This window comes from Heloderma suspectum, chromosome 2, assembly GCF_057233095.1.
Source record: "Heloderma suspectum isolate Gila_16-S chromosome 2, 16-S_ref, whole genome shotgun sequence".
In the NCBI taxonomy this organism is placed as follows: domain Eukaryota; kingdom Metazoa; phylum Chordata; class Lepidosauria; order Squamata; family Helodermatidae; genus Heloderma; species Heloderma suspectum.
The window spans coordinates 256088197-256216813 of record NC_139459.1 but is presented as its reverse complement, the minus strand read 5'-3'; the positions used below and the strand labels follow the sequence as shown (position 1 = coordinate 256216813).

The 128617-nt window shown below is 44.3% G+C and overlaps 1 protein-coding gene and 1 pseudogene across 8 annotated transcripts; one reads left to right on the top strand and one right to left on the bottom strand.

Annotated features, from left to right (window-relative positions):
* Positions 1–26583: 26583 nt before the first annotated feature.
* On the bottom strand, positions 26584–96714 carry P4HA2 (prolyl 4-hydroxylase subunit alpha 2). Of its 8 annotated transcripts, none has more exons than XM_084838853.1 (16): positions 96346–96714; positions 93764–93929; positions 67450–67549; positions 65188–65284; positions 62601–62752; positions 57288–57425; positions 53392–53631; positions 48557–48756; positions 46418–46594; positions 39153–39223; positions 38528–38627; positions 36219–36272; positions 30906–30965; positions 28707–28775; positions 28320–28416; positions 26584–27070 (listed from the first exon to the last, which is right to left on the bottom strand). In XM_084838853.1, exons 3-16 carry the CDS (start codon positions 67529–67531, stop codon positions 27000–27002), a joined length of 1608 nt encoding a protein of 535 aa, XP_084694979.1. In that variant the 5' UTR covers positions 67532–67549; positions 93764–93929; positions 96346–96714; the 3' UTR covers positions 26584–26999. The 8 variants fall into 8 exon arrangements, with proteins under 8 accessions (XP_084694979.1, XP_084694975.1, XP_084694978.1 ...); XM_084838849.1 differs by lacking the exon at positions 30906–30965 and adding an exon at positions 30774–30839; XM_084838852.1 differs by lacking the exon at positions 93764–93929 and adding an exon at positions 72170–72270.
* LOC146354431 (uncharacterized) lies at positions 64023–65025 on the top strand (annotated as a pseudogene).
* Positions 96715–128617: the final 31903 nt, after the last annotated feature.

The following is a 128617-nucleotide window of genomic DNA, read 5'->3' as shown; positions in this document are numbered from 1 at the left end:
GACTACCATTCAAGACCCACCCAGGGTAGGGTGGCCAGCTACACATCATCCCAAAAGAGGACAAAACAAAACACATATTTGCATTAATTTTGCATGTGCTAATTTATATGTATAGATGCAAATTTGCAAATAATTCCTATAATTTAAATAGATTTTGTGTGTCTGCTCAGTCTGCTGTCCAGGTGCTAATGGTTCGTGGATAATTTCTTTAAGCTTGTTCTCCCATTTTACAGGGTGTTTTTTTTAAAATCTTGAACTGAACAGTCCTTCAAATAGAGGACTGTCCTCTGTAAAGTAGAACATCTGGCTGCGGTCACTGGAGGGAAACACTATTTTTGCCAGCAGAAAAAGTGATGGGCAAGTACATGCAACAACAGGAAGTCATAGACACACATTGACCACAATGGTCTCCAGTGATTCACTGCATAGGGCCCAGTTTGGGAACCAAGAAATAGTTCAAGCCCCACCAGAGGGAAGGGGCAAATATGGCCCTGCTCACCTTTTGTATGTTTACACACACGCACACACGCGCGCGCTGTCAGGGGCAAAAGAAAGGGAGTATTCATGACTAGAACCCAGATTATAAGCTGGACAGAACAGTTCCTTCTGGCCTCAGCCTCAACACCCAGTCGTAGATGCCAGTGCCTGCAGGAGGAATCCTAGCCAGGTGGAATAGTTCATGTTTTACAGGGTGGGAGGGGCTCAGATTCAAATGACACCAGGAAAGGAGGGGCAGTTCCCCCCCCCCGCACCCCAGGCACAATGAGCCAATGAGAAAGAGTGCTGTATGGACCAATAGCCTGGCTTCTGCATGGACCTACTGGCCCTTTTATCCCACTCCTGGCAAGCAACCAATGTGACAGCAAAACATACACACACACGCTATTTTTCCCAGTAGGCCAACTCTGCGGGGTACCATCCCAGAATGCCTCACTGCTTCTCTCTCCCTGATCACCCTTCCATCTTAACCTATCATCTACCCCACTCTCAATGGACTGCCGGTACACCCTGGCAACAGGAGCCTGTGAACCCTGAGTTGAAATTCCAAGGGTTAATTGTTTTTCTTACAACAGCGAAACTAAAGGTGATGTAATGCTCCTTTAGTAGGGTTTTTTCTTTCTCAGTTAGTTGTAGCAACAGAAAATTATGCTGTTTGTTTAAATCTGATTTAAAAAAATAAGAAAAAGACGGCAAATCTCCAGGATCCTCATTTCAGAGAAGCTATTATGCCGGCATTGTAATCGCCGGAGAGACCTCCCCACTGCTCCCTCGCAGTACGTGGTACTAAGAGAGCAGAAAGTGGAAGGGCCCATGGCCCTGAGCCCATTAAGCTTCCTGCTGACCCCCCTCAGAGTCCCATCCTGTGGCCAGCTGAAGCCAGACCATAGTAGGGTGGGGAAAAGGAACCCTATCTACACCCCCTAGCAACAACTAAAAAGTACATGTTGCGAAGTCTTCATTGAACAGCATCCAGAGTAGAGTGGACCCTGAAAAGAAAAGACACGTGTGGGGTTGCCAACCAGTTACCCCAGCAGGGCTCCTGTGCCCTTGACAGTGGCTTGACAGACAGAGTAGCAGGTACAGAATTCCTTATAGCCCCAATTCTATGTGGCATAACTGTCAGGAGCCTGCCTAGAGCAGGTAGGTTATCCACCTGGTCATTGCTGCTGGCCGTGAGGTGGGCCTCCGTCCTGGCCTTAACAAAATGGGGTAGGAGATGGATCTTGTACTTGTGGGAAAGCAGAGATCAAGGGGAGATAGAGAGAGAGGAACGAGCAATAGTCAGTAGCTAGCGCGCATAGTCCCTGAACCTGGTTGCACAATAGGGGTTAGATCCAAGGTCTGCGTTCCACAAGAGGAAGGTCTCTGCTTGTGGAAGGTCCCTTTGCCTGATTTTGGGGGATTCCTCGCTCCCCTCCCTACCAACCACAGCTCATCCCATCCAGCAGGGTCTCCTGACTTGCTGTGTAGCATTTCCAGGGGGCTGGAGGGACTGCTGTGACTCCACAGCAGTTTGGATCCAATCCTAGGTGTTTGTGAGGGAAAAGAATGAGTGGAGCCACATGAATGGATTTTACCCTTAAAGGCATATAAAAACACTGGCTTAGCCAGTGTTTAAGCCTCAGCCTCCCCACCCCATAGAGGAGACACGGAGACTGCAGTGACTGTGAGTGTATGTACCCTTTTCCCCTTGGGGGTTGCAGTGGAACTCTGTAACCTGGTTCACATGTAATGGCAACTCTGAGTACGGGTTTAGTATGGGTTGTCATTGAATTGTGGGTTGTCATTATGTGTGAACCCTGCACTGTGGTTTAACTATTGTTAATCATGAAAATCCAGAGTTCACAACCCAACAACAAACCATGGGTTCTCTTCCTGGGTTGTTTATGGCTAACAACCCATAGTTCAACCCCTACTCAACCTATACTCTGGGTTGTCATTACGTGTGAACCAGGCCTGTGTGTGCAGTGACAGCTTGTTCAACTCCATGTCATGAACCTCTAAGGCAAAAGTGTTCATGAGCATTTGGCTAGCAGTTGCAGTGGTTGGAGTGGTATGGTGTTTCTGTCTGACACCCCAAGGCAAGGTATCTGTTAGGGTTCTAGGTGAGATGTTAGCAATAGGCTCAAGTTACCATGTGTGTTGTGTGAGGCCCAGGTGTTTTGTGCAAAGTGCTTTTTCTGGGTGCAGAGTGCCCCTTTTCCTTGTTTTCTATCGCCAAAGTTCTTGCTTGTGTGCTCTAAATGTGTTCAGCCTGAGACCAGAGAGATATAGCCTCTATCATCTGACTTATGGTCTTCCTGTGTGGGGTTTATATACTGGTGGTGGTGTGCTCTGATTGGGTCCGGAGTTGCACCACACCCTATGCTGCGTTGTGGTGATGTGGGCGGGGCAGTCATTGACACAGGCGTACCTATTTTCATTTTTTCTCCTCCCCAGTGTATTCAGTGAAAGAATAGCATAGCCATTGTCTGGAAGATTATAGGGTGTGTGCCATTCTGTCCTGCCCACAACTCTGCCCCATTTTAGTGTAACTGTCATGATGGTGACATATCTTATGTTTCTTCAGCATAGCTAGGCTTCTACCAGATCTTACTTTAAAAAACACCCAAATCGCTCAAACTTTGCTTTATGAATAAAATTAGAGCATTAGGAATAAAATGTGAATCAACATTGTCATTGAATGGGAATTTCCATAATTACACAGACACTTCAGAAACCTTTGCATGTCACAGAAGTAAGCGTGGCTGGTTTGAATAATTGCCACACCTGTTAGACTGAGAAGAGTCTGAGCATCAAAACCAGGTTCGGTTGCCGAATAAAAAATAACAAGCCCATGGCCCTGTTGCATGGTGCTCTGAATTGGAGCCAACATTTTTTATTTAGTGAGTTTATTATTACATTTATATCCCACTTTTTCCCCTCTTGCAAGGAACCCAAGGCAGCTTACATGGTCCTCCCCTTCTCCATTTTATCCTCACAACAACCCTGTGAGGTAGGTTGGGCTAGGAGTCAGTGAGCTTCATGGCCGAGTGGGGACTAGAACCCAAATCTCCTGAGTCCTAGTCCAACACTCTAACCATTACACCACACTGGCTCTCATGCTTAGAATGTGGGTGGAAATTATCGATGCATATTCCCTGTCAGACACATAAGAGGGGGGAAAAACATTGATAGGCAGCTTCAATGGCCCTCCTCTTTCTTCTTAAAGTTCTTTATCTTCAAACTGGATTTGGACTGGACAGCCCTTCAAATTTGAGGATATCTCCAAATTGAAGACTATCCTCAGCGCCCCATCTACATGGCACCGCTTTCACCCCCCACCCCATCGCAACTGTGCAGCATTGCAGCTTCGAATTAGCTTCTGCTGCAATACACTCGCGATTTATTGTGCACTTCCCTAACAGACTCCGCCGTATCCCCCCTTTTTTTGCCACTGTACTTTAATGCCCAGCTGTGCAGTCCCATGAGCATAGGGGTGCGACACTGCAGTAGCTGTTTTTCTATGTTATGGGTTCTGTTGTGTCTTTCCATCTCTCGTTAGGTAAAAAGCGGGTGTTCTCTGTCCCTTCATTTCCATGCCATTTATTTGTCAGTTCCCCAGCCTGACACTCTTGTGATGGAGTGTCATGTGAGCTTCATGTGAGTGGTACATGCCTACCCATCACTCTGAAATGGTGGCCGGAGTGAAGTTGGTCCTCCCCCAAGACCCCCACTCCCCAACCCTTGGGCACTGAGTCCAAAATAACCATTGCGAAGATACAAAGCTGCAAAAATGTGCAAAAGTGAAAATGCCTCGCTGTGCCTCTGAAACAGCACAGCTGCAAAGGGATGAGGGGGGAGTAAAGGGGCGTCACCAAGTGACGCTAGCACTATCCACGCCTACAACATGCCCACTGCAAAATGCGAAGTTGGTTTGGGGAAGGGACAGATGGCTCACAAGCCTGGGAAACCCGCTGCAAATGAAAAACATCACAGCAAAACGCCTCCTTGGAAATCCACATTTTCTGAGAGAAAACCATGGATGGCTGCGAAGTGGTGACTATGTCATCTGTCCCAAGGGACCTCAACTCGCAGCAGCCCCAGAGTAAAAGGCTCATCTAGATGGGCCCAGTAAAGTAGGATATTTGCCCACCCCAATAGATTACCTGTATTTATGCTTGGGCAGCTTCTGCAGTGATTCTCCACCCATTTTGGCCTCCTTGCCACAATAATTTTGACTACCAGCCTGTTCAGATTTGAGTTATGGCTTTTGATAAACCAGAAGCTTAATAGGATCAACCATCTAAACATACATGCCAAGAACCACTTGATTAATACTGGTCATCCCAGGGGAAAACAAAACTAAATATGGAACACCATTGCATGTCAACTAATCTCTAAATCAGGAGAAGGCAGCCTGGTGCCCTCCAGATGTTTTGGACTACAACTCCTATACTCCATGACCATCAGCCATGCTAACTGGGGCTTATGGTAGGTGTAGTCCAAAACACCTGGAGGGCACCAAGTTGCCTTGGCCAGTTCTAAATGGATCAGTACTTGAATTACAGGGGGAGGGGGGAGGTGACCCTTACCTTCCCCCCCCCCTTAGCTATTGTTCTTAAAAGATGATGCAGGAGACATGATTTCACTAAAATTGGGGAGAGTCAGAGATTATGTATGTATCTTATTAAGGAATCTTATTTGCCCTACCTGCCCATGACAGCGTAATGGCCATTAACAGGCAATTGCTTTCAGCACTCCAGTAACTGTCTAAATTAAACTCCATTCTTTGTTTAGTGGGGCCAAGCAATACTACTGTATGTATGTCACTCATATTCACCTCCTGTCACAACCAGGTCATGCAAGAATCCCCTTTCTACACAGTCATTTCATATTCCACTCTCTACATAGAAAAACCGCACAGTATGTATGGGAATTTTTTGTTGTTGTAAGACGTCATCTCAACACAGAGTATGACCACACTCACAGTTATGGTACAGATCTTTTATTTTTTGCCCTAATTGCCCTGGACCTAACCTTAGTATTTCCCCCATACATACATACACCTTCCTCCTGGAACTGCATGCCTCCTGAATAAGCACTGAATTTGCATGATTATATCCACGCAGCAATATCCACCCCACTAAATTTGATATAGAATGTAAAAACAACAAAACTAAAAACTAAAGAGGATGTCCAGAGAAGGATACTATAAGCAGCATTGTGAAGAAGGTGGTTTTTAGTTTCTGCTAGTAGACAAAGTTGCATTGTGTCTGGGTGAATGGGTGAAATGGGTCAGTCAGTCGGTCTCTTTTTCTCTCTCGCACACACACACGCACACACATTTTAAAAGGAAAAAGGCTCTGACAGTCAACTACAACTTTCATTGATTAATTGAAGGAAGACAATTCTATAGCTCAATCCTTAATTGACAATGACACATTTCAATTAGTAGGACTCAGATTTAATGGCACACTTATATATGGGACTGGTATAAAGGTCTGATAAGCCCAACTACCTCTCCCCTGCAAACGGGAGGTGAAATTCAGCTATACTATGGCCTGAACACTTGGAAAGCAAGTAATTTGTTTAGATATAAAGATTTGATAAAAGACTGAAATATGATTCAGTTTTTGGCTGTTAAAAACATATTAAGCCTTGAAAGACTGCAATGGTATGAATATTTTCAAGTTAGAAACATAATTTTAACATTTGTAAGGTAGAATGAAACACTAAAGATGCAATCCTATGCATGTTTAGACAGAAAGGAAGTCCTACATCTCCCAGCTGACTGGGGAATGCTGGGAGTTGTAGGACTTTTTTTCTGTCTAAATATGCATAGGAGTGCACCCTAAGAGAGTTAACAGAATTTGAAAATGTATTTTACCAAAAGATGGTATCACTTAGATTGTTGATGTTTATCTTTCTTTATGATTATATTTTCAAATTCTGTTAGCTCTCTTAGGGTGCAATCCTATGCATGTTTAGACAGAAAAAAAGTCCTACAACTCCCAGCATTCCCCAGTCAGCTGGGAGATGTAGGACTTCCTTTCAGTCTAAACATGCATAAGATTGTACCCTAAGAGAGTTAACAGAATTTGAAAATATAATCATAAAGAAAGATAAACATCAACAATCTAAATGATACCATCTTTTGGTAAAATACAACTGTGAACCAGAACAGGTGAAGAAATACATTTAAAGTGGGTACAAGCCTTTGTTTTTGTTTTTTTGAAAATACTTTTTATTCTATTTTTATCTTTATAAATGAAATAAACAGTACCAACAACCTAATCAGTATCTACAGTTTCCCAACAATACAGTATTCTTATGAGGACACAGCATGAACGAAAAAGAGGGGGGGGGGAATGGAAAAAAAAAACCAGAAGAAGGAAGAAGAAAGCAAGAAAGAAAATGAAAAAATATTTAAAAGTTATTTAAAAGGATTAAATTTAAACTCCATTACACACAAACTTCAAATACCATTCTACTTAAAGGTTATACCTATAACATTGGCAATATTACAATTCAGTACATTTCAATATCATATCATCAGTCTTAAAGCAAGGAAGCAGTCCTACAGTAAAGCTTAACAATTTAACCAGCCTAAAATATTACTAACCAGTCTCATAATAGTGATAGTAATAATAATAAAAATGAAGAAAATTAGAAAGGATAAATAATAATAGCAAGTCACTAATAAATTTTATATTGTTGTAAATAATAAAGCTTAAAATCAACCTTACAACAATCACTAATGTATTTTGTACTAGATGTATAAATGAGTGTGCACCCTCAAACAGTAAATTTAAGTACAGTATATCATAGCCATTTAAAGAGAAAGGATTTAAAGAAAAGGAAAAAAATGAGAGAGAAAAGACGAATATATATGAGCAATCATCTCTGGCCTAGCCTGGATCTTACAGACTAAACATAGCCAGTTGACAAAACATGTTTATAAATTCCAAGTTCATGGGGCTGGAACACAAGTCTCATGAGTTTTTCCGATTAGCCACGCCTCCACCATTTCATGATTTAGAAACTTCTTCATCTGACCTTCAGAAACAATGCAAAATGTAGCAGGATATTTTAAATTATATTGTAAGTTCATTTGTTTTGCCAGGTTTTTTGCCTTGGTAAATTGCCTCCTTTTATCAGCAATTTCTTTGGTGTAACCCGGAAATAACATGACTTTTTCTTGTTTTGATCCCCAAACAAGACTTCCGCCCCCTCTTGCCAGACGCAGGATATAATTTTTTTGTAGAAATCCTTGCAAATTGGACTATAATCATATAACCAGTCCCTTTGGCATTTGGCAAACGGAATGCCTGCTCAATATCAAGTAAATAATCAGATGACACAGGGAGTATCTCATGCAGAAGCTTATCTACAAAAGTAGACAAATTTACATCAGTAGGTAGATCTTTAATACCAATAATAGGTACATTTGTCCTGCGCATGAGAGCCTCAGGTTGGGAGATTCTGGCAAAAAAATTGTTGTTAAAAGCTTGGCAGTCTTGTTGGCTGCCACCCGATCTTGCAGCTCGGTAACCTTTGCCTCCATTTTTTGCCAAGAAGTATTAATTAAATCCACAGCCCCTTGCAGGGCGGTGATGGAATTTTGAATTGTATCCAGCTTCTTAGCCTGTTCAGTAAATTGCAAGGACAAAGTTTTTATCAGAGCAAGTAACTCCTCTCTATTTTCACTTCTCAGAGCCTTTGCCACAGGAGGTATGGGGGGGGTAGATGGAGATCCTGCTCCTTTTTTCCTCCTTGATGTAGCAATCCTTCTCTTCAAACAGATCTTCTGGGTCCTCAAATATTGTTGGTTTTTCTTAATCCATAAACTACATTGGAGCACGTCAGCCCTGATTTCTCCTAATTAGATAGGAGTCTCAAAACAAGTGATGATTAAGCTCTGGGTGGCAGGCTAGCCCCAGAGCCCAGCCCACCTGCTGCTTCGCAGAAAGGGCTATTCTTCCAAGACTTCATCCAGATGCTTCTCTTGCCTCCCCTTTTCATTCCAGGGGAAGATAAAAAGGTTTTTCAACCTTTTAAAAGCTGTTTGAGATAGCATCCTGCGGAGGCTCCGCGGAATGCTGCCAGGGCAACATTTGCTCCGACTGGAAGTAGGGAAGATTTTGGAAATAATATATCACTGGAGGTATGGGAGAAACTCTGGAGAAAAGATCATACATTTTCCTTAAATGTGAATATAATGGAGAACTGCTGTAAAGTTATGTCAAGATGGTATTTAACTCCTGCAGTCACTGGTACAATAAACAAGACATATTCTAAAATCTGTTAGAGATGCAAAACGCAGAACATATTTTCATATGTGGTGGACATGCAGTTACGTGCAAAAATACTGGAGTAAGATAATCAAAATACTAACTAGAATCCTGAAATATGATGTACCATTAGACCTTGTGCTGATATTGCTGAATTATATATCACCCCCTATATAGAAGGAACACAAGGAACGTGTTTTGTATTTGTTAACAGCTGCACGAATATTATTTGCCCCGAAGCAGGAAGTTCCAGTACTCCCTCATTGGAAAGGGTAGTTTAACAAAGTATGGGATTTTGCTATAATGGCAAAACTAACAGTTTATTTAAGAGCAAGTGTATCAGATGACTATAGGAACAAATTCTGGGAAAGTTAGTCCCTCTTTACACAATTTTGCCAAGAGAACTACTACCCCCCACAATCTCAAATTGGTTTTGACTTTTTTTTAGTTGTACTTATTAACTATATTATTTGATTATATTTTATTGAGATAACTTGGATAAAAGATTGATTGAAACAATATTATAAGTGTATAAGATTTGTTAGAATTTTTTCCAAGTCTTCTTTTTCATGATGGATGTTGTTAAAATTAACTGTAAACGAAATTAATAAAATATATTTGAAAAACACACACACCAAAGAATACAGTTCCGATTGCTCAAAAAGGATATTATGGAGCTGAAAAGGCTACAGAAAAAGGCAACCAAAATTATCGAGGCGTTGGAGCACCTTCCCTTCACCCAATCAGTGAAAATGATGGTGACTTTTCAGTTTAGGGAAAAAAAGCCTAAATTGTGGGGATGTGATAGAGGTTTAGGGAGCAATCCTATGGCCACTAGACACTGTCTAGAGGATATGCTCTTTCCCAGGAACCGATCTTGGAGCCCGCACTCCGAGATCAGTTCCCGGAAAACCAACCTCCCCCCACATCCGCGCTGCTTCCAAGGCAGCGCGGAGAAGCTCTGTTCTCCACGCTCGGAAGAGGCGCGTGGAGCGACTGAAATGGGGGTAGGGCTGGGGGCGTTCTGGAGCAGGGAGAGCGGAGCTGCGTGTACGACACATCCTATGTGTCATACATGCAGCCTTCTCTCCCGGTTGGCCCCCCGCTACTAGACAGCTTAAAATGGCTGCCTAGTGGAAAATAGCAGGGCAGGAGAGGCGCAGAGGGAATGATCCCCCCATGCCTCTCCTGCCTTGCTTTGGATAGGTGGTCGCCCCTGAGTTCAGAGGTGGCCGCCAATCTTGATAGGATTTCACCCTTAGAAAAGTATATTTGGTGTGGAGAAAGTAGATCTTTCCCCCAAAATACTAGAACACAGAGTTATCCAATTAAACTGATGGGCAGTAGATTCCAGATGAAAAAAAAAGAAAAAAGCTTCTTCACAAAACTCATAATTGATTTATGGAATTCACTTCCACAAGATGTGGTAATGGTCATTGGCTTAGATGACTTTACAGTGGGAGTAGACAAATTCATGGAGGATAGGTCAATCAATGGCTACTATTCAAGATGGCTAAATAGACCCTCCAGGTTACAGAGGTACCAAATGCTGAAGACATTTTTATTCAAACAAGACTTCTTTGACTGACCAGCTATATAGGGATAATTTGATTTTAAATATTTTAATTCTGTATTTTGGTTCCTTTCTTCTTATTGTTCACCACTTGGGAATCTTATTAGATACAGAGCAGCACATAAATTCTACCAACAAAGGAATAAATAAAGAAATACCAGTTGCAAGGTGGCCATGTCTCCTAGTAAGCATTTTCCCTTTGTCAATCACCACTGGGATCAACCTTTCCACCCCTAAATAATCAACCGTTTCAAGGTAGAGTTTCTACAGATCTTATTCTGCTTTTTTTAAAAACAGCACTTTTCTCAGATCATGAAAACTGACAAGATTGACTGCTGGAAAAGTGAGGCATCTCAACTGATTCCGCGATGTCCAGAATATTTTGCTGAAAAGGAGATGAGCGTATGCTGTTGTTGCCGTTCCAAAGAGGCACACAGCTCCCCTTGCTTGCAAATAGGTGGGAGGGTCCACAGGAATCCGCCCCTCCCGTCCGTCCAGCCGCTAGCCTGCAAAAACCTTTTTACTGAGCCAGGGATTACACAGGACTCTCTGCTCCTGGTCAAGCGTTGGGCCAAGACACCTTGCTGCTCGAGGCAGAGCAGCAATTGCTGTCCTGCTCCCACCCCCATCCAAAGTCAGTATGCATAGTAAACTGGACCGGCTAAGTTATTTTGGCACCTGAGGCAGAAGTTTCACGAGTGCTTGTCCTCCTTCCTGGGAGTAAAAATACAAACATAATAAATTAAATAACTGTTTCTTCCCTTCCAGGACGCCTGCTGCCTGAAGGGGCTGCCTCACTCTGCCTGTCTAGTGCTGTCTAGTCCAACATTCTGTTCACACAGTGGCCAACCAGCTATCGACTGGGAACCCACAGGCAGGGAATGAGCGCAGCAGCACCCTCCTGCCCATGTTCCCCAGCAACTGGTGTACATAGGCTCACTGTCTCTGGTACTGGAGGCAGCACATAGCCATCAGGACTAGTAACCATTGATTCTCCTCCATGAATTTGCTCAACCCCTTTTTAAAGCCATCCAAAGTGGTGGCCATCACTACATCTTGTGGCAGCGAATTCCATAGTTTGACTACGCACTGTGTGAAGAAGTAATTCCTTTTATGCATCCTGAATCTCCCACCAGTCAGCCTCATGCGATGACCCTGGGTTCTAGTATTTTGAGATAGGGAGAAAAATGTCTTGCTATCCACATTCTCCACACCATGCATAGTTTTGTAGACCTCTATCATGTCTTCCCTTACCCTCCTTTTCCCCCCAAGCTAAACAATCCCAGCAATAATGGAATATTATCAGGATATCATGAGACTTTGAATAGCTTCAGTGAGTTCTGATAAAAGATGTGAGCAAATAGGTCATTCTCAAAATTCTCCACTTTATTTGTGGACAGAGAAATTGGGGGGGAACATTTCACCAAATTTCTTCAGGGGGAGGAAAAATTCTCCAACAGTCTTGGGGGTGGGTTCATTACTACCAACGGTAATAGCACAGCTTCATCCCCCATCCCACCCCAAGTTATTTTCTTTCTTTTGCTGCCGCTGTTAAGTAGTAGGAGCAGGAACTATGTGGGCAGCCCAGCCACTGTTTTACAGCCTCCACAATGCCGTGGACCTACCTAGCCTCATTCTGGGCACTGGGGGACAGGGGGAGGAGGCAGTCACCACCACAACAAAATGTTGTAGAATATTGGAAAAAAATTCTGCTAAGTGGGGGTGAGAAAAAGAAAAATCTCAGAAATGTTCACAGAAAAATGTCTTCTGAGAAATTTTGGCTGAGCTCTAGGAAAGTGACTTACATAGGAAAACGAGGAAACAGCTACAGTTTTACTTTTTGACAGAGTTGGATGAAAGTTGCACACTTGGTAGCCCTTTCTGAGTGATGAAGCCTGCCAAATGTAGGACAAATAGGTGAAGATGTTTCTGTACAAGGTGCCTGTACAGTGTTTGTTTGTTTTAAAGGGGATGCCTATAATTATTTTATTTTTTGGCCAGATTGGATTAACTTTGCAGGCACAATTGTCCCTTCTGAGGGGATGAAGCCTGCCAAATTTCTGACGGATAGGCACGAGGGCTTTGGTGCAAAGAAAGTCTTTAAAGTTTGGAGGGGGAAAGGGGGATTCACTGTGGAATTTTGGGCAATTTGTATGAAAATGGCATAAATCGTATGTAAGTAACCGGCACAATTTCAGAAAGATAGGGGCAGGGGTTAAGGAGTTATGATGAATGAAAATCAGTTTGAGGCTTTTTGTTCTCTGCTCAGCTGACACCAGCTGATATGTGCATCACACAGTGCACACAGTAATTAGAACTAAAAAGGAAAGCCCTGGTAAAGTTATTCCCCTAGAGCTGTCAGTCACAAATGTAACAATTTTTAACAGACAATCTCACTCTGTCTGGGTCATCTGAAGCTCTGAGGCAGACCCAAGGCGTCAGGAGCAGCCAAAATCACAATGAATGGCTTTGGAAAAGCCCTGCTTCGCAGTTGGCAAAATCCAAATCACTCCAAAGCAGCCTGCTTCACTCCCAAGCAGTTCTGGAGTTTGTGTCATTCAAACTGGATGCGCACCCCTACCCACCATCTCAAACAGTAAGTAACGAGCCTCCATCAACAGGGACTTTGTGTGGTGAGCACACTTTCAGGCCTTCCTCACAGAGGACATCACAGACATGTACAGGAGTGCACTGTTAATGCTTTGTCTTTGTGTGCCTCCTCAGTTCTGTCTCATTTGTACAAAAGCAGTGCATAACAACAGCGAAGGAATTCCCTTGGTTGAAGGAATTTCTCCAGCTACCATCTAGAGCAGGGGTGTGTAACTTGTGGCCCTCCAGTTGTTTTAGCCTACAACTCCCACCAGCCCTAACCAATGGTGAGGGGTCATGGGAGTTGCGGCCCTCCAAACAAGTTTTGGTCTACAAGTTGCCCAACCCAATCTAGAGACTGGTATCATTTGCACTAATTCACAGAGTTGTTGTTCCCATGAATTCAATCTTCTAAAACCAACTGAATTTGCAAACAAGGTTATTGGTGAAATACATATTTCTGGAGTGATAATTTTAGCATGTGGCATTTCGTTTTAGCAATGGCTGTATCTCTTTACGAATTGAAATCCTCTGACATCATCCCCTACATTCACTAATTGAAAGCAGCACATTGTCCCCTAATCTGAGATGCATGAGAAGGCTAGAAAGAGCAAAGAAAGAAAATGCAGCATTATAAAACCTCATGATGGGTAAAGCTCACCACACACCAGAGAGAAATTATTTTTCTTCCTTTAATTTAAAAGCTTTGTTAACCAGCCATAGTGTGAATCAAGCAGGATTTGTGAATGCTGTAATAGGAACCAGACTTCTGACTGATGCGCTTCGAAAGCTTTATGTTATATGCGTACAGCTTGTCATCATAACATGCATGAGAAGGATCCTGTTGGAGACTGCTCAAGTCAGAAGTATAAGCCCGGGCATGTCATCTTTGGTGCAGCCCTTGGGGCACAACCAACATAGTCTTGATGTCTCAGAACACAGCGTGTAGAAATAAGGAAGGGGTTATTGGGAAACTAGGATTCCAGGTAGATGAGGTATGGAGACACCCAGTGATTTCAGCTTGAGTTTCTCATCTGTGCTCTGGACAAGAAGGGCATTTTGATCAGGAGAGCATGTGAAGTTGTCTCAGAGAAAATCAGACCACTGGCCCATCTGCACTGGTACTACCTACTCTGACTGGCAGTGGCTTTTCACGATCTCAGGAAGAGGTCTTTCCCAGCCCCGCTGCCTGAGACAGGCTGGCCCTGTCATTAGGCAGAGTGAGGGGGCTGCCTCAGGCAGCAGATGCTTGTGAAGTGGTGGTGAGGTGTGCTTAGGGATGTACAAAAGTGACTTACCTTTCGCGGATTATGTTGATGGTGGGGGGGGGAGGTGTTCCGTCCTTCCCCCCGGAATCCTGGCCGGGGGGGAGGCGCTCCGTTCCTCCCCCCGGAATCCTCGAACGGCCGGCTGTGCTCCGTGGCAGCTCCACGGAGCAGCCGGCCAGGCCCGGCCAGGCCAGAGCTGTCGGCGGTCAGATTTCCGGCCACAGAGGGCTATGGGTAAAAAACAACAACAACCGCGTACGCAAATGGCGGTGGCTACGGCCGCCGCCATTTGCATTCCTTCTTTTTGGCCATCTTAATCTACATAAATATTTACGTAGACTATGACGGCGAAAATCAAGGGGAACGCAAATAGCGTAGCGGGCGCTATTTGCGTCCCTTTTTCATTCACCGTTTTAGCCAATGTAAATCTTTACGTAGGCTAAAACAGCGACTCAAAAGGGGATACAAATAGCGCCCGCTACGCTATTTGCATTCCCCTTGATTTTTGCCATCATAGTCTACATAAATATTTACGTAGATTAAGAAGGGAAAAAGAAGGAATGCAAATGGCAGCGGCCGTAGCTGCTGCCATTTGCGTACGCGTTTGTTTTTTTTTAAAACCCACCCCCAACTATGATAGGCTACATAAAGATTTACGTAGCCTATCACGTCTTTTTTTCTTTTTTTAAAAACCTAGCCATGATAGGCTACGTAAATCTTTACGTAGCTGAGCACGTCTTTTTTTTTCTTTTTTTCACAAGCCTGGAAAGGCGGCGGCAGCAGCCGGTCGGAAGACCGCCAGCTGCCGCTGCCGCCGCCGCCAGAGCCACCGCCGGAGCTGCCGCCACCCAGAAGATCCGCCCCAGGTAAGTCTCGTCCCGGGGGGGGGTCTGCGGGGGGGCAGGGGGGTGGCAGGCCGTTCCGCCACAGATTTCGGGGGGCCGAATGCACTGGCATTCGGCCTCACCGAGATCCGTGACGGAATTCTCTGACATCCCTAGGTGTGCTCATGTCCTGCTTGTGGCTTTTCCATGGGCAGCTGGCTGGTCACTGTGTGAACAGAGTGCTGGACTAGATGGGCCCTTGATCTGTTCCAGCAGGGCTCTTCTTATGCTCTTATGACAGAGCTGTGTGTGCTACTTGGCCTGTCCTGTGACTGCTAAGCTTGCTTGCTCCTTCAGGTGTGGTGTAGGATGCTGTCCCATGACTAGTGTTGTTGAATAGTGTCCCGTTGCCAATGTTGAAATAAAATTCAGCCGCCACTCTGGTCCGCTTCTGTTTGTGCAATTGGGGGTGGGGGAAGGCATTTTGTCTTTTGCCTCAGGCAGCAAAATGTCTTGGGCCAGCCTGGATCTGGAGATTGGCCCTTGAGCCTTTTGCGTGCAAAGCATGTGTTTCACCACTGAGTTGTGGTCCCCCCTCCTTGGGGGTGTGGACCTGGCAACCCTGTAAATGGTGCATTGATGTGATAGAACTGGTTATGGTGGGCATGTGGGTCTTCTTGTCCAAGCCAGATTTGGGGGACTTTGGTGAGGAATCAGACCCTAAGAACTTTTTTAAATAGTTAACTATGAAGCAAACAATAATAATTCCAAGAGAAGACAGAGCCTGGTACGGAGAGACTCCAATCCACTATAAAATGTAAATCAGAATTTGAATGTTTCTTGCTAGAAAAGCATGGTCTTGCTTTTCCAAACGATGAACAGAAAAGTGTTTTACATGCCAAACTATTTATTATCCGAAATGATGTATGGAAGTGTTTTAATACTGTGTTTCTTTAGGGGATTTGTGTTCCATTTCCTATGTGCTCTCAAAATGGCACATATGTGTAAAAATGCACTAAATAATAATCTAAGAACAAAACACTATTAAAATCAAGGAAAACAACCTCACGGTACTAAAAGGCCTAGTGTTTCACTTTTTCAGGTCAAATCAGAGAGGGAAAAGACTTTCCTAAATATAATAGGCTTTACCATCCTGGAGTTGACACGAGAAGCTTTTCTGGGAGGGGAATTCCAAAAGTATAGTGCAGTTCCGATCCCTGTGTTTCATACCTCTGGCAGTATTATTACCTTCATTTCATGAGAAGATATACAGTCACAGGGAAGCATATATGGAAGAAGGTGTTCCTTTAGATAATTGGAGGCCAGGTTGTTAGAGCTTTAAAGATAGAGACCAGCGCTTAGAATTGTGCTCAGAAAGTAACTGATCCATCAGTGCATATTGCAGTGTGATTCTACTATGTCCTCTCTGATCTATAACGGGAAAGGACCTGGCTACGCTCCATTCTGGATTACGTTGATGGTTTTATTGCACTTTATTAAATATTTGTGATTTTAGCATTATGATTTTAATGTTGTTTATGTGTTATTGTAGCGAGTTTGTTGGGATGCAACAAAGTGGACTTCGCAGCATTCCTATATGCTATTGGTAGCCAGCTAGAGACCTGTGTAGTGTGGCATAACCGGCAGCTTTACAGTTAATTAAGGAAGCAATCTTATGCAGATAGGTGGCCTCCCCCAAACGTGGAGGCAACCGCCTGTTCAATGCACGGTGGGAGGAGCGCGGAGGGGATCTTCTCCGCCGCGCTCCAGCTACCCTGCATTCGTTGCTAGACTGTCGATTTCGGCTGTCTAGCTGCGGGACGTCGGAGCGCAGGGTGGGGAGGCTGGACAACACATAGGAAGTGTTGTACCAGCACTTCCGCACTCCCCACCCTGCCCCTGGGTATGCCCCCTTTTGCCCCACTTCGCGCTGCTCTTACGAGCATAGCGGCAGGAGCAGGGGCGAGGAGGTGGTTCTCTGGGAACCAACCTCAGAGCGCGGGCTCAGAGGGCAGTTCCTGGAAACTGACCAATCCGATGGCTGTCTAGCCGCTAGCTAGAGGCCATAGGATTGCGCCCTAAGTAGGCCTTTCACACGTCTGAATTAGTACCGGGCAAGTACAGCTACATGTGTTTGGCCTATGCCAAGCTACTGCATCCTTCTTCAGATAAGGGTGTTGTGTTTTGATTCTCATGGAAGAGCTGAATAACTCCCCCTCCCATGTTGGGATGTTGGGGCCCTGTTCTCAGGGAAAGGGTGCTTGATTTCCTAGCCTGCAATGCTTTGAGCACCTTCAGGAAAGAAAGCCTCCCCCCCCCCCCCGCCCAGTCTCCTGAGAAGGGAGTATGTTTCATATAACAGGCTCCTGAGCTTAGAAAGAGAATCCTATAAAATCCAACCTGCAGGCTTTGTCCTTTGGTCTCGATCCAAGGGAAATACGCATTCAACCATCCTGGAGAACATTTGCCGGTCCTAGGGGAATGACGTCTCATTTATCTTGGGGACTCAGATAGACACTCAGCTGTGATAGCTTCATTGGCTGATGTGAGCTTTCTTTACATATTTATTCTGCATCCATTTTCTATCAAACTGTCATTCCTTTCACAAGTGGTCTAGTTTGAGCTTGGTAATCAAAAGAATGTAATTTGACTGGGACCTGACAGAATCAGGATGCCAAATCAATACAGTTGTACTGTGTTTTATGTATGCTGATTAGGGATGTATGGACTGCATAAAAATCTGCTCCATCTGTGTTTCGCGGATTGTCAGGTGCCTTTTTGTTGGGGAAGGCTGGCTTAGAGGGGTTGATCTGACCCAGAAAAAGGAGCTACATTTTCTTCCAGATGCACAGCTGACAAAGGGCCTAAGACCCAAAGGCAAAACCTTGGCTGCCGCTCTAGGAGGTCAGTCATTAGGGTGCATCTAGACATGGTGATTTAGCAGTGCCCATTTTTTGCTGTTTCCGTCAAGCTTCAAGTGGAATAGCAATTCTGCTTCCAGGCCATCCAGAATCGTAATGAAACTCTGTAGCCCGCTGGGTGGTCGTCCTTTCCCCAGCCCCAAATATGTGGGTGGGGCATCAGGGCAATGGCATGGGGGGGGGGAGATTTAAACATCCCCTCCCTTGTTGCTGCAGTCCAAGTCATCATTGCCCATCTAGCAGCTACAAGGGGGGGGGGGGAGAAATGGATATAAAGACAATACTATTTGGAAGTGAAAGAGTTAAAAACATTACAGTTGATTTCAAGAGAGGAGGGACAGGCCATAGAGAAGGGAATTTCTAGAGCAATCTATATAGGCCATAACAGGGCCCCAGAATTTTCTGAGCCCTGGGGGAAAAAAGCAAGTTGAAGTGTGAAAATATAGGAGGAGGTTTTGCTCTTGATTCATGCAGACACCCCTTAAAAAGCAAGTGGGTGAAGTGTGGTGGCTGTTCCATAATAAAATGCCTAGTGTGCGGGAAGCAGCGTCGACCTTGTCTGAGAAACACACCATAATCTCGCTTATATCATGGTCTGTTTTTTTTAGGATGCATGTTGAGTTCTTAAAGTTTTAGTATTTGGTAGGTTGGATACAGTATGAGAATCAAAATGCAGATATATATTACATCTGAATGTGAGGAGGGGAATGTACTTTCATGCCAGTAGAAAAACATACATTCAATGTCAATGTTATTATTATTGTTACTACTACTACCACTACTACTGTGGAATTTATTTATTAAGCACACAATCCTATGTATGTTTAGACAGAAAAATCCTATGAATGTTTAGACAACATGACCAGCTGGGGAATGCGGGGGGTTGTAGGGTTCTTTTTTTCTGTCTAAGCATGCATAGGATTGCACCCCCATATATTTATAGGCCTCCCCATCACCAATGTTCTCTAGGGAGATTACTTTGCTACCATGCTCCATGAAACAGACTTGCTCATTTTGTGATACTCCCACCTGTGGTGCAAATAGGTTTAATTTTTCCAAAAACGTTTTGAGTTAAACCCAAATGCAAAGGCCAATGTGTGGAAACAGATTCCATCACTGTGCAACAAACCTATTAGTTCTTCCAGTTTAGGAAATTACCTAAAATTAAAATGTACTTTAAGCAAGACTAGTGTACTTTTAAAAAAATGCATGCAAAATTATTTTTATCAAGTAATTGACCCAGTTACTAGAGAACAGGATGTGAAAAGCCACCATTCTCATTGTGGATATTAATAGCTCTAACTTCAAATGATGGAAAAGAGTCGTGTGAGCAGAAACAGTAAGAGATGGCAGGTAATCTGTAATAATGCTAGCTACAAACTTGGTGACCACTTGCAGTTTGCACAGACAGCAAGTACAGTTGAAATCATGTCACTTAGGATCTGATTGCTGAGATGGGTGCCTACACTGCGTATTCAGGATGCTTTCTTTTCTTATAAGTCTATGCATTTGCTTTCCATTATTTACTCATATAAGGTTGCTTCCTACATCCTAAACCAGAACACTACACAATGGGGCTGTTCACACAACGTGCTAATCTACATTCAGGGGTTGAGTGTGGGTTGCTGTTGAACCATGGGTTATCATGTTGTCTGAACACAGCACGTCTTCCACAGGGTGGCTTGCTAACCATGCAGTGTGGCTTGTTAACCACCCTGAATAACCCAACAGCAAACCATGAGTTCTCAAGGTGCCTTGTTCGAGAAAAATAAGCTACACTACATGGTTAACAGGCCACCCTGCAGAAAATGTCCTGGGTTCAGACAACATGCTAACCCACAGTTCAACAAACAGCCCACACTTAACCACTGAGCATGGGTTAGCACGTTGTGCAAATCCAAGCACTGACTGGTTTCACATGACATGACAACCCATCATGGGCAGCTAGCCACGGTGGGTTGTTGTGTCATCCAAACCCACTGCATTCTCTACAGGGTGGCTTAATTTTCACAGACAAGCCACCCTGAGAATCTGATAGGGATCTATGAATCCCTTACCTGGCTCCGTGCCGGGGCATCCGCGGTGGGGGGGAGGCGCTCCGTCCCTCCCCCCGGAATCCTCCCTGGCCGGCTCCGCTCCGCAGCGGCTCTGCCCACAGCCGGAGTTCCGGCTGTGGCTGGGCTGCTGCGGCCGCAAATGGCGTCCTTTGCGTCCTTGCAAGCAGCCATGATAGGCTACGCAAGTGTTTATGTAGCCTATCACGGCAAAGAGCTGGGACGCAAATGGCGGCTGCTACGCTATTTGCGCCCCTGCTGTTTTCTGTGATAGGCTATGTAAGTATTTACATAGCCTATCACAGTAAAGGCAGTGAAAAATTATTTTTTAAAAGCCAGGGAATTAATATAGAAATCGGAGTGGGGTGGGGGGCAGGATGAGGAGGCAAGATGGGTTCTACTGCAAAAGCGCTTGGGATACGTGCTAGAGCCGACTGGGGGACTGCGGAGGAGGCAGGGGAGAACAAGCCATGGCAAGCCAAATTGTCTCTTGGGCGTACTGTGGCTTGTTCAGAGAACCAAACCACTGTGGCTTATTCGCTGACATGTGAACCCGCCCAACACTTTTTCTGCAGCAGCCACTTCTCATGCCCTGTGTTTTAAAAAGCAGTCAGAAGGCCAGCCACCAATGTAGAGAAGGAAGTGAGATAATGTGAAGAAATGTACTGCTCTCCCCACTCACCCACCCCTCCGGAGGAAGCAGCTTTGGGAAGTGGGAAACAATGCCAGAGTTGCAGGGGCAAGGCCAGTGCATTTCCAGTGCTTTCTCCCAGGGAAAAGCAAGCAAAGCATTCTTCATGACCACCTCCTTCCTAGAACACTCCCATCCCATCTGTGAAATTTCACAGACCTTTAGTACGGCTTTTTACATTTAATTTTTCATTTGGTGATCTTTTCAATTTTTTATTTATTTAGACTAAAATGTTACAGCATTCAACAAACACAATGCATCGTTACTGTTGTTTTCCCCCCATCACAGGTTATGAACTTAAGAGAGTCACCAGTGTTGAATCCTTTCGTTATACAACTACCTACTCCCCTGTATCTCAGGAGTCTCTCCATAAAACTGTACATGATGCTGGTGGTCAGACTCCAGCATCACACCAAGAACCTGAAACCAAGAATACATGGGATTGGGAAGTGCAAGATCGTGACTGGCTCTGTTCTCAGCAGCTCTCATTTCATTCAGTGGTAGATGGGCTGCTATCTGGCATAGGGAGAAGGGGCAAAACCTCAATCCAGACACTGCTCCTGGTCCTGGAAAGATACAACAGAGGCAGAAGACTTTGATGTTATTGGTTCCAGGCTGAGTGAAATGAGAGCTGGCATGTTATAATCTTGAAGAGCAGAGAATGAAATAAATAGGCCTAACTATTATGAATCCGGCTTAGGTGCAGGGCAATGGTCTAGAGAGATTACTTTCTGCCTTTTGCTCTATAGTTTGTTTGTTAAATAAAAGCAGATTAAACATTTGTCTGTCATCGGAAACAAATGTAATGATACGCATGGAACAGAAAACCTTGCAAATTTTTGTATCCTGCCCATTTCCCATGTGCTCTGAGTAGTTTCTAGCTGTCAAGCCGTGTAAAATGGTGGAACCTTCCATTGATCGTTACTCTTGATCATCAGCCTGAACAATTGTAGGTGCTTGGGGAATCTAAAAAGATAATGGATATGCCTTTGGCTTTTCCACCAGGACATTCCAGGAACTTTCAATCTGAAGCTGTGGTTTTGGAGCCATCTCAACTTCATCCCAATGTTTGCACGATAGCCATATGGTGCACACATTGCTATAAAGCACAAACACATTATTCCATGTGCTGTTGTGAGCCTAGAGATCTTTGTGAATGTAACTACAACACAACAAAGGAGTTTTGTGGATAGTCAGAGACCACAAAATTACATAGCAGCCCATGGCAGCATCCTGTACACATGGCAGCATCTTATGGTTGCACTGCAGATCCATGGCCCCCTAAGCACGCCTTAGGCCAGCCTTCCCCAGCTTGGCGCCTTCCAGTTGTTTTGGACTACAATTTTCAGCATTCCTGACCATTGGCCTACTGGCTGGGGCTAATGGGAGTTGCAGTCCAAAACATCTGGAGGAAGGCTGCCTTACGCTGACACATAAAGAGCCAGTGCTCTTTGCAGTCCCACACTGCTCAAAGCTGGAGCTAGATGGAACAAAGGGTTAAATCTAATGTTACGCTAGCAGAAATCTACTTGTGCAAAGGGACTTTCTGCCTCTTTCGTCCCCCTTGTGCTGTCCAATCATTTTCTCTGGAGGGTTTGCAGATGAGACTGGAGGACAGCCTGCAGAGGAAGAATCACAGGGGAACCTGCATGAGAGTGAGCAAGAGGCTAAAGGTCAGTCAAACAGAGGCGATGAAACCCAGGCCTACAAGAAGAAGAAGAGAAGAGTGGTAGTAGTGGGAGACTCCTTGCTGCGTGGGATCGAGACCCAAGTATGTCGTGAAGACCCATGGACTCGACAGGTATGTTGTCTCCCGGGAGTACAGATTAGAGACGTGACTGAAAGGTTGCCTGCACTCATAAAGCCCACTGACAGGTATCCCTTTCTTCTCATCCATGTGGGAACAAATGATACCGCCAAGCGGAGCTACAAAGAGATCACGTCAGACTTTGAAGCTTTGGGAAGGAAACTCAAGAACTTTGGGGCCCAGATAGTTTTCTCATCCATCCTTCCAGTAGTTAGAAGAGGGATAGAAAGGGAACGAAAAATACTCCGGGTGAATGACTGGCTACGAAGGTGGTGCCGACGAGAGAGATTTGGATTCTGGGACCACGGCCTATACTTCCTGGAAGATGGGCTGTTGGCTAGGGATGGGTTGCACCTCACAAAGGCTGGGAAGAATGTGTTTGGCCACAGCATGAAGAACTTCATCAGGAGGGCTTTAAACTGAATCCTACGGGGAAGGGAGATGTAATGTTGGGGGTAACGATGGACATAGGCGCATGCACTGCAATGGAGAGAACAGCTCTGATAGCGCCCAGTAATAGTCTTCAGACATATGTAGGAAGAAAGCCAGACTATGAAGCACATGGTCTTCGATGTCTATATACTAATGCCCAGAGTATGGGAAACAAACAGAACGAACTTGAACTCTTAATACAGGAGGGAAATTATGACTTGATAGGTATAACTGAGACTTGGTGGGATGACTCTCATGACTGGAATACAGCAGTTGAAGGATATAACTTGTTCAAAAAGAACAGGAGGAACAGAAAGGGAGGTGGGGTTGCACTGTATGTGAAAAATACATATCTCTGCACAGAAATACAGGAGGAGGAGCTTGGTAGCCCCATCGAGAGCATCTGGGTTGAAATAAATGGAGCAAAGAATAAAAGGAACCTGGTGGTCGGAGTCTACTACCGGCCACCCAATCAAGGAGAAGACAAGGATGAAACTTTTGAAAAGCAAATAGCCAATGTTTTAAGGAAGCATGATGTAGTAGTAATGGGGGACTTCAATTTCCCCGATATTTGTTGGGAGACAAATTCTGCAAAACATGGCCCCTCCAGGAAATTCCTGACTTGTGTGGCGGATAACTTCCTCCTACAGAAAGTAGAGGAAGGAACTAGAGGATCGGCTATCCTTGACTTGATCCTAACCAACAGAGATGACTTAGTGGATAAAGTAGCAGTTACAGGAACTCTGGGGGAAAGCGACCATGTTGTACTTGAGTTCTTGGTTCTAAGGGAAGCAAAAGCCAAGTGTAGTCAAACGCGTACCCTGGATTTTAGGAAAGCTGATTTTAATAAACTCAGAACAATGATCAGTAAGGTCCCATGGCAAGCGACGCTAACGAGAAAAGGAGTCCAAGATGGGTGGGAACTTTTAAAAAAGGAAATTCTCAAAGCACAATCACAAACAATTCCAACAAGAAGAAAAGGTGGAAGACAACAGAAGAAGCCAATGTGGCTTCACAAAAAGCTTAGGGATGACCTGAAAACAAAAAAGGACACATATAGGAAGTGGAAAGAAGGCCAAGTAACAAAGGAAGAGTACAGGCAGGTAGCACAGAATTGCAGGGATGGCGTCAGGAAGGCTAAAGCGGAGAACGAGCTGAGGTTAGCGAGGGATGCTAAAAACAACAAAAAGGCTTTCTTCAGCTACGTGCATTGTAAAAGGCAGAGGAAAGAAATGGTTGTTCAGCTATTAAATAAGGATGGCAAAATGATAACAGATGACAAAGAAAAGGCAGAGGTGCTCAATTCCTACTTTGGCTCAGTCTTCTCCCAAAAGAGGGTCTATGACCCCCCTGGCAAAGGTGAAGTACAGGCTGAAGGGGCAGGATTGCAGCTTGAGATCGACAGGCATATGGTCAAGGAACACCTCATTACTTTGAATGAGTTCAAATCTCCAGGGCCAGATGAACTGCATCCTAGAGTAATAAAGGAACTGGCAGAAGAACTCTCAGAACCGCTGTCTATTCTCTTTGAGAAATCATGGAGGACGGGGGAAGTGCCAAATGACTGGAGGAGGGCTAACGTTGTCCCTATCTTCAAAAAGGGTAAAAAGGAGGAACCTGGGAACTACAGACCAGTCAGTCTGACATCAATCCCTGGGAAAATTCTGGAGCAGATCATAAAGCAATCCATCTGGAAGCACCTTGACAACAATGCCGTGATTACTCGAAGCCAACATGGATTTGTCAAAAACAAGTCCTGCCAGACAAATCTGATCTCATTTTTTGATCAAGTCACCTCCCTTGTAGACCGTGGGAATGCTGTAGACATCATATACCTCGACTTCAGCAAAGCTTTCGACAAAGTGCCCCATGATATCCTGATGAGCAAACTAGCTCAAAGTGGGCTAGATGAAACAACGATCCGGTGGATCCACAGTTGGCTACAGAATCGGACTCAAAGAGTGCTTATCAATGGGACCTTCTCAAGCTGGGGAGAGGTAACGAGTGGGGTACCGCAGGGCTCAGTCCTGGGCCCAGTGCTCTTCAACATTTTTATTAATGACTTGGAGGAGGAGGTGCAGGGAATGCTGATCAAATTTGCAGATGACACAAAATTGGGAGGGATAGCTAATACTTTGGAAGACAGAAACAAAATTCAAAGTGATCTGGATAGACTGGAGTGCTGGGCAGAAAACAACAGAATGGCATTTAATAGGGACAAATGCCAAGTTCTGCACCTAGGAAAAAGAAACCAAATGCACAGTTTCAAGAGGTGGGATACGTGGCTCAACCACACTACGAACAAGAAGGATCTTGGAATTGTTGTCGATCACAAGCTGAATATGAGCCAACAATGTGATGTGGCTGCAAAAAAGGCAAATGCTATTTTGGGCTGCATTCATAGAAGCATCGCTTCCAAATCCCGGGAAGTACTAGTTCCCCTCTACTCAGCACTGGTTAGGCCTCATCTTGAGTACTGTGTCCATTTCTGGGCACCACACTTTAAGAAGGATGCAGACAAACTGGAGAGGGTTCAAAGGAGGGCAACAAAGATGATCAGGGGACTGGAAACAAAGCCCTATGAAGAGAGACTGAAAGAACTGGGCATGTTTAGCCTTGAGAAGAGAAGACTGAGGGGAGATATGATAGCATTCTTCAAGTACTTGAAAGGTTGTCACAGAGAAGGCCAGGATCTCTTCTTGATCATCCCAGAGTGCAGGACACGGAATAATGGGCTCAAGTTACAGGAAGCCAGATTCCGCCTGAACATCAGAAAAACCTCCTGAGTGTCAGAGCAATACGACAATGGAACCAATTACCTGGGGAGGTAGTGGGCTCCCCCACACTGGAGGCCTTCAAGACGAGGTTGGACAGCCATCTGTCAGGGATGCTCTGACTTGGATTCCTGCATTGAGCAGGGGGTTGGACTCGATGGCCTTGTAGGCCCCTTCCAACCCTACTATTCTATGATTCTCAGACTTCGGCAAAGATTTTGAGGGCATATGAGGGGCTGCAGGGGGAGGGGTAATCGCCTCCTCCCAGTTCCGCTTGAAGGAACTGCTTCCGTCAGCAGAATGACACAATTGGATTCAACCCCAAACCTCCAAAGCTGGGGAGCTGGGTCCTTGCATTGGTGTTAGTGGACTTTTTGTCAGCACTGGGAACTAAGATTAGCCAAAGGGGGAGAAATCAACAACTCGCACAACTCGGTCTCTGTCTCTCACTCATATATATATATTTATATTTTTTTATATATATATATATATATATATATATATATATATATATATATATATATATATATATATAATTAAAATTATTGGCTGTAGTGTATTGTCTTAATTTTTTGCTTGACACATTTTTTTTAGCAAATGCTTCTCACACCCTGTGATTTGAAGTCTGCTGAACATGTTGCATTGCACAAGGAACTGAAGCCTAGGACTTTGAGACGTTCACACACACACACACACACACACACACACACAGACAGTTCCTATTTCCTATCTCTGTAGCAGAGGAAAGTCCGATTTCTACAACTGCTACAATGCCTAGTCCTTGTCTTCCTTCTCCTTCTTCACAGCTAGTGTTATGGGAATGATAAATAGAGAACACAGACAACCTTGGCCATTAATGAAATGAACACTACAAATGCCAGTTCTTTTAAAATAATATTTTATGTTGTTTGTTAAAAGTTGCACACCCTAGAAAATACAATAAAATTAAAAATTGTGCATTTGAAAAATTGACTGATTGACAAATCTTTAATGTTTAAAAGTGCTCGATGTTCAGGAGGCACAAGACCAAAGTGCCTGCAGCCTGACAGTTTTTGTGGTTGTTGCAGAGACTGGAGAGGGCAGAGAAATGTAGATAACATCAGAAGAAATAACCATGTAGCACCAACTGTAGGAAGAGCTCTCTACTTTCATTGACAGACACTGCCTTATCTTTAAATAAATAGTGCCATCATTTATTTATAGTAGAGTAGGAGTCATTTCTTAGAAATGAACTGGACCATGCACAAAGATGTGGGCAGATGGAAAAAAGGAAGCTAACACGTAGGCTGGTTTCAGTCGACTTCTGTTGTCCCGCATGGTCTTAAGAACTCATTTCCTCTCTCGTGAAACCACTTGTTCGATACTGTGAATGATAAATCATTTTGTTAGGACAGTAACATTAGGCCTATATGCAACATTTTCATGTTGGGCTTTACTAAGGCAACAACACATTTGTGGACACATACCCCCCCCCCCCAATAATAATGAGAGTTGCATCGAGATGCAACTGTACTGGAACCAGTACAAAATCTAAATTTTACACACACGCATGCACACTTCAATGTTTACAAAGAACAAATGTCAAAATTATGGACAGGGCCCTTCTCACCTGACCCCGGTACGTGTAGATGTGCATGCAGAAGGGAATACAGCTCACAGGCGCTCTCTTCTCTCCCTTTCCCTTCCTGTCTGGCCTTTGGCCACATGAACATGTGGCCTTGCAAGTCTGGGTCCATGGGGTGGGGAGGGACAGCTGGGTGTCCCTATAGGCCTCCTGCAGCACATAAATGCTGGCTAGATTCATCTGGGTGGGAGGAGGCAGGGGACACAGCTCCTATGCCCATCCCTCCTGTGAGTACAGCTGTGCCTGCTGGGGTGGATCATGATGCTGCCCACATTTTTTTAGCTTTAGACGCTTCCACTGGACACTAACATTTCACATGCATAATTCAGCACTCAAAATTTCACTGGAACGTGACGTTCTTCCTGGCCGTTCACGTCCCGTTGTTACCCCGCAGATTATAGCAGCCCATATTTTGTACTTTTTTCTTTAAAAACGATCTACGAACTGAACATCAGAGTCATAGGCCCAGTCTGCATGATCACAGGGTGATTAACGAGCCATGCTGGTTTGTAAACCACCTTGTGTGTGCTGGTCACATGCCGGCTGTTTTGCATAATTATCCTCCCTGTGCGTGGCTTCTTGTATTGTCCAAACCTGGCGAGGGTGGCTGGCTGGGGTGGTTAACAAAACACCCAGAACCCATGGCCTATTGGTAGGATGGTTTGTTCACCACCACAACAAACCACCCTTGTCGGGCTCAGATGACACGAGAAGCTGCAGCAGCAGGGGCTTGGGTTGGCAACTGGCATCCATGGGCCCTGCAACCCGCCATGGCTAATATGCCACGGGAGACTGTGGTGATCATGCGAACCAGGTCACTGACACACACCAAACAGCAGAGTAGTCTTAATGTGATGTAGGATCATCAAAGAATGTCTCACAGCAATGCCCACATCCTAGGCCATAAGTGATCCAGTACTTCATCCCTTAACTGCTTATTGAACTTGTAATATTGACTCCTAAAACCAAAGAGACATATTTTACTTACCCCACTTACAGCCTACTAATACTGGGCATGCTGCATGTCTTGTTCGATAATCACCTTCTCCACTTCTGAAGAGGTTATACCAAAATACTGCAGTCCCCTGAAAATGGAAGAAAAGCCTTCACTGATTCAATGAAATTTAGTATATATATACATGTGTGTGTGTTCTCATCTACAGTCTGTTTTACTTAAGAGATCCCTAATCTGCATCTCTTCCTAATACAGGGATTCCACATAGGCCATTTTACATCTGGTTACATCCCTGATACATGTGATTATATATTTCTACATGGTGCAAAATAGAAAGAATACTAGGAATCTTTAGAGTGAACACAGTGTTCATGGAAGTTTTAGTGGGAAAACATTAGTTATAGAAAACTCAGCTGTTACCTTTTTGGGCCAAATTGCAGCTCCAAAGTCTGGGAAAACTGTGGCGCCTCCAGCTTCTACATCACTCATCTGGAAGAACAATAGGAAATACCAGTAAAAGCCATTGATATTTATTTATTTAATTTATTTATTAAATTTATTAATGACCCATCTGGCTGGTCACCCAGCCACTGTGGGCGATGTACAACAGTAAAAACAGTTCATACAATAAAATTCAACATTAAAAACATCACATTTCTAAAATTACCCTAGCCCACCCCAAATGCTGATATCCATCATCACGGTGTTGATATCCAGCATCTCAGCCAACAACAGCTACAAGACTCTTCACAGGTCAGAAATATTGCTCTTTTACTCTATAGTGACGTTAATCAGAGCAAAGGATTCACTGGATTACAGAATGTAGATTTATCAGGATAAAAATACAGGTAGCATCTGAAGTAATTTTAAAAACTGATTAGTCAGTGATGGTAGTCATTCATATTTACAGGGTTTTAAATGTCAGGAGCAATAACTGACAGGATTTGGTATAAAAGTAATTATGGTGCCTGACCTCACTTGAGATTAACAGCACAAGCCTATGCATTTTGTGAGTTGCACTGTATTCAGCTGGACTTACTCCCTAGTATATGGGTTTAGGATTGCAGCCTAAATCCCTTCCAGAGATGTTGTTTTATGGTACTTGCCAGGAGAAAAAGCTACATGGCCATTTAGCCACACATTTCCTTAGCAAATTGGAAGCACAATTTGGCACTGACAACACTGCTTAATTACATGCGTCTCTGAAAGATCCATTTATTGGCCTGACATATGGTTATGAAACTGACACAGCTCTACCTCTGCACTAAGGAATGATTTCAGACCAGGGAACAGCGAATTCTATTAACACATTATGACTACCTCAGTCATACTGTAGAGAGTGGCATTTCCACGTAATGGTTTGGATCCTAAGCTGCTCTTCCATTCATGCAAGTGGGGTGGGAGGGAGAGCAATTCCCATCAGCTCCTCCTCCACCTGCAGCTCCCTGTAGCATAACTGACACCACCCCCAAGGGGACCACCCCAAGCCCCAAAGGCAGCTCCCGAGGGAAGGGGGAGGCAGGAAACCCCCATTCCAGGAACTTGAATTCTGTTCACTTGACAGAAGGGAAGGGAAGGGAAGGTCCAACCCACTGCGTTTAAGTTCAGGGGTCTCTAAAGAGGTGGCACTGCTATACGAGGTATCCAATTTAGCCAATTTCAGAGACAAATTCCAAGCCAGAAAGGGTAGCCAGAAGTGAAATAGTGTGGCTCAACCTGTTCCTGTTATAATTGTTTTAGGTCTCAGGTGAGAAATTCTGAACTAACAGGTTTGGGGCTTTGGGGCAAGTATGCTGTTTAACACTACTGGCAATATAAATGCCATTGTGCTAGTGTTAAGCGGCCTCTGCACCAACACCGTTTCCGGATGTGGCGGGTTCTCCTGACTATTGGCATTGAGCTAGAGGTCACTTACACTAGCACAATACAGTTTACATTACCAGTAGTGTTGCATAGCATTCTGCCCTCAGAATCCCCTTTAGATACGACTACGTTGCTATATAATGGTCATTTTGACATGCATGCCCTGCAAAATCAAAGGGCAGTGGCAACATGACAGTGCATTTGTTGGTTGCAGCAAGCATGGGGGAAGAAATCAGAAATACCCCTCCCTAAGCCAAATGTCTTCAAAACTGAATATATGCCCATTGATTTCATTGGATGTGACATATTTCCTAGATTGCATACCAGACAATAGCTTTAGTAAAAAAAATTAGCCATTTTGTAAAATGTTTGCTACAACGTTCTCATTGTGGAGCGGGTTTTAAAGCAAGTGAAAGACCCACAACATTAGCTGTTATCAGCTGCAAACAAGGAGAAGAAAAATGAATTCTCCTTCACAGACACTGTGACTGAATGTGATGCTAAGAGGAGTAGGGGATCCCCACATTCAGGATTTACAATGTCTAGTAAGTTTCATGCAAGTTTTATGCTGGCCATATGAAAAAGAAAGTCTCACTCCATATATACAGAATTGGTCATACTTACATAATTTAAAAAAGTGGCCACACGATTCCCAGTCCCTAAACGCTTGAAAGCATCAGGTTCCTCTTTCTATAAAATTAAATAAAAGTAAACTGCAAATTTCAAGCACGCAGACAAGGGGACAGAGGTACTTACATAATTAAGAAACGTCGCTAGCCTATTTCCTTCCGTTTTGAGTGTGCTGTCAAAGGGTCGCTGAAACAAACAACAACTTTAACCCAACTTTCCAAACTGGTTGCAGGTTTGTAGCTTTGGAAAGAGGACATGTGGCCTGATCCTATGCGCATCTATTTGGAAGCAAGTCCCAATGAGTTGCTCAATGGGGCTTATTCCCAGGTGACTGTGCACAGGATTGAAGCCTTATAGTCCCAGGCTAAATAGCTTGATAGAAGATGTGTTCACCCAGCATAGCATACAAAGCCATTATCGCAACACAAAGCTAAAATGTTATGTTTCATCCTGTCACCAATCCAGGTTTACTCAAAGCAGACACCATGTATGTTGGCATGGCATAAGATGGTTGAACCAAGTTCTTGTTATTTAGTTATCAAATCAGGAAAGGAAAGGTTCCTCCTGTGCAAGCACCAGGTCATTACTGACCCCTAGAGGGACGCTGCTTACGCTGGCGTTTTCATGGCAGACTATAGTGGGGTGGTTTGCCATTGCCTTCCCCAGTCGTGACTACCTTTCCCCCAGCAAGCTGGGTACTCATTTTACCGACCTCGGAAGGATGGAAGGCTGAGTTGACTTGAGCCAGCTACCTGGGACCCAGCTTCTGCTGGGATCAAACTCAGGTCGTGGGGAGAGTTTCAGTTGCAATACTGCCGCCTACCACTCTGCGCCACACGAGGCCTCCAAATCAGTATGCATGGCAAATTCATGGTGGAATGGTAATATTGCATAGGTAAGCATTATAAACATCTTGGGAAACTCAACGTAACTGGCTGTGCTCTGTTCCTAAATCACAGCCGGCTGGAGCAACAGAGCATCTCTCATTAACTTCATATTTGGAGAAAATAGATATAAGGTGACAGAAACATAAGATGCTTCCACTGAGAAAGGGGTTCTTTTTTTTGGGGGGGGGGTTATTGGATTTTGCTTTGATAGAATATAAACAGCAATAATGATCTTAGCTCAAGACATGGCTGACTCTCTGGTGATTATGAGAATTTGTTATTGGGGAAACATTTGAGCCTCCTTCAAAACTTTGGATGGGGACAATTTTATTCATCTTTCCCCTTAAAATCTGCATTTGGTTTGTATGGCCCCCAGTGCAAATGAGAAATTTCAGCCAGAAGTTGTTAAGAATAAGGTACATAGTTATTACAAAGTGATTCACCAAGTATTGAAGGCTAGACTGAACAAGGAAGGGAGAAAAACAGAATTGTGGTTTTTGTTTTTTAAGACAGACTTTGTACTGGGTTCATACAAGGTACTGTGTTTATAAAACATTACTCTGAAGACCCAGGCACCAATGTCTAAGACAATATTTAAGACCCACACTGGCTTTGATAGGAGTGCTTATGACAGAGACAAGGCTGCATCCAGATTAGATCTGTATACGGATGTTTACATTTACATTTCCAATGAATATAACAGATCCCTTTAGAACAGGCCATAAAACTTAAGGCCTGCAGGCTGATTGCAATCCCCTTCCTGTCATTTGTGGCTTTCCTGAAGGAATAGCAAATGCCATTCTTTCCCACATTTTCATAGAAGCATCTAAAACCATCCAAATCCAACTGAAAATGGGAATACAGAATGCCTGCATCCCTAGGTCTGCATTGTTCCTCCTCTCTGGATTTAGAGGATTTGGTGCCATTTTCCCCAGACTGTTGCGGCAAGCCCACCAGCATCTCAGCCTTCTACAGACGTATGAATAGCTGGTAGGGTAAAAAGCCTTGTGTGCTGTTAAACTTAATGAAGACTAGATATCAGTTCAGGGGCGGGGAACACAAACTAAGAAAAATAGAGACTGAAAGAAGAAGAAAAGAGAAGGATACAGATGGGGATACAGATAGGCCTGTGGGGTGGGAAAGAGAAAAAGAAGGTAACAGAGATGGGGTACAATTACCTTCCCCAAACCTGGTCCTCCAGATGTTGTGGATTTCAACTTCCATCAATCCTGGACAGCATGGCCAATGGTCAGAATTGCTGGGAGTTGTAGTCCAAAACATTTGGAGGGCGCCAGGTTGGGAAGGTTAGAGTACAGAGATCTATGGTGGTGTAGAGAGAAGAGAGAACACTAGGGGTTGAAAGAAAAAGGAGGCAACAGGTTTTGAAGAGACCTATGGGAAATGAGGGGAGAGGTTGAAGTGCAGTGAAACCTGAAGGGTGGAGAAAGACGGTGTGGTAGCTGAGAGACTGAGGTAAAGAAACAGAGAATAAGGGAAGCGACAGGAATGGAAGTACAGAGAAACCTGTGATGAGTTCTGTGGAGTTCTGACAGATGAGTTCTGTGGAGAAAGAGAGGAGGTAATTGGGAATGGAACTGCGGAGAAGCGTGGGGTAGGGGAAACAGCAAAGAGAGGGTAACAGAGATAGGAATGCAGACTTGTGGGTGGCAGACACACACACACACAGATAGAGAGAGACAGAGAAGGTGAGAAGCTTAACAGAAAATTTAGAGAGACCTGTGGCAGTGTAGAGGCTGCATTATGGAATGCAGGGTGGGAGGAGGTGGTTAAGGGAATGTACTACACTGAGTTGAAAAGGTAACAAAACATTTTTGGATAGTAAGATGTTAGCAAGGTAGTCCTGTTGAGTTGGTAAAGGTACAAAGTGGCCTTCGGAATGATTCTGGTTGTGCTCCACATCTTTAGAAGAATGTACATTAGGATTGGATATCAAAACAACTTCGTAAAAGTGTTCAGGAAAGCAAAACAAACAGCTGCAGAGCTGCTTGAGAAACTTTCATCACATAAAGCAACAGAAAAAAAGAGCTTCAAGTCTTAATCTGTGCTGCATATAGAGCGAAGAGGACTCATCCAAATTCATAATAAATCCAACTGCTGACTTTCCTTAACCTTGGCAGTTCACTGTCAGCTAAATTCCAAGTGTGACTCCTCCCCAGCCAAACAGTCCAAGAGTGAAGATCCTGTTGGTTGTTTTGATGCCTGACTTTCTTGCACAGATGTAAATTAGCGCAGAGGCTTTACATGTATGCTGATTAGTATCAAAGCACAATGGCCACATTCGGATAGTGCTCTGCCCCACTTTCTCCCTGTGCGGGATGGCAGGATCTCACTTCCCCAACGTGTGGCGGGGAAGGGAGGGGAGACTATCATCCAATCCATGCCAATGCAGCTGCAACAAAAGCAACAGACAAATGGTGCTGCTTTAGGAAGTTTGCTCCAGAAATGCCAGATGGTGAACACAGAGTTGCCTTAGGACTGATTGCTTCTTTGAGCAACAATTAAGATTTCAGTCTTGTGTTTGGTCCCACTGAATGAGCTGACACAATAATGAAACCAATCCAATAGTGTCGGAAGTGCAAGCTAACAGAAATAAAAGCAAAACTGGACTCTAGCTCAGCTTTTCAAAACAATTGTTAAGCCAAGCTGTTATAAATGTTCCCAGAAAGCAGTGGATCATAGACGTTATGACATTTTAGACTGCCTTAAAAGGTGAGGGAAGAACGTTTCTAGAAGTTAGCTTGGGAGACTTAGAAAAAAGCGAGAGCTTACTTGCACACTTTTCTGTTCTGCAAAAGATTTAGGGTGGCTGGACACCTTGCACAGCAGGCACCAACCGCTAGAGGTACACTGGTGTTTTCACCACAAATGGATAAAGATGGACAACTTACTTCCATCTTTGCCACACCTGAAATGAGCTATGGCTCCCTGGATGTTCAGAGTTGTGCATATATCATCTACAGTTTACCTGCTTGCTCCAGGACATGCCAGGGTACCACCACTGTACCTGCAGTAATTCTGTCTACAAAGTAAAAACTGAAGCTCCTCTGACTGCTTAATCACAGAACTGCGGAGAAGTCCCATTTGAGTCAAAGGGCTACTGTCCACTTTCAAGACGGGCCTCAAACTGAGAGAGTGCACAACCGTCAAACTGAGAGTGTCACAGGGACATATTGCTGCCCCCAATCTGATTCATCTGGTGACATCTGGTTGAAGAGGAAGTGTGATCTGATGTTATCATACTCAGAATTCCTCAACCCACTACATGGGCTGCCATTTGCAGAGGGTGCGGAAATGCCATGGTATCATGTTATGCATCTTAAAGAAGGCCGCAACTATATATATCTCCTGATAACATTTTGTTAAAAATTAGCAGGGAGACATGGGAGGAGAGTCTGCTCAGTAACAGCCACACCTTTCTCATAAAATGTGGTCTGGCCCTTAGATTGCTCTCCCTAAAGAACTAGCGCAATATGGCTGAGCTTCTGCTATACAATAACCCACCAGACAATGTGCTGAAACAGATTTTGACCGGCATTCTGTAGTTCTAGTACGTATGTAATTTATTCCTGCTCGTATACTTTGATTGACGATATAGTTGTAAATTGTATTATTGGGGTTTCTGGTTGTTGGATACTAGCTACTGCTATGCTATAAACTTCAATATACCTACCTAGCTACCTTAAAGATCACTCTGCCCCTTTTATGTACATACAGGTATAGAAAAACTAGAAGGTTTGCATGTTGTGAGAAAAACAACACACCACTGTCAGCATTATCTTTTTGACAATGCTACTTTGTTGTCACACACATTATTGCAATAGCCATAGCCCTGCAAACAACTGAAAGTGTGAGAAAGTATTTTAGAAAGAACCTCACAAGAGCCACACACAGTGTTCTCCCTTCAATCCATAAGACTAGCCCTTCAGCGTACTAAGTTCCCTGAATACAGTCAGTGCCCTCATCAGCAAAAGCCACTCATGTTTCAGTTGCAATCTCCTAAAAAAATATCAATTCGTGCAAGACGGATATCTGTGGATGGTTACCATTAACTTAGGGCTAAGCAAGAGATGACATGGTTCTCTGTAACTGGATCTGCTGCATCATTTTCTTTGCTCAAAAGCAACTGCCAGGGGAGAGAAAGATGAATCAGAGCTGTGGCACTGTGGGAAGTGTATTTTATTTCTAGTTATTTACAATTACGTTTAGGCCGCCGTTAAGGCAGAACCCACACATAGAGACTGTTTCCCCCCAAAACAGTCTCCCTTATTGTACTTGTATTTTTACTAATAATAGTTACTGGGGTGGTTGTTGGGGGCAATTTAAATCTGGGAAATGGCAAGGGAGAAGAGGGATAAGTCCTTTCCCCAGTGTTGCATGCTGGATCCAAATCAGCCCTGCCCCACAGCTGCTTTTTAGGAAAGAAAAACGATGTCAGAGCTAATTGTGAACCTCCATCACTTCTGGTTTGGTCCTTATAATATCAGATATGCTTAGCAGTAACACAGAAAATATCCGAAATTAAGAACCTTACCCTTGAAAAGTCAAAGTGTGGCTCATATTGTCCTCCCATGCCATAATTAGCAACCTAAGGTATGGGGAAAATGAAATTTCTTTAGCAAAATAAAATACAAGTAATAAATTATTTTTTCTGCAAGTCAAAAAGAAAAAACTAGATCATCACTATAACATCGTTATTATCATCATTATTATTTATAAAGCAGCACCAATCTGCATGAAGCTTTACAGAGTACAAGAAAACAGGTCCCTGCTTGTCTACAATTCAACACAGAAGAGACAGAGGGGAGAAAAGGAAAAGAATATGTGATCTGTGCACTTACACATAATTAGTCATAGTTGCAGTAGGGCAGGAATGGGGACCCTATGGGGACCCAAATTTGGCCTGCAGGGAGCTCCCTCTCTGGGCTGCTAGCTTTTCCTCCACATCCTGCCTCCCAGGGCCCACTTCCTCTCTCACAGAAAAGGAATCCCTCCGTGCACGCGCACACACACACACCCTCCTCCCTGACTGGAGATAAGCAATTTCCCCCGCTTCCCTGCCCATCCTGAAATCAGGCTTTTTTTAAAAAGCCCCCATTGGTGCCAATGGAGGTCTTTTAAAAGCCTAATTGCAGCACCGGAGGGGAGGGGGGCGGTGCATTTGTTTGTTTGGGGTCACTGCTAGAGAGGAAAAGGCTAACCCTCCCCTCCCCAATGCTACGATTTCTCCTAAATATTTGCCCCTCCATGCTGCAATTAGGCTTTTTAAAAGCTGCCAAGGAGGGTTTTTTAAAAACCTTCATTACTGGTAGGGGGACATTTTCAGGAGGAGGGAGCATGTGTCTGTCTGTGTGTCTACAGACATAGAGACACCATATAGGGAGGTGTGTGTGCGCACGCGTGTGTGTATGTGTATATAATCACATCCCAGCAGTGCAAACTGCCAAAAAGGGTTCCTTGCAGCAGGATATAAAAACTAGGGAGTTGTGCCAAAGGCTTCAAGGAAAAGGGGGTTTTTGAGGAGGGATTTGAGGGTGGGGGAGAGAGAGAGAGAGGTGGCACCGCATCGGTGTTTTGAGACACATTTATAGGCACAGGACATCAAGAGACAAAGGCTGGAGTTGTGTGAGGGAGCAGCAGAACTTCAGACCGCCAAAGGTGGTGGACCTGGATGAGTGAAGATCACAGGCTGGAATATATCAAAAGCAAAGAAATAAGGTGAGGGTGGGCAAACCCTCTGCTGGATCAGGGAGTGGTAAGGCAACCAATTCGTGCAGAGATTCAAGGAAGGTCATCCTGGCGATCAGAGGGACAAGAGAGGCAAATGATTGGGGCAACAGAGTGTTGTATCGAGGTGAGGAACTGAGGCAAGATAACAGAAGACCAGAGAGGAGAAAGTGGCTGTAGTCAAGGCAATAGATGGCCAGGATGTGAACCAGTTTTTGCCAAGGAGACAAAGGAGGAAGTGCCATCTTTTTGTAATTTTTGTTATGTTGTAAAGAAGAAGTGACACAACTTAGTGATGGACTGAATACAGGGAGCAAAGGAGAGAAAAAGAGATCAAAGGTAAGGCTTCAACAGGGTGCATGGTGACACTGTCAGTGGATAAGAAGAGTGTGCAAAGAGAGGAGGGCTTACAAAGAAAAAGTTCATTCTTAGAATGAGTTTGAGATGATAAAGTAACCAAGTGGAAATATCTGCCAGGCAGCTGAAGATGTGGCATGGGAGGAGGAAGAAAGTTCTATGAAATGAAACTGGCTTGTTTATCGCTATGAGTTTCAGCACATTTTTGTCCTGGACAGATGTCAAAACAGCAATTGGAGGAGACATGATCTCCACTGTTCAACATGTTAGCAGGTCCAATTGGTGCAGATGTCCAGAACCTCAGCTCTTTGACCTGCTCTATCTGCCAGAAACCACAAGATTACTTAGTATCTGGTACTCTGGTCCATTGAACTGAGATGAACCCATCAGATTTAAAACAATATGGAAATTCCTTGGTGCTCAAAATCATTACAGAATCAGACTGTGGCCATAATCAAAAGTAATAATTTATGTGCAGGACTCCTTGATGCACACCTGGAGTTTTCTGGGAAGGTTTATTGCCAGCAGTTCCCATTCAAAAAAAGTTCTCATTTATAAGTTCTCAATAAACGATCAAACAATGAACACAATCGCTCCTTCTCCCAGAACTCCTTCTCTTCTGGTATCTTCTATTTTGTAATTCATGATGCCACAAGGTTACCAAACTCCTCACAGTTCTGCTTATGGAACATGAAATATAGCAGCACTAAGTTTCCCATATATACAGAAGGAAAACGTGTAATGTCCTTTCGTACTTACCTGCAATAATTCAGCTGTTTTTACTGTTAATCCTGTGATTTGCTCCATTCGATGATTCACTTTGGCGACAACCAAATCGTCATCTTCCTCCAGCCATGAACTTGCAGAAAAGAAGAGTACACAGGGAGTTAGAAAACCCTCCCCAAACATTGTGAAATTAAGTATACAATTTCCCTAAATATTTTGCTAATCTTTGGGATGGGGGCAGAGAAGGTCAATATTTATTTATACATGCATACACTTATTAACAGGCTGCCTTTTAGCACATAGCCTTTACAAGGTATCTTACATAATAATAAAAATATAAAATACAGTTTAAAACCAAAATCACAAAATTATCTGACGGTAGCATAAAAAGTTATTTATAAACACAGTTCAGTAAAAAATAATTAATGCAGCCAAAAAAACAAAAACAAAAGAGAATGACCTAAACATTTCAAAAAGCCCCTTGAATCCTAGACCTGCAGCTTCTATGAGTTTTGAATATTTGTTCAGATTTGGGAGTAGGGCAGGTCCAAAGCAAACTGTAAAAATCCAGGCCTTTCCAAGTTCTAATTTGTATTGAAAATATCTGGAAATTACTCTTAAGAAAAAAGAGAGTGATCTTTATTCTCAGAAAGCTTACCTTTTAGATACCCGGTAGCTGGCTACAGTTAGCACACCTGTCTTGGGATCACGTACGGTAGCTCTTGCTAACTGTATCAAAAGAAATGCAAGATTTAATAATGGAAGTAGCACCAAAAATACATTACAAAAACAAATAGGTTTCACCTTCTGTCTTTCATTCACAACCTTCACATTCCTGTATCATATTAAAACACTGTAAAAAAATTATTGTATGGCTGGAGTTTATTCTGTACTCTGTGAAAGAGGATATACTGAATTACTGACAAGCATACATTCATCTCATGGGCCCATCATAAAATGTATGTAAATCATACTGCCTAAGAACCAAGTCCTAAAAACAAAACAAGTATCTTCAACTTTCAGCTGTGCAGAACTCTTGATGATTAAGGGTACAATCCTATGCAAGTTTCGACAGAAAAAATCCTATAACTCTCAGCATTCCCCAGCCAGCACAAACAGAAAATGTGTCGCGGATGCGAAGCCCTCCCGCTGAGTAATGAGGCAGCAGAGACTTGTGCTGCAATCCTCAAACTCTTTATTCAGTTAATAGCACTTCTTCACCTCTGAAGCAACTGCAAAAGCTTAGAGCTGTCCTCTAGGCCTAACTGGCAAAGTAAATATTTTGGTAAGAGAGCTACTGAAAGCAAGTTAGTTGTCTTTCAACTCTAGACAGGTTTCCTGCTGTGCTCGGTTGGCTTTTTCTGAGCTCCTGCGTTGGATCCTCCTGACCCAACTTCTGATGGGCAGCCAATCTGGTGTGATGCCTCCCATCTCCTCTTTTCAACTCCACCAGCTTAACCTGGCAGCAGGTTCTGGCATCTGTCAAACCCAAAGCTCCCTCCCTCTCCAACAGAGCCTGGGTTCCCACAGGGAGGAGGAAGAGGGCCTCTGAGCCTTGTCCTCCTCCTCCTCGACAAGCCCCTGGCAAGGCTCTTTGCTGGCTCTGGGGAATTCTTCCCCCACACCCTGTCTCTGCTGGGCTTCTTCTAACTCCAGCTCCAAATCTGAATCAGAGACCGAAACCAAACAGAGAGCCTGGGCTCAATCCTGACAAAATGTATGTAAGAGGTAGTGGAGCCACCTATTTATTTATAGACAGGTTTGGGGTTATGCTAGATCAGAGGTGAGCAAACTGTAGCTCATGGGTTGCATGCAGCCCCCAACCTCTCCCAGTGTGGCCCCTGACATCTCTCACTGCAGGCTGCCCACCTCTGAAGAGCCCTTCGAAAGCACAGATCCCACTGGATTTATGCATTCGGAAGTGTCTCTCTGCCTGGGCAAGAAAGGCTCAGGGCCCTCCCCACTGAGCAGGGAGAGCCCTTCGAAAGCGTGGATCCCGCAGAGATTCCCTGGCATTTCTCATGCACCCATGCAATGGACTGTACTAGTGAAACAGGGGTAAAACCTAGGATCCCTGAAGTTGAGCAGACACTAAATCAAAACCGGCCCTTGAAAGATAGAATCTTGCTAACCTAGTGACAGCAAGGGGTGAGTGGAGGGAATGGTAGTTATGAACATGGGACTTGATAGCAGACCATCTACTGTTCCTTAAACTGACCCTCCAGTAAAACATGTTGCTGTCGAGCAGTTATTTATAATGTTGCCACAAACATTAAATGAACATTTGGCTAAGTTTCTTAGTTTACTGAAGTCTACTTAGTCAAATATTTACTTAGCCTGTAGAATCGACACTTGGAACCTAATTATTCTCCACCTTATCATTTTTTCCTCCCATGTTGGATGATACTTTCCTCCATATTTTTTCATTTGCCTTTTAATATCCCCCTATTAATTTTCTTTTCTTGGAATATAGATTTTGGCACAACGAAGTGCCAGAATTCTGACTCATCTGCTATTCTGTTGCAGGCTCTTGCTCCACAAATCATGGCTGGAAACTCAGTCTGCTGAACATTAATTGTACAATAAAATATTGTTTGCAGTAATTCTGAATTATAATTCTGAATTCCTTGTTATGCCTGCAATTGACTTATCCTTGCCATATGGTTCCTCTTTGTGCGCTTCAGTGGCCCTAAACAAGGAAGACATTAAAGTACACCTCATATATCCTTATATTAATTAGTGATGAGTGAACTCCCCTCAGCTCAATTTGGAATTGAGCTCAATGAGCATCATTAGGATACTGCTGAAAAAGTACTCATTTTCCCCTAAGAGTTCTAAACGGACTCATAATCTTGATTGCATCTTTTAATATAAAATTTTCACTGGGGGTGGGGGGTGGGGTTGGTTCCAAATCCTGGACAGAGCTAAGCCACCACCACTGAAAGGTTATTTTTAAGGTTGCAAGGTACCCAGGGGAAGCCCAGGGTTGATTCTAAGCTTGGGGGGGGGGGGCGGGGGGGGCACAAATTGTGCAATCCCTAAGAATTATGAGCTAGTCAAATTTATATTTCAAACTTTGGCAACATCACAATATGAACTGGTATTTTGTTTGGCTGATGGTGGACTGTTATCTCTGCTGCAATTCTGGCCTCAACTTATTTAGTTGAGTCATGTTAGTCACCATCTGTGGATATTACAGATGGTGACTAACAGGAGGGGCAAGTGAGAGATGGACAATAAAATTATTTCCCAACCCAATCATATACATGTCTGATAGAGAAAATATATATTTTATAGAGTTGGTGCAATTAACATTAATGCCAAAAGATTTGTTCCACAATAAATTTAACTCATAGCTTCATTGATAACCATGGTAAAACAGCTTCTTTTAAGCAAAAATATCCCCTTAGTTTAGTCCTTTTTCCCCACAAGCTAAATCACCATAGTTTCAAAGTACAGTGCTATGTACAGTCTAGGAGGGTGGTTGTTGTTGTTCAGTCGTTCAGTCGTGTCCGACTCTTCGTGACCCCATGGACCATCGCACGCCAGGCCTTCCTGTCCTGCGCTCTCTCCCGGAGCGTGCTCAAGTTCATATTCATTGCATCCGTGATGCTATCTAGCCATCTCATCCTCTGCCGTCCCCTTCTCCTTTTGCCTTCAGTCTTTCCCAGCATCAGGGTCTTTTCCAGGGAGTTTTCTCTTCGCATTAGGTGGCCAAAATATTGGAGCTTCAGCTTCATTATCTGTCCTTCCAATGAGCAGTCAGGGTTGATTTCCTTTAGGATGGACTGATTTGACCTCCTTGCAGTCCAGGGGACTCGTAAGAGTCTTCTCCAGCACCACAGTTCGAAAGCATCAATTCTTCGGTGCTCAGCCTTCCTTATAGTCCAGCTCTCACAGCCATACATTACTACTGGGAAAACCATAGCTTTGATTAGACGGACCTTTGTCGGCAAGGTGATGTCTCTGCTTCTTACTATGCTGTCTAGGTTGGCCATAGCTTTCCTCCCAAGGAGCAAGCGTCTTTTAATTTCATGGCTACAGTCACCGTCTGCGGTGATCTTGGAGCCCAAGAAAGTAAAATCTGTCACTGCTTCCATTTCTTCCCCTTCTATATGCCAGGAAGTGATAGGGCCAGATGACATGATCTTCGTTTTTTTAATGTTGAGTTTCAAACCAGCTTTTGCACTCTCCTCTTTCACCCTCAACAAGAGGCTCTTGAGATCCTCTTCGCTTTCTGCCATTAGGGTGGTATCGTCTGCATATCGGAGGTTGTTGATAATTCTCCCGGCAATCTTAATTCCGACCTCTGATTCATCCAACCCGGCATTTCTCATGATGTACTCTGCATATAAGTTAAATAAGCAGGGTGACAATATGCAGCCTTGTCGTACTCCTTTCCCAATTTTGAACCAATCGGTTGTTCCATCTCTGGTTCTTACTGTTGCTTCTTGACCCTCGTACAGGTTTCTCAGGAGACAGGTAAGGTGGTCTGGTACTCCCATCACTTTCAGAATTTTCCACAGTTTGTTGTGATCCACACAATCAAAGGCTTTAGCGTAGTCAATGAAGCAGAGATAGACGTTTTTCTGGAATTCTCTTGCTTTCTCCATGATGCAGCGAATGTTGGCGATTTGATCTCTAGGAGTAATGCTATTGCTTGCATAAATTCATCAAATAAAGGTCTGAAGAATTTCTGCTTCAAATGCAGACTGCTTCTTTTTGGAGTTCCTGCACAACTCTCAGTGTAACACCATGGGCTGGTTCGGACATCCTGATAAGCCCAGGTTCCAGAGAATCCTGGTGTATTAGGATTGAACAGCATGCTGGTACTTGCTGCCTGATCACGCTGACATGAGTCCTTCCTGCATGTGTGGATCCTTTGTCCATGGTTTGTTTACTGTGATGACCAGACAGGGGATTTTGGCTTCTCTTTCCCCAAACAAGTCGGAGCCATAAGCCATAGTTTGTTGTTGGCTTACGACTCTGGCTTGTTCAGGGAGACATAAGCCAGAATCCCCTGTTTGGATATCACAGTAAACAAGCCTGGATGGAGAGGGCTAGCTGGCAGGAGGAGCCAAGCGGGAGCGATCAGGCAGCACGCACTAGCATGCTTGCTCAATCCTGACAAGCCAGCATTCCCCGGATCCCTGGCATATCTTGTCAAGTGAACTGGGCCCATGTTGACTCTAAAAGAACTATTCTTTCTCAAAACTAGATGTGCCTCCATTTTAAAACTAGGGGTAGCTTCACATGCATTTATCATGCCAAGGACTAGGAAAGTGTTATGCTCATAACTGCACATAACACTGCACATTTATTTTGAACAACATACATGGAAAACACACCTGCTGCTGCTTTTCAGTTTTGTCCAATTTTTTTTTTAAGTATGAGGTAATGGTGAAGCATCAGGAAAATATCTAAGTTTATAGGAGGGAAAGCTGCAAGGCAGGCAAAAGAATTTCAGCCAAAACAAACTGGCTGATGAACAAAGGGCTGTTACTTTAGAAACATCTCTAATAAATGCAGAGGAGCTGTACTGACCTGGCAATACTGTGTTTCTTTGATTTACAGCTACATGAGCAATAAACGCAATGATAGCTACAAGGTTTTGGTACTGAAACTAAGGAAATCGCTACCCAGGTACACTGCAGTTCACAAGTTTCCTGCACCATTCCACCTCGGCGCCATGAGGCGAGATGGCTCACTTCTGAAAACATGTTAAGGGTCATGGCTCAGTAGGCCATAGCTCAGCAGAAGGCAAATGCTTCTGTGAAGAAACGCCTCAGGTCCGAGGTCAATTAATTAAAATGGGTAGGGTTCCTCCCACCATTACGGCTGTTAGAGATGTCAGCGTATAATGTCATGTCAGCTCCATTTTGATGCATTTACTCATGCTAAATTGACCCTATGGGGAAATCTAGATTTAAAAATGGGCAATAAAATGTTTTTGTGATGGAGTTGGACAGATAAGGCCATTTTTTTTAAATCCTGGATCAATTAGTGGGTACTGATGACAAGTTTTCATCTGTTTTGGCTTGGCATGCTAAATACAACTTGCCCACTGCAGCTGAATGGCAATGCCTGCAACTGCAACATTTGTTAGAATCTAGGTTTGGTTCTGCTGCTTTTAAAGCTTCAGAATCTTCTTTGCTATTGGCAACACCGATCAGCTATATTGACCCACGATCCATGTTTATAAATACTTACTGTCAGTAAATACATACAATCCACAGGGTCTTAAGCAGGAACGGAACAGGGAATTGGATTGTCCCATTTTGCCTAATCAATGGATTGCTACTTTAGTGTCTGTATCTGAAGCATCTGTGGCTCTCAGGTTATGTCTAATTCAGCAAAAACTCTTGTTCTATGTCTATTGGGTGCCACAGTGTCTCTTCAATAAGGGTTTGTCTAACTCGGCTAATTTCTGGAAGTGTAATGCTGCTAATGCCTCTCTTAATCATATGTTTTGGCAATGCCCAATAGTTGCCTCTTTTGGGGAGGAGGTTATTATATGGATAAACTTTGTATTGGAACACTCTTTAATATTTACTGATGTACGTGTTCTTTTAAATTATCTACTTGCTTCCTGGAAGTTAATGCACGGTCAGCGTAAATGGATTCTCTGTGCCCTTTTGACAGCTAAAAGATTGGTATTACAACACCGGAAGGATCAACGCTCACCTCCTATAACACAGCTGATTGAGGACTTAACAGCGCTTTCAAGATTTGAACGGGTGGTATACAGGCACCACTCACAAATGGATACATACATAGGTATTTGCTTTGCCTTTGTTGAAGTTTATGTATAATTCCTTTAATATTCTAGAAAGTTGCATTTTCTCATACACACAGATGCACATGCACGCACATACACATTTCATATGTATTAATTGAAATTGATACATTCTATCATGTTGACATATTTCCTCTTCTTTCTTTCTTTTCCTTTTATGGTTTTGTTGACATTTTAAAAAAAGAAAAAAAAGATTAAACATGGTTTAGGGTTTGGATGTGGTTAACTGAAATGGTGAAAGCTTCTGATCTCCTCTTCACAGCTACACCAGAAGGAAGAGTGCTGGGGGGGGGGGGGGGGAGGCAGGTAGTGCACAAGCTTGAGACTCATGCATGTTACACTAAACCATAGTCTAACATTACATCTGAACCATGCCAATACATGGCAGCATGATATTTTCCTATGAATTCAGTTTCCATCTTACATTAAAATGGCCTTAAAACTGTATTCAGGGGAGCTCAGCAGACAAAGTACATAAACACTCTCACTGTAACAGTTGTACGTATGGTTGGGAGAGGAAGAAAAAAGCTTTAAAAATGAGAAGTTCATTTAGACAGAAAAAAATCCTACAACTTCCAGCTTTCCCCAGCCAGCATGGCTGCCTGGGGAAATCTGGGAGCTCTAGGACCTTTTTCTGTCTAAATTAACTTCTGTCACGCATATGATTGAGCACTAAAAGAAGGAAATCTTTAGCACAAGTCTAGCAGATATGCCACCCAAGACTTAAAACTGCAACCAAAGACATCATTCTTCATCATATACGCAGCAAAACCATGACGAACACAGAACACTTGTGTTTTTAATCCAAAAACTACATCTAAAAAGAAAAAAGAAGTTTATGCCTGATATCAGCACTTCACTGGAAATTGATTTTGTTGATGGTTCAGGGAGAACTGCTCCAGTGAAATTATTTAATTTGAGTCTGGGCTCACTATGCCCATTGTAACTAAAGTGTCCCCAACTATCCCACATAAAGATCTGGGATGAAATCTGTTTCAATATATTACAGCAGTCACACTCACAGAACAAGGATGGTGGTTTCTGACTTCCCCAATACATCCAAGTATGCTATCTCACTAAGTTAACAGGTCATATTTACCAGCTGGTTGAACAAGTGGGACACTTACTTTTGGTTTAGCCAGCTCCTTAATCTTCTCTATTTCTTCATCAGATAAGACATTGTAGTATCTGACAATGTGCGGGCTGTCCCATTCATCTTCTTCTTTAAAAGGCGCTATAAGCAGGTGGGGGTTTCGGTTTCCATTGTGGTACCTACAAAACAGCCTCTTTTGTCTTCGAGGTGTCTAAGAACAAATGCAGATAAATACACTATTGTGACTGATGATTTTTATGTTCAATAAAGGTTAAATAACATCTAACACATAAATACATGGAACAGAGATTGAAGAACATGTATCACATAAATGCATTTAGGCACTGAAAAATATAGCGCTCATTGACTACATATGGATTCACAGCTATTTGGAAAGCTGTAATAAGGGGTAGGACTGCTGCCCTACTGCTGGCAGGTAGCATCACCAGCCCCAGGTAGCATCACCAGCTGTGCTGGTGGCAGCGACATGCGCACGGCCCCTACCCCTGGCAGCCATGATGGAGCACTTCCAGGGGCAAGCCCCCAAATGGCCAAAATGCTCATTTCTGGAAGGCACAACCTGCTCCTTCCAGAAACCTGTGTTTCCGGGCATTTGGGAGCTTCCCCCGGAAGTGCTACATCATGGCTGCCAGCAGTAGGGGCTGCATGTGCACTGAGACCAGTGGTGCTGGCCACCAGTGGTAGGGCACTGTTAGATCATACCCAGAGTGCCGTCATCAGTGGCTCCACATCAAATGAGAGAGGTTTCAAGTGGGCTGCCTCACGGCTCTTCAATACTTTTACAAATGACTTCGATCTAAGTCTTATAAGAAGGGGTGGGAAGAAGAATCACATTTGCTCATAACACAAAACTGGGATGTAAAGCGAACACTTCAGAACATAGGAATACAATTGAAACTGACCTTGACCATATTGAGAACTGGTCTGAAACAAGAAAATTAAATGTAGACAGAAAAGCAAAGTTTTGCATTCAGGGAAACAACCAACAAACACATGCTGGGTTGGCAGCAAGACATGTGAAAAGGAACTCAGGGTTGTAGTCTATCACAGCTGAACATGACTCTGCAGAATGATGCAGCTGCAAAAAACTCTTAAGTGTGATTTCAGGCTGCATTTTAAAAAACATAGTTTCCAAGTCACGAGAAGTAATCACTACACTTTATTCTGTGCTAGTCCAACCTCATCTGAAGTGCCATGTCCATTTCTGGGCACTGTATTTTAACAGGGATATAGACAGATCAGAATGGGTTCAGGGGAGGGCAATGAAGGGGTACATAACAAGACGTATGAAGAAAGGTTAAAGGAACTGGGAATGTTTAGCCCAGGGAAGAGAACATTAAGTGGGGACAAGATCGCACTCTTCAAATACCTGAAGGAGTGCTACAGAGTAGAGGCCAAAGACTGGTTCTCTTCTCCCCCAGAGGACAAGATGAGATCTAATGGGCTTAAGTTACAGGAGGCTTTCAATTGAACATTAGGAGACCCCTCTTGATGTCAAGAGCAGTTTGACAACAGAACCAATTACCTAGAGAGATGATTTGTTCTCCCTCATGGGAGCTCTTCAAACCAAGCCTCAACGGCCATTCCATCTAGCTCTGGACTTTCTGCAAGAAGCTGGGGGTTGTACTAGATGGCCTGATCATATATACCATGTTTGGTGGTTATGTCAAAAATTCAAACTTACTAGTATCAACACGTAACAAGGGTGAGGTTGAAATAGGATCTCAATCATTTCGAAAATTATTTCTTACAAGAAAGTTAAACTCTTGCTTATGAATCTTTCGATTACTGCAAAAATTATCTCAGTTTGTAACAGGAAATTTAGACTGATGCGAACAGTAGCGGAATGATTGGTTAAGATAGTTGAGACTGTAATTATAGATACATTGTTGGATCTGGCTTGAAGGAGAAACAGGTGACTCTTGTTCAGAAATGGCAACCTTTTAAAATAAAACAGAATATTGGAACCAGAATTCTGACTCAGAAAGACTATGTAAGTTTGTTGCAGTGCATGTGCGTGCGTGCGTGCATACATACATACATACATATCACAAAGGGAAGTATCAACTTGTTTGGGGAATGCTTTCTCAGAGCAAAAACTGCAACACAAGTGTTGCAATCTGTAGCCTTTGGGGTTCTCTCTCTTTCTCACCATCTTCACACCTTCTCCTCTGCAAAGGGCCTCATAGATCTCACGCTCTGGCAAGTAGTCCTGGGGCCTTTCATAAATTCCATCGTATGCTGTTGGCTCGACTGTGCCTGATGTCTCATTGAATGGCTTCGCTTCCTTTTCGCTCTCCAGCAGCTTCTCAAAGTATTGCATGTTGCTGCCTGCCCTCTCATGACTGGGATCTTGGTTGGGAAAGAAAAGTGAGCAAGTGAGAGAGAGAACAGTTAAGTTACACCATCCCAGCCTTCTGAGCAGAGAGTGCCTTTAAGCCAACAGCACTACACCCATTACTTTGCGCAGGCAAGATTCCCCTCCTCCTTTCTCCCAACACTACTGCTTTAAAAAAACATAGAAACTGAGTTTTCTGGAGTCAATTAAAGTTATCAGCTTGATTCTGGTTGAAACAAACTAATGTAAGAAATGGTAGAAATTGCTCAGTGCTATATTTCAGTGTGATAAAGAGTAACATTCCTTGCTACACCATGTATAGCACCTCTTTGCCTCAAACAGAGCACAGGTTAGCCCATTTTTCATTGTGAACTATCCAACAGAACATTCCGGTTTAGTAATGGAATACGCAACTGGGCACCATCTACTAAAGAAAGTAAACCTTTCTTTCTAGAATGTGCACAGTGGAGGGAAACGAAAAGATCAACATCAAGGTTCACGGTGTTTTGGGTATCAGTTCAAAAGATTTTAGAATTGGACCAATAGACTAGCTAATTATCCCCAATCTGGTGGCCTCCAAATGTTTTGAACTACAACTCCCAGCATTCTTGGCCACTATTACTATGCTGACTGGGGCTGATGGGAGTTGAAGTCCAAATCATCTGGAGGGCACCAGGTTGGGGAAGGCTGGACTAGGCTTAAAAAGAAATATACCTACATCTGCATTTTAATCAGATCTTCCCTGCTTCAATACAAAATGTAACTTTAGCACATCATGACTCCTACAGGACTCAGCATTAAATTTTTACCCATTAAGGAAACACTAAAAGGCCTAACTCTAAGGGTCTGAGAGAGAGGGAACTTGAGACACCAATCACAGATCAAGAACAGGGCAATGTATGTCAATCGATTAAGGACAAATCTGTAAGTTTTTCTGTAAGAGAGATGCAATACAAACTGATGCTTAGGTGGTATTAAAACACCAACAACTCTCAACAGGATGCTCTCAGTTAATCACTTTCATTGTTGGAAACATAACACACTTAGAGCAGGGTGTCAATATGCACAGTCATACTGATGTCAAATATTAAACATGACTGGTCATATAATTAGTTTCAATCCATTATGGATTTTATTTAATGTAACAGCTATCAATCTGCCAGTGTGTATAAGGTTATTAGTATCAAATTTATTAAGTGCAGTAAAAAGGAGTGTGGGCAAGAAATGGGGAAAGACCTCAACCCCCCCACAACACGGGAATGGCTGTTGAAATGTTTAAACTTGGCAGAAAATGGATAAGCTAACTGAGGAAGTCCATAAGAGAGGGAGTTGACTGGGTAAACAATGCAGCAGATAAATTGATGGTTTTGTTATACACAGGATATGTTTTATGGTCATTTAAAACTGAAAGGAAGTCTGTTTTTATAAAATTAAAAGACAGTAAGAGAAAACTGCCCATTAAAAACAGAACAGTGTTCAACTTAAGTGATTCCTGGCAGAAATAGAGTGAATTATTGTTCCAAGTTGGGTAAACTGGACTTTAATCCAAGTGACTAAGAAAGAAAGAAAGAAAGAAAACCATAGGAAAGGAAATTTGAGGAAAAGTAGTAACCACTCCCAGGTCCAGCAATGCAGTTCTGTGTAACTGTGCTTTAAATGTCTGCTCTTCCTAAGCACCAGGAGATAAATGTTGAATTATTGTGACTCTGAGCTAAGTACAAATAGCTAATAAATACTAATCTAAGCATTTCTGACCTGGGGAAACAACCTTCACTCTGTCAAAACAAAATTTTAGTTGACAGAAAATCTCCCAACAACCAACTTAGGCTGTGTGCGGCACGTTCCTCTCGTAGGACGTGCGAAGTTCGGTGAGACCTACTCTGCAGTATGGGAATATAGGATTGCTGCCTTAGAAAAGAACTGCAAAACTTGGTAGAATTTAAATGGGGAAAGCAGAACTCTCAGTTTCAGAATATAATGAAACAATTTGCTCAGTTGCCTTCTGCTCCCCTTCTATTCGTGAAAGCTTTTGCAGGATTGAGACCGCATCTGTGAATGTAAGCAAGTGTAAAGTGATGCATGTTGGGGCAAAAAATCCCAATTGCAAGAATAAACTGATGGGATTTGACCTAGCAGTGACTGATGAAGGAAGAGATCTTGGGGTTGTGGTGGACAGCGCAATGAAGTTGTCAACGCAGTGTGCGGCCACTGTAAAAAAAGGCAAACTTCGTATTAGGCATAATTAGGAAAGGAACTGAAAATAAAATGGCCAAGATCATACTCCCTTTATACAGATCTATGCTGTGACCATACTTGGAATTCTGGGTACAGTTCTGATTGCCGCACCTTAAAAAGGACATTGTAGAGTTGGAAAAAGTGCAGAATAAAATGATCAAGGGACTGGAACAACTCCCTTGTGAGGAAAGGTAACAACAGCTGAGATTGTTTAGCTTAGAAAAAAGATGAGTAATGGGAGACATGACAGAGGGGTACAAAATTATGCATGGCGGGGAGAAAGTGGATAGGGAGACAATTTTCTCCCTCTCCCTATCCACTTTCTCCCCGCCATGTAGTGATTGCCACCAATTTGGATGGCTCTAAATGGGGATTGGACAAATTCATGGAGGATAAAGCTATCAGCGGCTACTAGTCAGGATGCCTATATGTAACCCCCAGTATCAGAGGCAGTATGCCCAAGTACATCAGTTTGCTGTTGCACTCATGTCCTTCTTCTGGGCTTCCCATGGACAGCTGGTTGGCCACTGTGTGGACAGAATGCTGGACTATATGGACCCTTGGTCTGATCTGCATAGCTCTTTTTATGTTCTTATGTCTGTTTGTGGAAGAGCTCTGCTGGATGCACGCCATTATCTAGTGAACATTTAAAAACAAGAGGGGGACTGGACTGAGCTTCTAGTAGCCAGCCAGCTTGCCCTTCCCCAACTTGCATTAGGTTCCCTTCATCATCTTTGTAGTTAGAGAAATAACAGGATGGAATAAATACAAATAATCTGGAGCAGGGCTGGTGAGGTGTGCAGCCTGGGGAGAGTCCGGAGGTCCAGACTGATTGTCCGGGAGATCTGCATTTGGCCCATGGGCTGGAGGTTCCCTATCCCTGGCATTGTTGTTGTTCAGTCGTTCAGTCGTGTCCGACTCTTCGTGACCCCATGGACGATAGTGCGCCCGGCCTTCCTGTCCTGCGCTTTCTCCCGGAGTGTGCTCAAGTCCATATTCATTGCATCGCTGATGCTATCTAGCCATCTCATCCTCTGCCGTCCCCTTCTCCTTTTGCCCTCAGTCTTTCCCAGCATCAGGGTCTTTTCCAGAGAGTTTTCTCTTCACATTAGGTGGCTGAAATATTGGAGCTTCAGCTTCAGTATCTGTCCTTCCAATGAGCACTCAGGGTTGATTTCCTTGAGGATGGACTGATCTGACCTCCTTGCGGTCCAGGGGACTCGTAAGAGTCTTCTCCAGCACCACAGTTCGAAAGCAATCCCCGGCATAGGTTATTCTAAATATAATTTAACATAGCTTAGTGTTCCTTCAACCAGTAGCATGGGAGCTGGCGTGTGGTCCCCAGGTGTCCACACTCCTCCCCCTGGCCCCACCCCATTCCTCTTGACTACTGAGAGTTTGGAGAGATGAGCCATTTACATGTAGAATGTCCCAGGTTCGATCCCTGGCATCTCCAGGTAGGTCTAGGAAAGAGTCCTGCCTGAAATCCTGGACAACAGCTGCAAGTCAGTGTTGCTATTACTGGACGAGATGGACCAATGGTCTGACTCCGTGTAGCTTCCAGTATTCCCAGTTTTCTAGCTTTGGTGCAGTTTCCCCCCATTCCAAAAGGTTCAAATGCCCATCGCGAGGCTTTAGTTGCTGGCAGTAAGAGCTTTAGGCTGAACTACACTTGTACTTTGCCCCAGAGAGAGTCTCTGAAGTGGACTTTGGCCCTGGGGCTGCATTGGTCACATGCCGCCCTCTGCAGCTTAGGGTCATACTGCAGCGCAGATGCTTTACAGAAGCTGGCGTTTTCTGGTGTGGAGTAACGACCCTGGCTTTAGCCACCCACTTCCCTTCATAAACACTTAAGCCAAGCTTACTATAATGAGGCTCTACATCAGACAGTAAGGATCAACTCCGCCTCCTCCTCCTCCTCCTCCAAGCAAACAGCTGTCTCCAAAATAAGGGCACAGCCCATTTGCAGAGCAGATGGCTCTCACTGCAGAGGATTTCGTCAGGGTTCCGGTACAGGCCACCCGAAGGAACATTATGGGCAATAAAAGGCCCGGGTATTTATCCCCTATGCCCATCAAGCCCTTCTTCCTGTGTCTCGCAAGCTAATCTAGCTATAGGCATGAGTAGCTTGCAACAGGCAGAGAGGGAGAGTTAGATGGGAATATGGTGCACGCAGCACTCTCCATCCTCCCTGATGCCCCATCATGCTCTGCAAATGCACAGAGGAGGAGTAAAAACAGGGCTCAGCCATGCCCTATGAGAAATCCACTGCGCCTACCATGCAAATGGATCGTGCCCTGTTTACTGTAGCACAAAAGGGAGAACGCTTCTCCATAAATGTAATTGCCCTTGAGTTGCAGCTAGCTTTCCATGCCATCTGATGATGAGAAGAATGCAGGACTTGTCCTTCTTACCCAGAGTAACCAGCCGCCTCGTGAGCTCCATAGCCCTGCGTATGTCACCGAGCTGAAAGACGGCATAACTGAGGTAATCCAGGATCTCTGCCTTCGCGATGACTGCCTCTTCACCGTCATCGTGCTGTCTCAACGCCTGCTGCATCCACAGCACCGTGTGGTAATAATCTCCATCACTGTAAGCCGTTTTCCCCATGCCAAAGCAGTCGTCCACTGTCAGGACTGATCGGTACCTTGTTCCTAAATTGAGAAATGCAAGCATTAACTAGGTATTAAAAGTAGTGCTGTGCCGAACCCTGCCCCCTATTTAATGATTTTTTTCTCTCCCTGTGGAAGAGGCATTGTTTTTTCTGCCTCTTTCATAGGGAGAGGGAGAATTTCAAATAATTTTCTCCTTGGGGAGGGGGACAGGGTTTCCACATACCTTTTTATATTTAGGAGGTGCCTGAGGGATCTTCTATTTTTTTAACTTTAAAAAGACCCTATGCACTTGCAGCATCACGAGCCTCTTTACAAAGAGGTTCCTGCAGGCCCACAGGAGTTCCTGAATGCCTTTTTGCAAAAAGCCCCTTTGCCAAAAGCCTTGTGCTGCTGCAAGCAAGAACAGAGTTTTTCTAAAGTTCTAGAAGTCCTGCTCTTTCTAAAGCTCTAAAAGAGCCCGGCAGCTCCTCCTGAATGCTTATGAGAGACGGCAAAATCACATGACCTCATGGGAGTTCATGAAGAGCTGCTGGGCTTGAGAAGCCTCTCTGTAAAGAGTCTTGTGCTGCTGCAAATGAATGGGGAATTTTTAAAGCCAAATAAACATAGAAAGAGATCACTCAGCCACCACCTACACTTAAAAAGGTGAGTATAAATCCTGTCTCCTTCCCCAAGGAGAAAATTATTCAAAATTCTCACCTCTCCGGCTACTGGTGCCAGAGTTTTCGTTTCTCCCCCACAAACTGCTGAAAATGGAAGACTCGAAATATTCAGCACAGCACTAATGAAAACCTAGCACTTTTGCTTTGAGAACAGTTTTGTGGGTTTCCTAAACACTGAAGTCATATGGAGTCATTCTATTCTATTTTATCATTTGCTCTATTTCCAAACGGGCTGCGCTGCATGTGGACCTGCTGAGCAAACAGAGGGATCCCAGAGGGATGAAGGAGAGCCTTCGGTTTTTGAAATTACCTCTTGCCTCCTCACAAAACCTCCAAAAACAACTGGAAAGAAGGGCCTGGGCATGTTCACTGCCCTAATACTGCCTTGGAACAGAGCAGCAATGGGCACAAATGCTCTTCTACCCAAGTTGGGAATTGGCCTGCTCTCTTTCCTTCAGCTGTACTTTCCTTCAGCCTGGGGCCTAAAGGGAGTAGACCTGGGGCCAGAAAACATTCTCCATCCAGTCATGACCTCCTAGACCAGTCCCCCCACCCCTAGGCATCTTTACATTGCCAGGCAAAACGCCACTTGCAGTTGGAAGGATGGGGCTGGGGAGAGAATGTATTTCTTTTCCCTCTGCCATCCCGAGTGAGGAACGGAGCCTTCCAGGAGAGAGGATGTCATTTATTTTTTCAGACTCTTGGCTAACGTTCACAGGTGCATGAACGCATAAAGCAAATTACTTGAAGGCCAAAAGCAGCAATGCTCTCTGACGCAGTGCTCCCTGCCGTCATGATGAGTGACAGAAGGGAAAGGAGGAACACGAACAACATTTGGAGCCCAAATTCCTCCCTCTCCACGGGTCCCTTAAACTGCAAGAAAAGCGTTTTCAACATTTAAAAGGTGCAGGAAGAGCAGCTGAACTCAAAGAACAAGTGCCCTGAAGCATGCCTTTTCCACGCCAAGAGTCTCCCCCACCACTCATCCATGGGACCCTTTAAACTGCAAGGGGGAATTACCTCTTCAAATTTTAAATCTGGCTTTGGGCACCCCTCCTGGAAGCCCAGTGACTTCCTCATCCACAGGGAACGTCACTGGAGTTTAAAAAGGAACACTGGGTTGGACCCAGATCCGTCGTTCCACCAGCAGAAGGGTACCGCTTGTGCAATGGGACTGCCCAGTCATCTCCTGCAGCTCACCCCACCTCCAAATCTGTTCCAAAGGATTGGGGAGCCCTCTGGAGCAGATCTGGAGGGTGCACAGGAGGCTGCAAGGACAAGGAAGTCTCACTCTGCCAGCGGTATCCTTCTGCTGGCAGAAAGACAGGACCCAGGGCAAGTCAGATGCACATCTTAACGTAGTGTATCTTATCTGCCCGGCTTTCAGTTCAACGCACGTGCGAGCACACATTTCGCTGAAAGCCACACACTGCAGATACACAGCATCCGATTTACCCCAACACAAAAACAATGACCAGTTCCCCTGAGGGTCTGCTCCACTGGTTTGCTATATTTCTATCCTGCTCTTCCTCCAAGGGCTTGACACTTGCATACATAGGATTATCCCTGTGAGAACGCTCAGGCTGATAGACAGCGATTTGCTAAAGACCTCAGCCACCCAGAGCTGTGTGGCCGAAGAAGGATTTGATCCCACACCTTTCCTTGAAAGCAGGGTTATGGATGGCAGGGCTTGAGAAATCCAACAAGCACATTTTCTCAGAGATCAGACGTTACACTCTCTGCACATTCAGGAAGCCAAGGCCCGCTTTCAACCTCACTATATGTAGAAGCTCTGGTGCTATGTATTCTCTGAACAGGTCTTCTCTCTCTCAGGCTAAAGAATCTCACAGAACTGCTGTGATTCTAGAGCTTTTCTGAGTTCCTTGGAGGGAAGGCAGGAGACAAATTTAATAATAAAATATCTCAACTCCAAGACTCAGTACCCTTGTTTGGAGAATTAACAGGTCACAGCCATAATTCTGTGATATTAAAATTGTATTTTGATACTCTGGCTTCTAGACATTCATAGCCACTAACTGATAAATAAACTGATCAAAGTGAAATACTGCAACAAACCCCAGGTTATCGTGATTTCAAAGCCAAATGCTGACTTTTATTACTTTTATTGTATTTCAGTATAATAGTATTGAAACAGTAAATGAGTTATTATTCAAACCTCTGTGTGTGGAAGCCACTTTGAAATGACTTTAGCTGTAAGGGCAGCATGTGAATTGATTAAAGAAATTAAACAAACGTGTTTACAGTCAACATGAAGCCTATGTAAGTTATTTCTCATGCTTTGAAAATGTTTAAACACATATGTATCTCAGTGTGCACCACAGTACTAATACTCAGCTTGCCAACCACTTGTTCTGCCTGAAATGCTATGTGGTAACCTTAAAACGTCCTCTAATCCAGCAATATTGAGCCTGCAAGCCAGTATGAATTAAAATAACTCTAACAATGCTTTGTTAGAGTTCTGTACACAATCTTAACAATCTAGATTTTCAAATCTTGGTTTGAAACGCAAGTAAATCACAGCAAACTCTTATGACAAAGAGCACTGTACACTTCCAGACTGAGGCTTTGTGATGATGTGAAAGATATGACCAAGTAGGCTTTTCTGAAATCTCTGGAGATTACAAAAGTTTTTGTGGCTAATCACAGATCTGGAAAAGGAGAAAAACTGGCATGGTACCACCAGAAATTGTGTTTGAGAGGAGACATGGTGAGTTGGGTCCAGATTTAGGTGCATGCAAGTGGGTGGCAGCCCCTCCAGCCCCCTGAAAATGCTACACAGAGGGTTGGGGGACTCTGCTGAATGGATAGGGCGGGTCTCCCAAAATCGGTGTGGGATAGGGCGGGTCTCCCAAAATCGGGCAGATGCACTTTACTGGCAGGCAGATCCTGGATCCAACCGAGGGTAGAAAACAATGTTAAGGTTTCACAGCTTAAGTGATTGTTATTGGCATTCAACAGCGAACAAAAATGTAAAGAATCAATGTGTTTAATAAAGCTGTCAAGTAGCATTACCTGGAAATTCTCCTTTTGAAATTGTTTCAGAGTCCAGCTTATATGTGTCCTGCAAGCGCATTAAGGCTTTGGCAGCTCCTGTCTCATCTTCTTCATTTGGGAAGAACTGACGCTGAATTGTGAGATTTGCAATAAAACCTTTATTTGAACAAGACAGAAACAGTCAGCACAGTGTGTCACAGATGCATATAATCAATACCAGACTAATCTACAACTGGGAACATCTGCTCTGTTCCACAGCACACCCTCTGTGGGATTCAAACAGCTGAAGTTTAAGCATAAACAAACAATGTTCTCAACAGGCTCTCTAAAATTATACAGAATACATTGTGCTTTGCTATTTGGCATGAAGATAAAAATGCATGAACTAACATGCAAAAGACATCAAGGGGAACAGATCTGAATCAGTAAGCAAGTAAAAGTGAATTTAGGTAACAGGGAAGGGACATAGAATCATAGAATAGGAGGGTTGGAAGGGGCCTACAAGGCCATCAAGTCCAACCCCCTGCTCAATGCAGCAATCCAGGTCAGAGCATCCCTGACAGATGGCTGTGCAGCCTCGTCTTGAATGCCTCCAGTGTGGGAGAGCCCACCACCTCCCCAGGTAATTGGTTCCATTGTCGTATTGCTCTAACAGTCAGGAAGTTTTTCCTGATGTTCAGCCAGAATCTAGCTTCCTGTCACTTGAGCCCATTATTCCGTGTCCTGCACTCTGGGATGATCGAGAAGAGATCCTGGCCTTCCTCTCTGTGACAACCTTTCAAGTACTTGAAGAGCGCTATTCTATCTCCTCTCAGTCTTCTCTTCTCAAGGCTAAACACGCCCAGTTCTTTCAGTCTCTCTTCACAGGGCTTTGTTTCCAGTCCCCTGATCAGATCATCTTTGTTGCCCTCCTCTGAACCCTCTCCAGTTTGTCTGCATCCTTCTTCAAGTGTAGTGCCCAGAACTGGACACAGTACTCCAGATGAGGCCTAACCAGTGCTGAGTAGAGGGGAACTAGTACTTCCCGGGATTTGGAAGCTATGCTTCTATTAACGCAGCCCCAAATACCATTGGCCTTTTTTGCAGCCACATCACATTGTTGGCTCATATTCAGCTTGTGATCGACAACAATTCCAAGATCCTTCTCGCTTGTAGTGTTGTTGAGCCACGTATCCCCCATCTCGTAACTGTGCATTTGGTTTCTTTTTCCTAGGTGCAGAACTTGGCATTTATCCCTATTAAATGTCATTCTGTTGTCTGGCCCAGCGCCCCAATCTATCCAGATCACTTTGAATTTTGTTTCTGTCTTCCAAAGTATTAGCTATCCCGCCCAATTTTGTGTCATCTGCAGATCTGATCAGCATTCCCTGCACCTCCTCCTCCAAGTCATTAATACAAATGTTGAAGAGCACTGGGCCCAGGACCGAGCCCTGCAGTACCCCACTCGTTACCTCTCCCCAGTTTGAGAAGGTCTCATTGATAAGCACTCTTTGAGTCCGATTTGGTAGCCAACTTGGATCCACCGGATCATTGTTCCATCTAGCCCACTTTGAGCTAGTTTGCTCATCAGGATATCATGGGGCATTTTGTCGAAAGCTTTGCTGAAGTCAAGGTATATTATGTCTACAGCATTCCCACGGTCCACAAGGGAGGTGACTTGATCAAAAAATGAGATCAGATTCGTCTGGCGGGACTTGTTCTTGGCAAATCCATGTTGGCTTAGAGTAATAGACATTTACAGTTATGTCATGGTGGGACCCATCTATAGGAACTATGTCTAACTCAATGGCCACTACATTTTCCCACCACACAGTAGTCCAATCTGAATATAATAGATAAATCATGGATGGATGGTTGGGGCTGAGCCTCAGGCTTCCACATTCCCTCCTCCCCCTCCTCTCACATGCTCCAATGCCCTCTCTCAATTTTTGGTTTGGAGAAACCATAGTTTGCTATTGCATCCGAAGTGGGCAACCTATCATTTCACTCCAAACCAGAATTGGAAATTCACTTCACATCATGGCTTCTGATCCTGATTGGAAGGCAAACTATGGTTTGCACAAACCATTGTTTGGGCAATTTGGATGTAAAAGTGCCCTATGATTTGCCCAACCCAAGAAATGAGGCAGGAAATGAGGCATAGGAGGGAAGGAGAGAGTGGGAAGGAGAGCCCAAGGGTTGTCTCTGGTGGTCAGGCCATATTTTTGTCACTACACCTAAACCAGGGCAGTGATATGCTGGCAGCATGGTTACCATGGGATCCATCACACACAAAACCCGTTAAGAAAGCCTGTTCTAAATGGATCACATCTTGTGGTAATTACACAGTGGGAAACATGCTTGTCATCTGAATCCACTGTAAGTATATGGGTTTTAATTAGGTCTCTTCTATACACAGATAATTTGGGTCCTCTCTAGTACAGCCTTCTCTGACCTGGTGCCTTCCAGATTTTTTGGACTTCAATTACCATCAGCCCTAGCCGGTGTGGCCAATGGTCAGGAATGCTGGGAGCTGTAGTTCAAACATTTTGAGGGCACTAGGTTGGGGAAGGCTGTTCTAGGTAATACCTCAAATAAGAACAAGTGCAGAATTTCAGCATCTGTGATTCAGACCAAGATTCAGCTAGCAGCTGCCAACCTAATACATCCTAATGTAGGGTTAGATTCAATGTCATAACAGCAGACGTCCTCTAGCATGATGGGACTTTATCCCTCTCTCGTCTCCCCTGCAGCCTTCCATGCCATCCAAAAATCTGATCCAGAGGGTTTCCCTCTTGATCAGATTTTGAGGGTGTGCAGGGTGCGGCGGGGCGGGGGGTTGCTCTCCTGGGTCCAGCAGAAAGATAGCGTTGGATCCAACCCACAAATTTTGAGGTATTATTAATACTTTTTTTTACACATAGTACCAATAACGTACATGACACTTTAAAGAACAACATAATGCCCTCTTATTTGGGACTATCAGAAGCAACCAACTCCAGAAGCGAGATATGATTTCAAGAAAATTCCACAAATGGCAACAACTGATTAAAGGATCATTAAATAAATTAAGAAGAACAAGTGGGGGCAGAAGGTTCTCAGCAATGAGCAGCCCTTGAAAAGCATGGCTCCAGAGCAGGAGTGTGCAGAAGGTAAATCTCCAGACATTTTGGGCTTCAGCTCCCAGAAGCCCCTGCCAGCAAAGCCAATCGTCACGAATGCTGGGACTTCAAAAGTCCAAAAGTCTGGAGATCCACTTTATATCCAACCCTGCTCTGGAGCACTAGAAATGTATAGAACAATGGCTCAGAACAATGGCTCAGAACAATTGATGAGATGATTTGACAATAAGGGCGCAATCCTATGCATGTTTATACAGAAAAAAAGTCCCACAACTCCCAGCTAGCCGTGCTGGCTGGAGAACGCTGGGAGTTGTAGGACTTCTTTCTGTCTAAAGATGCATAGGATAGCATCCTAAGAGGCATAACAGAATGGATATAGTGGGGTAGCTCAGCACTTTTGGATTTTAGAATTATGTGAGTTACAAGAGGTCTGACTTTTCAGCTGTTCCAAGCTCCGGAGTAGAGAAATAACAGACAGAAAGGCAGTTATGACAGGCGCCCCCCTTCCACAGACTTAGCTGTGATCCAGCAAACAATGCATTCAGCCAGATCTCTTGCTTTCAGCTACGGAAGGCTGAGAACCTCAAGGGTAAGCCATTCCATAGCAGGCAGTGGGATAAGCCTGGCTGCACTCCCAGTACTCACTCACATAGGGCCAATTTCTTAAAAGCAATGGAAACATGATGCCTTAATTGTAAAGTGATCATCTTTCCCTATCGCTGCTGCACTTCCAGCTCAAATCCTTTTGTCAGTGAAGACAGTCATTTTCTTCTCTGCTCTGAAAGCTTCAAGGGTTCATGTGCTCGTCGCAAACAGCTGCAACATATGCTACGCATCCTGGCTGGGAAAAGTATACTTCAAAGCTTCTACACTTTCAGCACAAGCACCCAAAACACAAAACAACAAACCCACCAAAAACCATATGCGGTTGATTTCTGAGAAACAGTATTTCCTCCTTAATACTCGAGCGTTAAAAAAAAACCCCAAAATACCAAGCCTGTCTTGTCAAAAACCTGTTTTGCAAAACGACAGGCTTAGTAAAGAGAGCATTTCTAGTAGAAAAAGTAGTGAAATATAGTTATATATAGTAGCCCTTCACACTGCATTCGAGAAGAAAGTGCCTGCAAATTCTTCATTCTGTAAAGTCAAGGACTTCTGCAATTCACATATGGTTGACAGAATTTAACTGCCCTGTACCATTGTCACCCAATAAGACCAAAGGGGAAAAGGATCAAAGGCTGTTTGTACACCAAAGGAAAAGTGATATTGTACAGATGTATCATGTTCCGATGGCAGCTTGGATGCTGCGAGACCAGATTTGCCAGGAAGAGGGAAGTGGCAGGGGAGAACCTGCTCTGGTCCAAACCCTGTGCTTGGCATCATAAACCTATTACCACACACATGATGGGGAAGAGAGAGGGAAATGAGGCAGTCCTCACTTTTACTTGCTTACTGGCACAAAGCTTATGCCTGGGATGTTTCTGCCATATTTAGTTCAAGGGATTGTGAATCGTTTTGAAAAGGAAGACTTGCTAGCGAAGAGCTTCCCATTCATTAGGGTCAATATTCACGACTTGTTTGCTAAATAATGAGTTTTGAGGAAAATTCTACTATACTGATATCCTGGTCAGACAACAGAAGCAACAGATGTTTTGACAGAACTGCCTAATGATATCCATAGGGAAAAATGGGGGTCTTTGCTTGCACTTTTTAATAAAACATTGCTGCTGTAGTGCCATAGCTCCTAACCAAAATTTCAGCAAACCAAAAGCCAATTTAATTTGGGAAAGGGATACTTTAATCTTCCCAAGTAATGTGAACAAGTTGAGCCCAGAGCAGGCAATAAAGGTCAAAGCAGCTAGAGGGAGCTGCACTGACCTTTATTGTCTGCTCTGCTCTGTCTTGAGACCCAGCCAGCCTGGTGCAGCAGCAAAGTCTGGATACAGGAAACAGTACCGTTTAGTATTGACTACGAACAAGAGTTGAATGGGAATTCCTAGTTAGTGAATGTAGGTTAGTGGACCTACAACTGAGTGATTTTTTTAAAAAGCCAACCAACATAGTATTATTGCGACTGAAAAGGGAAGCTGAGCTAGCTGACAAACAGATGGATGTCAGTGGATTTTTTTAAAAAAAAACTAACACGGTTCATTGAGAGGAAACCCCACAAAAAGGGATGTTGCTTTCCTCATCGACTGTTTTGAAATTTTGGTTTTCTTAAGATACTCACCCTTGGTTGCATCCTCGAGAACCAGATTCTCTAGCTCCAGCCAGTCTGTGTTTAGACGCTTCACCAGTTTATAGGCATTGATGGGGTGTGCAAGATAACCTTCTGGATCTGAAGTGGATTTCATAGTTAGGGAGTCCATCTTCTCAGCCCAACTGAAAAATAAATAATATGTGCCCCAATTACAGACCATGATGCTTTTGATATTTTTCGCCCTCCTGCTCTGAGTGGGTAATGATACAATAATACGGAAGCCTCAATTACTTTTCCTATCCCTATTTAGCAGTGCATCTACCCCCTTTCTGAGCCTGTGGCTCAGCGGGGAAATCTCCAGGAGCCTTTATAGACCAAAGGCTGAAAGAAGGAATGCGCAGGAGGGTGAACAAGGCTGCACCTGAAAACAACACCCTGGGACAAAGAGTGGACATACTATGATGAGAAGTGGTAAGACCTGCACTATACAGAGTACCAGGCCTAAACAATTATCTCAGCCAACTATGCTGGAGCTCTGCTAGGACGCAGAAATGTTCTCCCATTTGATCTTCTGGCTTGTTTCATATATCCATGTATTCTATATGAGGATACTCATCATATTATCAGGACAAAGTGAAAGAGAAAAAAATATATAAATTCCCTGATTATAAACTTGCCTGGAGCATAATTTGTAAACTCCCAAATTGTGTGCTCCTTCAGATAGCAAAAGTGTAGAATCTTCTCCCAAAGTGAAAGATATTAAAATAAGCCTATGTCTACTGTCAAATCTTGTATTTGATTTTAAAATCTTAATTTGAAATTACATTTTTAATCTAACAATCTGGCTGTCTCACTTAGAAGAAAAACAGATTATAAAATTTTAGGGCAGACCACCATCCACTCACTTTTGTTGGGGTTGGGTACTGAAAAAAGTTACAACAGGGTTACCCCCAGATGAAGAGGGGAAGAGGTCTTGAACCCAAGCCAAACATGAGATTGAAGTTCAGCTCTATCAGGGATGGAACGAGGTTCAACTCTACAAGGGCATATAGTAAGTTGACCTGAGGGCTACTTCAGACATTAGATTCTCTCCTCCCAACAATAAGAATAATCTGTGTTGAAATATCTACTACTTACAGCACTATCCTCTACAAGTCTACTCAGAAGTAAGCCCTACAGATTTCAACAGGACTTACTCCAACTGTGCATAGTTTTGCAGTCTTAATCTATCTTTTCGCCTTGCTCAGATACCAAAGATAATGCAGGTGTGACAACAGATGTACTACAGAGTGTTTCAAAAAGATGGACCCGATTTGAAATGGCTGTATCTCTGCAACCATGAACCACCCATGAATGAAACTCTTACCACTTGAAAGGGTGGGGCATACAGTTTCAAATGATTACCGCTAGATGCCTCTCTCAGCGCAGGCCCTAGCCTCAGTCATTTGCAAGATGGCGACCCTGCAACACAAGGCGTTTTGCGTTCTGCAGTTCAGCAAGACTGAATCCGCAATTGTGGTGCAGTGTGCGTTTCAACGGCATTTTGGCATTGATCCGCCAATGCCAAAGAGCATTTGTTGTTGGTACTGACAATTTGAGGAAACAGGCTGTTTATGTAAAGGGAAGAGCACAGGGCGACCACGCACTTCAGAGGAAAACGTGAGAAGAATTCAAGAACTTGCGATCTCTCATACGACTGTCTGGCGTGTATTAAGGTGACGTTTAATCATGAGGTCATAGCGTTTGCAATTGGTACAGGCTTTTCATGCAGGTGACAAAGGAAAGCGTGTAGAATTTAGTGATGCGATGTTATAGAACATGGAGGACGACAGCTACTTACCGCATTTGATTTTTAGTGATGAAGCAACGTTTCATCTAAGAGGTAAAGTTAACCGTCACAATGTGTGCATATGGGGATTACGGAATCCACACGAAACGATAGAGAATGAGTGTAATTCCCCAACAGTGAACGTGTTTTGTGCCGTTTCTCAAAAAGGGTTTATGGCCCTTTCTTTTTCAAGGGAAACACAGTTACGGGGCAAATGTATCTCAAAATGCTGCAGAACTGGCTCTTTCCACAACTTAAGGAAGATTCCAATGACTTCATTTTTCAGAAAGATGGAGCACCGCCACATTGGCACATACAGGTTCGACGTTTTCTAAATGACACACTGCCTCAAAGTTGGATAGGCCGCATGGGACCCCAAGACTTGGAGCTACACTCTTGGCCCCCAAGATCTCCAGGCATTATACCTGCGACTTTTTCTTGTGGGGGTATGTCAAATAACGTGTTTTTGTGCCACCATTAGTAACTAATCTGGATGACCTCAAAAACAGAATCACGGCAGTGGTGACTTCAGCAGAAGAAGACACTTTGAGAGGCGTTTGGGACGAATTCAACTATCGTCTCGATATTGTCCGTACAGCAGGTGGAGGGCACATAGAGCATTTATAAAATGGTTAGTAAAACTTGATAACTCATTGAACTGTTTGTAACTTCTGGTGTAATTGTAACATGTTGGCCATCGTGAAAGATACTGCTTTGAAATTGGGTCCATCATTCTGAAACACCCTGTATATTAAATTGGAAAAATAAAAATATGTCTCATCCTTTTACCTTTTAATTTTAGAAAGCTTAGCTTCTTCTTCTTGGATATATGACTTTAACGACTGTACCAGATCTTTTTCTGCATAAATTAGGTCTGTCATCTGGCCTTAAATGGAAGGAAGTCAAATATTATTACAGATTTAAAATAGAAGAGGCACCCTGCCCCTGCAAGACTAGGTAGAGAGCGAACAGATACTGCAGGTTAAGGAAAAGGCTTATAAAGCTTGTTCATTATTATGTACAATCATAGCTGGGTGGAATTTATGATGCTACCAAAGCATTTGTTCAAGCCCTGAAAAATCATTTTGCCAATATTCCTGGAGCTATATTTCTACAATGTCATTATGTAGGGAAAGGAGTTTTCCTTGCACTCCTTTGCCAGGGTCCTACTTCACTGATTGGTTAGTGTTTTCTTGTAGTTTCTTTTATTAGGTTTGCTGCCTTGGGAGGGTTCCACCCTTAAAGGTGGCCTAAAAATAATATTAGTGCTGATCTGCTTCCAGTACAGAATAGGGCAGACTTCCCAAACCAGATGCCCTCCAGGTGTGCTGGACTACAACTTGGGTTTATTTTCACAAAATAGAGAATTATTAAGCACTAGAATCTGAAAATGTCAAAGCTATAACAGGTCCCAGCTCCCAGAAAGATTAGCAAAAATTGGCATCTCTTTTCCTATGTGTTTCTAGGATTAGTATGCCTACAATGGTTAATTAGCTGACAAAAATATACTGGTGTAGCCACATCCAATAGGAGGGAAATCTACCATCCTTCTCATCTGTGCAGCCAAAAATGAGAGACCCCACACACACGATTCTGCATGCTGGACTATGTATCAAAGAAGGGAATGATGGCTGAAATGTTACTTTTGGTTTAATGTCATGTCAAATGTCAGTTGCTTCTTACTATCTGTGGGTTAACATTGCCTACACTAGCCTTCCCAACCTGGGGCCTCCAGTTGCGTTGGACTGTGACTCCCATAATTCCCAGCCAGCATGGCCAATGGAAATGCAGGCTGGGAATTATGGGAGCCACAGTCCAACACATCTGGAGGGCACCATGCTGGGGAGGGCTAGCCTACACAACCTTTCAGTCACAATTTTGTTAGTGCTGCAGGAAAATGCAAGTGTACCTCATCACTTGCGAAGAGGCCTCTTTTCCAACGAGGCAGCCACAGTGGTGTAATAGAGCCAAGGCTCACAGGGATGCGGTGCCAGGACATTTTTATTAACAGGGACACGGACGTCATCTCCACCCTTCTCAGAATTCTCGGAGCTTAGCTGCAATTCTCACAGTAACTAGGGGGAAATGAATTTTCCCACCAACAATATATTGGCTTGGTCTTGAACAGGCAGTTACAACCAATTTGCTTTATAAAAGACCTGCTCCTGATGCAGATAAAACTGCTAGAACTGGTTTGTTGATGTGGATCCACACAGCTGCCTGCATTTTGGACTCTCCTTGGGGGTGTGGTTATGGGGACTGTCATGATGAGCAGCTGCACCTCAAAATTTACCAGTACACCACTGGGTAGCCATGTTAGCCTACTGCAGCAAAAATGACAAAGAGCCTTGTGGCCCCTTAACAACATATTTCGTATGGAATAAGCTTTTTGGTGAGGTGGACTGCCGTCCATGAAAGTTTATGCCATAATACAGCCTTCTCCAACTTGATGCCCTCCAGATTTTTTGGACTTCAACTCCCATCAGCCCCAGCCACCATGGCCAATGGGTAGGAATGGTGGGAGTCCAAAACATCTGGAGGTCACCAGATTGTAGAAGGCTGCCATAATAACTTTATTACTTTAAGGTGCCATAAGACTCTTTGCTGTTTTTACTCTCTACATTGGTATTAAGCATTAGTAAAAAGGACTAGAAATGAAGAACAGTCCAAGGTAGTAATACCACTTGAAGCTGTATGGCTGAACTGAACTAGACACTGGGGATCTGTGACCATATTTCTATGAATTCAACTGTGGGATATCCTGAATAAAGTCAGAACTGTGGCACTGGGAGAGGGTTAATTCATTTGAAATTTACCATGTTTTAGCCACTCAAAAATATGGTTAGTACATCATAGCTCCAATACATGACCACACAATTTTCACCCCCTCAGAGTAGACTGGCAATTCTAATCCTGGCAACTGTAAGAGTAAAAAAATTAGCAGAGGGTGGAATACAATCCAGATGGCTGCATTCAATTTTTTTTTTACAAGAAGACTGATTTTAAGACCATGTTCCACCATTCTACTATCTCGTCTGTGCTTTTCCATACCTATAGAAGTGAAAAATTCTGCTCGTAGCTGCCCCATGCAGATGATGCAGGTTAGCAGTAATGGTTTAAGCCACGGAGTCATCTTGAATCAACGGAATGTCTGCAAGATATCAAGAAAAGAAATTAAACTTACGATGCCTGAAGAAAAAAAGAAACAGAAACCTAAATCTCCATAATCTGCATTAAACATTAATAAAGTGTTTCAACTGTATCAAATTCAAATGTTATACATGAGAAAATCCACATCATGCATTCCAAGCACATTACTAAATTGGAATGCTCTGGTCTGCTATGAATTCTTGCACTTTTAAAGATCCATATTTTTAACCAAAATGGTAACTCCTTAATATTTGAGCAATAAACGTTAAACCCAAGCTTCCACTTTACATCCCTGTGTCTCAGTTACAGTGCCAAACGAAAATATCATATTTTAAACCGGGGTGGGCAACTTTGTGGAGGTTCTGGGGGCCATTTTTCCTCCCCAGACCTTCCCCGTGGGCTGCACACATACACACACCCTGGCGCCAAAAACAACGGGGAGGGAAATAAAACATTTAAAAATGGCATCCAGAGCTGCCAAGAAGCACCAAAAGGTCAAAATTGGCTTGCAAATAAGCTAATGTTGACCCTTTGGGCACTCTGTAGCTGCTCTGGATGCCATTTTGTTTGAAAAAATATGTAACTTTTTTTTTATTCCCCCCGAATTTCAGGGGTGGCGGGGTCCACACTGGGGGGCTGTGGGCACTGCATGCAGCCCATGGGCTGCATGTTGCCCACCCATTTTATGCTTTCATTGGCTTTATTTTGAAAGCTTATTTAAAAGCTCCCACAGGGCAGCGGACTTAGAAAAATCAAAGCAAGGTCTGGGGATTGCCTGTGTCCAGCAGCAAAAACCCATGCCTTGGATTATAATGGATTTGAATACACGGGGGCCGTAACAGTGTCCCTCATCATGCATAGGGGGGTGGGGGGTGGAGTGGGACCGGTGTCAACCTGCCATGACCCCAAATGCTGCCAAACCTCCTGCAGCTATGAATTTAGTGTTAATGTATTTGGTGTTAATGAGAAAGTCTCCTACACGCTTACAGCTCTATAAATGTAGGGCCCTTTCTCATGAATGCTTTACGAGGCTGCCCAACAGCCATGGTTGGCAGGCATGTCAGCAGGGCTAGCAAGGGCCATCTTGTTCCTCCCTTCATGCATTCAGTAAACATTCCCATAGCCAAGACAGAAAAGGGGAAATGCTAAAATCATTCAAATGCTTATAACCAAAAGGCACCCTATCTTTGCACATCACAATAAAGCCTGACACAAACAATACAAAATGTTGGAAAACTGTTATCAGCGAGGTTTATGTATCCATATGTGGTGGGCAAGTCCTGTTGTGTCACAGTTTTGGAACACCATATTAGCAGAAATGACAAATATCACACATCAAACCATACATGTTATATCAGCGTTAGCCCGATTAACAATATGGGAAGAACAAAATGCAAAAGTGACATCGAAGGACTTAATTAAATTCAGGCTGATGGCAGCCTGAAGAGTCATAGCTAAAAGCTGGAAAACTGCAGAGCTTCTAACATCGAAATCTTAGTATATGGAACTGTGGCAAACAACCATGGCAGAAAATGTACCAAGTGGAAGTAGGTAAAGGCAAAGTTAAAACATTGACTTTTATAAAATATGGCAGGATTTTATTTTATATACTAATCAGGGACCTACACAGCAGTATTTCTCAAAGGCTTTTCTCAGACTACTGAAAATAGACTAAATTTAATCTGTTATGCTGAAGAATTATAAAAAAAAAACTAAAAACAGCCTGTGGATTCCACCAACACCTTGGTTTGTAAGCTAAGGGAAAAATATAATATAGGTTAAATGTACTATTCTCTGTCAGTAATTAGATTTAAATCCAGTGTGGTGGTGTTGTTTTTTCTGCTGGTTTGTTAAATCTTGTATTGGAAAACTAATAACATCTTAAAAAACAAAAATAAAAAATAAAACCCTATTAAAGGTTTTGGAGTATTGGCCCTACTTTTCAGGGCGCACCCACCAAAAATGCATACGTGAAAGTGAACTAGTTAGCTCAGAGTAGGGCCCAACAGTGCAATCCTATATATGTCTACATTTGACATATACATGTCGAAAGTAAGTCCCACTGAGTTCAGTGGGACTTACTCCCAGGTAAGCGTGCACAGGACTGTGGCCCCAAGTATCTTGAAGGACTTCTTGCTGTCTAATCTCAGACTATGTCTTACGCAATGCAGCACTCGAAGGATGCTCCTGCCACAAGACTGTCTGAGAGATGAGCAGTCAGGACATAGTGAGGAACCATTTTCTTCATAAAGGAAAGGCACTTTGCACATGCTTAGGGACATTCTGCTGTCACATATTCCCCTATATGGATCCACAGAGGACTGGTAGTCTCATTGGCTCAAGCAGTCCCTGAGCATGTATAGAAAGCACACCAGAAGCTACAATGAGCTGGGAAAATACTCAGAAAAGATGTTTCTCTGTCTCTTGGATTGGAGCCATAACAGGAGATATTGCTCTAGGAGCCTTGCTTTCCTGATAAGCCAGTTTCCTGGGAGGTTGAAAGATATACCAAACTGCGCTTGGTCTTTTTGTTCTATTTTCTTAGGGAAATATACTCAGATGCACTCAGCTTGGCAGGTACTCTGGAGAGGGTAGGCAATGTCCCTGTGAAGTGCACAGGAATGCACTGCCTCCCCTCCTCCCAGGAGTCTAGGTGGCCTCTATCTATCTATCTATCTATCTATCTATTTTTTTAATCTGGCCAGTCACCCAGCCACTCTGGGCCATGTACAGCAGTACAGTCTAAAACAGTAACATTAAACATTAAAACATCATTTTCTAAAAATACCCTAACCCACCCCAAATGCCTGCCTGAACAACCAAGTTCTCAATGTGTGGCGGAAGCTCATTAAAGGAGTGTTATCAATCCCAGTCCATGCCCCTGAGAGAACTACTCCCAGCAATTTGTGCTCGCTTGCTCTCTCTCTCTCTCTCTCTCTCTCGTATATGCTATGCTGGCATTAGTCTGGAGATGCACAGGCCTTTCTTCCCATCACAATTATGGACTCTTTGCTAGTACATTAAAAACAGCTTGCCCACATGATGTCATATAATTCGAACTCCTCTAGTACCAAAAAATAAAATAAAATAAAAGTAATAAAAAAATGATTCAGCTCCTAAAGTAATTCACAGGTAACCTGAGAATTTTGTAAAGCTGAGTGACAAGTGCCATGAAGGGGTCTGCCAAGAGCAAAACCACAATAAACGATATAACAGAATGGCGGAACAAGCCAAAAGAATTCCAGAGGTGCATATATTTGGATATATTAAACAACGGCAGCCCATCTGAAGTACTTGTTCTTGTTTCCTAGAGAAATTACACACAGCTTGGCAAAGTGACTCCAAAGGAATTTTCCAGTTAAAACAGCAAACCCCCTCCTCACACACTCTCTCAGTTCAGGCTAGTGCCAAGTCAAAGAACATTATTTACTTCATCCAGTGGTTTAAATCTTGCACAGCAGAGCTTGGCCTTTGCAGACATAGAGTTACCGGCATCCATATGCAGAAACGTCTCAGTAAATAGAAAAGATTAATTTCATTTGGAAGACGGAAAACACCTGGCTGTGGAATTTTACACTGTTTGTGTCCATTCTTTCCACAGCTGTTCAACTTCAAATAAAAGCAAATAACCGCTATCACACCAGCATGAATGTGGCTTCATAAACAGACCTGGAAATAGCAAGAGAAGACAGAGATACAAACAAACCCCTTCTCTCCCAAGAGCTGAGCCTCCATATATAAAAAGGAGAAATGAGGAATTGTGTAGCTACATGGCTAGAAAATTAACCTGTTCAGTCATGTATAGAGCTGCAGAACTTCCACCAGCGAAGAAATGCTTTGAACTAGCAGATACCGGGGGGGGGGGGGGGGATATTCAGAGCAATTATTTGGTGTTACATGCTACATTTCGCTTTTGTTCACCAGGTGACAGAGAGTAAAATCTCAAGTTCTGACATGCTGATCTCGAAGACCATTTTATTTCATGAAAATTACGCGCCTATCATTTAAAAGCCCACAGACATCTGGTTGACTGACACTGCACCAAAAATCTACTTCCTCAGACTTGCATGAGGATCTCACTCCAGAGCAGTCTTCCCCAACCTGGTGTCCTCCGGATGTGTTAGACTGCAACGCCCAAGCCCCCCAGCCAGCTATGGTTCGGGAAGGCTGCTTCAGAGGAATTTTTGTACATTCCTCAGGGGCTGTTGGCGATCGCAGCAGGAAGGTGGAAGCCTGCAGCATACAAGAGAAACAGCTCAACGCAGCAAGAGAGCACTGGTATTCCTCCACCCCAGCCCACCCCACCCACAGTTTTTGTTATTTTTACCAGCTGCTAAAATGTCTGACTCACTTAAGTGTCTACGGAGGTTATGTTCTGCAAGCCTCCAGGTTCTCGACCCCAGACTTATCACCCTGCATGTTCAGAGCTACAGAATCGGACTTAAAGAGTGCTTATCAATGGGATCTTCTCAAACTGGGGAGAAGTAACGAGCGAGGTACCACAGGGCTCAGTCCTGGGCCCAGTGCTCTTCTACATTTTAAGTAATGACTTGGAGGAGGAGGTGCAGGGAATGCTGATCAGATCTGCAGATGACACAAAATTGGGTGGGATAGGTAATACCTTGGAAGACAGAAGCAAAATTCAAAGTGATCTGGATAGACTGGAGTGCCGGGCAGAAAACAACAGAATGACATTCAAAGGTTAAATGCCACGTTCTGCACCTAGGAAAAAGAAACCAAATGCACAGTTACAAGATGGGCTATACTTGGCTCAACAACACTACAAGCGAGAAGGATCTTGGAATTGTTGTCAATCACAAGCTGAATATGAGCCAACAATGTGATATGGCTGCAAAAAAGGCAAATGCTATTTGGGGCTGCATTAATAGAAGCATCGCTTCCAAATCCCGGGAAGTACTAGTTCCCCTCTACTCAGCCTCATCTGGAGTACTGTGTCCAGTTCTGGGCACCACACTTGAAGAAGGATGCAGACAAACTGGAGAGGGTTCAGAGGAGGGCAACAAAGATGATCAGAGGACTGGAAACAAAGTCCTATGAAGAGAGACTGAAAGAACTGGGCATGTTTATCCTTGAGAAGAGAAGACTGAGGGGAGATATGATAGCGCTCTTCAAGTACTTGAAAGATTGTCACAGAAAGGAAGGCCAGGATCTCTTCTCGATCATCCCAGAGTGCAGGACACGGAGTCATGGGCTCAAGTGACAGGAAGCCAGATTCTGGCTGAACATCAGGAAAAACTTCCTGACTGTTAGAGCAATACAACAATGGAACCAATGACCTAGGGAGGTAGTGGGCTCTCCCACACTGGAGGCATTCAAGATGAGGCTGGACAGCCATCTGTCAGGGATGCTCTGACCTGAATTCCTGCACTGAGCAGGGCGTTGGACTCGATGGCCTTGTAGGCCCCTTCCAACCTACTATTCTATGATTCTAGATGCTATGTTGAATGTGTAGTGACTTGGTGATCCTGCCTTTCCTACTCTAGTGTAAGCATGAAGAGGCATGATCCAGTTGGGACCACCATGCATGATTTGGGAAGAGGGGGTTATACCTTCCCACTCAGCCACTTTCCCCCCCAAATTTGACACACACACACACACACACAGCTAAAGGAAGGTGGGAACCTCCACTGGCACTAATGGAGGGTTTCTTCCCTTTCTTTAGCCCGGGGGGGGGGGGGATTTAGGGTGGGGAAGTGGCTGGGTAAGAAAGTATAACCCCCCCATTTGTGTGTGGTGGTCCCAATCAAGATCAGGCCTCCATTAGGATCAGCTAGATGCTACACATTTAACATAGTCTCTAGTTTGGGGTCAGAAATTAGACTGCCAGACAGCGTGCAGTACTACATCTCCATGCCTCACAAGAAGTTTGGCACCTGAGGCTACAGATGAGCAGCAAGATTCCCACAGTTATTTTGTTGTGAGCTATGTCCCAGAGAGTGGCAATTGCCATGGATTATAAAAGATTTGGTTCTGCCTTGTATGTTACTTTTTTTTTCAAAACAGAAATTAACATCCGTGCTGGAAAAAAGCGTTTAAAATAACATATGAAGGTTGATGGAAAATCCAATCCTATGCCCATATGTTTTGAAATGGACTCTTTTTTTCCTACATGGTGATTAATAACCATGATTCCTGCTCAGAGCTCCAACGTTTGTTCCTACACAGAGACTAATCACTTCACATACAAACAAGTCACAGAAGAAGCAATCTCATTTGTTGCAAAGGCAGCTAAATGTTGTCATCTAGCTAAAATTTAGTTTCTAAATTATCTTCTTGACATCCTATCAGGCAGAACATTTTTGAATATCCACAATGGAGGCTGCTAAAGGAAGAGATTCTGTGTTTATTTGAATGCAGGATCTCCTGGGCCATGTTTCCAGGACAATGGAAGGAGAAGCCAATGGAGGAATACTGGATTTTTTAAAAGGAATTGGCTTTGCTGTGAGCAAGGTTCCACGAGCAAATTCTCCACAGCAGTAAAAATTGCTTCACAGAACATACTTCCGGGGGGGGGGGGGGGGGTAGAGTGAACATCATCTGATTGGCATCTCTCTCAACCAATAAGAGAGGCTTCCTCCCTTCTCCCCCCCCCACCGTCCTATTTCCCCAGAAAGTCCAGATGCACCTGCATTTCAGGAGCAAGCCTCACTGAGCACAATGGGAGTTACTTCTGAGTAGACACACATATGCTTGTGCTGGGAAAGGGGGAGGGAACACAAAGATGGAAACCAGCCCCCATTTTAACCTGCAGGACCTCATTTACCACAGTGGAAGTTACTTCTGAGTAGAAAGTACTGGGTTTGTTGTGGGAAAGAGAGCACTAAACACAAAGACAGAAACCAAGGAGAATTGGAGCCTCAAGATCGCTCTGTGCCATGTCAATTGAGGGGATTCTCTGTTATTTTTGTGGTCATTGAGAGGGCAAGCCTCATTCAGCACAATGGGAGGTCACGGTGAAAGGCACACCCCTGGGCAGGGCTAGCATACCCCGAGTTAAATGTGGGGGTTGGGACATACAAAAACTATACCAGGGAGAACCTGACTTAAGGAAAAGAATCGGACTTTAAGCAGTCTCAGGCAATCCGGTTTTTCCCTGATAAGCTCCGGATGGCTGCTGGATGGCCACGGCGTCATCTATCCCTAACGACCTCAACACGCAGCCAGCTCAGAGTAAATAGCTGGTGGAAACACCCCCCTGATCCCATTAGTTATGTTCTGCTATGATATATAATTTGTGAAAAAATAAATGCAAGTCAAGGTCTTAACTTCTACCCAGGAGACGGCAAGAGGGGGAAGGCAGGACAGACAGCTCACAATTCTGCAGCCCGCTCCTGATCTCAAGCTGTATAGAATTCCAGGGGCAAAGTAATGTCTGAACAAGCCCACTGACACACTGGTAATTTGTCACAAGCCAATTGAATCAATACTGAATTACAAAAACAACTGAGGATCTGGGGATATTGAATAGCCACATTGACAAATATAAAACAATGTGTTGCAAACACTGAGCCTTCCCAATACCAAAAAAGCCTGATGCAACTTCTTGAATAAGACAAATTTCAGATACAAACCGCAAATACAAAGATCTAAACAGAACTTTAAATGTACAGCCACCAAATGGAAGTTTGAGGAAAGAATCAAACTCTTTCGCTGTTAAATATGTTTCTCCTTTAGGAGTCTTTGACTACAATCATACAAGATGTAGCCAGGCAATGCAGCTAGAACTATAACCCAGTAATTTGATTAGTGGAAATCATCAGAAGGAAAATCTTGGTTTCAAGAGGGGTGAGGGGAGAGACCAACAACAGGCAAGGTTCTGCCCTTTTAGGCAAATTTCAGGACAATGGAATTGAAGATAAAACATGAAAGTACGCATTAGCAACAGCATGTCATTTAGTGGTTGCATTCAATTATTCCAAACGTATTCTGCATGTGCTCCTTGCAGCCAGTTTTCTAATACAAAGTAGAATAATCCTAATACATTCCAGCTAATATTCTTCCAGCTGATCAGGAGCACCACTAGGTCCAGACCACCAGGTGCAGGTCTGGGGTCCCACAGCCTGCAGGGCCGCATATGCAATTGTCACACTTTTTTTTTTAAGTTTCAGAAGAACTCACCTCCCCCACCAGCCCTTTCTGTCTTCAGTCTTTTTCCACCTGGTGCTTGCCCTCCTCCAGCTCACTCTCCTGCCCACCCATACCATGCAGCAGCACCTTTTCTCTGTCAACTTTTGGAAGGGGTGGGTGCACTGCACAGCGAAGGTGCAGTCGTGCCCAGCAACTTCATTTCTCTAGCATGCCTCAAGGTGGCCCCAGAGACACTTTGGGGAAGTCAAGCTGCTCGACAGGACTGCACCTTCGCTCTGCAGAAGACCCAAATACTTCTAAAAGACAAAAAAGGTGCCATCACTTGGCTGTGGGGTGGAATTGAGTGGGAGAGTGAGCACCAGAGAGGAGGGAAAGAAAGAGCAGAGAGAGAGAGAGAGAGAGCGTGCACAAGCACTCCGGGGAGAGAGAAAGCACCTGGAGAAAATAAACTGGGAGGGTTGAGTGCCCAGGAGCATGTGTGGGTCCCGGAAAAGGCCTTTTAACCCTGGTAGCACCACTGATCATTCAACCCCTTTGTGTCACCTTGCTCTTTACTGTAGCAGATACTGGATGGGATCCTGAATTTGCTTCCCTTGGCGGGAATGTCCCCTAAGCAGAGTTCCACTCCCAGGATGCTTCTGCCACCAGAAGGGGTGTGTGTGTGTGGGGGGGAAGATGGCAAAATTTCTCCCTTCAGCCCCTTGTGCCCTGCGAAAATCTGTTCCAAAGGGCTGGGGGATCCTCTGAAACAATGTGACAAAGCTACAGGGGGAGGGGGAAATTGATGAAAATTGTCTCCCCTTCCACATGCACACTGGCAGAAGCCTCCCCTTTATATTGGTCCTATCCACCAATGAATGGAGATTTTCCATTTGCAGAAGCCTAGCTAAGATCCACACCATTGGTTTAAGTCAGCAAATCCAAATTGAAGCAAATGTATTCCCGCTTTCTTAAATTAGTAGCATTACTTCATTTCGGTTTTTTCTTCTTCAAAAAGGCAGGAAAACCCCACACCAAGTCAGACACTTATAAATTGTGTTTCGAAATAAAGCTCAACCAGCCTAGAGCAAGAGTCACAATCACAACCATAATTTTTTTGCACACTCCCTCTAAATGTATATTGCCCAGAAGTTACTGGTCACACTCAATTAGCTAGAAGATATACCAGTGCAGATTTCTTGATGATCGTTCCTTATATCTCAGCTGTGGAAATATATAAACACTCTGAAGATTCATGTGTTCTCCATATGGCTCTTCAGAAGCTATTTATTCAAATTCACCTATGGCTTGAGTTTCAAGAAGCAGATGCACAGGGAAACTCCAATGCATTTAGCATTGCCAAAACTTATCAATTTACAGCACAATCCTATGCATGTTTACTCAGAAGTAAGTCCCAATGAGTTAAATGGGACTTACTCACAGGTAAATGAGTATAGCACGGTGGGGAACATTTTCTGGCCAAAGAGACACATTCCCTTGTAGCTAACCTTCTGAAGGCCACCTGCCAATGGTGTGCACCCCGCCCCCAGAAAAAAGCAGACGGGCCCAAAGCAAAAGCGGGCAGAGTTACCCAACACTTTCTTTCTCACACACACACACACACACACACACATTTATGTACTTAGCAGCATGCAACAATACGAACAAACAATAATACATAAAGACATAAGCAATAAACCCATATTGAGACAACGTTCATTCCTTCACACACACACGGAGACACACACATGAGGAGCCCCACTATCCCACACAACAACTGGGTTTGAAAAAAAAGCCTTCTCTTAGCACCAATGGGAGACTTTTTTCAAACCTAACTGCAGTATGAGGAAGAGGCTATGAGTTGGTTGGGAAGGCCCAATGAATCACATCTGGTCCGTTGAATCACACCGGTTCCCCACTCCAAGTGTATAGGACTGCAGCCTAAGACTATCTAACTGGCAGCCTACAAGCCTGATTCAATCTGAGGCATCAACTTATTAGACATACGGAGTCACACCAAATTTGAATGAACAACTGGATCAAACCCTGCCTTTCTTTCCAAAACTGGAACTTAACACATCCTACTGCCTCAACCCAAATTGAGATATCCAGTTCAGAATAAGGGCTTGACTTTTTGTTTTGTTTTTTAAAGTACACACATAAAATACTATCTGGAAGGGTAGTGTATACATTTTATGTTTATCCAAACTTCTGTACTTGGCCATCTTCAACAAAATCAGCAGGTGAGATTGTGCTCGGGGCGGGGTGAGCTTTGAGGCTGCAATCCACTGTGGAGCAGACAATGAAGATCAACAGATTCTGTTTGATGGGGAAAGGACCTTGTAATGAAACATGCTTGGGGTTTGTGTTTGGAGGGAAGGAGATTGCCTTTCCGTTTCATACTCAAAGCAATGGCAAGGGGGTGCAGTGGAAGGGAGCATGAAATGAAGGCTTGGGGCAGGGGATTTTGTCAGTTAACAAGTTATGAGAGGAAGAGGGAATGAACTGGGTGGGAATGGGTTTAAGAGATGACGTGTTCTAATTGCATTCACCCCAGACTTCTGTTTACCATGAATTTGTTTTCATTGTTCCTCAAGATGTCCACTCTGTGTGGACATCTGAGGCAGTTAAGACCTCTGCTCACATGGAGGTTTTCACATGAAGGTCTCCCTGCTTCAAATGCCCACACTAATCCATGGATTGGGGGCAGGGGAGAGATAGAGAAGAGGTCCATGTCTGAATCATGGCCCCTGCAGCTCCTTTGTACATGCTTTGCCCTTCACGCAGACAACACGGGGGCTTGTGCCAACATGACTTCGATGCACTATAGGGTGTGCCTCACTGATGCTGCAGTGCTCACCCTTCCTTTAGCTGTTACAGTTGTTGCTGAAGCCTGCTGTTTCTAAATTTGGGTTTTAAGTGTCAACATATTTATTTTATTTATTTATTGCATTTATACCCTGCCTTTTTCCCTCTTGCAAGGAACCCAAGGCAGCTTACATTATCCTCCTCCTCTCCATTTTATCCTCACAACAACAACCCTGTGAGGTGGGTTGGGCTGAGAGTCTGTGACTGACCCAAAGTCACCCAGTGAGCTTTCATGGCTGAGTGGGGACTAGAACCTGGATCTCCCAGCTCCCAGTCCAACACTCTTGCCACTACACCACATGTAGTTGTTTATGCTATTGCGTTTTAAACAGTGAATTACTGACAGGCTGTTTCTATAGACATTTGGCCTGAAGGAATCCAGGTGGTGCAGACTGCTCAGAATCTGAGGTAGGACGCTCCAAGAACATAAATGGGACCTAGCAGTACTATGCATGTGTGTGCATATTATGTGCATACGCACAGGTGCATGTGAATGGATATGCAACTTAATTTAACCTTCAATAGGCTTTTCCCAACCATATTATATTTTTCAATTTCTAGGTAATTACCAGGATCAGTATACGGCTTTCTCTGTCCTCCCTACCAGAATCCAACTTCCTGTACACCCTGTAGGCAATTCTGTCACCACCCGGTTTGAGGAGTAGCACGTAGTACCACAATGATGTTAATTACTTCATCACATCTGCAATTTAGCATCATAACCTGAATGTTTGCATTTTCCCACGTAAACTGCAACCGTAACTGAGACAGATTGGTTTGAAAATGCTGAATCAATTTCTGGAACTTTATTAGCCTGAACTGCACCAGAATTAAAATGGAATAATGCCATACAAATCTAAACATTTGTGCTGCATCATTTTGAATCTGGACACAAAAATGTAACAGTCCTATTCCCTAGTCAGAAATGGAGGTCCAGTTCAGATGTAACAATGAACAGTCAAACTGCTTCAAAAAACATGGGACACTTGTAAATGCCCAAACCAGGATCTTATCCTGTCAATAACAATTATGTGTTTATTATTCTGCCCAACAGGGGGCAGAAATACATATACTTGTACATTTAGTCACAAGTATCACTGTACATTTTGTGTTAACATTTTTTAAAAACAATAATATTTTGGCCATAATATATAATCAGTTTATCCTGCTGTACCAACCTCCAACCAAATACCTCCAAGCCGTAAGTACTTAGAATAGTTATGCTGCAATATGGTGTAGTGGCAAGAGTGTTGGACTGGGAGCTGGGAGATCCGGGTTCTAGTCCCCACTCGGCCATGGAAGCTCACTGGGTGACTTTGGGCCAGTCACACACTCTCAGCCCAACCTACCTCACAAGGTTGTTGTTGTGAGGATAAAATGGAGAGGAGGAGGATAATGTAAGCCGCCTTGGGTTCCTTGCACAAGGAAAAAAGGCGGGATATAAATGCAATAATAATAATAAAAAATTCTATGGTCCATGGCAGGGTGTCCCAGGGTGCATTGGATGGATATTACAAAATTCCCTTACACTAGTAGAGAGCGAGGTCTACCACTAGAGGTCTCCTTGTTTTAACATTCTTGTTTGGCACCACCCCTACATACTGTTTTAGCCATTTCCTACTGCAGGAGTGAGAACCTCAGGACAGGGTCCACATCCAACCCTCCTGGATTTCCCAGATGGCCATGCCCCCTTCCCACGGCCATGCCCCCTTTCCCCCAACCACTAATCATGAGATGTCTCCCAGGTTTTGCGCAGTGTTTTCCCAATTCTAGGTTAAAATGCCTCCCCTACAGCTTAGTTACTGGCAATAAGTACTTCAAGCTAAAATATGATAACATTTTTGTATTTTGGTCAGAGTTGATTTGATTTAAATCAAGTTTACTTAAATCATGATTTAAATAATTTCTCTGAAGGACTCAATTTTAATTATTTAAATCACATTTGAATCACTAGTGAGGAAGATTCTATTTAATCATCATTTTTAGTAGAAGTACATTGCTTAGTATTACCTTCATACATATTCAGAGGTGTAGGTTTCATTAGAAGGTAGGAGGATAACTCGCGACAGAAGTTTCCTCAGGAGTCAGGACTGCATGAATATGTTCTGCTCACTTTGGGTTTCACTTTCTATTTCCCTCTACTATCTCTTGCATTTATATCCAGACTCCTCCTCCTTATTCAGATCTACTCCATCTCCTCAAATTCTCTATTCATTGACCTTCTCTACCTTTGCACGTAGGGAGAGGCAAGGCCTTGAGGGGAAGCGGGAGAGCGAGCAAGAGAGTGCACACTTCTCTACACCACCTGCAGTGCCGAATAGGACCGATCAGGTTATCTCCCATGTCCATAAATTGCTGTTATCATATTCACAGAATATAATTAGCAGTAATATAATTTGTATTCATGATGATATCTTTTTGTGAACCGCACAGAGAGCTTCAGCTATTGGGCAGTATAGAAATGAAATAAAAAATAAAATATGTTTGACCTATCTTTAAATATTAAAAAAACCAACAACAATCATTGACTTTTAGCCACCCTGATTTTGGCCTCACCCTCTTTTGGCTTTGGCAAATGCATTTGACCCTCTGGCTGAGAGATGTTCTGCACCCCTCTCCCAGGTTAAATTATATGCTCTTGAGTCCATCACTTAATTACAGAGGAGCCAGAGGGGGTCCAGCCCCCTTAGCCTTCATGATTCCTAGGCCCTCTCAGAGTTCGAGAGAGAGGCTTGGGCCACTTCCATTTTTTGATGCTCCTGGTACATTAAAAAATGGAGAAATGCCAAAACAGCGTTACAAAAACTGTGGTATATTTTAAATGTTTACATTTAGCAAATTAACAGTTTTAACACTAAAAAACACACTGCAGTAATTTGTAATAAATGTTCCTTTTTTATTTAACAAGTGCTTTTCTAGCTTGTGTGTGTGTAAATTCATCAATTATTTTAGAAAAATTTAGTTTTCTTGCAGTGTCACCGTTTCTGTTAAGCACAGCAAGGCCATACAAATGATCCTGTCCCACAGATGAATGGTAGTAATTCCTGACCTGCTTCAGCACACTGAAAGACTACTTCACTACTGATGCAGGTAGACTGAGAAAAATCCTCAATGCAAAATTAAAATATGGAATGAAAAACAAATTTCAAAACATCATAAAACCACATCACCCTGAGAAATACAATTATCAGAATTGACAAACAAAAACATAAGTTAAATTTTGACAATACTTTATTTCTCTGTAGTCTGTACACAAGTATAACAACAGAACGTCAGAATTTGAGGAGCAAAATAATGTTACTTCAGAATTTTCGATAACACAGACAGTATTATACTAAGTATGATTTGGACGATAGCTATGTGCCACTCATAACCTATAGGCTTAATTCTGTTTTAAATGTTCCACCACAGATGGTAATGTCCTAAAATATAATTGTGCTAGACAAGATAATTACAGGATTTATTAAAAGTATTAATTCACAGTGTACTACAGTCGGCGTGGCTCGTAATGTGACACAAGTTTAAAGTTGTCTGATGAATGTCTTCTTTCAATCCTGTCAGTTTATCTCTGTGTCTGTATGTATAACGTCATTTGGAGATAATGTCAAGTCTATATTTGAGGTCCTCCAGGAATGTGAGGCCTGGGCCAAAAGGCCCCCCTGTGATAGGCCCTTGTGATTCGCTCTCACAACCGGTTTTAGAAAAGATACAGGAGGGCAGGAAATTGAGTGACAGGGCTGATAGATTTTATGAAGGGCCCCATATATTTTCACCCATAATTCAAGCACTGTTCAAGTCTGAGATTTACTTTCAGCCATTTGAGCAAGCCAAAGTCTTGCAGCTAAAGCCTGAAAGATTTATCTATTGCTTTAATAAACCTGATATTTCTACCTAAAAACAAAATATAAAACATTGCGTCTCAGTGTATCAGAACTTAAACTGTATTATGACAAAGTTTAGCTAATCTTTATTTGATTAATGCCTGTCCCCAATTCATACATGACATGTAGTATTTGCTTTAGGGGTGTGGTCCTGTATTGAACCCATGAAGGCACATCACTTATATAAACAGCAATTTGAGGTTAGACTCTGCACAGGCCTTGAAGTGGGCCTGAGAGTTTTTCCCTCATATGGGCACTTTCGATTTCATGTATGGAAGTCATGAAGGGAAACAGCAATATTCTAAACCCACATCACAGTTCATTAATTCATTATTTTCCCCTTAATTTAATCAAAAGGGCTTTGCTTTTTCTGAGACCAAAACCTTAAATACAAAACATGTGCCTTGCTGCTGTTAAACCACTTGGCTCCAGTTATGTAGTTAACAGCCTGAGCCTATGTATGCTTACTCAGAAGTAAGTCCCCCTGAGATCAGTAAGACTAACTCCCAAGTAAGTATGTGTAGAACTGGAGACTAGGAACATTTAAATGAAGAGTGCAAGGGACAACATTTAAACACAACCCACATTATGAGGATCAAAATTAGTATTGCATGAGAAAGTTATACTCTGAAGAAAAGAATACCAATAATAAAAACACTCTGTCCATATTGGCCAGAATCTAAAGAATTGTGAAATTCATTCTGTGAGCCCAGTCTGTGTGCAGTTTTTTAAAACCACATTACTAATTTTATTGGTGTAATTTTCAGTACTCAGCAGAATCTCACCTGCTCAGAGAAGACTCATTTCTGCCTAATGAAACTGAAGCTATACATTCCTAATAAAGTCCTAAGACACTTTCAGAGGTCCTGGATCACCAGTAGCAGTCAACAACGCCAATCTGTCTTCCTTTACATTTATTTTTTATTTATTTGATTTGTACCACGCCTTTCTACCAAAAATGGCACTCAAGGCAGCTTACAATCACTAATAAAATTTGATAAAAACAATAAGCAATACATTAAAACACAATTAAAAACTATTAAAAACACAGTAACAGAGTAAACAAAGCACCCAGCTCAACAGACCCACTTACACAGCAAAAGCCCGCTTGTGGTCTTTTCCTGCCAGTGGAAGGACAGCAGAGAGGAAGTTAACCTAGCCAGGAAGTTTTAAACCCAGGGAGCAGCCACCGAAAAAGCCCTCTTTCATGTTGCCACCAAATGCACCTCTCAAGGCGGTGGTCTTGAAAGAAAGGCCTCTCCTGAAGATCTTAAGAACTGGGCAGGCTCATATGGGAGAAGGCAGTCTTTCAGGTAGCCTGGTCCCAAGCCATATAGTGCTTTAGAGGTCATACACAGCACTTTGAATTCTGCCCAGAAACAAACAGCAGTGAAGCTGCTGTAACAAGGTAGTCGCAGGCTCCCTGTAACCAACCCCAGTCAACAGTCTGGCAGCAGCACTCTGGACTAGCTGAAGTTTCTGAACAGTTTTCGAAGGCAGCCCCTTGTAGAGTGTGTTATAGTAGTCCAAACAGGATATAACTAAGGCCTGCGTGACCAGATCAGACGTTTCTAGGAATGGGTGCAGTTGGCGAACTAGCCTCAGCTGTGCAAACACGCCCCTGGCCACCACTGAGACCTGGGCATCCAGGTTCAAGGCCGAGTCCAGAAGTACACCCAAACTACTATTGTGCTATCTACCTGGAAAAATATCCATCAGGGTCCATCTATCCTGTAATTACTGTCTCTGATGAATACCTCTGAAATTTCTGATTTGGAGCCTTCCAGTCACAAGACAGGCCTCCCCCAACCTTGCCTATGTTTCTACAGAAGAATTTGTTGTTGTTGTTGTTCAGTCGTGTCAGTCTCTTCGTGACTCTATGGTCTCTATGGTGAGACCATAGCACGCCAGGCCTTCCTGTCCTGCGCTCTCTCCCGGAGCGTGCTCAAGTCCATATTCATTGCATCAGTGATGCTATCTAGCCATCTCATCCTCTGCTGTCCCCTTCTCCTTTTGCCTTCAGTCTTTCCCAGCATCAGGGTCTTTTCCAGAGAGTTTTCTCACAGACTCATAATTATGAAAGCTTTTTCTGGCCCAACATAATGTGCTGATTAAAGTACATCAGTTTCCTTATGGTTGTTTACTTGGAAGTATGTTCTACTATGTTCCATGAGCCTTACTCTCAAGTAAGTGTGCACAGGACTGCACGCAGTATTTGAAACCCAAATATTACAATCAAGAATAAGTATTTTAGACTCCTAAGCCTTGTTTAAATTATACTTCCTCCTCCCCACCAGACATACCTGAGGAGGGACTAGAAGCAGGCCCTGGACCAGGAGAACCTGCATTTATTTAATGCTAACTGTGTGAGATTGAACCCTCATTCCCAGGGAAATCTCACAAGATCCCACATACCAAGAACTGAAGCATCTCCCACTTCTGGAATTTATTTGTCCTTGTATCAAGGGGAGTGGGGTGGGGGTGTAGGAGAAGATATTTGTGAACCTAAGGCTACAACATGAGGGTAGTATCATTTGTATCGTCCTCAGTTATCAAAATGGATGCTACATTCTAAAAAATACAAATACCCTAACGTCTTTGGGATCCATAAGCCCTTTGGCGGTGTACTGGCAGTACTCACCAACACCAAAAAATTGCACTCATCCCTTGAAGCCAAGAGTTTCATACTAAACATCCCTCTTTTTTCCAGAGATAACTGCCTTCCAGCTGGCTCCTCGCTTCAGAGTTCAGCATTACACTCACAAAGCATTCCCTCCATAACCCCTCCAAATGCCTGCATCACCACCTTCCTTGCCAAGTGCCTAATGTGCATCTGCAAATAATTAAACAGCTAAACGCTAAACAACCATTAAATTCTTTGTGTGTGGTGTTTGTTTTGTATTTCTTTCCACAACAGCATATGAGGACATGGTGCCTGAAATGCTGTCTGTTAGCAAGAAACCAGCAGAGTCCTTAGCCCAATGATGTTAGTAATCTTGTGACTATGTAGTTATATAATCTTAAGAAATACCAGCATCGGAATCAGCTCCCAAAGGCTCCTTTAAGTTACAACAGGCACTGCATCGCCTCAGCAGTTTTAGATGTATTTATTTTAAAATCCCTTGCTCTGGTACTTTCAAATTCAGCTGTTCTAGCCTTTCTTACATTCAGATAAGAGTCCCAGCATATAGATGCATCTAATAATTGCTTGAACCAAATGACAAGGATGGAGCAAAGTCTATCTTGTCCAATTCATATGCTTTATCTTCTCTATCTGAAGCTAGCCAAAACTTTGGAGTACCAGACGCGTAACTTCCTTTTACTGCTCACAGCCCAGAATGTTAATACGCAACATCCCTTCAGATAAATCTGAAAACAGCTTGGAATATTAAAAGATTTTCTCAAGAAAACAATATTGAAAATCAGTCTAAAACCCGAGTTCTAAAATATTTGGAAGTAGGTCCCAGGGGAAATAAACGTGCTTAGGATCATAGCTTAAGCATTCAGGAACATTTAACTAAAAATTATGGAATGCTGTCCTTTCACATTAGATCAGCCTCCCCCAACATACTGCCCCCTGTGTTGGACTACAGTTCCCATCATCCCCAACCAGCATGACTGCTTGAGGTTGTCAACAACAGACAAGCCCAGATGAAGCAAAGCAATAAAACTATTCATAATCATTAGGGCACATTTGCATTTTAATTTGCACATATCAACACTACATATATAACACAGAGACTCAGCATGATACATATAAATGTACTGAGCACCTCACCTAAAAGACCTCAGGGAGTAAGAAATCTTTTTTGTAGGTGTAATCTAGTTTCTACCCAGGAATGATAAAAGGGATGGATTAACAAGACAATTCTGCCAGGTGGAAGGGTAAACATTACAAGCATCATCAGCAGACCCACTTCTCACAAACATCAAATGAGGCAGTTAAACCTGTTTCTAGACGGTACCCTTTCAAAGGGGACATGGAGGCTCACAAGTCTATATATGGAAAAAAAAAACCTTTCCTGCGGAAAGGTTAAATCTTGAAAACTAAATTTGGGAGCTTTCTAGCTGAGCACTCCCCTTCACATGCTGGTTTTCTACACGTAGGGTTGCAGGGGGAGAGGTTGGTCAGGAGAAGCATTCAATTGTGAAGCATCCCACCTGAAACGTGAAGCAGCACAATTTAGAAGTAGGTTTAATTCCTCATCTGATGTTTATGAGAAGTAGGGCCTTTGTCCTTACTGACTGTGGCCTCAGTCTCGGCTGTTCTTTGACTGGCTACTTTTGCTGGACTCCCCATCAACCCCAATGGTACCGAATAAGGTAACACCATGCTCATCACGCTACAAGGTCTGTATTTTCACAATGTTCAGCTACACATGCTCAAGTTATACTAGATCACAGACAGGCCACCTGCGGGGCTGGATGCAGGCCTTGGCTGCACCCTGTGCAGCCCTCCAGGGCCCCAGGGCGCACCACCCACTTTTCCCACCCACCCAGCTGATCAGCCATTAGCTGGGGGATGGGGAATAGATCACCGTTTTCCTGCAGCTAACAGCAGCATGAAAACAGCCATCTGGACTGGGTTTGCTTTGGGTGGGGAGCGAAGCTTTAACCATATCCCATTTGCAGTGATTCCGATGCAGAGATCACTGTTTCCTTGCTGCTAATAGATCCATAGACGTAAGTGGATGTGTGCCCTAAGCCACTGTACAGGGACAATGATTTCTAAACCAAAACAAGTCCATAATCCATCATCGTAAACCTGCTTTTATGATGATGTAAACCTGCCTGAAGACGGCTCAGGCAGCCAAAAGGTTTTCAGTGGCCAGAGTGTATCATCTGCTCTATCCCAGCCTTACCTTTGTCCATATATATTCCCTCCAATGACCACTCTAGTCCCCACTAGAAAATTTAAACTGTGCCAATACACAGATTTTGTTAAAGGCTCAACATCTGGGCATTGTCAGAGTTTAAATTCTCTGGTAGGGTATTTTTTAAATTTTCTTGTTAAATATTAAGGAAGTCATCCATGTCCGTCAGACCTTCATCATTTATCCTTATAGATCTCAAGGTTTCTCATTGTGAATTTGAGCTGCAGAAATCTACACTCCATAGCTACTAACTAATGGTCTGTAAGTAAGCGGAGAACTCTGAAAAAGTACTACAAGATAATACAATAAGCATGAATCATGTTGAGTATATTCACTCATTTCACTGGCATTACTGACTAGAAGCAGGAAAGCAATAATCCTGATTAATCTTAATAATTCAGACGGAAGTATAGAAGTGTACTTATTCATGAAAATACTCTTCCCACTCATACAAGCTGTGCAAATCAAAGAGTATAAACAAGGTTAAGAACCAAGCCTGCCAACACATTATTCAAATGAAGGTTGGGTTAAATAGAAAAGCTGAGCCATATTAATCTTAAAAATAAAAATCATGAAACTCCATAAAGTTATTACCCATCAGGGAAAGAGCACTAATGCAACAAAGAATGAGCTAGAAGTGTCCAATTCAAATTTCAACTTAGCTATGAACTCTTTAGGTAGCTTTAGGCAAGCCACTGTCTCTCATTTTCAGTTCCCCATTTTTACTATGGCCATAGCAATACTCGCTTTTCTTACAAAGCTATTGTTGTAAGGATAACTAGGACTGGAACCCTATGCACGCTTACTTGGGTAAAGACCCAATGAACACAATGGGCCAAACATCCAAGTAAACATACATAAGATTTGGCTGCCAGATAGCGTGAAGCACTGGAGGAAAGGGGTGGGGTGAGGACACTCTAAGCATGTTATATATTAGTGTTACTATTATTTGACAACTTAAGATATGGCTCTCTGCTGGTCAAACAACAGCTGTGATTACTTATAATTCATTTGGCAGGATCTGCTTGAGGAAATCATGACACTAATCTCACCTCCTGAAAATTATTGCCAGTTCTTGTGTACAGTTGACTAATTTCTTTCTAATGTACCTGTAAAATAAAAGAGTTCATTGATGTAAAACACTAAATGTCAGTACCTTGGAAGAAATCCCAAGATTTTCTCTTCTTAAACGGTGCAAATCTCTGTGGGAAAGATAGCAGACGGACAACCAGAAGCTTCCCAGTATTATCCAGATGTGTGAAAAATTGCTGCTCACTTTGTATTCTCATAAGCAAAATACATAAGAACATAAGAAGAGTCCTGCTGGATCAGACCAAGGGTCCATCTAGTACAGCATTCGGTTCACACAGTAGCCAACCAACTGTTCTTGGAGTGGTGATATATGAAGGGAATGTGAGATGGGTATATGTTTTCCATCCCAGAAACAGCCGATTAAACTCTAGTGGACAGTACACTGGTACACACATGCAAATTTAGTGTATCTGGTACAAGCAGTAAGCAGAAGTTGCCACCTGTGCTGTTCCAAATAGTTACCTCTGTAAGTAATTTTGATAAAAGCAGCAATTGCATATGAAAACCAGTTCTCTGTTCTAAGATTTCCAAACACTCTACATTACTGTAGATAGACTATTAGGGTTCCTCTTCCACACACTGTCCAATATTAACAGCAGGAGGCAAAATAACATTCTTAACTAGTCGTGTTTTGACTCCCTACAATCCACATCAACAGGGAAAGATAAACGTTTTGTAACTCCCTAAACACTTGATACCTTAGATTCAGTTTGGACAGAAAGCACAAGAAGGTGGGAAAGTGTTCTATTCCATTTGTTTAAAAATGCCAAATGGGCAAGAACGAACAGAAGTGACAAGGAACTAGAGTTTAAATGAGGAACAGATTGGCAATGGCGGTGGGGGGAGTGAAAGAAAGAGGAAGGACTTTTCACTGAAGCTGAATATTTGTTTGGTGGTTAAAAACAAATTCATAGAATCATAGAATAGTAGGGTTGGAAGGGGCCTACAAGGCCATCGAGTCCAACCCCCTGCTCAATGCAGGAATCCAAGTCAGAGCATCCCTGACAAATGGCTGTCCAGCCTCGTCTTGAAGGCCTCCAGTGTGGGAGAGCCCACCACCTCCCCAGGTAATTGGTTCCATTGCCGTATTGCTCTGACACTCAGGAAGTTTTTCCTGATGTTCAGTCGGAATCTGGCTTCCTGTAACTTGAGCCCATTATTCCGTGTCCTGCACTCTGGGATGATCAAGAAGAGATCCTGGCCTTCTTCTCTGTGACAACCTTTCAAGTACTTGAAGAGCGCTATCATATCTCCCCTCAGTCTTCTCTTCTCAAGGCTAAACATGCCCAGTTCTTTCAGTCTCTCTTCATAGGGCTTTGTTTCCAGTCCCCTGATCATCTTTGTTGCCCTCCTTTGAACCCTCTCCAGCTTGTCTGCATCCTTCTTAAAGTGTGGTGCCCAGAACTGGACACAGTACTCCAGATGAGGCCTAACCAGTGCTGAGTAGAGGGGAACTAGTACTTCCCGGGATTTGGAAGCGATGCTTCTATGAATGCAGCCCAAAATAGCATTTGCCTTTTTTGCAGCCACATCACATTGTTGGCTCATATTCAGCTTGTGATCGACGACAATTCCAAGATCCTTCTCGCTCGTAGTGTGGTTGAGCCACGTATCCCCCATCTTGTAACTGTGCATTTGGTTTCTTTTTCCTAGGTGCAGAACTTGGCATTTGTCCCTATTAAATGCCATTCTGTTGTTTTCTGCCCAGCACTCCAGTCTATCCAGATCACTTTGAATTTTGTTTCTGTCTTCCAAAGTATTAGCTATCCCTCCCAATTTTGTGTCATCTGCAAATTTGATCAGCATTCCCTGCACCTCCTCCTCCAAGTCATTAATAAAAATATTGAAGAGCACTGGGCCCAGGACTGAGCCCTGCGGTACCCCACTCGTTACCTCTCCCCAGCTTGAGAAGGTCCCATTGATAAGCACTCTTTGGGTCCGATTCTGTAGCCAACTGTGGATCCACATGATCGTTGTTTCATCTAGCCCACTTCGAGCTAGTTTGCTCATCAGGATATCATGGGGCACTTTGTCGAAAGCTTTGCTGAAGTCGAGGTATATGATGTCTACAGCATTCCCACGGTCTACAAGGGAGGTGACTTGATCAAAAAATGAGATCAGATTTGTCTGGCAGGACTTGTTTTTGACAAATCCATGTTGGCTTCGAGTAATCACTGCATTGTTGTCAAGGTGCTTCCAGATGGATTGCTTTATGATCTGCTCCAGAATTTTCCCAGGGATTGATGTCAGACTGACTGGTCTGTAGTTCCCAGGTTCCTCCTTTTTACCCTTTTTGAAGATAGGGACAACGTTAGCCCTCCTCCAGTCATCTGGCACTTCCCCGGTCCTCCATGATTTCTCAAAGAGAATAGACAGCGGTTCTGAGAGCTCTTCTGCCAGTTCCTTTATGACTCTAGGATGCAGTTCATCTGGCCCTGGAGATTTGAACTCATTCAAAGTAATGAGGTGTTCCTTGACCATATGCCTGTCGATCTCAAGCTGCAATCCTGCCCCTTCAGCCTGTACTTCGCCTTTGCCAGGGGGGTCATAGACCCTCTTTTGGGAGAAGACTGAGCCAAAGTAGGAATTGAGCACCTCTGCCTTTTCTTTGTCCTCTGTTATCATTTTGCCATCCTTATTTAATAGCTGAACAACCATTTCTTTCCTCTGCCTTTTACTATGCACGTAGCTGAAGAAAGCCTTTTTGTTGTTTTTAGCATCCCTCGCTAACCTCACCTCGTTCTCCGCTTTAGCCTTCCTGACGCCATCCCTGCAATTCTGTGCTACCTGCCTGTACTCTTCCTTTGTTACTTGGCCTTCTTTCCACTTCCTATATGTGTCCTTCTTTGTTTTCAGGTCATCCCTAAGCTTTTTGTGAAGCCACATTGGCTTCTTCTGTTGTCTTCCACCTTTTCTTCTTGTTGGAATTGTTTGTGATTGTGCCTTGAGAATTTCCTTTTTTAAAAGTTCCCACCCATCTTGGACTCCTTTTCTCGCTAGCATTGCTTGCCATGGGACCTTACTGATCATTGTTCTGAGTTTATTAAAATCAGCTTTCCTAAAATCCAGGGTACGCGTTTGAGTACACTCGGCTTTTGCTTCCCTTAGAACCAAGAACTCAAGTACAACATGGTCGCTTTCCCCCAGAGTTCCTGTAACTGCTACTTTATCCACTAAGTCATCTCTGTTGGTTAGGATCAAGTCAAGGATAGCCGATCCTCTAGTTCCTTCCTCTACTTTCTGTAGGAGGAAGTTATCCGCCACACAAGTCAGGAATTTCCTGGAGGGGCCATGTTTTGCAGAATTTGTCTCCCAACAAATATCGGGGAAATTGAAGTCCCCCATTACTACTATATCATGCTTCCTTAAAACATTGGCTATTTGCTTTTCAAAAGTTTCATCCTTGTCTTCTCCTTGATTGGGTGGCCGGTAGTAGACTCCGACCACCAGGTTCCTTTTATTCTTTGCTCCATTTATTTCAACCCAGATGCTCTCGATGGGGCTACCAAGCTCCTCCTCCTGTATTTCTGTGCAGAGATATGTATTTTTCACATACAGTGCAACCCCGCCTCCCTTTCTGTTCCTCCTGTTCTTTTTGAACAAGTTATATCCTTCAACTGCTGTATTCCAGTCATGAGAGTCATCCCACCAAGTCTCAGTTATACCTATCAAGTCATAATTTCCCTCCTGTATTAAGAGTTCAAGTTCGTTCTGTTTGTTTCCCATACTCTGGGCATTAGTATATAGACATCGAAGACCATGTGCTTCATAGTCTGGCTTTCTTCCTACATGTGTCTGAAGACTATTATTGGGCGCTATCAGCGCTGTTCTCTCCATTGCAGTGCATGCGCCTACGTCCATTGTTACCCCCAACATTACATCTCCCTTCCCCGTAGGATTCAGTTTAAAGCCCTCCTGATGAAGTTCTTCATGCTGTGGCCAAACACATTCTTCCCAGCCTTTGTGAGGTGCAACCCATCCCTAGCCAACAGCCCATCTTCCAGGAAGTATAGCCCGTGGTCCCAGAATCCAAATCTCTCTCGTCGGCACCACCTTCGTAGCCAGTCATTCACCCGGAGTATTTTTCGTTCCCTTTCTATCCCTCTTCTAACTACTGGAAGGATGGATGAGAAAACTATCTGGGCCCCAAAGTTCTTGAGTTTCCTTCCCAAAGCTTCAAAGTCTGACGTGATCTCTTCGTAGCTCCGCTTGGCGGTATCATTTGTTCCCACATGGATGAGAAGAAAGGGATACCTGTCAGTGGGCTTTATGAGTGCAGGCAACCTTTCAGTCACGTCTCTAATCTGTCCTCCCGGGAGACAACATACCTGGCGAGTCCACGGGTCTTCGCGACATACTTGGGTCTCGATCCCACGCAGCAAGGAGTCTCCCACTACTACCACTCTTCTCTTCTTCTTCTTGTAGGCCTGGGTTTCATCGCCTCTGTTTGACTGACCTTTAGCCTCTTGCTCACTCTCATGCAGGTTCCCCTGTGATTCTTCCTCTGCAGGCTGTCCTCCAGTCTCATCTGCAAGTACCTGGAATCGGTTCCACAGCTCCACCGCTTCCACTGGTGCAGAGTGGCGTCTAGTTCTTCTTCTCCTAACTGTCACCGTTTTCCAAGGAGTATCCTCTACTCCATTTTTCTTCACCTCAGCATTTCCCACTGCCTCATCTTGCTGTTGCTCTTCAAGCTTCTGGTCTGCCCTTTGCTGCTGTAGTTCCCCCATTCTGTCCAAGAACTCTTCGTGTTCTCTTATTCCCCGGAGGGTTGACAGTCGCCGCTCCAGTCCACTTACTTTTTCCTCCAGCAGCGTGATCAACTTGCACTTGTTGCAGGTGTAGGCCATGTTGTTCTCAGGCAAGAAAACAAACATTGCACACACCTTGCAGGTCACCACCACTGGAGAGTCTTGTCCTTCCATAGCCTCTTTTCCCTTTTTGTGTCTAGCTTTGTGATTGTTCTAGACTAGCCTGTGCCTGCTCCTCTACTCAGTAGAGGTTAAAAGCAGAGTCCCACTGGTGTGGAAGTGTGTGTTACAAGACAAATAAATGAAAAAAAAGTTAGTAAAAAAAAATTAAAAAAAATGTTAGGGGCCTCCCCCTTGACCTCCCCTGCCGAACTCCCCTGGCTAACTCCTGTTTGCTCCCCCTGTCCGCTCGCTCTGTTCGCTCGCTCTCTGGGATCTTGCTTGCTTCTGTAGTCCCTGGACCAGCTGGAGCAGCTTGCTCTGCTCTGCTCTGCTCAGCTGGGAGGCAGGAAACAGACTGAAGCTTCCCGCCCAGTCAGCTGCTGGGAGTACTCAGGCCACACCCCTCCAATTCAGTTGGAGCTCTCAGAAGCTCCTGGTGAGCTCACAGCCAGTCAGAAGGATAAAGGGCAGCGCCCTGGGCTTCCTGCAACCCACTTACCTCTTAGCCTCTGTCTCCTTTGTCTCTTCAACCACTGCAACTCCCCTGGCCAACTCCTGTTTGCTCCCCCTGTTCGCTCGCTCTGTTCGCTCGCTCTCTGGGAGCTTGCCTGCTTCTGTAGTCCCTGGACCAGCTGGAGCAGCTTGCTCTGCTCTGCTCTGCTCAGCTGGGAGGCGGGAAACAGTATTGTGAATTAATACTGTTATATAATTCACAATATTAAATAAATAATAAATAAATAATAAATGTTGAATTCACATTTATAATATAAATGTGAATTCAACTTCACATTTACAGCTAAAGTGGAACTTCAGCATCAGAATCTGAAATTATATATAACCCAAAGTATTAATTAATATTTATATAAATATAAATTAGCTACCACGCCACCACTGATTCAGTCAATGCACTATACCATACAACAATGTTTCATTTGAAAAAGAATAAATTCAAATGGCATTATGGTAGGTGTTATAAAAGAAGGCCATTGCTTTGAATTTCAGGAATCTACCCATGGAAGGAAGGATGAAAAGATCTGATACCAAAATCTGTTTCCCGGGAGAGGGTTGTGCATACTATATGCTTAACTCTTCCCACTGAAATCAATGGGACTGAGAAGTCTTTATTTGGCTTCTTGGATCATGCAAACCACAGCATTCATGAATCATGAATAATAGATTGTGGTTGAATGAGAACATCTAATGTAGAAATGAAGCATCCATTTAGATTCAGACATGTTACCACTTCCCTTGGGAATTACTAGTGGCAGAGGTAAATTACTACTATGAAATTTGCTTTTCTGTTTCTACTTTATTCTGTGGGATTTGGGGGTGCTAGTTTAGGGATTCTCCTCGTGCTCATAAACTATGTGCAAGACTATGTGAACCACAATCAAATGGAAGTGATACTGATATTCAACACCTGACAAACACTAGGTTTTCAGGGCTTTGAAGGGAATACGATAAATCTGTTGCTCTATTGTACACACATTCATTGTCTCTGTCCCATTATGGCCTCTGGTCAAACAAGCTTTGCAGGTTTTTGAAGCATCCATAGTGGGATAAGTAAAAATGAACATCCGTACCACACTGCATTTGTTTTTTCTTCCCCATAAACTTTCAGTCTAATGCTACTGTCTGTGCACAGCTAGTATTTGTATTGTCTGGCTAGAAAGCCACAGGCCTGGCTGAGTACGGATGCATAACATGGACCTGAGTGAACCATATCATGTTGCAAACTGCTTGTACAGGGATATGCAACCAAAACATGGGATGATCCACACTGCTCCACTCCCAAAGTCTGGGAAACTCTTATGTAAAGGAGATCACGGTGTGCCCTACCAGTGAGGCTGACCTTATACTGCCATCCACCACTGCCATAGGAAGTTTGTAAAATCCTAAAGCCTTTTTCTCTGGAGCACTTGAGAACTAAGAAGGAAAAAAATACAACTCCCGCTGACAGTGCGTCTGTTTTGGTGTACAACCCCCACCCCCCAACTACATGCACGGCCAACGTAGGATAAAACTTCATGCATCTGATGAAATGGACTCTAGTCCGCAAAAGTTTATGCTGTAATAACTTTGTTAGTCTTGAAGGTGCCAGAAGATTCTGCTGTTTTCAGTTGAAGAGACAGTCTAAGAAGAAACTCTGGCATCTCTGGAGAACTTCAGAGTAATTGGGAAGGAGCACCAAACTATCCATACAGCCACAGTAAGTCACTACCCGCAATTCCCCACGCCTCTTCTGAGAAGCATATGAAATTTGGAGCACTCCTTATAAGACCGAGTATCTCCTGTTTTCTCGTGTAAAGGAACAGCTACAAGCGCAAGGGAGACTGACTATCTTCCCACCCGAGTCCCCTCAAGTTCAGAGACCAAATAAATGCCTTTCCCAATGAGTCGAGGTGTGATAAGTTCGGTGCACTCCCACCCCCTCTCAACGTGGCTTTCCTGCCTCAAGGTCCTACTGACGTTGGCCGAAGATGGTTTACACTATTTGTCAGGGCCACTCAACACCCATTCCACGGCACTGAAAATAGCATTCCAGGGTTTCACGTTTTGAAAACCCAACTCTACACCCAGTTCTATTTATCCTACGGGACTTTCGATGCGCTCCCTCCCAAATCACACCACTCAAGGAAGGCTGCGGGTTGTCCCTCCTCGGACAAATGAGGTCTTCCTTTAGGGAAGGCAGAGGAGCGGCTGCAAGCCTCCAGGAATTAAAACGGATGGTTATGGCTACCCTCAGCCTATTCGCCAGCCTGCCCCCGCGATGTGTTGGACTACAGGTCCCATGAGCCCCAGCTATCCATGCTGGCTGAGGACGACAGGAGCTGCAGCCCAACACATGGGGGGGGGCATCGGGTTGGGGAAAGCTGGGCACCGTGGTCCAGCAGGCGTTTAGCCTGCCTCTGCTGCTTACGTGGGATCCAAGCCTTCCCCAAACTCCGGGGCTAACCCGCAGCCCCACAGACCTTCCGCAGGTAGGCACCCTCCGAGAAAGACGTCTCCTGTAAGCGCCCCTCCGCTCCCCCCGCGCCCCGAACGGCGCAGATCGAGTCGCGGGTGCCCGAAAGGGCGTACCTGCTGCCGACAGCGCTGCCGAGGAGGCGCCCGCGGGGCTCCCTTCGGCGCGGGCGGCGCGCCGCGCAGCCGGAGAGCGAGGGGCGGCCGCGGGCGGGCGGGCGGGCGGGCGCGCAGACCTGGGATCGGGCGGGGAGCCCGGCGCGCGGAGCGGCAGAGGCAGCGGGCGGCAGCGGCCGATCTGGCCCCGCGGCCCGGCTAACGCGGCGTCCGAGGGGCCCCCCCGGCGTGCCTCGCTCCCGCCCCGCCCCGCCCCGCCCCGCCCCGCCCCGCCTGCGAGAAGCGCCGTGCGCGGCTCGCCCGGGAACACGCGGCGCTCCGCGCCTTCTAGAACAGCCCGGGCGCCTCGAGCCGAAGCCGCGCGCTCCCTCCTCCCCCTTCGCTGATGCGCTCGGCGTGCTGCGCTCCGATTGAGCGGCTGCCACGTCGGAAACTCCGCCCCCTCTTCCCTGGCGCAGGCTTCCCGGGCGGTACCGTAATGCTCGCAATAGTCGCCCCGCGGGCGCTCTGGAGAAGGGCGGCGGGGACCGCGCTGCGGGGAGACCGGGAGCGCTGCGACTGCGTCCGGGACAGCCGCAGCCACTGTTTCAGCCTTAACGGGAGAGATGAGTTTTCTTCTACGGCTTTCCTGCCATCCTTAACAAACGGGCATGCCGTAGGCCAGGGATGGGGAAGCTGTGGCCCTCCAGACGGTACTGGACTGCAACTCCCATAATCCCTCGTTCTTAGCTAGGCTGCTAGGAGTTGCGGTCCGTCTGGAGGACTACACCTTCCCCATCCCGCCTCAAGCGCTCTTGGAGCAAAGGGCATTTCACAGCCAAGGAGGACAGACAGGAACAAGGGAGGAAGAGATGGACAGACCTCATCCAGTGTGTGTGTGGTGGTAGGGTACTTGAAATGCAAAATGTTGCCCAAAGTATGCATACCAAATTTTATTCTGATGGTTTCAAGGAAGAAACCTCATTGTGTTCTGTTTCCATTGTGTGTTTCTTTTCCTTTTGAAAACAGGTCTGTGGATCTTGGTGGTATTTGAACTTGAAGCATAGAATTGTGTTCCGAACGTGTGCACCAAATGTCACTCTGGTATCTCCACACTCCATGCTGATATCTCCACACACATTGCCAAATGGAGTGGTGAATGTTCAAGTTAAACCACAGGACTTTGGTTTCTCTCCCCTTGGGCAACCAGTTATTCACATGGTGTCAAGAGGAAAAAGCAAGCCATTTAAGGGCATTTTCTCGGGTCTCTTGGATGGCAACTTCTGTCATTCAGAATCCCCCAGTAAGCAACAACTGTTTGCACCTTATAGGACTCAGGAATAAGATATGCAAAATAGGTAAGAAATACTCCAGAAGAGTAGAAGTATCAGGGCCAAGCTAGAGTAACAGTCACCAGTTTGTTTTGATTTTAATGAAAAGGTATCCAGGAGTGGCTGAATAGGAGTAGAAGAACATCTACATATGATATCCCTTTCCCATTTTTCCACTTCTAGCGGCAGATTTGTGGCAGTAAGCTCACAGTTCTTTAATATCTTTCTCTTCTGTTTCTGCTGTGGAAGGCAAGGTGTGAGCAAGGGGTTGGACTAGATGACCTTCATTCCAACTCTTTGATTCTAAGATTGCAGCTTGGACAGGAGAAGGTTACTGGACTTCTGTAGTTAAGAAGGACTGCTAGAGATATTGCCTTAATGGCCCTGGTAAATATCCCTTTGGTGGATAAACTACAGCTGATATATTAGCATGGAAACTAACTAATTGGCAGATTGCTCTCAAGAGCTGAATTACTACCAAATACCTAAACAGGAGATACCTCTCCCCCCACCCTCCTATGCACATTTGTGTGTGAAAAGAACTATAGTGGTTTGAGTCAGACAGACACAGAAGAGAGTCAGAGAGCTAAGTTTCTTAGTGTGAAAAGCTAACCAAATCTTGCAGTGCTGGCTTTCTCACTGGAGATCTGATGTGGAAGCAGTGTAAGGCAATGTTCTATTAACCCTTTGATTTGTGTCTAGCTTTTTATCACCCAATTGTCCCTTTTGTTGTGCTTTGTTTGGTTTTAGTTGTTTAGTTAAAAAAAAAAAAAAAAAAAAAGGTAAAGGTGTCCCCACCCAGTCGTGTCTGACTCTAGGGTGTGGTGCTCATCTCCATTTCTAAGCCAAAGAGCCAGCGCTGTCCGAAGACGCTTCCGTGGTCATGTGGCCGGCATGACTGAACACCGAGGTGCACTGAACACTGTTACCTTTCCCGCCGAAGCGGTACCTATTTATCTACTTGCAATTTCTTGCTTTCGAACTGCTAGGTTGGCAGGAGCTGAAGACGGGAGCTCACTCCATCACGCATCACTCGGGTTTCGAACTGCTGACCTGCCGACCTTCCAGTCTGCAGTTCAGCATCTTAACCACTAAGCCACCGCAACCCCCCAAGTTGTTTAGTTACTTATTGCTAAAGTTATGTTGTATTATAGTTTATTTTGGCCTTCCAGCCAAAAAGCCCCCCAAGGCATCTCACAAAAGTGTCCCTTTTGTTCATGGGATGTTGTATTATATAAATGAAAATGTTCTTAAAATAAGGAGCATATAAAAAGGGAGATGGAAGAACTGCTACTTTAGGAGTACCAAGGAGGGAAAGAAGATGCACACATAAACATCCCTTTATGGTCTGAGGGAGCGTAGACATATGCAGGAAAAGTCACATAAACTTCTTAACTCTGGATAGTTACAAACTTAAAACTTTCCCTAAAAATACAATGTGTCATTATTAGAACATGGCCCAGATGCCACTCTGTCACTGAAACATGATATTATTATCATTATCATCACCATCATTATTATTATTGCATTTATATCCCACCTTTTTTCCTCCTTAAGGAACCCAAAGTGGCATACATAATCCTCCTCCTCTCCATTTTATCCTCACAACAACAACCCTGTGAGGAGGTTGAGCTGAGAGTCTGTGACTGGCCCAAAGTCACCCAGTGAGGTTCCATAGCTGAGTGGGGACTAGAACCCGGATCTCCAGAGTTCCAGTCCAACACTCTCGCCACTACACCACACTGGCTCTCAGTGATATTACCTTGTTGTGGAGTGGACAGTTATTGTTGTTTTCAAAATCACATTTCCATCCACCAAGGTACTCAGCTCAGCTTACACAGTATCACTCCATTTTACCCTCAGTCAAGTAATAAAGGATGATGACATACACCCAGTGAACTTCGTGCAGCTGCATCAGCCTGTTCTCCTTTGTAAAGCACCCTTGGGAGGGGACTGCCTGCATCACAGAAGAGAGAGCAGGGAAGGAAATGTTCCCTGCCGGTCACTCTTCCTGAAACTGACCCTGGTTGCTGTAAACCCCCGTGGAATTCCGCGGCCCTGGTAGCAGGCAAGAGAAAGAGGATGGTTAAGTCACCCTTCCCCAACCTCAGTGCTCACCAGCCCCAGCCAGCATAGCCTGTGGTCAGGAATGCTGCGGATTGTAGTCCAAAACATCTGGAGGGCACCTGGCTGAGGAAGGCTAGTTTAAGTCAAGAAAAGCTTGCCTCTCAGGAGGACATCGACGCAGAGGATCCAACCACCTAGAGATTCATTGCAACATCCGTGATTCTACACAGTACATAGAATCATGGTAATGTGTGAAGCTGAGGAGCTGATCGTGGAAGTACAGTCAAGAGATCACAAACAACCTGCTTTGTGATGACAGCTAGAGCACCGTGTGTGGGCGTGCTTCTGCTTAGCTCCACATTCTTTCCCTGCCAATATTCTGTGTCTACTGTACCATCATCCTGCACCTTTCAGGATAGCAGCATATGAAAACCATGCCCCATTTGCAGGTATGCCAAGAAAAAAAAGTATTTATTATACTTTCAAATTGCCCAATAGCCCAAGATTGATTGATTGATTACATTTCTATACTGCCCAACAGCTGGAGTTCTCTGGGTGCTGTACGATACATTCCTAACAAAATGGAAATAATAAAACAATGAATAAAAACGGCATTTAATAAAACTGAGGTAAAACCAGCAACAAAGAGTAAAAACATTCCAGAACATAAAACCAAAGTAAAACCAGCTGCACTAAGAGTGCAGTGATCTAAAAGCACTAAAAACAGTTCTTAGAATGCCTGGGAAAATGAAAAGGCCTTCAACTGGCACCAAAAAGAGCATAACGTAGGCATCTGGTGAGCCTCTCGGAGGAGGGTGTTACAGATGGGGCCACCACTGAAAAGGCCCCCTCTGTTGTAGCTGCCTGTCTCACCTCATTCAGCAGGGCACCTGAAGCGGAGCCTCAGATGATGACCTTGGTGTCTGGGTAGGTAAATATGTAAGTAGAGACTCTGTCAGGTAAAAGATGAGGAAACTGACAATTCTAAAGTCATTTCAACAGATCAAAGTAAGGCTTTCTTCGTTGTTCTTTGGGACAGCCTCTGCACTGTCCTCTAGGAAGCACTTCAGTCTGGGAAATGATAAACTCACAGAATTATTATTCTAATTATTAGGATTTCTGGCCCACTTTTCAGGGTGTATACCCTCCCAAAGCAGGTTACAACAAAGCAATAAAATACATAAATATACCATAATTTAAATGTAATACATAAGGTTAAATGACATTGAAGCAATGATTAAATCCAATGCAGATCTGTTTGCAGCATGCAGCATTTAGTGCAGTGTTTGTCTGCAGAGCTATAAGCAACCTTCCCTTTTCTAGAGATCCATCCTTCCCCTTTGCGCATTCAAATCCCTCCTCAAGACTCACTTAGCAAAGCCATCCCTGGACCACAACAATTTCACCTTTTGTAGTCCATCCGTTCCATCTGAGTCACCACAACACATTCTCAGTTTATCTTAGCTCTGTTCAGGCGTCTACTTCTGTACATCCTCAGAACACATGGACAGAGGAGTGGGGCTGTGCGTGCCAGCCCTGCCGCCATTGTCCTCCTCTCCAGCTGAGCAGCATCAGGCCCTTGCGTATTCAGCTAAGCATGCTTAGAACCCTCCATGTGATTGGGAATCCTGTGCAATCAGGATCCTTGATCATGTGGAGGATTCTAAGCATGTTCAATTGAACGTGAAAAGATTCTGCCCTCAGAGCTTCTCACTCATGAAGATCTGAGACCTCATTGGGGGCAAGAATATTGCACATGGGCCCCACTCCTCCCTTCATGCATTCTTGGGGAACACCTGAACAAGGCTCTTGCCCTTCTGTGGTCTCTACTCCTGTCTCCATGCTGTCCTTCATGAGAGAGTTGCGTGAATGGGCATCATGGCAGAAAGGGCTGGGGCCTCGTCCTCGAGGTTGTGCAGCTATTCAGCCCTGCCCCCAACACCCACACACTGGGCGTGCATGTCTGCAGGGAAGAGCCTACACTACGCCCTGTTCAGGTGTGAAGAGAATGCATGAGGGTTTATTGCTGTTATGCTGCTTGGTGTTTGGTTAAATGCTGTTGACTGCTTTTATCCTGCATTTATATTGTGGCATTTTAATGTTTTTGTTTTCATTTGTTTTACCACATAATTTTAACTTTTTGTAAGCCACCCTGGGAACCTGTTGAAGAACTGGGTAAACATCAAATACGTAAATAGAATATAAATCAGAAGTCCTGCAAAATATGCCAGAAATGTTGACAGTCATATCCAGCAAATGTAATTGGTAAAACCGTATCCAAGCCATAGAGGACTTCTAAATTTTCTAACAAAGTTCTTGTTGTTGTTCAGTCATTCAGTCGTGTCCGACTCTTCGTGACGCCATGGACCATAGCACGCCAGGCCTTCTTGTCCTGCGCTGTCTCCCGGAGTGTGCTCAAGTTCATATTCATTTCATCGGTGATGTTATCTAGCCATCTCATCCTCTGCCGTCCCCTTCTCCTTTTGCCTTCAGTCTTTCCCAGCATCAGGGTCTTTTCCAGGGAGTTTTCTCTTCGCATTAGGTGGCTAAAATATTTGAGCTTCAGCTTCAGTATCTGTCCTTCCAATGAGCACTCAGGGTTGATTTCCTTTAGGATGGACTGATTTGACCTCCTTGCAGTCCAGGGGACTCGTAAGAGTCTTCTCCAGCACCACAGTTCGAAAGCATCAGTTCTTCGGCTCTCAGCCTTCCTTATAGTCCAGCTCTCACAGCCATACATTACTACTGGGAAAACCATAGCTTTGATTAGACAGACCTTTGTCGGCAAGGTGATGTCTCTGCTTCTTACTATGCTGTCTAGGTTTGCCATAGCTTTCCTCCCAAGGAGCAAGCGTCTTTTAATTTCATGGCTACAGTCACCGTCTGCGGTGATCTTGGAGCCCAAGAAAGTAAAATCTGTCACTGCTTCCATTTCTTCCCCTTCTATATGCCAGGAAGTGATGGGGCCAGATGCCATGATCTTAGTTTTTTTAATGTTGAGTTTCAAACCAGCTTTTGCACTCTCCTCTTTCACCCTCAACAAGAGGCTCTTGAGATCCTCTTCACTTTCTGCCATTACGGTGGTATCGTCTGCATATTGGAGCTTGTTGATAATTCTCCCAGCAATCTTAATTCTGACCTGTGATTCATCCAACCCGGTGTTTCTCATGATGTACTCTGCATATAAGTTAAATAAGCAGGGTGACAATATGCAGCCTTGTCATACTCCTTTCCCAATTTTGAACCACTCGGTTGTTCCATGTCTGGTTCTTACTGTTGCTTCTTGACCCGCATACAGGTTTCTCAGGAGACAGGTAAGGTGGTCTGGTACTCCCATCACTTTAAGAATTTGCCACTGTTTGTTGTGATCCATACAATCAAAGGCTTTAGCGTAGTCAATGAAGCAGAAATAGACGTTTTTCTGGAATTCTCTTGCTTTCTCCATGATCCAGCAAATGTTGGCGATTTGATCTCTAGTTCCTTTGCCTCTTCGAAACCCCGCTTGTACTTCCGGTAGTTCTCGGTTCGCATACTGCTGAAGCCTAGCTTGTAGGATTTTGAGCATCACCTTGCTGGCATGTGAAATGAGTGCAATGGTGCGGTAGTTTGAACACTCTTTTGGCATTGCCCTTCTTTGGAATTGGAATGTAAACTGACCTTTTCCAGTCTTGCGGCCATTGTTGAGTGTTCCAAATTTGTTGGCATATTGAGTGCAGCACTTTAACAGCATCATCTGTTAGGATTTTAAATAGCTCAGCTGGAATACTGTAATCTCCGCTAGCTTTGTTGTTACTAATGCTTCGTAAGGCCCACTTGACTTCACTCTCGAGGATGTCCGGCTCAAGTTCAGTGACCGCACTATCATGGCTATCAGGGACATTCAGATCTTTCCTGTATAGTTCTTCTGTGTATTCTTGCCACCTCTTCTTAATCTCATCTGCTTCTGTTAGGTTCCTGCCTTCTTTGTCCTTTATCATGCCTGTCTTTGCACAAAACGTTCCCTTGAGATCTCCAATTTTCTTGAAGAGATCTCTAGTCTTTCCCATTCTGTTGTTTTCCTCGATTTCTTTGCATTGTTCATTTAAGAAGGCCTTCTTGTCTCTCCTTGCTGTTCTCTGGAACTCTGCATTCAGTTGGATATATCTTCCCCTTTCTCCCTTGCTTTTTGCTTCTCTTCTTTCCTCAGCTACTTGTAAAGCCTCATCAGACAGCCACTTGCCTTTCTTGCCTTTCTTTTTCTTTGGGATGGATTTCGTTGCTGCCTCCTGAACAATGTTACGGACCTCCGTCCATAGTTCCTCAGGCACTCTGTCTATCAGGTCTAATCCCTGAAATCTATTCCTCACCTCCACTGTATATTCATCAGGGATATGATTTAGGTCATACCTGAATGGTTTAGTGGTTTTCCCTACGTTCTTCAATTTAAGCCGAAATTTTGCAACAAGAAGCTCATGATCTGAGCCACAGTCAGCTCCAGGTCTTGTTTTTACTGACTATATAGAGCTTCTCCATCTTTGGCTGCAAAGGACACAATCAATCTGATTTCGATATTGACCATCTGGTGATGTCCATGTGTAGAGTCGTCTCTTGTGCTGTTGGAAAAGAGTGTTTGCTATGATCAGCGTGTTCTCTTGGCAAAACTCTATTAGCTTTTGTCTTGCTTCATTTTGTACACCAAGGCCATGTCTGCCTGTTATCCCGGTGATTTCTTGACTTCCTACTTTAGCATTCCAATCCCCTATGATGAAGGGGACATCTTTTTTTGGTGTTAGTTCTAGAAGGTGTTGTAGGTCTTCATAGAACCGATCAACCTCAGCTTCTTCAGCCTCAGTGGTTGGGGCATAGACTTGAATTACTGTGATGTTGAATGGTTTGCCTTGGATTCATGCTGAGATCATTCTATCGTTTTTGAGATTGTACCCCAGTACTGCTTTTCCCACCCTTTTGTTGACTATGAGTGCTACTCCATTTCTTCTTGCCCACAGTAGTAGATATGATGGTCACCTGAATTAAATTTGCCCATGCCTGTCCATTTTAGTTTGCTGATTCCCAAGATGTCGATGTTCAATCTTGCCATCTCATGTTTCACCACCTCCAGCTTACCTTGATTCATTGATCTGACATTCCAGGTTCCTAAACAAAATTGTTCTTTACAGCATCGGATTTTCTTTTCACCACCAGACACATCCACAGCTGAGTGTCCTTTCGGCTTTGGCCCAGCCGCTTCCCTCTTTCTGGCGCTACTTGGAAATACCCTCTGCTCTTCCCCAGTAGTATATTGGTCACCTTCCGACCTGAGGGGCTCATCTTCTGGCGTCATATCTTTTAGCCTTGTGATACATTCCATGGGGTTTTCTTGGCAAGAATACTGGAGTAGGTTGCCATTTCCTTCTCCAGTGGACCAATTTTGTCAGAACTCTCTGCCATGACCTGTCCATCTTGGGTGGCCCTGCACGGCATAGCTTATGGCTTCACTGAGTTACGCAAGCCCCTTCGCCACAACAAGGCAGTTCTACAAAGTTCTAGTCAGCATTTAATGGAACAAAACTGCAGACAGAGTTACAAAAGAGCAAAATTCCAGATTGGTTGATAGAGCCATGTGATGTGCACCACATTTGTTCTCTAAGGTGCCATTCCATAAAATCTGTTCAGTCTTTGGGGAGCTTACAAAAAGGGAGCAGGGTTCTTATCACCAATCACTGATCACATATAACAGCGATTTAAAGGTGTTATTTAAAAACAGTTTTTATAGGTGGAAAAGCAGGGTATAAATTGAGGAAGGAAGGAACAAAGGAAGAATCCATTTCAGTCGGGCTTCAGGCCTGGGCATGGGACAGAAACGGCCTTGGTCACCTTGGTGGATGATATGAGGAAGGCTGTGGATAGGAGCGAATGCTCCTTCCTTGTTCTCCTCAACCTCTCAACGGCTTTTGATACCGTTGACCACGGTATTCTCCTGGACCGCCTGGAGCGGTTGGGCATTGGAGATACCATATTACGGAGGGTAGCACTGGGAGAGGAGGTTTCGGACCCATGGCCGCTCACTTGTGGGGTGCCACAGGGTTCCATCCTCTCCCCAATGCTATTTAACATCTATGTGAAGCTGCTGGGGGCTATCATCAGGAGGTTTGGGGTGTGGTGTCATCAGTATGCGGATGACATGCAGCTCTACCTCTCGTTCAAATCTTCATCAAGGTTGGCTGTAGAATCCCTGTCCAAATGTCTGGAGACAGTGAGTGGCTGGATGGGGAGGAATAAGCTGAAGCTGAACCCTGACAAGACCGAGGTACTTTTGGTGGGAGACAAGAGGAGGTTGGGGGATGTTGACCTGGTGTTGAATGGGGTATGGTTACCCTTGAAAGACCAGGTCCGCAGCTTGGGGGTCATCTTAGATTCCCAGCTGTCCATGGAGGCTCAGGTGTCAGCTGTGAGCCGGACAGCGCTGTACCAACTCCATCTGATACGGCGGCTGCGCCCCTTCCTTCCCTACCATCTGCTCCCATCAGTAGTACATGCCCTGGTCTCCTCTCCTTTAGACTACTGTAATGTGCTCTACGTGGGGTTACCCTTGAAGATGGTTCGGAAGCTGCAGCTGGTACAGAATGCGGCGGCTTGCCTAATTAAAGGCAGCCGCCGGCGAGATCACATCACTCCAGTGCTGAAGGAACTGCACTGGCTACCAGTTGTTTTCCGGGCTAAATTAAAGGTGTTGGTTTTGACCTTTAAAACCGTATATGGCTCCAGCCCAGCCTATCTCAAGGAACACCTCCAGCAACACCAGATAGGCCGCTCAACAAGATCAGCCTTGGATGGCTTTCTCTCTGTCCCATCAGCCAGGACAGCTAGGCTGGTGAAGACGAGGGAGAGGGCCTTCTCTGTGGTGGTCCCCACTCTGTGGAACTCCCTCCCTAGGGAACTCCGCCATGCCCCCTCTTTAATGAGCTTTCGCCATGCATTAAAAACATGGTTGTTCAGGCAGGCGTTTGCGCTAGGGTAATTTTAGAAATGTGATGTTTTTAATGCTGAATTTTATTCTGTAAGCTGTTTTTATTGTTGTACATCGCCCAGAGTGGCTGGGTGACCAGCCAGATCGGCAATTAATAAATTTAATAAATAAATAAATAAATAAATAAATAAGAAAGAAAAGAAAGAAAGAAAGAAAAAGAAAGAAAGAAAGAAAGAAAGAAAGAAAGAAAGAAACAGATAGACAGACAGACATGTAAACTTCAAACACTCTGCTGGGTATGAACACTTTAAATATCTTTACATTTTAGAAGTGAGCTGTACTTTGCACTCTTGAAAGCTGTTGTGTTGGAGCTTACTCCTCAGAAGACATGCATAGAATTGAGCCGTGGCCTGGAGAAAATGTTCAAACTGGTACGAATGATGCTTTGCTGTGGCCCCAACCACTCTGTCCTTGCCCCTGCGTCCTTGGCCCTACCACTGCTGGAATTTGGCCCTGGAGACCCTTCCGAAATTGGACTTTGGCCCTGAAAAGTGTTCACCACCTCTGCTTTACTTAATTACAGGGATGCAGGGTGAGGGATCCTTATCAGAAACGCTGTGCATGGATAGGGTAGGCTTATGTCTGTACTCCCCAGTGCAATCTGAGGTTATTGCCCCATCCCATGTGTGGCTAGAACATATGGAGGGAGGGGGATTCCATTGGTGTCAGCAGGACCATGTTCCTTAATTCTAAGTGTATGTATTTTGCACCTGGCTCTAGTTGGTGACTCTTTGGGTTCTAGTAAAACACCAAGTAGATCCCCCAAACTCAAAGGCTGCCCTGCCCTCTTCATCCATCAGTCCTTTCGCTACTGCTAAATTTAAGAATCCAAGCGTTGCTGGATACAAAACTATGGGAAACGCTGCAAAGCTACTGTCAAAGGAATTATTTTGGTGGCTTGTATTTCTGTTTAATATAATTATGGTAAAAGCAAATGATCATCTGGCAGCCTTACAAACCATGCCCTCCTGCACGTTCACAACCCGACTGGAAATACAGAAATCTCCAGAACTTGCCAGTGGGTTGGTGTATTTTTAAAACATCTGAACGTTACCATGTGGCCAGATGTCTTTGCTAGAGTTCAGAACCTGTATGCGTATAAGGAAAAGACGGTTTGATGTGTATGTGTATATACTCTAAATATAGTTTACGGAATCATCACAAATAGTTTTGGCATTCATTCCACATTGCCAAAACTACAGCAACATTTTTCATGTCATATTTTGTATGAAGGCACAGGTCTATATTTTTAAATTGAGACACGATCCGATTCTTCTTTCAGACATGAGGTCTCCACATAAGAACCCACAACATTTGATTTGATGGTGCAGTTGGATGTCATGTGTCTCAAAGGGAATTTTCCCATTGTCTTTGATGGGTTGTAAATTACAGCTGCAGCTTAAAAATAGACATGAGTACATTTCTCAGCTTATAGTTACATACAATTCTGGTCAGAAGATAAATTTTGGAATACCTGACTGTCATATTTTATTCTTGGCTGCTGGTTATACAGTATCTCAGAAACACTCACACAAAGGTCTTTGTGACCTTTGACAGCCAGTGTGGTGTAGTGGCGAGAGTGTTGGACTGGGGGTCAGGAGACCCGGGTTCTAGTCCCCACTTAGCCATAGAAGCTCACTGGGTGACTTTGGGCCTGTCACAGGCTCTCAGCCCAACCTACCTCACAGGGTTGTTGTGAGGATAAAATGGAGAAGGGAGGAGGAGAACCATTTAAGCCGCCTTGAGTTCCTAGTAAGAGGAAAAAAGGCAGAATATGATGATGATGATGATGATGATGATGATGATATAAAATACATGTTGTATTTCTCATTAAAATGAGCACTAGTTTGAAATGATTTCTTAGAACAATTGTGATCATAGTGACACTTTTAGGGAGCAATTCTGTGCCCCTAGGAGGACCAGCTGAGGGCCTGTTGGATGCTCCGGACTTCCTCCTCCGTGGGTGAAGAAGGAGGCCCACACGTGGAGGCCTCCCCACTGGCATGACAAAAAGCTCTGCCGTTCTCACGGTACCCCAACCATGTTCTGTGTGGTAGGAGCCAAAACCAGGACATTCAAAGGAATTGTAGGGGGACTGGCCAGTAGTGAAGCCAAGACCATCCCTGGCTTGGGGCCCAGGTGGGACTCATCCCTCCCCTCACCTGTAAGCTGCATTGTTGAGTTACTCTCAAGATCCTGGTAAGTAAGGTTGAGCCAGCTTGATGTTTCATTTTATTTTAAAAGCAACTAACTATTCCTCAACTTTTCTCTGCGTGGTTCTATAATCAATTTATTGAACTGGACCCTAGAGTAGATTTGATTCTCTTGCCTGCTCTGAGGGGTGGCTTCACTCACGCACAGGACTGCTTGGTAGAAGCATGCTAACCTGGAGTCTAAAGGTGCAATTCTACGCATGTTTCAGTGGAAGAGCAGCTCCCAATACCCCCCAGGCAACATACATAGCATTGTGCCCTAAAGAAGGCTCTGAAAAAGGAGCTTATCTTTCTTTCTCTCTAGAAATGCCATCAGCTTGGATCCCCATGTATCCAGAGTTGTTGCTTGTTGCTCAGTCGTTCAGTCATGTCCGACTTTTCGTGACGCCATGGACCATAGCACGCCAGGCCTTCCTGTCCTGCGTTCTCTCCCGGAGTGTGCTCAAGTTCATATTCATTGCATTGGTGATGCTATCTAGCCATCTCATCCTCTGCCACCCCCTTCTCCTTTTGCCTTCAATCTTTCCCAGCATCAGGGTCTTTTCCAGAGAGCTTTCTCTTCGCATTAGGTGGCCAAAATATTTGAGCTTCAGCTTCAGGATCTGTCCTTCCAATGAGCACTCAGGGTTGATTTCCTTTAGGATGGACTGATTTGACCTCCTTGCAGTCCAGGGGACTCGTAAGAGTCTCCTCCAGCACCACAGTTCGAAAGCATCAATTCTTCGGCGCTTGGCCTTCCTTATAGTCCAGCTCTCACAGCCATACATTACTACTGGGAAAACCATAGCTTTGATTAGACGGACCTTTGTCGGCAAGGTGATGTCTCTGCTTCTTACTATGCTGTCTAGGTTTGCCATAGCTTTCCTCCCAAGGAGCAAGCGTCTTTTAATTTCATGGCTACAGTCACCGTCTGCGGTGATCTTGGAGCCCAAGAAAGTAAAATCTGACACTGCTTCCATTTCTTCCCTTTCTATATGCCAGGAAGTGATGGGGCCAGATGCCATGATCTTAGTTTTTTTAATGTTGGGTTTCAAACCAGCTTTTGCACTCTCCTCTTTCACCCTCAACAAGAGGCTCTTGAGATCCTCTTCACTTTCTGCCATTAAGGTGGTATCGTCTGCATATCGGAGGTTGTTGATAATTCTCCCAGCAATCTTAATTCCGACCTGTGATTCATCCGACCCGGCGTTTCTCATGATATACTCTGCATATAAGTTAAATAAGCAGGGTGACAATATGCAGCCTTGTCGTACTCCTTTCCCAATTTTGAACCTCTCGGTTGTTCCATGTCTGGTTCTTACTGTTGCTTCTTGACCCTCGTACAGGTTTCTCAGGAGACAGGTAAGGTGGTCTGGTACTCCCATCACTTTAAGAATTTGCCACAGTTTGTTGTGATCCACACAATCAAAGGCTTTAGCGTAGTCAATGAAGCAGAAATAGACGTTTTTCTGGAATTCTCTTGCTTTCTCCATGATCCAGCGAAAGTTAGCGATTTGATCTCTAGTTCCTCTGCCTCTTCGAAACCCTGCTTGTTCTTCTGGTAGTTCTCGGTTCGCATACTGCTGAAGCCTAGCTTGTAGGATTTTGAGCATCACCTTGCTGGCATGTGAAATGAGCGCAACTGTGCGGTAGTTTGAACACTCTTTGGCGTTGCCCTTCTTTGGAATCGGAATGTAAACTGACCTTTTCCAGTCTTGCGGCCATTGTTGAGTGTTCCAAATTTGTTGGCATATTGAATGCAGCACTTTGAGTTATTAAATATGAATATTCCATAAGAGATGTTAATATGTGGGTGGTGGTGGCCCACCTCTGAAGAGTATAGACAACAAGTCTTGTGGCCTGTCCTATCTTGCAGGCTTAGGAGTGCAGACACACCCATTTGTCAGGGGTTATTTTGGATTCTCCCTCTTTTTTCCTTCTTTTTTGTACTTCCGGTGTTCCCCCAGGCTTAGAGACTTTGGCTCTCTTCACACCCGGCATTTTATCCCACTACAAACTGGTCCTTTTGATTCCAGATCCTTTCCGGGATTTACACTGGCCCTGTATTAAGGCATCTCTCATAGGGCGTTCCTCCACATTGTATCTTGTCATGGCTGGGCCGAGCTGCAGGGAACACTCAGGACAGAAGGGCCCCATGCCCCCTCCCTTCCCCTCCCCTCCCCTCCCCTGATCATTATTGGTTCCTGTAACATGACCAATGGCTCCACCCCATCCCTCCACAGCAGGAGGGAAGTCAGAAGCCCTTCTAGTGATCTGGATAGCAGGCTATGGGAGATGGCCCCCTCCTTCCTCCAAGGGAGAGAGAGCCTTCTCGGTGGCTTACCCCAAGGTTGCTGGCGCTGCTAGTCCTTCTCTGCTAAATATGTTAGTGTGTGATGGAATGAAATGCAGTATATTGCTTGCACTGAGTTTGAAGGGTATACGGATTTCCAGGTTCCCAACTACAGAAGTAAGAAATCCACAAACGGACTCGTATACAGTCAATGCACCAAGCCATCCCTAGCAGCCCCCCCCCCCCAGGTGACTGCTTCACGGGGACACCTTCATTAGACCTGGCTGGCTTCCCCCCCTACTCACTGTTGTTGCTCTTCCCCCTCATACTGGCTTCCCAACAACCCTGCAAGGTGGTCTAGGAGAAGACATAGTGGCTGGTTAGGTGGGAGGGAGTACTATGGAAGACTACCTCAGTATTACTGCCTTTTCTAAACAACTCCACACCCAAAAAGGAAACTATTAAAAATGACCTCTCCAAGCTCCGGATGATGAATTTATTCCGGAGAGGAGAAAAAGCACTTTTAATACCCATTGAAATCCTTACTGTCAAGCCTTTCTGCTGCATGGCTGAGAAGAGAGACGCTCCCATCCACCCTGGGAGGAAAACAGCCCATCCATCTGCCGAGCAAAAGGGAGAAGAAGCAGTCAGTGAAGACAATGGGAGGGGGAGGTTCAAAGTAAATGTATTGAAGGGAATGGGAGACCTTAAGACTGCTACTCTAAGTAGACTTACAATGCACTCCTATGCATGCCTACTCAGAAGGAAGCCACACAGATTTCAATGGCACTTACTCCCAGGAAAGGAAAGCCTTACAGCCAATGAGTTTATCCAGAAGTAAGCACCGCTGTGTTCAAGGGGATCTCAGAGCCCGTAGTGGAATGGGAGAGAGGCAGAAACAGTCACTGGAAGCACGGTCAGTGACCTGCCCCCCCCCAATTTGTTGTCATGGCAATGTTATTCAACACCCCCCAGCAATACCCCCTAGCACATGCCCACACAAAGCGGGACAAAGCACTAAAGAGGAAATACACTGGGGGGGGATTGCAAGCACAGAAAATGCCAGGTTTTCCCCATTCTCAGATAACACGGGAAGAGGGGAGGAAAGTTGTGAGACAGCAGCAGGAGAACAGCAGCGTCATCTAAAGCTCCCATAAAAACCTGTTATCAAAGAAGAATGATCCTGCTAAAAAATTCAGGTGCAAAGAGAGCCCTTGTGAATGCATTCAGAACCGTCTGTGGTTCCTTAAGGTTCCACTTGGCAATGAGATATGCATATAAATCATCACCAGGTTCATATAAACCACGCGCCTTCAGACTGCTCCAGTGAACTGAGCGAAGGCCTAGGACCTTGATTCAAAGCTCAACACAGCAATGCATTTGGTGGGTGGCCTTCAAATTGAGAATTAGCTGTAAAATGGAATTGGTAATCTGCTTCGCCAAGATGTTATGGGGATGAATTAGACCAGGGTGGAGTGCCTTTGCTCCTCCAGATGTTTTCAACTACAGCTCCCATAATCCCTTACCATTGGCCATGCCAGGTGGAGCTTCTGGGAGTTGAAGTCCAAAATGTCTGGAGAGCCAAAGATCCCCCACCTCTGAATTTGACAATGGCTGCAAACACGTAACCACATGAACAGTGCAACCTTATGCATGTCTACTCAGATCTCATCTGATCTTGGAAGCTAAGCAGGGTCAGCCCTGGTTAGTACTTGGATGGGAGACCGCCTGGGAATCAGGCTTCCTGCATTGAGCAGGGGGTTGGACTCAGTGGTCTTGTAGGCCACTTCCAACCCTATGACTCTATGGTAACAGGACTTACTCCCAGTGAGTGTGTATAGTAAGGATGGCCAGAGGGTTGCTTTCTGTTGTGGTGTTAAGGTATCCAGGGGGGCACAGGGGTACCACATTGCCTACCCTATCTTGTTCCCTATTCTGTTTAAATCGACATGAGGATACTGAGAGGGACTGTCGGGAGATCTGTGTTCTGGACGCCATCAATATGCTGCTGCCAGTCACCTCTGCCCTCTTTTTTTTATCTCATTCCAGGGAGATTTTGAATTGGTGCCTGATATCAGTCATGGACTGGATGCAGGCTAACAAACGGAAACTTAAGACAGACAATTGTTTATTGAATAATCTCAACTGCTGATCCAGTGATGGAGGCCAGCCAATTTGTCCTCTGCTTGAAAAATCAGAGTCATTGTTTGGGAGGATTCCTGCCCCTGAGCTTTGCACCTGGATGCCCAGCTAGTGGGGGCAGCCAGGTGTGCTTTTGTCCAGCTTAGGCTGATGTAGCAGCTGTAACTGTTTCTGGGAAAGCAGATTTGCCCATAGTCACACATGCCTTAGTTATAGAAAGGATGGATTAACGCAACATGTGTCTGTGTTTGAAAAGCTTCTAAAAACTTCAGCTGGTACGAAATGCAGTGGCTAAGTCTTGGCTGGATCTTGTTTTGGAGAGGATGTGGGGGGTGTCTCCACCACAGATTTTCTCCAAGCCGGCTGTGTGTTGAGGTCATTAGGGATACATGATGTCGTGGGCATCCAGCAGCCACCCCAGAGCTTATCAGGGAAAAACTGGATTTCCTGAGTCTGCTTAAAGTCCAGTTCTTTTCCTTAAATCGGGTTCTCCCTGGTATAGTTGCTGTGTGCCCCAACCCCCGCATTGACCTTGGGTATGCTAGCCCTGCCCAGGGGTGTGCCTTTCACCATGACCCCAGTCAAGAGGTGTTTCCTGGGTGTTTCCCATCCCTACACAAACCCATTAATGTCTACTCAGAAGTAACTCCCACTGTAGTCAATGAGGCTTGACTGCCAAATGCACACATAGGAAGTAATTACTCCCCTCCACCCCACCCCCCGTTACAGTCCTCAAGCACAGCCATGCTTTAGGAAGCTTGGGGTTCCTTTTGAGGCTTGTCTGCCAAATGCATGCATAGGAAGTAAGTACTTTCCCTCTCCATTACGGAGAAACAGGAGGAGACCCTGGAGGGGGGGAAGCCTCTGTCATTGGCAGAGCAGCCCCTGCCACTCAGATGGTGTTCACTTCAACACCCCACCCTACCAGGAAGTACGTTGTGTGAAATGACTTAAAATGGGGCGATGCACACCCTTGTGGAGCCCTGCCAGGAACAAAACCAGCTCCTAGAAAAGAGGAGCTTTAGCTTCAATATCTGTCCTTCCAATGAGCAGTCAGGGTTGATTTCCTTTAGGATTGACTGATTTGACCTCCTTGCAGTCCAGGGGACTCGTAAGAGTCATCTCCAGCACCACAGTTCAAAAGCATCGATTCTTCAGCACTCAGCCTTCCTTATAGTCCAGCTCTCACAGCCATACATTACTAATGGGAAAACCATAGCTTTGATTATGTGGACCTTTGTCGGCAAGGTGATGTCTCTGCTTCTTACTACGCTGTCTAATTTTGCCATAGCTTTCTTCCCAAGGAGCAAGCGTCTTTTAATTTCATGGCTACAGTCACCGTCTGCGGTGATCTTGGAGCCCAAGAAAATACAATCTGTCACTGCTTCCATTTCTTCCCTTTCTATATGCCAGGAAGTGATGGGGCCAGGTGCCATGATTTTAGTTTTTGTAATGTTGAGTTTCAGACCAGCTTTTGCACTCTCCACTTTCACCTTCAACAAGAGGCTCTTTAGATCCTCTTCACATTCTGCCATTAGGGTGGTATTGTCTGCGTATCTGAGGTTGTTGAGAATTCTCCCAGCAAACTTAATTCTGACCTGTGATTCATCCAACCCGACATTTCTCATGATGTACTCTGCATATAAGTTAAATAAGCAGGGTGACAATATGCAGCCTTGTCGTACTCCTTTCCCAATTTTGAACCAATCGGTTGTTCCATGTCTGGTTCTTATTGTTACTTCTTGTCCCTCGAACAGGTTTCTCAGGAGACAGGTAAGGTGGTCTGGTACTCCCATCTCTTTCAGAATTTGCCACAGTTTGTTGTGATCCACACAATCAAAGGCTTTAGCGTAGTCAATGAAGCAGAAATAGACGTTTTTCTGGAATTCTCTTGCTTTCTCCATGATCCAGCGAATGTTGGTGATATGATCTCTAGTTCCTCTGCCTCTTCGAAACACAGCTACGTGATCCATATAGTCAGAAATGGCATCTCATCCTTCACAGTCTTTAGATGCGCTTGCTCCAAAATCTGATGGAACGTAGCCATGGGTGGCGAGGAGGATGTGGCTTTGCCTTCTCCGGTAGCACATGGCTTTGCTCATGTCCATGAGTCATCCTGAGATATTGTCACATAATCATTCTGTACTGAACCTTCCCTTTGCTTGTGGAACCCTGTGGTCTGGAGGTGAAGGCTGACTCAGGCATCAGGGGTGGGGCAGGGTGGGAGAACCAGCCCTTGGGTACAGAGTTGGATCTTGATCTGTTACAACAGTGGTGCTATTTTAAAAGCACCCTGGTTTCATTATGGTTTTTAGGCTCAAGGAAAGAGATCATTAACAGAAGTAGCTGGTATACATCACTAAAGACCCTGTTGGGTTGTGGGGTGCTTTTTTTTTGGTAAATTAATATTGCCAGATGTTGATTAATTTATAGTATAAGAGCAACCTCCTTCCCTTCCACTTTGTGTGAACACCATGTTAAGCCGCATACCAAGCAATGGCACACTTCCAGGCAGAGGGCTCTACCAATCAGAAGGCATTGTGCATCTAGTCCATCTTTCCTTCCTTGCCACCAGGGCCAGCACCAAGGGTAGGCATGGTTGGGCGCCTGCCAAGGCCCCACTCCCCAGCAGGGCCCCACTCACAACAGCCCCCTGGTATTGCTGCTTCTCTTCACCATGGCAACCGGCTTGTTCCCCTGCCTCTCGCTCTGGCCCAGACAACAGTGCTGGTGAGAAGGAGGAGCAAGAGGTGCTCTCTGCCTGTCAAGCAAGCAAGCGGCAGCAAAGAGAAGGAGCAGCAAGAGCAGCTGGTGGCAATGGCAGTGAGAAGGCAAGTTCACTGAGGGATGGGGCCCATTGAGGGTACCTTGCCCAAGGACCCTCAGACACTTGGAGCCAGCACTGCTTATCAGGTTTTATTCAGGTGAGAAAAAAGATGGAAGAAATGGTGGGAAAACACAGGATGGTTACAAGCTGAAGATGACGATGGCTGGACCCTTGTGGAATTACATGAATGAGGCAGTGTGATTGCACAATAAAAGACCATGGGCTGTGGAAGGGTTACTGGAGGGGTGTTTCCCCCCTCCAAAAACCCCTGTTGTCTGAGTTCGGATGACACGATAAGCCGTGGATGGGCAGTGATTATGAAATTCCACCTGGTATGCACTGGCATATGCTGCTCTCAGTGAGCCACGGTGGCTTGTTTAAGCCACAGTGATCGTGTGAACCAGTCCAAACAGGTCACCTAGTCAGAGTCTTCCTCGCTATGGTGAGTTGTAGTGTATTTCTCTTAAAATTCTTGTAATTATTTCTAAATTTGCACGTATACATATAAATTAGCATCCATCCAGTGGTGGCTGCTGACCCCAGTTCTGGAGGGGTATTGATTCCATTCTGGGTTTTAGGTACCACCAGCCAAAACGCTAATGGTGCTATCCAAGGTGCTGAACTAGTGCTGGGCCAAAAATTTCTCCCACATTTTTTGGACCATTCTCATTCAATTTGATAGAAGAGAAATTGCTTCCGAAAATATATTCAATGGTGAAGAAATTTCGAAGAAATTCTCCTGGGTTGGGTTTGGGTTTCTTGGGGTGACCTTACTTAGGAGGTGGCTGAGGAGTGAGCACAAGTGTCCTGTTTTTCACTGTACAATCATCTCTCTGGCAGCCGGCAGCCTCCTCAGCTTCCTACACTTCAATTAAAACCCAGTTTAAGACACCATGAGGTAATTCCTCCCATGGGGCTTTTTCAGATCAGGACGTGCAGGCAGCCTGGGAGGCTAGCTGTGATTAGGTAAGCTCAAAAACACCACAAAAATAAAGTATAAAACATCCCGAATGAGGCAGAACAATGCAAGCTTCTTTCATGGGGGGAGAAAACTTCCAGGAAATTGGAGGACAGATTTTGGCAGAGCAGTAACATCACCTCATCCCTGGAGCTGGACACAACACTGCCCCCACCTGCATTGCAGTGGATGCAAACTAGGGGCCAGCCTGCCAAGACAGTTGATGCCGTTGCAGCACAAAAAACCCTAAACCCTTACCAAAAAAGAAAGAAGCTGTGCTACAAGCCCTGCCAATGGGGAGCCCTACCTGGGAGAAACTGTTGAGAATTTCTCCTCCCTTGGGAGAAATTCGATGAAATTGTCTCCCAAATTTTTCTGCACACAAGTAAGGTGGAGAATTTCCAGAGGCCACTTGTGCACAGTTCTACACTGAATCTTATCCCCCAAATGGTTCAGCACCGTGGACAGCACCTCCAGAGTTTTGGCTGGTTGTAACTAAAACCCTGAATGGAATTACCACCCGTCTGGAACTGGAGTCACCAGCATCACTGTTGCACATCTCTGTCCTCTTCTGTAATGAGGCAAAACTTCATCAACACGTAACTGTGGCCACCCTATGGTTAAGTGAAGATGTCTTGGCTTGTTTGCGTGTGCTGTGAAGGGAGAAGTGAAGGGCTGTGTGTGCTGGCAAAAGTCATAACCTGGCTGATGAACCTGAGATGTGGTGTTCCACATATGGCCATTGACTCGGACAGCAGGAGCAGAAGCAGGTGGCATCATTTTGGCAGGCCTGTTTGATCAACATTTGGCAGTGAGCACAGCGATTTATTTACCTTGTGACTCTCACCTAAACAGAAGAGACAGCGGCCATGTCCATAGCTGTCCATAGCAGGTAACTCTCCACCATCCCATCTGAACATCTTTTAAAGTGGCAACTGTATTATAATTTGTGTGTCTGTGATCACAAATGGAACACAGAGTGAAGTAAAAATTCAATATGGTGAGGAAGAAAAACAATAACAGAAGAGACAGGAATAAACAGCAACAGGAGGCAAAATTAGGCCTCTAACTCTTGGAATTGTTAACAACAAACTCGAAAAGAAAGTTCCTCTCTGTGCTGCTGCAACAGTGGCTGAAGAAGAACTGAGTGGGATGGCGTGGGGTCCACTTCTTTGGGTTTATGTGTTAGACTCAGGGGCTTTATTCTGCCACCAAAAACCCTAGGCTGAAACTCTAGAACAAGGTAGGCAATGTGGTGTCCTTGGCAACCAATGCACCCCGGACATCTTTTGTAGTGCTCACCAAGGTGTCCTACCCCTCCCAGTTTTTTTTTTTAGGTGACACATTTTCTTACTAGCAGCTGGGATGGCTGCAAAATAGGTTTCTGTTGGTGCTGAAAACTGTGGGCTCAACAGAGTTATTTAGTGTGCTGGGGCTCACTGGCCTTGGCGTCAGTCTTTGGGGCAGGTTGCTTGTCCTTTGCCCTACTTCTCATGGCAGCCATTAGTGTGGTGGCACTAAGACAGTTCTTCAAATTGCTGAATGTGCCCATGGGCCCAAAATGTTTCCCTACCCCTGCTGGAGAAGGTTCCAAAAGATGCTCTGCGCAGGTGCAGAACCCTGCATATGCGTGCTATACCAAAATCACAAAGAAGAAATAATCCTTTCAATATCCTCTGCCAAAACTGATAGCACTTCCTAGCAGGGGATTATTTCAGTAGCTTGTTTTTAGTAAAGAAATGACTACTGATAAAGATATCCTGATGGCTAAATCAGAAGCTTTTATCTATCACATTACCAGTCTTTAGTACCAAAAAACTGTGAGGTGGTGGGTTTCTTTTGAAAAATGATTAACTGGTGGAATTCCAAGAGCACTTCCTGGAGTATGCTTGATTTTAAGGAAATGTCCTGGAGTTAAACTGTAATGCCTTATTAGGTGTTGGGTAGTGAAAAAACACCGACCCTGTTTGCTCAGCATAAGTAAATAGTGGAATGACTTAGCATGTCAGCTCTTCAGAGGGCTGATTTATGGAAATAAATTAACCAACACACTTCATGTGAGCTCTTATAATAAGAAAGAATCTTCTTTTTTCCTGTTCATGCATAAGTACACGTACAGTTCTTTGAATATTTTAAAAGGGACTTTAAAAAAAAAGCCTAATCCCAGGACATAGGAGCAGCAATAGAATTTCAAAACTTTGAACTCCTTCCATAGTTACGTAGTTAACGGTACATGGTAGTTCAGAAATTCAATGTATAACTTTCCAAACAAACTATAAAACTTTAAAGATGTGGGAATTCCTTCCTCTGCATTTGGACTGACAGTTTCTGCCCTCATCTCCTTTGGGGCTCCCTTTATCCGTTAGTCAGACACTGCTCAGAAGACGGTGAGACAGTCACACATTCAGAGATAATATAGGATTTTTTCATTATCATGGCTCTTCCTTCTGTACCAAGGTCTTCATGTTTTCAGTATGCACCTAAGGAAGCAGTCCTATCACCCCTGGACAGCTTCTGAGGGGCCATAGGATTGTTCGGAGACAGTGCTCCAGCCTCGGAAGGGGGAGGTGGAGATCTGACCCCCTCCCTCTCACAGGAAAAAACTGCTTTGGATGCCCTTCAAGGTCAGGAACTCGACCTAGACGAGAGGGAAAGGGGAGTGTTTTGGTGAGTGGAGAGGGGAGGAGACTGGACTCCAAGATATGAGCTCTCTGAGCCTCTGCCAGCATCCTTCCCTCCCTCTCTGAAACACCTTTGCTAGATGGCCAAAAAAGTGAAAAATGCAGAGTGGGAGGATGGAGAGACAAGGATCCAGTTTGGGGGCTTAGGATCATTGAGGGCACAATCAATAGACTTGCGCCCTAAAGTGTGAATACAACATGCATGTGTCCGTAAACACTGGCAATATACACATATTGGATTGGATCCAGATTTAAGTTGGACAACAAGCAATACCTGGGGGATTGTACAGTGACTCCTGATGGCTCCTCACAGTTCTTGTTTAATTTTTGTATCTGAATAATGTGTGTGTAAGATGATGGGGGGGGGGCAGCCTGCAAACCAGCAACCATCCAGAATCCTTTCAGGCTTAGGTGCAACTCTAGGCTCTGCAAATTAGGTTTTAGAGCTGGACCATAAGGAAGGCTGAGCGAAGGAAGATAGATGCTTTTGAACTGTGGTGCTGGAGGAAAATTCTGAGAGTGCCTTGGACTGCAAGAAGATCAAACCAGTCCATACTCCAGGAAATAAAGCTAGACTGCTCACTTGAAGGAATGATATTAAAGGCAAAACTGAAGTACTTTGGACACATAATGAGAAGACAGGAGACCCTGGAGAAGATGCTGATGCTAGGGAAAGTGGAAGGCAAAAGGAAGAGAGACCGACCAAGGGCAAGTTGGATGGATGATATTCTGGAGGTGATGGACTTGACCTTGGGGGAGCTGGGGCTGGGGATGGTCGACAGGAAGCTCTGGCGTGGGCTGGTCCATGAAGTCACAAGAGTCGGAAGTGACTGACTGAATAAACAACAACAAATCAGAAGGACAGTTGTTCATGCAGATTTTCCCTTTGTTCTGTCCTCTTTATTATTTGTTCTTTGTAAAATAGAAAACATACCCCCAAACTAACTTTTAAAACCTCAAATGAAGAATAAGGTGCACTTTTGAGCGTTACATGCAGCAAATTTCCGGTATGAAAATAGGCTTCATTTCCTCTATTTTGCTCCAAAATTTCCCCAGTGTATCTTGGGGCTCTTCCATACCCCGCAGCCCACCCTGGACCAGCATTTAAGTGTTCAATCAATATATTTCAAGCACAAAAGTTTTCTGTGGACAAATTAGTTTGGGAAGTATTGACATGTGAACAAAATCAGTTCACATCCTTTTTAAAAAAAACAAACTCCCAGCTAATCACGGCACTGGAATGAATCTCATCTTGGAGCTGGCTGCTGGACCATCTATAAAATTGTGGTTTGCTGGTCCAAAACATCTTCCTGAAAAATGAACACTATGTAAATATAGCAAAATTTTCCACAAGGGGGCAGCAAAACACATGCCACTATATTAGCTAAAATTAGGGATGGCAGAGAATTCCACCACAGATCTCAGTGAGGCCGAATGCCAGTGAATTCGGCCTCCCGAAATCTGTGGCGGAATGGCCTGCCACCCCCACCCCCCCCACGGATCCCCCCCGGGACGAGACTTACCTGGGGCGGATCTTCCGGGCGGCAGCAGCTGCAGCGGCTGGTCTTCCGACCGGCTGCCGCCATTTGCAGTTTTTTGGGTTTTTTTACAGAGACATGATAGGCTACGTAAGTTTTTACGTAGCCTAAAACGTCTGGGTAAAAAAAAAAGCGTACAGAAATGGCGGCGGCTACAGCCGCCGCCATTTGCATACACGTGGTTTTGTTTTACCCAGACGTGATACACTACGTAAGTTTTTACGTAGCCTAAAACGACTGGGTTAAAAAAAAAAGGCATACACAAATGCCGTAGCCGCCACCATTTGCATTCCTTATTTTGGGCCGTCTTAGTCTACGTAAATATTTACGTAGACTAAGACGGCGAAAATAAGGGGAATGCAAATTGCATCCGCTACGCTATTTGCATTCCCCTTATTTTCACCATCTTAGTCTACATAAATATTTACATAGATTAAGATGGCAAAAATAAGGAACACAAATGGCAGCGGCCATAGCCGCCACCATTTGCGTATGCGGTTTTTTTTTCCCCCAGAGCCCTCCGCAGCCAGAAATCCGGCTGTGAACAGCTCTGGCCTGGCTGGGCCTGGCCGGCTGCTCCGCAGAGCTGCCGCGGAGCACAGCCGGCCGCGGTGGATTCCGGGGGAGAGGAACAGAGCGCCTCCCCCCCCGTCGAGGATTCCGGGGGAGGGATGGAATGCCTCCCCCCCCCATCAACATAATCCACGAAAGGTACGTGACTTTCGTACATCCCTAGCTAAAATAAAAGCTAAATATTAAGTCTAACTGGCCAGGAAATAGTTGTTGTTATTCCCACTTCAGAGTACGGGCAAAATACATTATATTCGAGTTGCGTTTCTTTTTAAGAAAACACCTGATAGAAAATATTCCTATACTTTTCCAGCATCTGAATAATATTTTCTCTGTCCCTAAAGTGATTTGCTCCAGCAAAGGAGATCGTTACCTTGTCGTGGTGCTGGAGCTTGAGCACCTCAAAAATGTCATGAGCTAAACCGTGAAGGGACACCCAAGACGGGAAGGTCATGGCAGAGAGGTCAGACTAAATACAATCCCTGGGGAAGGAAACGGCAACCCACCCCAGTATTCTTGCCATGAAAACTAAATGGATCAGTACAACCAGAAATATGTCAGTATACCATCGGAAGATGGGACTCCCAGGTAGGAAGATGGTCAAAATGCTACTGGGGAGGAACAGAGGATAAGTTCAACTAGCCCCAGATGTGATGACGCAGCTAGCTCAAAGCCAAAAGGGCGGCTAGCAGCCGATGGTGCTGGTGGTGAACGACGAATCCGATGTTCTAAAGGTCAACACACCATAGGAACCTGGAATGTAAGATCTATGAGCCAGGGCAAATTGGATGTGGTTATTGGGGAGATGTCAAGATTAAATATAGACATTTTGTGTGTCAGTGAACTGAAATGGACTGGAATGGGCCATTTCACATCAAATGACCACCAGATCTACTACTGTGGACAAGAGGACCACAGAAGAAATGGAGTAGCCTTCATAATTCATAATAAAGTGGCTAAAGCAGTGCTTGGATACAATCCAAAAAATGACAGAATGATCTCAATTCGAATTCAGGGTAAGCCATTTAACATCACAGTGATCCAAATATATGCTCCAACCACAGATGCTGAAGAAGCAGAAGTAGATCAGTTCTATGAGGATCTGCAGCACCTACTGGATAGTACGCCAAACAAAGATGTTATTTTCATTACAGGAGACTGGAATGCTAAGGTGGGTAGTCAAACGACACCTGGAATTACAGGCAAGCATGGTCTGGGAGAACAAAATGAAGCAGGACATAGGCTGATAGAATTTTGCCAAGACAACTCACTGTGCATAACAAACACTTTCTTCCAACAACCTAAGAGACAACTTTATACATGGACTTCACCAGACGGTCGACACCGAAATCAGATTGACTACGTCCTTTGTAGCCAAAGGTGGCACACATCTATGCAGTCGGTAAAAACAAGACCTGGAGCTGATTGTAGTTCAGATCATGAAGTCACGAAGAGTCGGAAGCGACTGACCGAATAAACAACAACAAAGTGATTTGGCAGACCTTTCATGTGGGAGAGAGCATCCAACCCCAAAAATGGTGTAGGGGAATGAGCATGGATTCTGACAGTGAGTTTTCCCAATTCCAGTACTAAGAGGAACAATATTGCAAAGTATTTAGCAAAGAGAAGTAAGGGATGGTGATCTCAGTAAGTACATTGGTAATCTCAGTGTCACATGTTGTGAATAATAGCAAAGTTTGTGTGTTCCACAAGTGGATTTTAAAACAGTGAACAGTAAAGCTGTATGTATCTGAACAACCTAGTGAATAACATCTATTTTAATAATCAAGAATAAATGGGAGTATAATGGAAGTGCTATTTGCTTATATTTCCAGTGCTATTGAGCTACATGAGGGATACATAATAGAAACAAGTAACAAGATACCAGGGAGAGAACAAAAACCAGTGTGGTCTAGCTGGTAGGTAGCTGGATCTGAATTTGGGACACCTGGATTAAAACTCTGTCTTTAGTTTCATTGTCACTGGGTGGATAACCCTTGGAGTCATTCTTATTCAATTTCATTTCCCCATCTATAAAAAAGAAATTGAAGTTAACTCCGATTAAAGTCACAAGACTGTTATTAGGATGAACGAACCACAGACTGTAACAGTGCAGTCCTAGGTGTCTCTACTCAGAAGTAAGCCCCACTGAATTCAATGGAATGTCCTGCCAGGAATGTTCATATAGGATATACACACTTTCCAGGGAGTAATTCCCATTGAACTCAATGAGGCTTACATCTAAGTAGACATGAACAGGATTGCACTGTAAACTAGTCTGCCACATTAACAGCATCTTAAGTATGATTAATGATGACTGATATCCAGATAATTAGGCTTCATTCTACTGTGGCAAACTTGAAGTGTGAATTTAAAATGCCATATTTCCTTGCCCTCTAGTATTAAGCCACATAAGAGTTATTATATTTGTTTTATTAACTACATCTACATCCCATCTTTCTCCCAAGCAGCTCAAGGCAGTGTACCTGGTTCTCCACTCATTTTACTCTCACAACAACCCTCAGAGGTCGGTTAGACTGAGAGAAAGTGTTTGGCCCAAGGTCACTTAAATAATTTCATTCAGAATGATGGAAACATGAAATAGGTGCAGAAAGACTAGGATATGGGATAGATGCGGTGATCCTCTAAATTTCAAAAAACAGCATGGCCCCTGATATGATCAAGTTCTCCCTCAAATTACTCATAAACTGTAATAATTCACATGGCCATTAGGGGGACCCTTAACATAACCTATCCTGACTGTAACTTATGACTGAAACTAAAGAGGCTTTGAGAACAGATTCTAACCACTGAAAGTAGTACTAAAATATTACTTGGGTAATTCCCAGGGCTGCTTCATGTGCTTTAGATAGTGCATACATCTGGAGGCACAGGATGAGTTCCTGGAAAAGGCATGAACTACTTTCTGGGCCATTCCAGCACTCCAAGGAGGAAATCAATGGGCAGACACTGATCTGGAATGGTCACTGGCAGATGTGTAAACCAAAAGGGAAGCAGGACCATTCCATTTGCTTTCCCCCTCTTCCCTCCCCATCCCTTTTTCCTCTTGTGCTGTGTCTTTTGAGATTGTAAGCCTGCAGGTAGGGGCAGCCTTGTTTTTATTGACGGTAGGAAAGGCGCTCCAAGAGTCTTTTTGGCTGAGGGATAAAATGCTTTAAACATAAAAACAAAATGAATAAAAGACAAGCAACGTGAGCAGATGCACCCTTGGCGTTAGTACCGTGGAGGTCATATATGTAAGTGTGGAAACAGTGCATTCTGATTCCTATGTCTTGGATGTGTTTGGCTATGGAGTCAGCATCTCCGCACTGTGCAAGTATATCATCGGTCCCCACCAGCATGACCCATATGCACTGTTGCATCCCACTCCTGCTGCAGGGTGGCGATGCAAGGGACTATAGGAAGCTGCTTTATACCAGATCAGACTGCTTGTCCATTTAGCCCAGTATTGTCTACTGACAAGCAGCATCTCTTCAGGGTCTCAGGCAGGGATGTTTCCCATCATCTGCTATCTGATCCTTTTAAATGAAGATGTTAGGGATTGAATGGGCAATGCTGAGCTGAATAATACCAGGCACACTTTTTGTCCCTCCCTCACCCCTTGCAAAGGGAGAGAGATTCAGCTAGTTTGGTGGGAGATCCAATCAAATACCTTTTGCATGGAGGGGTGTGTGTCTTATCTTTGAAATACAAATTGCCAAGGGATTTTCTTTTCTTCATGTGAAGGAAGGATGGAAGAGAACACACTCTTGGCACCCCATATTTAAAAGATAAGAACCACCCCCTCCCTCATGAAAGTTTTTAGAATTTTGTGTCGCCCCTGCAAAGATCCTCCCCCGAACATTGCCTCAGTCCTCAGGGGGCATCCTCATCCCCTCCTACCACCACTACCCTGAAATCACTGAAAAAAGCTGTGTCAAATATTTAGAACAGGAGTAGGCAACTTCGGGGGGGGGGGCATCCATGCACAATCCGGTCAAATTTACCTGGTTTTTAAGCTAGATTTGAGCCTTTTAGCACTACAAATGCCATTTTTCTTCTTTTTTTAATGCTGATTTGTTGGGGGGGGGGGGTTGCCACTGCTCTCAAATTCAATGAGGCAATGTGTGTGCACGTGTGTGTGTGTGTGTGTGTGGTGCACGGGGCGGCAGGGGCTGCATGTGGCACATGGGCCATGTGTTGCCCTCCCCTGATCTAGCACATGGTACCTTTTGCCTGCAAAGAATGTGGCCTGCCACTGAGCGATGGTATCTCCTCAAAGGCACTCTCCTCCTGTGTGTTACCACTGGAAAGAGGATGGGCCATGGATAGCCCCATGGGCCATGTAAACCTAGCGCCTTCCTGAGTCTAACTTCCCGGACATGCGTGATCAGATATTGGGTCACCCTGGCAGGGAGCAGAGTGAGCTGTCCCCTGCCCAACATGCCAGGCTTAGGGTATTGCTTTAGCTGTGGCCGCACAAAGCTCGGCTTATTTTTATTTTTTTTATTCTAATAATCTTTTTATTTTGATTTTAACAAAACAAAACAGATCATGAGAAAAGGGGGGAAAGGGGGAGGGAAAGAAAAAAAGACAAATTACATTCATTGAAATATCAATATTCCATTAAATATAACATTCTAAACAAACAAACAAACAGGAAATTATGTGTAAGCTTCAAGAAAAGCAGACCAAATATCCATATATTTATCCATTAATGAGTGGCACATATATACCACCCATTCAAATATGGATAGTGTTGTTAAGCCCTCAGTCCATTGCATTATGTATAGGAGGTGAATATTTATCTTTCCAATGTTGCAATATCAGTCCTTTGGATGTCAAAAGGGCTCAGAAAATCCATTTGTGCTAACCGTATGTTAAATTCTAAGAAACTGGTAAATAGTTTAGGAGAACATGTACATCATTCAATATTAAAGAGCGTTCCAATACAAGTTTATCCATCTTATGACCTCCTCCCCAAAGGAGGTGAGTATTGGGCATTGCCAAAACATGATGACAGATGCATGAAGCTCAGTTTATACTGTCATTACTAATGTGGACGTATGGATTAAGACTGTCCAATGTCTAAAATGTCAAGAATTTCAATAAAAATATGAAAACAAAATAAAACAGTAAAATCCCAGGATATTCTCCATGTGAGATCTCTTACAGGATCTTGCTGCATGTGGAAAACAAGGACAGATCCATTGCTCTGCCTTTTAAGCACAGAAATCCACTACCGATTCCTATTGTATGCAGGAAATAAATAGGGTTGACAGCACAGAATTAAACAAATCTTAAATCAGTTCCCAGTAAATGTATTAATGGATTAATCGGTTGATCAATTTATTACATCTGCAGAAATGTGTAATATGAATAACAGTAGTTCTGAAGAAAAATGCCTTTTGAGGCAGCAGGCACCATCTTAGAAGAGGGGTTCTCTCCTGTTTATATAAATATGCGCATTTACTCTGCCCATTTTCCCTTGCTGCCCCTTATTCCTAGAACTCCCTCTCAGAAGACCTCCATGCAACCACCTCCCTTATTTCTTTTAAGTTCCTCCTCAAAACTCAACTCCCTAGTCCCAATATCTTACTCAAATAAGCCAAAGTATTTGTAATTGATGCCATCACATATTCTTTCCTTGCTTACACAGGCCTCCATTTCTCCTTTTTCTGTTATTTTTCTGTGTCTAATTGAGATTGTAAGCCCCTTGAGAGCAGTCATACCTGTTCTATGTAAAGCACCACGTACACAGGTATAAAAAGAGGACGACAGACAGACAGAATTAACCATTAAAAATAGGGCTGTGCATGGACCCCCCGATCCAACTTGGGAGCTGCTTTGGGGCTTCCAAGGTGGGCCCGATTCAGCTCGGGCTGATTCGGGCGGTCCCTGACATGCCTTGGCCTACAAAGCCGAAGTGGACTTGGACAACTGAATCCCTCTTCGGCGGCCCAACACACCACCCAGCCCCCAGGTTCCTTGCCCCACCCTGGGCCCTTGTTCCATGGGAGGGGCACCTCCAGGGGAGCCGCTGCTGCCACTTCTGCTGGTGCCGCTGGGGAAGCTGCTGCCTGCACTGCCAGGGAAAATGCTGCCTATTGCAGCCCGCCAACCACTGACAGGCACGAGGGCAGGAGTCACCCTCCCACTGTGCCCTGTCCCTTCCTTGGAAGGAGGGGAGGGCACCCGGTTGGTGGCCGACCCCTGCCAATGAGGGTGGGCTGCTGCCACTGCCGCCACCAGCTCCTAGGCCCTCTGGACACACCCTAGCAGCCGTCTTGTTCTGGGGAACAGGGGGAGCCATTTTCCCTGGTTTTGCACTGTGGCTGTGCCCGCAAGTGGCAGATCCATGATTTTTCTGGTTTAGTCCACCGAGGCAGATGAGCTCTGTGATATGTTGGTGGTTTGGGGGATTTGCTCTGCAAAAATCGTATGAAATCAAGAGGATCCCTGCCAAGGACCCATGTTTGTGTGCCGTGGCTGTGCCCGCAAGTGGTGGGTCCATGATTTTTCTGGTTCAGTCCACGGAGGCAGATGTGCTCTATGATTGGATGGTGGTTTTGTTGGTCTCCCCTTAAAAATCATATGAAATCATGAGGATCCCTTTTTGATTTTAGGGATCCTCGTTTTACCCAGTCCCCATAGCACATGCTTTCTTCTCGGCTCCGTTCTGCCAAAG

Bases quoted from the DNA above. Each gene is read 5' to 3' on its own strand.
- P4HA2 (XM_084838849.1), bottom strand. From the start codon at position 67,531: ATGACTCCGTGGCTTAAACCATTACTGCTAACCTGCATCATCTGCATG. The intron at 28,776-30,773 runs GTAAGTATGACC...TTGTTCTTCCAG, and splicing joins TGGCCACTTTTTTAAATTAT to ATGAGTGATGTAGAAGCTGG. The intron at 28,417-28,706 runs GTAACAGCTGAG...TTCCATTTTCAG, and splicing joins CTGCAATTTGGCCCAAAAAG to GGGACTGCAGTATTTTGGTA.